The following is a 142257-nucleotide window of genomic DNA, read 5'->3' as shown; positions in this document are numbered from 1 at the left end:
AGATACCCCGAACGGAGAACCAGGCGGCAGATGAATTAGCCAAGCTCGCAAGCTCGATATCGCCGGTCATCATCCAGCAATCAATCGAGCAAGTATCCTTGGTAGCGCACGTGGATCAGATGGAAGGCCTCACATTCCCGAGCGATTGGAGAACAACCATCATGGAGTTTTTGCACTCAGGTGCCACGTCGTCCGATCGGGATGAAGCACAGCTACTGAGGAGGAGAGCCGGCCGATTCACGCTCATCGGAGATCAGCTTTACAAAAAGGCATTATCCCGACCGCTGCTAAAGTGTGTCAGCTCGGAGGACGTAGAGTAAATTCTCCAAGAGGTACACCAAGGATCTTGCGGAGGTCATCCGAGCGGCCAGTCTTTGGCTAGGAAGATCCTGCTAGCCGGATACTTCTGGCCAACTCTACACGAGGACGCCGCTCGGACCGTCGCAACATGTCTTTTTTGTCAGAAGTACCACAGTTTCTCTCATAAGCCGACGGAGGAAATGAAAGCGTCCACAGTGTCCTGCCCCGTTCGACCAGTGGGGCATGGACATCGTAGGACATTTCCCTATGGCGACCGGACAACGGAGGTTTCTATTGGTGGTAGTTGATTACTTCTCCAATTAGGTGGAGGCTAAGCCATTGGCCAAGATAACCGAGCAGATGGTCAAGAAATTCATCTAGCAACACATCATCTGTCGGTTCGGCATTCCGTGTCGGCTCGTGTCGGACAACGGGCGACAGTTCGTCGGAAAGCAGCTCGAGGAATGGTGCAAGGGATATGACATTGAGCAGCACTTCACGTCTGTGGTGTATCCTCAAAGTAGGTGGGGATTACTTCTCCAATTAGGTGGTAGTCGATTACTTCTCCAATTAGGTGGAGGCTGAGCCATTGGCCAAGATAACCGAGCAGATGGTCAAGAAATTCATCTAGCAACACATCATCTGTCGGTTCAGCATTCCGTGTCGGCTCGTGTCGGACAACGGGCGACAGTTCGTCGGAAAGCAGCTCGAGGAATGGTGCAAGGGATATGACATTGAGCAGCACTTCACGTCTGTGGTGTATCCCCAAAGTAACGGTCAAGCCGAAGTAGCCAACCGGGAGATCCTCCGAATTCTTCGGGCTCGACTCGACCACATGGGAGGAAGCTGGGTGGACGAGCTGTCGGAAGTCCTATGGACCATCCGCACGACCCCTACGGAGGGCACGGGAGTAACACCGTTCCACCTGGTGTATGGAGGTGAGGCAGTCATCCCAGTCGAAGTCGGCGTAAAGTCTGTCCGGATCCAGAACTACGACGAGGATAATTCCGATCGGAGGCAGCTAGAATTGGACTTGATCAATGAGGAGCGAGCCAAAACGTCCGTCCAGTTGATGGCCTACAGGCAGAGAATGAAGCAGAACTACAGCCGCCGCGTGATTCCCGAGCATTCCAGGTGGGTGACTTGGTCTGGAAGAAAGTGAAGCCGGTCAGGGACGTAGGCAAGCTAGAGGCTCCCTGGGCAGGATCCTTCAAAGTCGTCGAGAAGCTCCGATCGGGAGCCTACTGTAGGACCGTGATCGTTCGATAGAGGGGGGTGAATATCGATTCGAAAACTCGAGTGTAAAAGTACGCAGCGGAAAAGTAAATGAACACAATTGATTTTACTTCGTTCGGAGCCTGTGACGACTCCTACTCGAAGGCCCGTGGTCCTTGACCACTTTCGTTGGGAAATCACTAGCAATTCGAATATGATTACAAAAAGAGTACAAGAAATGCTAATGAAATAAAGTGATACCGACAAGGAAATTAACCAAAGAAGAAGGAGCACTTTGTCGGGGCTTTGTTGGCGTCGCAGGAGCGTAGAGCAACAGAGCAAGCAGTCGAAGCGTTCTCAGTTGTTTTTGAAACTCCACCCCTGGGGCTTCTTTTATATGCTGCTCCGGGCGCCTGGATCCCTTCCGGGCGCCCTGGTGCGACGTGGCAGGTCTAATCAGCGAAATCCACGTGGCTACGACTCGGCCTGGATAAAATTCACCTCCGGGCGCCCGGACCTCCTATTTCCAGAAACTTCCTTTCCTGCAAAATAGAGTTAGTCCGAGGCAAATATATATTCTGCAAAACAGATTGTTAGCACAACTAAAGTAATATGATTTAACAAGAAAAGAGTATGACTTAGATTCCGTCTTTCCGAGACCGGAATCTGGCCACGATCTCGACTTAGATATCCGAAATGGATCTAAGCCGGATCGACGCCTAATGTTCCCTTCCTGGGAACACGTCCTCGCAGTCACTCCCCTCGAGTGACTTACCTCACTTACCTGTCAGACGTCCGGTCAGCCCGTCGACCTAGCTGGACTTCTCGCCAAGCGTCTGGTCAGCCCGTCGACCCGCTTGGACTTCTCGCCAGCTATCCGGTCAGCCCGTCGACCTAGCTGGGCTTCGTGCCAGACATCCGGTCAGCCCGTCGACCTGTCTGGACTTCTCCTGCACACTCGATCAGAGTGTTAGACAACAACAAACTAACTTAACCTGATTTGTCATTCATCAAAACCTGGGTTAAATCGTTAGTGCTAACCGCACCAACAATCTCCCCCTTTTTGATGGAATGACAACCTGGTTAAGTTAGTGAAAATATATGCATAAAACAACATGCATTTATGTGGTTTTTAAGTTAGTTAATATTTTCAAATGGGTTTAGCTAACTTAACCACCTAACCCTCCCCCTTTGGCATTCATCAAAAATAAGCACATATTAAGTAAGCATAGATGTTTGAAATGTCAAGATAAGCAGACAAAGTAAAAATGTCAAGATAATCTGGGGGAGTTTAAACTTTTGAAAACTTGTTTAAAGCATTAGCTTTTAGCATTTAGAAAAATAGCTAAGTTTGTAAACTTAAGTTTGAAAAATCTAATTTCCACAATTTTCAATAACAAAGCAATTTTTAAAATTAATTTTTGTAAAATTTAACGTTCAAATCAAATTGTCAAAATTAAGTAAAATCTAATTTTTCAAAACTGGATTCAGGATAATTTTCAAAGTGAAGTTAAACATTAAGAAAAATGATTTTGAACTTTACTTTTAGTTTTCAAAAATAATTTTGTAGAATTCTTTTTCCAAAATCAAATTTTCAAAGTTCAAAAGTACTAGTTTCAAAACCATGGTTTAAAATACTAGAAAAGTTCAGTTTTCAAGGACTAAGTAAAAAGAATAAAAAGTGTGTGATTTAAAACAAACAATTATGAGTTGATTTAAGAAATTTTTCACAATTTTAAACAGGTTGATTTTGAAAATTGATTTTTAAACTTTGATTTTCAAAATTAAGTTTAAAATTCGATTTGAAAAACTGAATTAGTTTTATTTCTCCCCCTGAACCTGACATAAAATTTTGAAAATATTTGCTAAATATATTCAAAGTAGAAAAAAAATTGAGATAGAATTTTCTAGAGAGATTTTAAAGAGAAGATTAAAAAATAACACTTAAGGAGATAATTAAAAACCTCCCCCTGAATTTGATACTCCTTTAATTTATTAATCCTCCTTATTTATTACTCCCCCTTAATATAAAATTTTACAACCGTAACATATTTTCGTACCTAAGTGTTTTAGGCGATTGTATAATTATCTTTATAAAATTGTTTATTTAAATTTGACTAAACGTAATTAACGTTAGATTCAGTTGAAATGAGTTAACCTTTAGTGTAATGTTAAGTAAGATAAGTTGTTATTAATTCAATAATTAATCAATATTAATAATTTATTGATTAAATTTTGCTTGATTCAATAATTTAATATAATCTAAATTTTGTATTAATTGATGAAGGTGTTAGTTATAATTTAACTTTTCATTTACTTCCTTTTAAGTTGGATTAACTTAGTTTAAAGTTGGTAGTAATTTGAAGTTAAACTCGTTATTAAACAAGGTTAAGTAAGGTTCAATTTAAGTCAAACTTTAATTATGTTTTAATAAAAATAATTAATATTTTAAAGGTTGATAAAAAAATGACTTAGAGTAATTTTAATATTTTTACTAAGGTTAAACCTAGGTTCTAATCAAATCAAGCTTAGTTCTCAAATAAAGTTAAACTTAAATAATTAAGTTCTATTTATTAATTACATAATTAAGTTTAAAGTTAAAGTTAACGGAATTTAAGTTTTTAAGTTAGGTATCTAAGTTTTAAATGAATTTAAAAGAATTATAATAATTATTATTTTTAAGAGATTTCTAACAGGATTTTAAAATGATTTTTATAATTATTTAATGACAATTAATATAAGTTCAATTCAGTTTTGATTTTAGATTTAAATTAATATCAGTGATTAATTTAGATTTAAGTTTTAAGTTTAAGTTAAATTTTTAAGTTTTAATTTAAGTTTTAATTTTCAGTTAGGTTAAATTAAGTTGAAAAGTAATGTTTAAATTAAGTTTTAATGAGTTTTAATTTAAAATAATGTTTAAGGAAAAAAAATTAAAATCTAAATAATAATTTTTAAAGTTTAAATAATCAATAAGAATAATTTTTTGTCAGTTAACAACATTTTATCAAAGTGAACAATAATCTTAAGAAGAATTTTTCAAAATGATTTATTAAAGATTTAATTTTTAAAAGACTTTTTTTTAATTTTTTTTTACTGATTTTTGAAAGAGTTTAAAAGTAATTTTTAAATAATTTTTAAAATGGTTTAAAATAATTTTTAAAAGAGTTTTTAAAATGTTTTAAAATAATTTTTAAAATACTTTTTAAAAGAGTTTTTAAAATGATTTTTAAAAGGTTTTAAAAGAATTTTTAAAATTTTTAAAATGATTTTTAAAATAATTTTTAAAATACTTTTTAAAAGAGTTTTTAAAATGATTTTTAAAAGGTTTTAAAAGAATTTTTAAAATTTTTAAAATGATTTTTAAAAGAGTTTTTAAAATAATTTTTAAAATGTTTTAAAATAATTTTTAAAATGTTTTAAAATAATTTTTAAAATACTTTTTAAAAGAGTTTTTAAAATAATTTTTAAAATGTTTTAAAATAGTTTTTAGGTTAAAATAAATATTTAAGTTAAAATAATAAATAATAAATTTTTAAGTTAAAAAAAATTAAGTTTAATTTTTAAAATAATTTTTTTTTAAAAAAAAATAAGTTTTAAAATAAATTTTTAAGTTAAAAAAAATTAATTTTTAAAATAGATTTTTAAAAAATTTAATTTTAATTTAATTTAATTTGAAATTTGAAATTTAATTTTACTTAATTTTAATTTAGTTTGAAAATTAATTAATTTAATCTTTATTTATCTCACCCAATCTAGATTATCAATCAGGGAATCCTATAATTTTGTGAGATGAATTAGATTTAATTACAGAGTTTGGTTTAACTTGTGTTAGATTCAGGTTTAGCTTTGGCCTCAACAAATAGGCATTTTTCGAATAAACTTCTAAGCTTAGTGAGTCACTTGGACGTCATTAGAAGTAACCAACCTTTCGAGGTTTTCCGAATAGTCCTATCCACGGAGCTTAGTACTAAACCTTGGTCTAACTAGTTAGGATCCATTTAAAGGTAGCTTCGGTCGGTTCCACTTGGTCAAATGCACCAGATTGAAGCCATATCTTTCTAAACATGCGATGCCCAAGCTTCCCCAACGTACTATCATCAAAAAACTTCACCAGTACCATAATTCAAGTTAAACTTTAACCCTCTTTAACTAGTCCTAATTACCCTGTCGGGTAGGTTGGTTCGGGTTACCCTTTTCAAGTATATTAGTTTTGGAAGTGTCAGCTATTCTGGAGTCTCCTCCTGAATTATTAGCCATTAATTTAAGATTTTTGTATAATTAGAGTTGGTTTTAGTTAAGTTTTAATGTTTAATTTGTAATTTAAATTTAAGTTTTTAATTTTGAATTAATTAAATTGGTCAAATTATCTTCTTTTAAGAGAGTGTATTTAATATTTGAATTTTCTTTCAATTTCAATTTTATTGGGTTAATTGAATTATCTTTCTTTAATAGTTTATTTTTAAAGTTTAAGTTTTTATTTATTTTTAAATTTGAATTAACTAAACTGTTTGAATTATATTTTCTTAATGGTTTATCTTTTAGCTTTTTATTAATTGTTAATTTTAAAATTTCTAGATTATTTTTATTTAATATGTTATCTTTAACATTTAATTTTAAGTTTGTTAAATTCCGTTTTGATTTTATCAAAGTGTTTGATTTTATTCTTATATTTTCTTTATTTTTTAAGTTGGTATACTTAGTGGGATTTATTAGATTATTCTTATCATTAAAATTTAATTTTTTATTAATTAAATTATCTTGGGTTTGGATAGGATTTTCTAGATTAATATTGTCTAGATTATTAAATAATTTATTAATTTTATCTAGATCAATATTGACCTTGTTATCTCTATCATTTGAGTTTTCAGATTTGTTTAGATTTAAGTTTGAATTTTTTAAATTAATTGGATTTGTTTTATCAGATAATATTCTAGGGGTATTTTTGTAATTATTGTCAACTACATTATTTTCACATATATTTTCTGAAATAATCAGATCAATGCTCATATTTTTTAAACTACTATTAACAGGGATATTTTGGTAAATATCACTAACCTTGTGCGCAACCCCTAATTCAGTAGGCTTTTCGATTGGATCTAACCCGAGTTCGGAATCGATTTTTTCTTGATCCTCGAGCTCCTCGTGAAGTTTGATCAATTGGGTCCAAAGCTCATATGCATCTTTGTACTTTTTTACTCTGCATAAAACATTGTTAGGTAAAACATTACAAATGATTTTACTTACATTTGTGTTTAGTTCTGAGTTTTGAGAAGGTTTTCTCAATATCAGCCAATAATCAAAGTTTACGCTTCCTAAGAAGCATTCCATTAATCGCTTCCAATAGTTGAAATCTTCATCGTATGGTGGTGGTTCGTGGGGGTTCCGTCCTTCTTGAAGTGTCATTTTTATTGCACACAGAGAAACAGAAAAAAAAATCCCAAGACTTAGTCTTGGATTAGCAGTGCTGAAAAAATAATATTTCACTATTTTCAAAAAAATAATAAAATATTATTAAAATATTAATAAAATATTTAGAAAAATATTATTTTAAAATTTTGAAATTGTAATATTTTTTAAATACTAAACAATGGTGAAAAGATGGCAATGTATTTTTCAAAAACCGTTTTGGAGGGAAAAAAACGAAAGGCGTAAGGTTTTATTTAAAAGACAAACAATATCTAATTTTTTCTTTAAAACGACCCCCCTTTGTTTGATTGGTGGTTGCACCAAATCATAGCGGTACCTGCTCTGATACCACTTGTAGGACCGTGATCGTTCGATAGAGGGGGGTGAATATCGATTCGAAAACTCGAGTGTAAAAGTACGCAGCGGAAAAGTAAATGAACACAATTTATTTTACTTCGTTCGGAGCCTGTGACGACTCCTACTCGAAGGCCCGTGGTCCTTGACCACTTTCGTTGGGCAATCATTAGCAATTCGAATATGATTACAAAAAGAGTACAAGAAATGCTAATGAAACAAAGTGATACCGATAAGGAAATTAACCAAAGAAGAAGGAGCACTTTGTCGGGGCTTTGTTGGCGTCGCGAGGCGTGAAACAGAGCAAGCGATCGGCGTTCTCGATTGTTTTGAAACTCCACACAGGGCTTCTTTTATATCTTGCTCGGCGCTGGATCCCAGGCGCCACAGTCTGACGTGGCGAGTCTAATCAGTGAAATCACGTGGCGGACGACTCGGCTAGATAAAATTCACCCGGCGCCGGATCCCTTTGGGCGCCGGACCTCAGCGCCGGACCTCCTATTTCGAACTTCCTTTCTGCAAAGCGAGTTAGTCAGGAAAATATATATGCAAAGCAGTTGTTAGCAGACTAAAGTAATATGATTTAACAAGAAAGAGTATGACTTAGATTCCGTCTTTCCGAGGCCGGAATCTAGTCACAATCTCGACTTAGATATCCAAATGGATCTAAGCGGATCGACGCCTAATGTTCCCTTCACGGGAACGCGTCCTCGGATCACTCCCTCGGTGACTTACCTCACTTACCAATTCGGTCAGCCCATCGACCCGTCTGGACTTCGTGCCAGCTATCCGGTCAGCCCGTCGACCTAGCTGGACTTCTCGCCAAGCGTCTGGTCAGCCCGTCGACCCGCTTGGACTTCTCGCCAGCTATCCGGTCAGCCCGTCGACCTAGCTGGGCTTCGTGCCAGACATCCGGTCAGCCCGTCGACCTGTCTGGACTTCTCCTCCACACTCGATCAGAGTGTTAGACAACAACAAACTAACTTAACCTGATTTGTCATTCATCAAAACCTGAGTTAAATCGTTAGTGCTAACCACACCAACACCTACTACTAGGAGGATGAGGATGGACGACGGCTAGAGAGACTATGGAGCGCAAACCACCTCCAGCCCTATCAGGCCAGATGAAAGGTGCGCCGATGTAATATATTTCATGAATATTCCGTTCGGATGTATCCTTTGGCTGCAGGAATGAAAGTTATAAGAACAAAGCAAAGACATGAGCATTGTGCGCCCAGCGGGTAGCTGTATGAAGGCATGGTGGAGACCCCGTGCCGTTCGGGCGGGCGTATATTATCCAAGCCACCGGCTCGATGGCGAGGACCCCGTGCCGTTCAGCCGGGCGTATATTATCCGAGCTAAAAGCTCATTATTGAAGACTGTCGAGCAGCGACGTTAAATCTTAGAGTCGAACCGGTGACTATAAACCCTCCGGCCGAAAGACCGTCGAGCAACGACGTTAAATCTTAGAGTCGAACCGGCGACTATAAACCCTCCGACCGGAAGACCGTCGAGCAGCGACATTAAATCTTAGAGTCGAACCGGCAACTATAAACCCTCCGGCCTGAAGACCGTCGAGCAACGACGTTAAATCTTAGAGTCGAACCGGCGATTATAAACCTCTGGCCGGAAGACCGTCGAGCAGCGACGTTAAATCTTAGAGTCGAACCGGCGACTATAAACCCTCCAGCCGGAAGGCCATCGAGCAGCGACGTTAAATCTTAGAGTCGAACCGGCGACTATAAACCCTCCAGCCGGAAGACCGTCGAGCAGCGACGTTAAATCTTAGAGTCGAACCGGCGACTATAAACCCTCGGCACGAGGCAGTCGAGCAACGACGTTAAATCTTAAGTCGAACCGGCGATTATAAACCTCCGTGGGAAGACCGTCGGCGTGACGTTAAATCTTAAGTCGAGGCGCTATAAACCCTCCATCAGGAAGGCCGTCGGCGGACGTTAAATCTTAGAGTCGAACCGGCGACTATAAACCCTCCGGCCGGAAGACCGTCGAGCAGCGACGTTAAATCTTAGAGTCGAACCGGCGACTATAAACCCTCCGGCCGGAAGACCGTCGAGCAGCGACGTTAAATCTTAGAGTCAAACCGACGACTATAAACCCTCCGGTCGGAAGACCGTCAAGCAGCGACGTTAAATTTTAGAGTCGAACCGGCGACTATAAATCCTCCGACCGGAAGACCGTCGAGCAGCGACGTTAAATCTTAGAGTCGAACCGGCGACTATAAATCATTCGACCGGAAGACTGTCGAGCAGCGACGTTAAATCTTAGAATCGAACGGGCGACTATAAATCATCCGGCCGGAAGGCCGTCGAGCAGCGACTTTAAATCTTAGAGTCGAACCGGCGACTATAAACCCTCCGGCCGGAAGACCGTCGAGCAGCGACGTTAAATCTTAGAGTCAAACCGGCGACTATAAACCCTCCGGCCAGAAGACCGTCGAGCAACGACGTTAAATCTTATATTCAAACCGGTGATTATAAACTGCCTGGACGGGACAAGTCATGCAGGCTTCGGCTCGGTGGTAAAACACCAACAATCTGTAGGACCGTTGGGCCGGCTAGAAGGGTTGGTAAATAACCTGTCAATTAAAAACAAACAACCCTTCCTCGAACGATTAAGCTAACACTTGTTAAAATGAATTAAGCAGATAAATAAAAGCATAAAATAAAAGACGAGGCACCAGATGTTTACTTGGTTACAACCGATGTGGTTGTTAATCCAAGGAAGATTAAGCTCAAAAACTCCTTCAGGCGGAGAAGCCTCTTACAGCGTTTAGGCACAGAAAACAGAAGCTTAACTACAACTAAAGTATACAAGTGTTTGCAAATAGAATGATCGTGATTGTTGAAAAGCTTCTGGACCAAGGCTATATTTATAGCCTTGGTCGGGGCGCCTGGAAGGGTTCCGGGCGCCCTGGGGGGGATAAAATTTATCCCCCAACGGTTGGATCGAGTCAGAGCTCGATCCTGGGAAAAAGTCAGTTCCGAGCGCCCTGGAGCCAAAAGTCAACCCTGTTGACTTTTGGTCCGTGCTCTCTTCTCCGGTTCAGCTCTCCTCTAGTCTGGGTCTTTATGCTCCGGCTCCGCTTGCTTGGGTGATCTCTGACATCCGGAATAGGGAACACCCTAACCCATCTTCCGGTCTTCTCGAGCGTGCTTCCCTCCGGCTTCTCGTCCCTCGGAATTGCCGCGTGTCCCTTCTCGTCCACCAGCGTACTCATCCGCAGACTTCATCCCTCGGTCGCACCCCGTGCCGACCTTCGCGCTAGCTGCGTCTCTTGCTCCCCGAGCAATCTTCCGCTCCGGCTTTCGTACCTCGGAACCACCGCGCGCACTTCCTTCTCGTCCGCCGGTGTACTCTTCCGCAGCACCTCGTCCCTCGGACGCACTGCGTGTCATCCTTCTCGCTAGCTGTGTCTTCCGCTCGAGTAGCTGTGCTCCTAAGCTCCTGCACACTTAGACACCAGGTTAAAACAACGCAGGACCTAACTTGACTTGTTGATCACACCAAAACAACCTTGGGGTTCCAACACAATCGACAAGCCTTGCTCTTAGGGGCAAGAAGAAAATAATAACGTACTTTCGTCCGGGTCGATCGACAAGAAGATAATAAAAAGGTCGGCCTGTGAGTCGAGTGGCCGATTGGCCAAGTTACAAAAGGTCAAGTTACAAAAGGTACTTTGCGAACATCCAACGGGAATCCCATTTAAAGAGATGGATGTGTTCAGACAAGCGACCCATTTACATAAAATATTTCGTGAAAAATCCTTTTGAAAGTAAGGAAGGCAAAACGAGAGACGATTAACGAGATGGAAAGGTGGAGGACGCGAACGGCAGTAGTTCGCGCTCTGATCGGAAGACACAGGTATTGACGAAAAAAGAGTAAGTTAACAAAAGGACGACATATCTTCATTAAAATTCAGGCCATTAGAGCCGGTCGGAGTGATTACAAAAAACACTTCATTCAAGGAAATTATAAACGTGCTTCGGGATGGAAGAAAGGAGCGTCGCGTAGTCTTCGGCCGGGATGACAGCGGAGTCAAGGAGCTGACCCTTAGACATCAGATAGTCCGTCGTGACGGCAATGGCCAACTCAAAGGCAGTATACATCCGCTTGCAGACTTTCTCAGAAAATTCGTTCGAGCGGATGTGCTGTAGTCTCAGGGCTGCGGCCCGGCCTGACTCAGCCTCTTGATACTCTTTGATGGCAGCTCGGGAAGCTTCAAGAGCCTCGTGCAGGATCTTCAGTTCGTCCTTGTGTTTGGTCGCCTCCCCCGAGCGGCCCGCCTTCTCGCCGTCCAACTGTTCCTTCAAGTCCTTAACTCATTGCTCCAGGGCCCGCGCCTCGACGCTTTTCTTTTCCAGATCAGCGATAGCCTGCTTCTTCCAATCGGTGGCCAGGCTTATTTTCTGATCAAGAGTTTTGACCTGTTTCTCGAGTTCGGCCAGCGTATAGGCCTGGTCGGCTGTTTTCTTTCGCTCGGCCTCCAACAAATCTTTGGTCCTCTTGAGCTCTTTCTGCAGCTCGGCATATGAGGGGCCCTGGGAGGACGGGCCGCCCGAACTCTTCAGTCTCTTCAGCTCTTCATCCGTTATGGCCAGTCGGTTGGCGACAGCGATCTCCTCCACCCATCTCTGACATGAATAGGAGTATTAATAGCCGATCGGAAAGACGACGTAAAGGACTTCGGAAGAAAACACACTTACCCCAGTGGCCTGCTGCATTTGGCTGTTGGCTAGATTGCCGAGCGGAATCATCGTAACACGGGGCCGAGCGTCGGCCCATATCTCGGCAAGGAGCCCCTTCATGGTGATTGTATGCTTGGGCGCTGTCGGCCGATCAGACTCGGCCAAAAGCTCCTCGGTGGGAAGGTGCAGGGTGACCCTGATGGTGCGGCTCCGGCCGAGAGTCGTGTGAGCAGACGCAGAGGGAGCAGAGGCCAGGGCGGAGAACTTGGACAAAATGGCCGAGCGCTGGACCCGGCGGGAGGCAGGTGGAAGAGTGCTGACCGGCACAGCCTCGATAGGGTTAGCAGGCGGGTTCAGTTGAGACGGAGTCCGATCGGAGGATAAGGCCTCCACCATTGGGGTTTTCCCTCGAAAATCGGATCCTGTCCGCTCTGACACATGGACAGCGGAAGTAGCCGAGCGCAGTGGTGTCTCCGTCCGGCGCCTTTTTCGTCTGAGCGGGCGCTCGCCTTCCCGATCGGAGCCTTCCTCCTGGACGGTTGGTTCCCTGTTTGACGTGGCGCCTCCCGTCACCTCCACGGGGGAGGCCTGAGCGGGCGACTCCTCCGTGTTTGTCCCGCTCTCACCCTCGTGAGAGCCGACCGAGGTGATGGCCAGTTGCTCCATCTCCTTGCCGGCTGCCGCCTCAAGCGCCTCCGCTTTCCTCTTCAAAATCCCGAGCATCACGGACTCCATGACGATATTCGCTGCAAAGGAAAAAGAAAAAAATCAGTTAGCACTCAAAGTACATATCCAAGTGAAATTCTTACCGAAGCTGCTCGGCTCGGACTCAGGCCGAATATATACAGCACGCCTTCAGGCAGAAGCTTGTTGATATCGAGCTTCAGACCGGCAAACATGTTCGCGGCCTGGAGATAGTCCGGTCGGGTCTTAAATCTTTTTAGCTCGGGAGAAGTAGGCGATCCGACCTACCATTTGGTTTGGAAGGGAGCCCGCTCGGGGAAACGAAGATAAAAGTAATACTCCTTCCAGTGTTTATTGGAGGAGGAAGTTTATCAAAGAAGACTAGGCTGGGCCGGACCGAGCCTGGAATAGATAGGTACCCAGCTCGGACTGCTTGGGATAATAAAAATAATAAAAAATTTCCGGGCGGAGAAGAATGCGGTGTATCTTGAACAATACCACCACTCCACACAAAAGGCGAAAAGTGTTGGGAACTAATTGGGCGAGCGGAAGACCAAAGAAATTGCAAACATCGACGAAGAAGGGGTGAAGAGGAAACCGCAGACCGGCTGTGAATTGATCGCGGAAAAAACAGATAGCTCCGCGCGACGGTTTGTGCAGCCGAGCGAATGGTGAGGGTAAAATGAGTTCAAAGTCGGACAGAATATCATAACCATCAAACAAGGTCTCGGCGTCGCGCTGATCAAAGCGAGACTCCATGGTAGTATACCAGGGGCCTTACGTGAGGTCTGCAGGTCGGGAAGAACTAGTCATTGTCCGACCGGGCAAGAAAGCAAAAGGCAAGAAAAAGACAAGGCAGAAGGAAGAAGATGATGAAGGGAACAACGACCAGAAGACAAGAACTTGATAAAAAACACAAGGGAAACATAGAAGAGAGGCGGAAGAACCTTACAAAAAAACTGAGGATCGAAGGAAGGAGGCGGGGAATCATCGGAGAACGGAAAATCGGAGTCGCCGGAATGCTGAAGCACCGAAGAAGGCTGCGGGACACGCGAAAGCAAAGGTGCGGCGAAGGAAGAAGGCGAAGGCTTTATAAGGTCGGGCCCGATCAGCCTCGGCCGTTAGATGCAGGTCACGGGAATCGAGGCCCACATCGGGCCGTTCATTTCAAATCGTCGATGTCCTATCGGACACATCGCCGAGCCGTACGATGACGTCAGCGGAGGCGCCACGTGGCACCATGCCATAGGGGCACATTTAATGAGCGCCATTACGACACGTAGTGCGCGTGCTCGGTCTTAATGGAGAGGATTTGCACGAATTCCGAGGGGATCCGAAGGGCGTCAGCATTGACCGTCAACACGGTAGCAAAGCCGCGGCAGTAAGAGGCCGAGCGGCCGTGAGGAGGAACATTCCAGAAAGTGGCAGAGCGGTGTCACTCCGGCCGACCAGCAGTCCAGTTAGTCGGACTTAGCGCCTCCTTGGACTAGACTTGAGGGGGAGGCATGTGATCCGGTGGTAAGGACGGGGGACCCTCGTTGGCGGAAAGTCAACGACACGTGGAGGTCAAAGGTCAAGAGATTCAACCCTGAGACCCGGCCGACCGGACTGGGAGGGCCGACCGGACTGGGAGGGCCGACCGGCCGAGAATCCCCCGAGCCGAATGAAAGACAACTCGACTAGGGGTCGGGTTTCCGATGCTCAAGGTAAAAAGGTTTCAGGGCCGAGCGGGATGTCCGTTCGGCCGGGGCACAAGGCAACAAAGGCAGGCAGGAGCAATCTCATCCAAGCATATGACCGGGAGTCCTCCCGGTCGGACCGATACCTACAACCGAGGCAGATGTGATATACCTGTTGAGCGGTCGAACCGCTCGACCCTGGAACAGACAAGAGGCGCAAGAGGACAAAGGAGACAGGGGATAATATCATCCTCGAGACATCTGCCGCCGACAAGTAGCAGAGTTGGCGGCCGAGCCGTACACAGGATCATACGCCGGAAGCTTCCACCGTCACATCCGGGATATGCTCGGACGATTGCGGAATGACGTCAGGGGTACTTTTCTGACATGGGCTCGTTAAGGTATGTTTGGGAAAGCGTGCACGTATCGAGAAGCGTGCCCGCACCTCCCCGGGGTCCTATATAAGGACCCCCAGACGTCGATGAAGGTATGTGCAATCCTCACTGTAGTCACAGTTACGCTGCCTCTCTCATTTCTCGTTGCCTGACTTAAGCGTCGGAGGGTCGTCGCCGGGAAACCCCTTCCGGCTCGGCTTCTTTGTAGGTTCGTCGGAGATCTACACCACCAGTCGGAGACAGCGGAGAGTGTCACGTCTCCAACGTCCGTCAACTCAGCGTTCGGACAGGATCAAAAAGCATTTGAAATGTCTAATTGTCGCGCAGGCCAATTAGAAATAACAGTTGCCGATAATAATAGTCTGACAGATGTAATTTTGATAACTAGTTTAAAAGTGTCATTAAAGTCAATACTTTGTTGTTACTAAATCCTTTAGCTACAAGTTAAGCTTTGTGTCGTTCAAGAGAATTATCAGCTCGATGTTTAAGACGGAATAGTCATTTAGAACCCACAACATTCATTGAATGAGTGATCGGAACTTGGCTCCATGTTCTATTGCGAAGAAGTGCATCAAATTTTGTAGATATTGCATTACGCCAATTTGAATCCTTGTTCGCTTGTACGAAACAAGTTGGTTCAATCAATTTTGAAGATACCACTAGGAGTCGTAGAGAAGAAGGCTTAAATAGGGATTTCATTAAAAGAGGGATTTTAGGAATTTAGAAAGGTTATAAGGAGCTGCTAGGAAAACTAAGGAAGAGAAGGAAATTAGGAGGCGTTGTTGTTGGAAGAAAGAGCAAGGCTTTGATACCTAGAAAAATTGATGGAATAAAACGAGATGAATAATAAAATTGTTGATTACTTTGATTTGTTCATAAAAAGATAATATATAGATATATTATAAGATTTCATCAATTACAAGTAATAAATAAAAGAAATATTATAATTCATCAATTGATAAAGTAATATATGAAAGAAATAATTAATATGTTATAATTTTATTTTAATGTAATCATATTATTGAATTATTCTCTTTTAGGTGAATGGTTTTCGTGCCAAACAATTACGAAAGCACTAAAAAAAGGCGACAATCAAGCACTGAAGTGACCTAATGGAGAAGCCAAAGGGTGCGTATGAAGATCAGAACTTTTGAATCGGGAACTCGAGATGAAATCTAGAGCATTTCCTTACCTCGCCGAGGATCGGCTGATCCAAAGACGGCGGCTTTTACAATGCTCCCGCCATCGCCCCGAACCCTTCGTCGTCTTCTGCTTCGGTTGAATCGTGGGAAGGTGACGGAGCAGCGCATGATCCCCAAAGCCGTTGAAGTTGAAAGGGCTATGACGGTTTATATGGCCCCCCATTTGAAGGCGTTTTATGTTAAAATGCCCCTCAGGGGCCCGCCGTTGTTGCGGCAACAACTCGTGTAGACGGTGTGGATCCACGTGGGGCCCCGGTGAAGACTATGGAGCGCACGATGAAGTCGCGCGGAGAGACGACGATGGGACCCTCTCCATGCTCGAAGAGCTGGGCAGATGCGATCCGCTGCAAGGACCGGAGGAGCTGGGCCCGCCCCACTTGAAGCCCACTTCTCAGACTAACTAGACGTACCCTTCCAGAGAAGCACACGTGTGACCGTCCGATCCTACTTTTCTGTTCATCTTAACCGTTCATTTGCGTCCCAGCCACGTCGCTCGCAAAGGACAAGAACATTCTGGAAGCCCAGAGCACGTTAGCGCCAGACGTCTTAGCGTGAGCCTCTCCCGTGCTCGATCGCCAAGCTCTGACTCCGTTCCTCCTCGTCTCCCGCTCGCGATCGAGCCGATCGAGGTTTCCGGCAACGGTGCTGGAGCTGATTCACCGGAGAAATGGCGAAAAAGAGCGTAGGCGACCTCAAAGGGGACGACCTCAAGGGGAAGAGGGTGTTCGTGAGGGTGGATCTCAACGTGCCCTTGGATGAAAACCAGAAGATCACCGACGACACCCGCATCCGCGCCGCCGTGCCGACGATCAAGTACCTGATCGATCACGGCGCCAGAGTGATCCTCTGCAGTCATCTGGTCGTTCTCACACCCTGATCTAATCTTATGCTTTTAGTTCATTCTCCGTCATCTCCATCACGGATTTCGCGTGGAGTGATCATCACAGATGAGGATCTTCAAAATTTCCTCAGGCTAGCTTAGCTTGATGTTTTCCTTTTACTCTAGGATCAAAATTACATGTTTGATCATACATATGGTGTTCGTTTTCGTTTTGTTGTATGTTCATAGCAAGGAGTCATTCCGAATTCAGCCTATTATCTGCTATCATATGCGTAATAGAGAACTAACTGTGAATATTAATCTTTCAGGGCCGCCCTAAAGGTGTCACCCCCAAATACAGTTTGAAGCCCCTTGTGCCTAGGGTTTCTGAACTTCTTGGTGTTGATGTATGCATAAATTTTTTATTTCAATTATTTCTCGATGTTTATAGTTTCTCACATCAAGATTTTGTAGGTTGAGATGGCTGATGATTGTATCGGTGAAGAAGTAGAGAAGAAGGTGGCTGCGTTACCAGATGGAGGTGTTCTCCTTCTTGAGAATGTGAGGTTCCACAAAGAGGAAGAGAAAAACGACCCAGAGTTTTGTAAGAAGCTAGCAGCGCTTGCTGACCTCTATGTCAATGACGCCTTTGGAACAGCTCACCGGGCGCATGCTTCGACAGAGGGGGTTACCAAATTCTTGAAGCCAGCTGTTGCTGGCTTTCTGATGCAGAAGGTATTTTCGATTTCTTAACAATCCCTTAACTTGATCTTTATTGTGTGGTCCTGGTCTGATATACTTCAATTCTTGTTTTGTTGAGGGTTCCTGGATATGTTCTTGTTGATAATACAGTATTATTCATTTTATGATTGGAAAAAGTATGCAATTTGCTGTATTTTCCTTGATCTGTTGTTTTCAATTTTGTATCACTCTGAAGATTGCCATCCTTCCTCTATGCAGGAGCTTGACTATCTTGTTGGAGCTGTAGGAAACCCTACTAGGCCTTTTGCTGCCATTGTTGGTGGATCTAAGGTTTCAACCAAAATTGGGGTGATAGAGTCATTGTTGGGGAAGGTAGACCTCCTCTTGCTCGGTGGAGGAATGATATTCACTTTTTACAAGGCACAAGGATACTCCGTAGGATCGTCTCTCGTCGAGGAAGATAAGCTTGAGCTTGCAATTTCACTTTTGGAGAAAGCCAAGTCTAAGGGGGTTTCTTTGTTGCTACCCTCAGATGTTGTAGTTGCTGACAAGTTTGCTGCTGATGCCAATAGCATGGTTTGCTCTTATACTTTCTTTTAATTAGTTAAGCAAACTAAATTGTTGCATCCTAACAACTTAATATCTATCGTTGGTCGTATCAATTAAGCCCTGTTTACTCCTAGGCTCGGATGAGAGAAAGAATAGATTGCACAAAAATGGAGACACTTTCCTCTTTTTAACTATTGAAAAATTAATAGGACTGATTCTAAATTTGTCATGGATTGAAGGCATTATTGTGAGATTGCAAACATGGGGTCATGGCCTTTTGGTGATGCCATGAACGTGTCGGAATAAGTAGAAGCCCGAATCCTATTGACATAGTAACTGGAAGTGGAAGAAAAGTTATTATCCATGCATATTGATATGTATGTTCCATAATAAAAAATGAAATTTTTAATCATTCTACTAAAATTGGAATAATACAATATTCCATCCTGGTAATTTATAGGCATATTATATAATATAGTATATTAAGGAAAAATAGCTATACCAAAAGGAATACTTAATTCCAATATAGATAGTACGAACCGTACTTTAAATTTAAATTAAAAAATAAATAAACCTGCAATTGATGATAGGGTACACCATAATCACATAAGACTCCAATTGATGATAATTTGTGAATTTTTCTTGCATCTTCAGGTTGTACCAGCTTCAAGCATTGCTGATGGCTGGATGGGTCTTGATATTGGCCCTGATTCTATCAAGACATTCAGTGAATCCCTCGATGCTGCTAAGACCATCATCTGGAATGGACCCATGGGAGTCTTTGAATTCGAAAAATTTGCTGCTGGAACCGATGTAAATGATCAAAAGCACTATCACTCCATCACTTTCTCAGTTAATTAGATTGTGAAGTGTTTGTTTGATGACAGGCAATCGCAAAGAAGTTAGCCGACTTGAGTGCCAATGGCGTGACAACCATTATAGGAGGTGGCGATTCAGTGGCTGCAGTTGAGAAAGCAGGGCTCGCCGATAAGATGAGCCACATCTCCACTGGAGGTGGTGCTAGCTTGGAGCTGCTGGAGGGCAAGCCTCTTCCTGGTGTTCTTGCACTGGACGACGCCTGATTCAAAATGTGTTGTATCTAAAACTCTTTAACTTAATCTACGAGTTTGTTTTTCAAAGAGTTGCGTGCTCCGTGTGTATCGGAAAATTTCACTTCAGTGTGGTAGGCTTATCGAATAATAGGCTTCCTTGGATCTCAAGGATGAATCAACTGCTATGGTGTTGTATCTAAAACCCAACTTTGAGTTTGTTTTTGGAAGAGTTTCATGTTGTGTCAGAAAATCACTTTGGTGTTGTAGGTTTATCCTATGATAGGCTTCCTTGGATCTCAAGCATGAATCAACTGCGACCGAATTACTGTTTTGAATATCATCTATCTTTGTGTGTTTGAGCTTTTAGTTTAGACATGAAAGTTTCTGATTGTCTTAATTGTGATGATTTCCATTTAGAAATGAGAGGTGGTGTTAAAGAGCTGAACTGTGAAGGTGATGCATATTAATTCTTTGAGTGTAAATAGGGGTCAAATAGAATTTGATTGTGCTTAAGTTTGGACAAAAATTAAAAGGGTATCCTTTTTATTAGAATCGTAATATTTTATTTCATATGAATATTTTTTCAAAAATACTTTGGCATTGTTGTAGCAACTATTAATTATAACTGTGATAATATAGACACTCTAATTAATACTAATAATGATTGTGTTTTAGCCATTATAATTCATAGTTGTTAGTATATGACACTTCATATCCGGTGAGCATTGGTTACTACTATATTGTGACGATACTTTAACTCTTATTAGTGGCAGATAGTTGTTACTATATGACATTTTATATCTGGTGAACATTGGTTACTACTATAATGTGACAATATTTTAACTCTTATTAGTGGCAGAGGCAAGGGGACGTGGGGGTGTATGAAAGTACCCCTTCTGAAAATTTTATTAGTTGTATATCTCACTTGTTCTCTGTTCACACTAGGGGTGTAAATGAAACGAAAATACAAATCAAATAATTTTCAAGTCGGCTCAATTTATTTACATCCCTAGTTCACACCCTCTGCCTCATTTCTAGGTTTCCAACGCTCCGCCTTTAGGCTGCAGTCCGAGGGGGCGAGGAGGAAGAAAAGCTACATAGCATGATAGCATCCCTTAAATTTAATAACCAGAAATATTTTTTTAATCCCTTTTTTAACCATCCCTTAAATTTCTTATTAATCCTAATAATACTGTGATTATATTAATTATTTAACTATTACAACATGGATTTTTTTTTATCAATATTGATCAATAAAATAGTAGTAGTTTCATAAGTTAAAAAATAAAGATAATTTTGGAAATAAAAATGCAAGAGATAGGATTTTTTATAATAAAGGAAAAAAGACAGTCTTTGTTTTTACCATTCCAATAAAAAAGACTGATTTTTTCCATTTTAAGTTTTATATTTTTTTTTCTTAAAGTCTGTTGGTATTTATTTATTAATTTTTTTTATTGAATTTTCTCAATTAATAATATTATTGTATTTATAAAAATATTTATCTATATCATCAAAAAGTTAATTTGATAGGATCTTAAGATTAAACAATTTTATTAAAGTTATTTTAGAGTGCTATTTTAATAATTTAAAAGATGGACGATATGAATAATTAAGGGTATTTTTTTATTTTCAACATGAAATTTATTAGAAATTCATTAATCAATAATCAATTAAATAAAAATAATTAAATAAGCTCGATGATATTAGATAAATTAAACTTAGGTCGAATTTGAATTAAACTCAAGCGAAACTTGAACCAGTCAGTAGATTGGTTTGACTCGGGCTCATTTACGCTCTTGCTCCCTCGTCTCTCCCTAATTCCCTAAGAAGTAATAGCGATCTCTCAGCCCTACGCCGCCCACTCTTCGAATCCATCTGCGGCTGAGCATCGAACGCCACATGCGGTCCTTCGGCAAGCTAACCGCCGTCCCCGGCGGCCGCCCCGCGTCGGCCACCGCCCTGTATGCCTACTCCACCTTGCCTGGTGGTGGTGGCGGAAGAGGAAGAGGCCGAGGTTCGGGACCCCCGACCCGCGTCCCTGGCCAACCCGCTCCCCACGAAGGCGACGAGCATGGTTTTGCCCCGCCGGGCGTTGGCCGCGGGAGAGGCCAACCCGTACTACCGTCCTCTCCTGTCCTCCCCTCTTTCTCGTCTTGGATGTCCCCTGGGGATCCTGCTTCTGTGGGGCGGGGCCGCGGGCGCTTCGCCCCGTCGCCTCCGCCGCCGCCGCCTCCTTCCGATCCCTCCGAATCCTCCGCAGGTCCTAAAAAGCCGATTTTTTTCAGGCGGGAGGAAGTGCCTTCCGACTTGGGAGACAAACCTAAGTTAGCTGGCTCGGATGAAGTCGCTCCACTTCCTCGGAGCATGTCCCCTGGACCCTCTGGCGTCGGGAGGGGCAAGCCCACCCGCGTTCCCGAATCAGATGCCCGGCCGCGCGAGGAGAATCGGCATCTCCGGCAGAGACCAGCTCCTAGGTCTGGTCCGGAAACGTCTGCTCAGACGGCGAGCCAGACGAGGATGGGACGGGAGGAGGCTGTAAAAAGGGCTGTTGAGGTCTTGTCTCGTTCGGGCGGCGGGCAGGGCCCTGGGAGGGGAAGAGGAGGTAGAACGATGACCCGGGGAAGAGGGAGAGGGAGAGGCGGAAGGTCCGGGGGACGAGGAGGAGCAGAAGAACAGGAACTCGACATTGGCATTTATCTTGGAAACAATGCTGATGGAGAGAAATTGGAGAAGAGGCTTGGAGAAGAGAAGATGAATCTACTGAATGAAGCATTTGAAGAAATGAGCTTGAGAGCTCTGCCATCTCCACTGGTGCAGGCTTATTTGGAGGCCCAACACTATAACAATATGGTCTGTATTTGATGGCACTGGGCAGATTTGTTCTATGTTTTCCTTTCTCTAATCTTTCTGTTTGTGCAGATTGAGTATGAGCCAGAATACTTGGTTAATTTTGAAAATCCAGATATCGATGAGAAGCCACCGATGTCCCTTGAGGAAGCACTGCAGAAGGCTAAGCCATTCTTGATGGCCTATGAAGGGTTCCAAAGCCATGAACAATGGGAGGTGATTCATGGTCCTTAATTTGTATTTTGTCTGTAGATATGTGATATGTGATATGTTTACCTTATGATAAATATTTGATGATTCTCAACTGAAAGTGATCATTTCTATTTCCATATCAAATTTTGAATTGCAATAATGTAAACTAGGCGTAGGTCTTTGGTATAAGGTTTCTTAAGGGTTGTCCGTCTTTAGACATGGTAGGTGATGTTGTAACTGACCTACCATGTTAAAGCTTGTATAGTAATAACAGTGTTAGAAACTTATATCATGTACATAATAACAGTTCTGCACATTACTTTTGAAAGCTTTTGCTATACACAAGACATGTTTTGCTTACTATTGGTTTGTGTCAGAACCTCATGCCTTTTTCTTTCTTATTAATTAGGTTTCAGCTCAGTGTTTGTATGAATTATTTGTAGAGATTATGTTCTTTAGGATTATTTAGATCAAACATTTTTGGGTGTGAATCACTATAATACATTATTAAATAAGATCACATATGCATGCTACTTGACACTTGTTGTTTCTCCCCTTACAAAACCTTACTTCACCTCGCTATTAACCACTTGTGAGATATAGGCTTATGTTGGCCACTTCATTTTTTGTTGTTTGCTCCATAATTAATTTGGTGGTATTATCTAGTGGTCCTTGTTCACTAGGTATTTTTGTTTCTATTTTCTACTACAAATTCTGTTATTATCTGTATATATGGATTTGTTTTTCGTATTTGGTAAACTAATGTGCCTAAAACCTAAAGGCTTCAATACAAAGTAGTGTAGCTACTATACAAAAGCAAGTGTTGCTACTATTTATGTCTCTGCAATGTCTTTAACTTGGATGAATTTTGTGTTGCAATTATGGACATTTTAGTCGTAGCTAGCACTTGGACACAATAACAGCAACAAGCCGTTAGGTCCACTTGTCTGGATCAGCTGTGTGGCTAAGCACTTAGACATATTTGTATACTATTTCACGAATGTCTGATGTGCAATTTTCTTGACAGGAAGCTGTAAAAGAAATTATGAAAAAATTGCCTTTGAAGGAAGAACTTATTGAGATGTATTGTGGGCCTGATGTAATTACTGCTAAGCAACAACAGGAAGAGTTGGAGAGGGTGGCAAAGACTGTTCCAGAGAACGTACATTCTTCTGTGAAGAAGTTTACTGAGCGGGCTGTTCTTTCTCTTCAGGTTGTCTTACTCTTGCTAATTTTTTGTGTTATACTGTATCACAGATTTCAAAAATTAAAAAATTTAATTTAATAGTCCATATATCTTCGTTTAGGATTTATATTGCATTTGCTTCCCAATCATTTTGCTTGGAAAATGTGCTTCATGAGTAAAAATACTTCGAAGATTTCTGGAAAACTCACAGAACTTTATAAAATAACTTGTATAATACTCAAGAAGTGCATTGTATAGGTATGTGTCTGCTGAAGGATCAAGTCGCCACCCTTTGTCATCAGTTTTATGTAGAATCCTACGCGATTGCTAATACTGACCTACCAAGTCTTGTGTAACTTTGTGGTTCAAAATGTCCTTAGCTCATAATCCTTCACACTAGGGATTCAAAAATCAGTACTTAAACCAATGTTGTTATCTAGAGATGAGAGACTAATTCTGAATTATTGTCCCATCATCCCTAGTGAGAGGTTTGAGTGCTACAAAGATTCAGACCTATAGATGAACAGAGAATCATAAAGATTCTCATGGCATCACTTCCCTAATTCATCATGCATCTGCTTCCTTTAGTTCCTTCTAGGATATATTTAATTTTCCCAGCTTCTTGATGCTATCTTGTGGTTGTGGATAAAAAGTATCTTTTTGTTCATCAATAATTCATGTATGTTTTGCGATCTGTTGTGTTTGAGTAATTTCTGTTGTGGTTTACACGCTGACTTCTGTAGTTCTCATCAGCATTGTTTCATAGCAATGCTTCACGGATCTTCTAAACTTATTGGATTTTCTTGGAGTCCTGATGTGCTTTCTGAAACTACTACTTTCCCTTTCTGGAAAATGGAATCTTATGACTATTTTCTTCCAGTTTAGCATTGCAATACAAGTTCTCAAACCTCTTTTCCCTTTTCTTTTTTCCCGAATACTTTGATGCAGCACAAACTAGACATCATTCTTTTTTTGCTTTGATTGGATTTTGTCATTTTTATTACAATCGAAGTAATCACTAAATCCAAATCTAATATTTTCCTGATGGTGGTTTCTGCAGAGCAACCCAGGTTGGGGCTTCGACAAGAAATGTCAGTTCATGGACAAGCTTGTGCGGGAGGTCTCACAGCATTACAAGTAATTCATAATCCCTTGCCGGATCAACAAAGCTTCCATGCATTTAACCTAAACCAGTTTTTCGCGCTGAGAGCCTTTCTATGATACCTTAATTTGCTCTTGTTGATTTCAATCTCCAGAATAAGATATAGTCGACTACTTGTAACTTTAGCATGCTGCTTGTAGAAGTCGACAAATAGGAGTTTCCTGGGAAATGGGAGTTGGATCCCTGTCTTATGTTTGTTTTTAGATCATTTTGCTGATATTAATTCATGATCTTTTAGTGAAAAAGGAATAATAACAATTATTTGAAATTTGATTAGATGCCTGTAGTCAATCAGTATCTTTATCGGGATCAATGTCATGTTTTTGGTTTGAAAATGTCTCTTCGTGTATCTTTATCGGGATCGTTGATTTGGATGGGTCCATTTTTAAATTGATAGCGTCCATCTAAATCAGGGTCTATAATAGTGGACCATTCCTTGGTCCGTAAATTACGGATCAGAGAATCTGTTCTTGCATGGCAAGTGGAGCTGTCAATTTGAGTTGAATCTATAGGGTTAATATATTTCGTCAAATAATTTTAATAAGTTGAGTTAAAATTTAATCAATTCATTTAAATATGAGCCCAGATGGACTGATCTATTTAAGCCTGGGCCGCCTGGCTTCGTCAGCTTGGGCTTGAGTTGGATGGTAGGTTGAGAAAAAATAAATAAATAATTAAATGTTATAAAATTAATTAATTCGATTCATATTAATATTTTGATATCTCGAATGATATTGTACATTTAAAATTAATTAATTTATTAAATTAATCAAATATTTCTTTGATGATGTCAACTGATGATATTGGACGGTTAAAGAGATTGATTTATTAGTCAAGTTATAATTTTTTTTGAATTAATTGAACGAAAGTTTAAAAAATAACTATTTAATTTAACACCAATAAAATAAACAATATAAGAAAATTGAATTATATATTTATATAATTTCAGAAATCATGGTATTTCACATTCAATTCATTGATTTAGAAAATTATATATATTTTTTGTCGGTAAATGTGCTTATATTTAAATATTTAAAATAAAAGTGAACTATATTAATATATTAAAATTAAAATTAATTTATTTTGTCCTTAAATTTATTGGTGGTTAAGTATAACTTTCTTTAATAAAAATTTTTAAAAAAGTTTTTCCTTGTTTTTTTATCGATTCTTAAAATATTAATAGTCGAACCAATTCGTGTTTGAACCGGCCCGATTTAAACACTCCTCGGCTCCTCGCAAACACGCACAGAGTCGCCGACGCCGACGCACGCCGCCGCCCTTGAAGTTGGGATCCGCCATCGCCGACGAACCTAACCGCCGCCGCCGCCGCCGCCACTTCCGCCTCCTTACCCTAATTGTGCTTCTCTCTGGACGCCGGCGTATTTTCCTTCATCGATCCTTCTGAGGAAAGGCTGCCCTTTCTCGTTCTCTCGATATATTTTCCCGAAGATGTGCGTGCCTTGTATTCTCTTTTCCCTCGCGTTAATTCTTTACCCACCTTACCTTGTTGCTTAATTGTTTAAGCTCGTCGGCAGGTCTCGGCTTTGCGTCAAGAATTTGCCCAAGTACGCCAATGAGAACCGGCTCCGGGAGTTCTTCTCTCAGAAAGGGGAGGTCACTGATGCTAAACTCATGCGCACTAGGCAAGATTCATAGTGATTGAAAATTAACTATTTTCGTTTTCACTCCTCGTCTTCACTCCTTATCCAGAAAGAAATCACTGTAAATTCTAAATATTTATTTGAAGGGTAGACAAAATTATCTCATTGCGAAAGGTCACAGCTTCTACTCACCCGTCTAAATTTTATGTCTTGTGAGCAAAATTTTTTAGAATTTTGCTAAGGAGACAGGGCCTTTTGATTTTCATATTGACTATGCGTCATGTTGTCTAGAATTCATAATCTGTGCCGAAACAGAATTAAACTAATGGTTTTCAACTGATATGGTGCATTCTATTATTAGGGATCTATTATTGATTTATTTGCGTGTCTTGAAAATAATCTCATTTGGTTTCCTCAGAGATGGAAAGAGTCGGCAATTTGCATTTGTTGGTTTCAAGACTGAGAAGGAAGCTGAAGATGCGCTTAACTATTTCAACAATTCTTACATGGACACATGCAAAATCACATGTGAGGTATTGTTTGATGATTTATAAGGCTTTTTTTTTTCTTTCTACTATGTTGGCAGTTCTTGTTATTCAAATACATATTTGGTATTGGTGATGTGGAGTGGACAATGATTTCATTATCGCTTGGGTGGCTTTGTTTGTCATTGTAATCCCAGTTAGATTAAACATTTAGATGAAAAACAGATTTTCTTTATAATTATTTTTTGGTCAAACAACTTGCATGGTTTAACAAAAGCTAGGAGAGTAGGAGTGCCACAACTTGTACTAAAACATATTCCTAATTCTTTGACTTTTCTATTTTGGCAACTATATGCTTAATTCTATTACTGATTATTGGAGACATGAAAACTTAAACAATATGCAACAGTTACATAATTTACAAGATCCTTATCGTCTTTTCATCCTTTTGAAAGGTATTGTGCAAAATAAAATCGTTTCTAATAACTTTAATTGACTTTTTATGTGATTCATACATTTTACTTTTTTGTTTGAATGCAAGCTGATTTATACACTTTAAGATTTCTTGTTTGAGAGCTTTCTACTTTTAGATATATCTTGTTTACTACTAGATGAATTTTTGACACAATTATCAGGTACTAACACAATCTAGATGCTGGAGAGTCAGTTTGTTGAATTGTAATGTTATCACTAGTTTTGGGACTGCCCTTGGCATGCTAAACCAATTGTTTTCCCCACATGGATCTGATAGACTGATATTATTCAAAATCATTTGATAAAATTGCATTTCATATCCTTTTCAGATATTTGCTTTATTTCTGTGATAAAGGAGCTATCATTACTAGTATCTTTTTAAGTTTCATTTGCCTTTTGCCCGGACCAATGTCTGAAAACCTCAAAAAATAAAAAAGTGAATTTACACTACCAACCAAATTAAGATAGTAAATTTAGTTTGGTAAATTCAATATCAATTTATGGAGCTGTTCCATAGTGCTGGCAATCTAAGACAACTTGTTCCGCTAGTATTTGTTTATCCTAGTAACTCCACTACTAGTCAAGGACCAGACACTTGATAACTAAGTTGAATGGGTGTTATAGACTCATGATATTTCTCTTTTTTGTTTTCATTCATAATGAAAGCATTGATATAACGTTGAATTGCTTTCTTGTAGGTTGCTCATCGAGTTGGTGATCCAAATATTCCTCGTCCATGGAGTCATTACTCTGCAAAGAAAGTCGGTACACATAGTCCAAATGATTCAAATAAGAAGAGTGAAATGAGGGTTTCCAGCTCAACTTCTGATGACTCTTCTCTTAAGCAAAAAAATGCCAAGCCCAGTGAATATGAAGATCCTAAATTTAGAGAGTTTCTTCAAATCATGCAGCCACGATCAAAACAGAAGATGTGGGATAATGATACTTTAGCTCCTTCTGATGCAATTGTGAAAGATGGAAATGTTGACCAAGAAAAAGGGATTTCATTAAGCCGTGGAGAAAGAGTCTCTTCTGAAACAGTAGACAGGGCGCAATTAAATGAAGATGATAATACAACAGATATGGAATATTTTAAGAGTAGGGTCAAGGCAAATTGGTCGGATTCAGAAGATTCAGAAATAGAAGGAGATGCATCTGATGGTGAGCCTAGTAAGCCTGATGTAAATGATGAGACGATTGATATGTCTGGTATTGATCAAGCCCTAATGCAAGTGGATTCTTCAAAAACTTTCATTGAGGAGAACAATGACAATGAGATCCCTAATTCATCATTTAATGATGAGTATAAGCAGGAATTAGAAACTGGCCGATTGTTTATCCGCAATCTTCCATATACAGCAACGTATGAATTTCTTTGAACTTAATTATATCAGTAGAATGTCATACTATAACTTCAATACCCATTTTTTTCCCTCCATATGATTATCATTTTTTTCGTATCCAGCGAAGATGATCTGGCGGAACTTTTTAGCCAATTTGGTGAACTGTCAGAGGTTCATCTTGTTGTCGACAAAGATACAAAAAGATCTAAAGGAATAGGTTATGTCCTTTATGCACTTCATGAATCTGCAATAAGGTAATTATTTCAGTTAGTGTTATTATTTATGTTTAAATTCATGAATGTTTGGCATCACATCCTCTACTGTTAGCCTACTGCAAAACTTGTGATTGTACTTTAACAAGAACAATGGCCATTTAGAACATGAAAAAATATTTGTTTGATTTATAGTAAAATTGCATAGTCAATGATGAAGTATTTCGGGAGCTGTGACAATTTGATTTTCCTAACTTTGGGTAAACAATAAGAATTTAGAATTCCTTGTATGGTCTCTCCCTTCACTGTTGCCTATTTTTGCAGAAGCTTTTGGTGTTTCTGTATGATGCATAGGAAGTTGCCAGTTCCTTCCCTCGCTGTTAGTAAATAGGAGATTCTTCAGCCTGTAGCACCACACCTTGCAACCTATTCAGAAGAAATGAATCTGTTCGTGAAAGTAAATTGGTCCTTAGGAAAAAAGAATTTTGAAAGATTCTTGTGAATTAATTCTTTTATTTTATTTAATTTTAGTGAATGTGAACTTTCTTAAGCAAGTGAAATTTCCTGGATTTGAATATCAAAATGCTCTTCATTGAGAAGGGATCCTATGTATGCAATTGATTGTGCTACTTTCTCTAGTTAAAGACATTACTAATTTATGCTTTCAGCTTCAAATGTGATTCTGAGTTTCTCTCTTATTGGGCCATGTAGTCATTTCGTGCTGATGTTGATGAATAAAAATAACACTGATGCTGATTTAAGTGAGGTTTATTGTGCTTTAATTTTAGGTTACACTTAACATGCCAAATGACAACGTAGATCAGTATTGAATCCAACGTCTCAGAACTTGGTTGACAAATCAAATGCTTTGTAGTACGTGTGCTTGTTCAATTAAGTATCATCTATTATTATTACTTATTATCCATGCAATGCTAATTGTCTTCTCAAACTTTTGGATTCATATCCAATTTCCTCAATTCTTTTTTTTTTTTTAAAAAGCAAGAATGCATATTTACCATTACTAGTTCATTTTTGTGGTTTTGGTTATGTGACTTTCATGCATGGACTAGATTATTGCTGGTTGACTACTTGAATCTTGATTAATGCTAGTTTTTAAAATTGTGTGCGACATTGATTTAGTTAAATTCTTAAACGTAGGGCACTGGAAGAATTGGACAACTCAATATTCCAAGGCAGATTGTTGCATATTATGCCTGCTAAAGGGAAAAATCCAACTAGTGAAAAGATTGAGTAAGCATATTGCAGTGGTTTCTTTAACCTTATCACAATTTACTGAAATAGAGAGCTGCCAGTTATATTTTTCTTACAGTCTAAGCTAGTATGCTTATTCTTTTTGATTCATCATCCTTAAAGGTCTGAACATGCAACTTCTAAAAAGAACTTGAAGCAGCTACGTCAAGAACAGAGGAAGGCATCTGAAGCTAGTGGTGATACACGAGCATGGAATGCTTTGTTCATGCGTCAAGATACAGTATGATCTTCTAAAACTATAAAACAATTTTCTTATGTGGATTACCTCAGTAGTGTAAGGTTTGATAATATTATTTTCTTCTGCTGAGACTAACTGAGACTATGAGTTTCTTTTATTGCTTAGTTTCTTTTATGCTTTCTATCTTTTCATATATATGGGATGAGTTATCACCTTACAACCCTCAAGGTTAGAGATTTTTGCTAAAACAATACTCTGGTGTAACTAGTATTCGGGCACACCAGATTAGTCTATAATTCATATTTAGCAATATAGTTATGCCTACCTGTCATAACAAGCCCATAAGGCTCTTCTTATGGAGTATCATTTCCTAATCAATCCATTTAAATACCATCTTTTAATCCCTGTGTATATCTATTTAAGCTGTAAAAGACAAAGGAATTTAATGAAGGATAACATCTGTAGTTAATGACTTGGGAAAAAAGTAATATCATGGGTTATAGATAAGATAAGAAAGATGCTTTTATATGCTTAAATTTAGAACTTTTCCCAACAATGTACTTTGTGGTGTTACTTATTCTTGGCAAATAATATTACTAACAAGTGTTTTTAACTATTAAATCCTATTGGTTAGGTCTTCAAGATGTTTCAGTCAGTAGGTGGCCGACCCATTGCACCCATTGCATAATGCTTATTTGTATATTTCATTTTTATTAGTAACATACATATAATTGATTTGTAAAGTTGAACTTAATGTTCTCCTTGCATGAATCATTGGGGAGAGGAACAGAAGGGATCCAGTTATTAGAGACTGGTTGCTACAGCTATAAAGTTAGCCTAACAGTTGGCAGATATTCATCATGTACGGAACAATGGATGTGCAAAAATAAGGCAGTTCATGTTGGTGCAGTGAGGGCCGGCAAGAGGGGGGTGAATTGCCTGTAAAATAAAAATATACCCTCCTCGGTTTTTCAACTCAAAATAAATAGCAACAATTAAAGTAAAAGGCAGAATTAAAATAAGAAACAAGAAATTAACTTGGTTACAACCAAGACGGTTGTTAATCCAAGACGGTTGAACAGCTCCACTAGAATGTCTCCTTCACTATAGGCGGAGAAGCCTTTTTACACACTAAAAGAGTTCACAAGTTGCTAGGAATTGAATGCCTGTTTCAATGATCATTTCCTAGCTCCAGGGGCCTTTAAATAGCTCCTGAAAATTCTATCTCGAAGGTCCAAGGCGCCTCTAACCAAGTCAAGCGGATAAAACTCTATCCGCGCTCAAACGGTCGAGTTGACCAGCTTGGAGGCGCCTCAAGCAGTGTTGAAGGCGCCTCCATTGTTTAAGGCGCCTTCAACACTTGTTGGAGGCGCCTTCAAGGTTGAGGACAGCGCAGGCGCCTTTAGTACTTCATTGAGGGCGCCTCAAGCTAGCGTTCCATCTCCTTTAGCCTTCATGTTAGCTTCCGATGCTCTGATAACTTAGGTGATTGCGGCCAACCGGAATAGGGCTCACCCGAACCCAATTCCCGGCCTTTTCCTCGAGCAGTCTTCCATCCCGACTTTACGTCCCTCGAACGTCGCACACGTTCTTCTCGCCCACCGGTGTACTCTTCCGCAGTTCTCTCGTCCTTCGGACGCACCGAGTCCGTCGGCTCCCTTCCCATGCCGTCCTTCTCGCTAGCTACGTCTTCCGCTCGACTTCCTGTGCTCCTAAGCTCCTGCACACTTAGACACAGGGATCAAAAACAAACAGGACCTAACTAACTTGGATGATCACATCAAAACAACCATGGGGTCCAACAATCTCCCCCTTTTTTATGTGCATCAATCCAAGTTCAAGTTAGGGAAAAAGCAAACAAATAGTAATTTTAAGTAAATTACTAAACTTACATTTTAAGTACAAAGATTGCAATAATTGAATTTGCAAAAAAAAAAATTATAATTTTCCTAACTCCCCCTAAACTTAAACTTGTACTTAACTATCTCCCCCTTTGATCACAGCAAAAAGAGTGGGGAACTTTTTTCTAAGAAACATTTTTCAAAAAAAATGTTTTTGAAGAATTTTCAAAAAAAAAATTTAAAAACTTTTCAAAGTATTATCTATTTTTAATTTTAATACTTTTATCAGAAAGTAAACTAAACATTTTATTTTCAATATTTTGGCTTCCAGGTCGTGGCGAGGCACTAGGCCTTCTTAGTTATTGAAGCAACAACCACTTCCTTAGTCAAAGTCTCATAAAGAAGTTTTTAATGTTTAATTTTTTTTTGAAAGCCTTAACTTAAAGAGATTTTAATCCAGTAAAGATTTTAGAACCCAGTATAGATTCCTTGCTACAGGGTTAGTTAAAAACTTAGGGGGTATATAGCCTTTAGGTATTCTTCTAAGTTGACCTTGATGTTTTCTTATATACCAATTTAAGTTTTCATAAACCTTAATTTTTGATTTTTGAAAGACATTAGTTTTTAAACATGCATCAGATTTTAACTTTTCAATTTGGACTTTCAATTCATCATTTTCAGATTTCATATTAACTAACATTTTATTTAAATTAGCAATTTCTTTTTCTAATTCAGCTAAGTCTTTAGTAAGAGCTTTAATAAATTGAAATGACTGTTTAGGATTTAGAGCACGTACCTTACTTACCTTACTTTGTGATACTCCCCCTTCATCATAGCTTTCCTCTTTTGATGTTCCTCCCCCTTCATCTATGCTCATTTCTGAACTTGACTCTTCTTCTAGCTGGTGGTTCGCCATCAGCGCTAGTCCCGAGAAGGCTTCGACTTCAGATTCGGAGGACGTTGAATCGTCCCACGTGACCTTCAGGATTTTGTGCTTGGAGGAATTTGACTTGTACTTTACCTTGTCTTTTGTCTTTTGCTTTGTTTTTGGGCAATCATCCTTGATATGCCCTTCTTCGTTGCAATTGTAGCACCGGACCGTTCTTCTGTTGCGCTGATGCTTTCTCGACTATGATCGAAATTTATTAGTTTTAAGAAATTTATTGAAACGTTTTACCAGTAGCGCCGCTTCGGTTTCGTCGATCGACGCTTCGGAGTCGGGATCGTCCTTTTCGGCTTGTAGGGCAATGTTGAGGTTCGACTTTTCTACTTGTTGAGGCTCTGCAAGTCGAGACTCGTGAAGTTCGAAAGTATAAAATAAACTTTCTAAACTACTTACCTCAAAGTCTTTAGAGATGTGGTAAGCATCTACTAAGGAAGCCCATTCTGGAGTCCTTGGGAAGGCGTTGAGTGCATACCGGATGGAATCTCGATTTGTTATCGATTTGTCGAGATTTGTCAGTTGCGTTATCAGCTCCTTGATTCTCGCTTGGAGTTGCACTACCTTCTCGCCAGTGTTCATCCGGAGATTCATCAGCTGAGTCCGGAGGATATCACGCCTCGCTAGCTTTGCTTCTGAGGTGCCTTAGTGGAGCTCCAGGAATTTATTCTAGAGGTCTTTGGCGGAGTCGTAGCTTCCGATCCGACTTACCTCCTGGGGCGGCAGAACACTGAGTAGGTGGAATTCCGCCTTTTCGTTGGCCTCGGCCTGCTCCTTCGTCCAGTTGCATTCTTCTTTGTCTTTTGGCGTTGTATATCCATATTTCATTATTAAAAGAATATCGAATTCGGTCTTAAAAAATACCTCCATTTTGCGTTTCCACGTAGCGAAGTCTCCGTCGAACTTCGGGGGATGAATGTTCGCTCCGACCATCGTCTTGATTTTTGTGCTTTAGTTGGCGGTTAGTCCTTCTGAGGCGGTCGGGCTCTGATATCACTTGTTGGTGCAACGGGGCCGACAAGAGAGGGGTGAATTGCCTGTAAAATAAAAGTATACCCTCCTTGGTTTTTCAACTCAAAATAAATAACAACAATTAAAGTAAAAGGCAGAATTAAAATAAGAGACAAGAAATTAACTTGGTTACAACCAAAACGGTTGTTAATCCAAGACGGTTGAACAGCTCCGCTAGAATGTCTCCTTCACGGTAGGCGGAGAAGCCTTTTTACACACTAAAAGAGTTCACAAGTTGCTAGGAATTGAATGTCTGATTCAATGATCATTTCCTAGCTCCAGGGGCCTTTAAATAGCTCCTGAAAATTCTATCTCGAAGGTCCAAGGCACCTCTAACAAAGGTCCAAGGCGCCTCTAACCAAGTCAAGCGCATAAAACTCTATCCGCGCTCAAACAGTCGAGTTGACCAGCTTGGAGGTGCCTCAAGCAGTGTTGAAGGCGCCTCCATTGTTTAAGGCGCCTTCAACACTTGTTGGAGGCGCCTCCAAGGTTGAGGGCAGCGCAGGCGCCTTTAGTACTTCATTGAGGGCGCCTCAAGCAAGCGTTCCATCTCCTTTAGCCTTCATTTTAGCTTCCGATGCTCCGATAACTTGGGTGATTGCGGCCAACCGGAATAGGGCTCACCCGAACCCAATTCCCGGCCTTTTCCTCGAGCAGTGTTCCGTCCCGGCTTTACGTCCCTCGAATGTCGCGCACGTTCTTCTCGCCCACCTGTGTATTCTTCCGTAGCTCTCTCGTCCTTCAGACGCACCGAGCTCGTCGGCTCCCTTCCCGTGTCGTCCTTCTCGCTAGCTGCGTCTTCCGCTCGACTTCCTGCGCTCCTAAGCTCCTGCACACTTCAAAAACAAACAGGACCTAACTAACTTGGATGATCACATCAAAACAACCACGGGGTCCAACAGTTCAGAGATCTGATTAATGACCAAAAATAATATAATTTTCTAAGGCCTACATTTTGTGTTTTTTACTGATCTATTAATAAGATTCACTTTGATGGCACATATTCCAATCTAACATGACATGGATTCTAGATTTGTTGAGCACTTAGTAGAGTGTCACTGAAACTTTGGTTATATTCTCATGTTAAATTTTGTTTTATTTCTGTCACTTTTTTTACACAATTTTTTCAATGGTTGCTATGGTTCATATGTGATCGATTTAATACTGAAATTCAGCTAAGAAATGTATGTTGTATTACATAGGTAGTAGAACACATTGCAAGGAAGCATGGTATCAGGAAAAGTGATCTCCTTGACAATGAAGCAAATGATCTTGCTGTACGTGTAGCTCTAGCAGAAACACATGTGATAGCAGAAACAAAAAAGGCTCTGTCCAATGCTGGAGTTAACATTAAAGCATTAGAAGAATTTGCTTCTAAGAAGGCTGAAAATTCCAAAAGAAGCAATCACGTGATATTGGTTAAGAACTTGCCCTACACTTCTAATGAAGGAGATCTTGCTGTCATGTTTGGAAAATATGGGAGCCTGAACAAAGTTGTTCTCCCACCTACAAGAGTCTTGGCCTTGGTATGTCAATCACTCTTCAATCATCATATATTGCATCTGTATCTGTTCATGATTATTTCTTTCTTCTCTCTAGTGTTTTGTTTTTAAAAGTGGATTTTGATTGCATGGAATTAGCTTGGAGATTTCATTTAAAATGCTGTTTACATAGCCATCTAATCTCCCAATTGTCTGCATTAAAGCTTATTGATGTAATTGTTCTTCGTTCAAGATAATATTGACAACCTAGTTGAAGCGGCATTTGCACCTCATGTGTTCCATTGAATTTTCTCAGGTAGTTTTTCTTGAAGCTGGAGAAGCTCGTGCTGCTTTTAAGGGTTTGGCTTATAAACGATACAAGTAAGTTCTGGTAACAACATTTTGGATGGCATTATTGTCCAAGCATTTTCATTGCATCTTCTCTTTGGTGACAGCATCACATTTAGATTGCTTTATGTAACCACCTGTAATTGCACAGTTACAAATTTCAATGGTGATTCCAATAGAATAACATGCTATATTCTTAACTACTAGATCTACTAAATCTTTTCATTCCTTAAATAAGAACCATAATAAACTAGTTAGTTCAATTTGTCACATGACCTCTCCTAGGTGTTTCTTTATTCTTTTTCTTCAATTCAATCTATTTCGTTACAATATTAGGTTTGTAAAGATTGACATCAAAAGTACTGAGCTTCACTAATTCTAACTAATTTCCTTTGCCTTTCTTTTTGAACCTAATCATTAAGTGTTCATTTTGACTATTTTTAGAAAGAGGAAATATATTTGGGAATCTACATTTGCATGTGAATTTTCATGATCATTACATGTAAATATTGCCGATATTTATGTGTTTGTTTCTCAAGGTTTCTTGTGCTCTTGATAAACACGGATACAGTTGCATCTCTTCTATCTAGTTATTCTTTTAAAAAATGCTTTAATTGTTAGGGATGTACCGCTATACTTGGAATGGGCTCCTACCGACATTTTATCTCCTAGCCCAAAGTTGAACAATGAAGAACAAAACAATGTAGTGGGTGAAGAAAAACTTAACAAAGTTTTAATTCGGCAAGCTGTGGAAGGAATAGCGGAAGAAGAAATTGATCCTGACAAGGTTGAGGTGTGGCATCCTCATTCCCCTTCTTGTTTATACAAATGCGTATGCAATTTATTTTTATTTCTTTGTTCTACTAAGGCTAAAATCATTGCCCTTCTCAGGTGAAAATTACTTGAATGTGCTTAGTATTTAAAATAATTTTCCTATTGGTACATATCACATATTATTGATCACTTACAATTATTGTTTTCATCAAAACTCATAAGTTGTCATTTCGGTTTATCCGGTAGTTTCCTTCAAAATTTTGCATCTCTTATTTTCATGAGTTGGTATCGTACCACATATGTGGATTCATATTTCACTCAGGTCTCATTCAAGGTTTTAGTATTTCTTTCACAATTTTGCACGTTAATAATGTGTAGGCAATCAGGTCGCTCTTAGTGATAGTTTCATATTGCATATGGGGAATGTATATTTTTTCTTTATTCAAAGGCTATAAACTGTAGACAAATGTTAAACAATTTATTTTAGTTATTTCACCAGCTCAACTTTCCTAATTCATTGTTTGTGCTCCAAAATAAATGCACATCTCATCACGATATAGAGGAGCAAATGAACAATGAGTTTTGTTGTCTTCATGCCTGAAATCATTGAAGAAAAGCTGCCAATATTCATAGATTGGCCATACAATGATGAGTTTTGATGTTTTGACTTCGAATGCCTGAAGTTATAGATTAGCCATACAGAAGTTATAGGATTTCTGCAACTGTTGCTTGGTTTAGCTTGTAAATGATTGGCGATCCATTGCAAAGCTACACGCACTTAATTAATATCGCTAGGGACTTACATGTAGGCATGTGTACCTCATAAAGTTATAATAGATGTGTGGACCATATGCTACCATTAGTATTTTGGTTTCATAGCACATTACCTTCCAAGTGCAAGCACTTTACTGAAGTCGATGGGTTGCATCCATATCTGCAGGCACTTAAGGGAGTGCTTGAATAAACTTCTGTAACTCTGCTTTTATGCAAAGAAAATAAGAGGGCTATGCTAGAAGGCCATATGCTAAAATCGATAAAATTAAAATTGAAATTACTTGATTCAGAAGAGATAAATCCAATAATGTCTGTACCCAAAAGATAAACAATAGAATGAAAAAAGAGAGTGCTCCATGGAAATGATATTTGTTGCAGAAGGTAGTACATTGATATACTTTAATATTAGACATTCTTGGTGACATGACTATAGACATGAATTTGCATTTACCAGAATTCGAGACACAGTTACTCTTCTATGTAAACTTTTTCTTTTTTGCTATCTATATTCTATCAAACAATAGAATTTCATCAGGAATTTAATTTTGTCCAATTAAGTTTTTTTATCTATGTTGTTTTTTCTTTTGCAATCTGTATTCTAGCAAACATTACAACTTCATGAGGAATTCAAGCCTCTCTTTGGGCTTATTTTCATGGTTTGGTTTTCAGTCACGGTCAGTATTTGTCAAGAACCTGAATTTCAAGACTACCGACGAGTCACTAAGGAACCATTTTAGTGACAAAATGAAGAATGGGGCACTTAAAAGCGTAAAGGTAGAGTCCAGCAATTATCTTGTGAGCTTTTGCTTACTTGTGGTACTTTTTTCTGAGAAAAACTCTATTGCCCTTCTATCAGGTGAAGAAGCATGTTAAGGGTGGTAAGAATGTCTCTATGGGTTTCGGGTTCATCGAATTTGATTCCGTGGAAACTGCTACCGATGTATGCAAGGATCTACAGGTAATAGTGTCCCACAGCTTTCAAAGCACTAACAAGAACAAATATTTTTCTCATGAACTCTTTTTTCCGACCGAAGCTTTTCCTATATTTGTCTCTGGGTTCGCAGTTAAATCTTAACTGTGAATTACAAGCTTGTACTTAAACATGCAGGGAACTGTCCTGGATGGCCATGCTCTTATCTTACAGCTTTGTCATTCAAAGAAAGCCAGTGAGGCTCCTAAAAACGATGAGAAAAATAAGAGCTCAACAACACTAATGGTGAAAAATGTTGCATTCGAGGCAACAGAAAAGGATTTAAAGCAGCTTTTCAGTCCATTTGGTCAGGTAAGCATATGTATCTAAACCATTGTCTCACTTTCGAACGATTTTAGCTTTATGCAGCCTCAAAAAGTTGGAAATTAGTTTGTTATATAGCCAGAGGTCACAAAATGCTGAAAGTGACTATTACATTCATGGGAAATTTTCTTAAACCTGTCACTTATGTAGCTAGGCATAACCTGTCATCGAAGTGCATTTTAATTCGTATCTTAATTTTCAAAACCGGGCAACATAAATCCAAAGGCATCTCACCATCAGTGGTGGATCTCTGCATTAGATCATATTCGCAGTCTCCCAATTCATAGAATGTGATTTGATTCATTGATTGAAAATTACACCAATAAATGATCTTTCAACTTGTCGATACTGAGAATCAGATAGGTTCATAACACGGCATATCTTTTAATCTTCAATAGCATGAACCTCTTTGATTCCCTTTTGTGATTTCAGATCAAGAGCTTGAGGTTGCCAGTGAAGTTTGGTGGCCACCACAAGGGTTACGCATTTGTCGAGTACATCACGAAGCAAGAGGCCCAAAATGCAATGGAGAATCTGTCGAGCACACATCTCTACGGGCGCCACCTGGTACCCTTCTTGCACAGAAAGTCCAGTTTATACACTCATCAACTTATCGATAAGCTAAGGAGCTCACCTTACATTACCTCATGCAGGTCCTCGAACGAGCAAAAGATAAAGAGACGATGGAAGATCTAAGAGCAAAGGCGGCTGCTCAGTTCGCAGATGGACACAATGTCCTGTCCAAGAAACGAAAACAAGATACTTTGGCAGAGAAAGTCGAGAAGATTGCAAGAATATTGTAGTTCTTCTGAATGTGGTTGTATCTGTTTTGCTCTACTTCTTAAAACTAATTTAACATGTAACAAAAAGAAAATGTTGTAAGAAATTTTGTTTGAAGTGTAAGTTGTGGTATTGGTTATCAATCTTGCAACTAAAGAAATTTGTGATTTTAAACCATTTGCGGTTTTGTTTAAATTACAAAAATCAAAAGCGCATTGATTTTTGGAATCAGCGCTCTTATTTTATGTTTTTTCTTATAAGCAAGTGTCTCATCCATCAATCCTTTTACATACTCTTTGATATTATTTTTCAGTGATAGGGACTAAATCATCTGCAGCGCTGCAAAAGCGAAATTATTTGGCTCCTGCGTCGTACCGAATCTGAGATCATCACGAAGAAAATAAATTATGATAATCAAGAGGGTAAGTAGTACATGGAATGAGATATACAAGGTCTGGAGATTTATACCCTGACATCTCTATGATTCGATCTCATGTTCTTAGTTGCAACCGTAACCACCACTTATCATCTCAGATAATTCCATGGATAATTCCATGGGGTTCATATGGATTAAATCATGAATCGGCGGTTAGTTGTATAAATATGATAAATTTAAATTATAATTACTATAATATTTCTTATCACATGTATTAAATCGTGAATCGATCGATCAATTGTACGAAGAAGATAAGTCCATATTACAGTAATTATAAAGTTATATCTGTTACAAATGTTATAACATGTATGGTTGTTGATGCGGTGATGATGAGGGCCCCATCCCGTAGAAGATAGCTATCACGGTGGAGGTCAAAGTCGAGATGGTCAATGCTCAGATATCATTAGTCGGTCGGGCGACCATGCCTGATCGGAGGGAAAAGGTCCCGATCCGCCACCGCCTTCGACACGGGGAGGAGTCAAACGACCGACACTAAATGAACGAGACGATGTGCAGAAGCCGAGCCGAGTGGCTACCTCGCTCGGCCAAACAGCAGAGCTCGACATTGACAGAGTTCAACTTCGATCGAGCGGCTATCTCGCTCTCGCTCGGCCTGGCAGTAGGTCTCAGCAGTGGCAGAGTGGAACTTCGATTGAACGAACACACGCATAGAAGTAGCTAGGTTTTGACCGACCGGACGGGACACCAGAGCGGTGAAATTTCGATCGAGCGGCCAACCCGCTCGATCTAGCAGTACACTCCCTCTGATATCCATCGACATCCTTTTGGGAGTCGGTGCTGCCTACATCGGGCATGGACAGCTAGAAGGTCGTACGACAAAAGCTTCCACTGTCACTTCAGAGATATGCTCGGCCCGTTAAGGTACTATGTCAGGGATACTTTACTGACAAGTCTTTTCAGGGAAAACTTTGAAAAGTGTGCTTGTCTTGGGAAGCGTGCATGCACACTACAGGAACTATATATAAAGGGGGGTTCAAACATCGGTGGAGGTACGCAATACGTGAGACACTATGCTCTCTATTGTTCATTCTTCCTCCGCCTTCTACTTCATCGTCGGTGATTGACTTGAGTGTCGGAGGGCCAATGCCGGGACCGCTTCCTTGGCTCAGCATTGACGTCATCTGTGTTGCAGGTTAGAGCGGAGTCTAAAGGCGGTCAGCGAGAGCGACACATCCCCGGCTTTCCATCTCTTCGACTTTCGAACAGGATCATATTTGGCACCGTATGTGGGAACTTAACTTGCATTCGAGCCGAGAAGATGGAGGATGCTGGATGACTCACCACCGTGATGCTCACCCAGGAAGAGCTCAACATGCTCGTGCAAGCCGAGCGACAAAGATGATCGAGCAGCAGCAACAACAGGCGTTAACCAATCAGCAAGTGTCGTAGCCTACAACATCGACGGCTGGGAGAGGAGCGGGGCAGGAAGACCGAGCGGAGAAAATCTCTATATGGGGGTAGAATAGAAGGCCGATCGACACGCCGGGGGGAAGCGCCGCCCGCACCGATCCCCTTTCATCGCGCCTTGTTCCAGACCCCCTCATAAATAATCCAAGCGAATCAAGAACGGGGATCGTCTTCAAATGATGCTCCCGTTCGAGATACACGAAAAGGCAAGGCGCCTCGAAGCAACGCGTCGTCCGAACGGATCAATCGGCAGTTCTCATAGGAGATCTTACAAGATCTTTTGCCCAGACACTATACCTCGCTGGCGACCGGAACATACAATGGATCAATCGATCCAGATGATCATCTGGATAGGTTCGATAATGAAGCCACGCTGCACTAGTATACAGATGGAGTGAAGTGCCGAGTCTTTCTCACTACCCTCTCCAAATCGGCGCAACGTTGGTTCAGACGATTGCTGGATGGATCTATAAGCAGCTTCAAGGACTTCCGAGCTGCATTCTTACATCATTTTGCAGCAGCCGACGCTATTAAAAGACGAGTGTCAGCCTCTTCTCCCTGAAGCAAGAATCAAAAGAAGCGCTCCGGGCCTATATACGACGTTTCAATCAAGTAGTCATGGGCATCCCCTCGGTCTCATTCGAGACGATGATGAACACCTTCACTCAAGGACTTGTTGAAGGAGATTTCTTCCAATCACTTATCAGGAAGTCGCCCAGGGACTTCAACATATGCTCAAGAAGGTCAACGAATATATAAATGTGGAGTAAGCCCAAGCGGCTAGAAGAAAAGAGGCGCCGACCAAACCCTCGGCGTCAATCGAGCGCCGACCATCAAGCAGTCATCAGTCGCCCAAAGGGTCGAGGGTCGAGGGCTGAAGGAGCATGGCCACACCAGAAGACCAGGACACATGCCGTGCAGCATGTGGCTTCCGATCGGCAGAAGGCGGCAAAAGGCAAGGTGTGGGCATCGATGTTCTGTTCTTTCCACCAGTCGGCGACCCACAACATACATGATTATCACGGTCTAACACCAATCGTCGACCGACTTGCTATAAGAGGATACCGCCGCCAATATCCTTCTCCTGATCGGCGACAAAGACATCGATTTATTGGGCGGCGAGAAGACGAAGGAAAGGCGCCTGAGCGGCACCATCAACATCAATAGAGGGATGCCACTGATCCCTCCCAAGTCCCGACCGAGTGAAATAGACCCTCCGCTTGGGAAGAAGAAAACAGAAGCAACGCATCCTGAGGAGAAATAGGCATGATCGTCTGAGGGTCAACCGACGACAACTCCAACAGAGCCAGGAAGTCGTACGCTCGACGGCTAGAGATCCATGCAGTGAGGTGCAGTAGGGAGAAGGCCGAAGGGCTCGAGATCAATTTCGACCCTTGTGACTTGGAGGGAGTGGAGATCCCTCATGACGACGCGCTGATCATCCGAGCGGTAATTGCTAATTATACTATTTATCAAATTTTTGTTGATACAGGGAGTTCGGTGAATATCATCTTTAAGAAGGCGTTCGATCAATTACAAATTGATCGAAATGAGTTGTTGCCCATGACGACCCCTCTTTACGATTTCACGAGCAATGAAGTGTTGTCGCTCGAACAGGCCCGACTAGGCATCTCGCTCGAGGAAGAACCATTGAGGAGAACCAAAACCACGAACTTCATCGTGGTAGACACACCATCAACCTACAATGTCATCTTGGACGGACCGACACTCAATGAGTTCCGGGCAGTAGTTCCTACTTACTGCCAAAAAATCAAGTTCCCGGTAGACGACCGGGTGAGCGAGGTTAAAGGCGATCAATTGGCTGCTCGGCGATGCTACCAAGTCCAAAGCGAGAAACGCTCGGAAGAATCCGCGCTTGAAGGTGAATGCAATCACTGAAAAATCTTCTACACTGGTGTACGAAAAAAAGGAGGAGGTTTAGATCCACCCCAGCCAAACGGAAGCAATCACCTTTATTGCCTACTACCTGGATGATGAAGAGGGAAGGCAGCTCGAGAGGCCATAGAGCGCAAATCATCTCCAACCCTACAGGGCCGGATGAGAGGTATGCGAGTGAATACATGTATTTTTGTATGTTTCCCGAACGCAGGGCAAAATATAAATAAAAAGCCAAGGCCTCTTGAGATGCGTCTCCCTCAACGGTCGAGCGGTGACCTTAAACCCCAGTCTTCCCCAACGGTCGAGCGACGACTTTAAACTCTGACCTACGTCAACGGTCGAGCAGTGACCTTAAACACTCATCTTCCCCAAAGGTCTAGCGGCGACCTTAAATCTTGGTCTACGTCAATGGTCGAGCGACGACCTTAAACTCTAATCTCCGTCAACGGTCGAGTGACGACCTTAAACTCTAGTCTCCATCAACTGTCGAGCGACGACCTTAAACTCTAGTCATCATCAATGGTTGAGCGGCGACCTTAAAGCTCCGTTCTACATCAACAATCGAGCGGCGACCTTAAAATCTTATCGTCATCAATGGTCGAGTGGGAACCTTAAAACCTTGTCGTCATCAGCGGTCGAGCGACGACCTTAAACTTTAGTCTACGTCAACGGTCGAGTGGTGACCTTAAACCCTAATCTCTGTCAATCATCGAGCGACAACCTTAAACCCTAGTCTCCATCAACGGTCGAGCGACAACCTTAAAACCCCGGTCTACATCAACGATCAAGTTGCGACCTTAAAACCTTGTCGTCATCAGAGGTCGAGTGGCGACCTTAAATTCTAGTCTATGTTAACGGTCGAGCGACGACCTTAAACCCTAATTTACATCAACTGTCAAGCAGCGACCTTAAACCCCAGTCTAGTCTACATCAACGGTCAAGCGGTGACCTTAAACCCGGGTCTACATCAACGGTCGAGCGGCGACCTTAAACCCTTGGCTCAGTAAGTGGGCAAGCGTCGATGAATAGTCAACCGTGAACCCGGTCTGCTCAAAAGCTTGAAGTCTTCAAAATACAGTGACCGTTCGGGACTATGCTTCAAAATACTCCCAGGGTCGATCGGAAGTTCGCAGAATCATAATAAACTCTAAAGACAAAAAGGATCGATCAGCTGGATAGACTAATCGTGGACGATCGGAGGAGTCACGAGGCCATGAGTCGAAAAAAACAAATACAAGGAGATTAAGCTTGGCAGGACGGACAATCATTTATTAAAACTTCAAAAATTTTACAGGAACTCTCAACCACACTCGAGGTAATCTAAGGCATCATCAGGAAGTGTCGTGGTAAGTTTATCCCGGCTAATGATGTTGCTAGTCAGAGTTGTCGACAGGTAGCCACCCTCTCTGAGTTGGTCAATCGTCTCATCGATCGTTAGGTCGAACAGGCGAAGTGCCGGGTCGATAACTTTATCATTGAAAAGCGTCCGAGCGGATGTAGTTCTTATTCATAATCTCGAGCCGACCAGCCTCGACATCTTGGTAAGTCTTTAAAGTCGCTTGGGAGACCTCCAGCTTGTCCTTCGCGGTGTCCAGCGCATTATCTTTGGCGGAGAGTTGGCCGCGAAGGGCAGCTTCTTCGGCCGACCGACTGTTATGCTCGACAACTAGAAAATTTCAGCTTCTTTGAGTTTTTGGATGAGAGCCCGGACCTCTTTATTCTTCAGGTCAAGGTCTTCGATGGCCCGAAGCTTCCTCGCATTGGCCGACTCGATCTTGTTGTCGAAGGTGATGACCTGCTTGTTAAGCTGAGACATCAGAGTGGCCTGCTCTGCACTTTTTCCCCACTTGGCTTCTAGCAGCTGATTGCTCTTCTCCAAGTTAGCCCTTAGCTTAGCCACTACAACATTCGTCTGCTGCTGAGAGGAGGATGACTGGCCGCACGACTCTTTCAGTTTTTTCACTTCCTCCTCCAAAAATGTGAGCCTTTGTCACATGGCCAGACTCTCCACCCAATACTACAAACAAAGAGAATATAAGCGCCAATCAGAAATAAACTATGAAAATGCAACACTTACCCAGTAGACATCTAGGTATGGCTATCCGCGAGCGCCCTAGGAGGAATCATCGCTGCACGGGCCCGGGCATCAATCCATATTTGGGCGAGCGACTCTTGGATGATTATTTGGTGCTCGGGAGCTCAGGATTTAGCGCTAGATTCGTGCCACTCCTCGGTCGGTAGATGCAATACTGTCGTTATATGACGTTGGCCGCTCGGGGCTGATTGTGCAGAGGTTGCTCGCCCGGACGACCGAGACAAGGATGCCAGGCGGATACTAGATTTTTTTGCCTTCGATTTTAGTGGCATGAAGGTCATTGGCGGCGCACAGACTGTTCCCTTAGGCAGACCGAACAGGGAGGGAGTCTGATCAGACAACGTAGGAGCTGCCGTCTCTTGAACTGGAGTGGGGGTCGACGTTTCAACTTGTTCGATGGACCGCACTATGGAGGAGGCGGAGCATGATGAAGGCTCCACTCTGCGCTTCTTGCGCTGGATCGGTGGCTCGCTTGAGGAGGTCAAGCCCGAAGCCCCCTCAACTTGAACGACCGGAAGCTGTTCGGAAGGAGGTTGTGAACCACCAGTCGCTCCACCACTTACCAAGACAAGAGCCGCTTCGCTCTCATCTTGTGGTTCTTCTTGTGAGCCGATAGGCTGCAGGTCACAGCTCTCTAACTCCTCCACAGCTGCCGCATTGATGGAGGCATCCGCCAGTTTAGCCTTGCCAACCAGACACGCACGTAGCATGACTTTAGCTTTAAAAGAAGAAGAAAAATCAGTTAGAATCGAATGAAGGAGTAAAGAGGTCACATACCTAGGCTGGACGAGAGTCGGGTGCAGATCGGACTTAGGCCGAATATATAGAGGACACCCTCCAGCAATAACTTATGGATGTCATACTTCTGACTGACCAACATTGAAGTTGCATTGAGGTAGTCGATCGGCTCTTGTACTGTTTCAAAGGAGGCTGACTCGCCACTTCGAGCTGTTAGTGGGTCGGGAAGTCCGGCCGCTAGGGAAGGCGTACAAAAAAGAAATATTCCCTCCAATGCTTGTTGGAGGTCGACATCTTGTCGAAGAAAACTAAGCTCACTCGGGCTTGGAAAAGAAAAGTCCCTGGCTTGGACAATTTCAGATAATAAAAGTAATGAAAAATCTGGGGAGTGAGATGAATGTCGTACAGGCGGAACATGATCACTACCCTGTACAGCAGCCGAAAGGAGTTTGACACTAATTGATAAAAGGAGATACTCGAAGACGGGAAAGAAGGGGTGAATAGGAAACCGCAGATCGACGGTAAATTGATCTCTAAAAAAACAAATGCAGCCGGGCGGTGGAGAATTTGGCCGATCGGAAGGAGAGGGAAGAAAGACTTGATAATTAGGAGGAAATTCATAGGTGACAGTCAAGCTCTCAGTATCGCCGGCATTAAACCGGGACTCGGTAGAGGTGTACCAGAGTCCAAGGATGTCGACGGGAGGCTGTGAGGAACTCGCCATCGTAAAACAAGGGAGGGTGAAGAGATATGAAGGGAAGGAAGCCTACTGGCAGAATTATTGCCGAAACACTCAGAGATGCCGAAAAACTCGAAGACAGGGAAGTACATAGGAAGAAAGCAAGGTGCGATTGGAAGGAAGCTTACTAGAGATCACAAAAGATTGCCGGAGAAAGGGGGCAATGGAGTAGATCGCGGTGTCACTGAGAAGCTTGCAAACGAAGACGACGTAGGGTAACGAAGATGAAGCAGGCGATGTTTATAAACCCCAGACTCGGTCGCCCGGAGCCATCCAATCTAGGTCTCGGAAACCCAGGTAAAGATCAGGTCGTTAAATTTGAACCGCCAAACATCACATCGCCAGCGGATATCATCATGTCACGTCAAGCGTGCGGCGGCAGCGGGCGTGACACGTGACACATTGCCACGGGCCGACATTTAATGAGGGCAATTAAAAGGCATGGGGCACGCTCAGCCTTAATGCATAGAAATTTGCACGATTTCCTAAAAATTAGGGTGATGTAAGCCCAAATCGCGCTTACCCAAAGAAGCCCCAGAAGAGATTGCCAAGTATGAATGCTCGTTGTTCTGATCGGCTTGAGGGAGCAGACCTACGGCCGAACGACAAGCTTCAACAAACTGACCAGCAGAGAGTGGTTGCAGTCCGATCAGAAACCAAGTAGTGCTGAAGGCCGATCGGGTGGAAAACTTCTCAGACAATTGTCTAGTTAGTTGGACTTGCAGTCTCCTTCGACTAGACTTAAGGGGGAGACATGTGATGCGACGATGATGAGGGGCCCCACCCCGCGGAAGATAGCTGCCACGGTGGAGGTCAAAGTCAAGACGGTCAATGCTCAGATATTATCGATCGGTCGAGCGACCATGCCCCGATCGGAGGGAGAATGTCCCGATCCGCCACCTTATTCGACACGGGGAGGAGTCAAATGACCGACGCTCAATGGAGGAGACGATGTGCATCAACCGAGCCGAGCGGCTACCCCGCTCGGCCAGACAACAGAGCTCGACATTGGCAGAGTTCAACTTCGGCCGAGCGGCTACACCACTCAGCCTGGTAGCAGGTCTCGACAGTGGCAAAGTGGAACTTTGGTCGAACGACACGCACAGGAGTAGCGAGATTCTGGCCGACCGGACGGGACACCAGAGCGACAAAATTCCGGCGGAATGGTCAACTCGCTCGGCCTAGCAGTACACTCCCTCTGATATCCATCGACATTCTTTTGGGAGTTGGTGTCGCTGACACCGGGCATGGACAGCCGAAAGATCGTATGACAGAAGCTTCCACTGTCACTTTAGAGATATGCTCGACCCATTAAGGTACTGTGGCAGGAACACTTTACTGACAAGTTTTTTCAGGGAAAATTTTGAGAAGTGTGTTTGCCTTGGAAAGCGTGCACGCGCGCTACAGGAACTCTATATAAAGGGAGATCCAAGCATCGGCGGAGGTACGTAATATGCGAGACACTGTGCTCTTTACTGTTCATTCTTGCTCCACCTTCTACTTCATCGCAAGTGACTGACTTGAGCGTTGGAAGGCCAATACCGGGGACCCCTTCCCTGGCTCAACACTGACGTCATCTGTGTTATAAGTCAGAGTGGAGTCTACAGGCGGTTAGCGGGAGCGCCACATCCCCGATTTTCCATCTCTTTAACTTTCGGACATGATCAATTGTAATAACTATAATTTTATAGTAGCAATTATAGTTTTGTAGTTGTTACAATTTGAATATTGTTAAACAAAATAAATTTATGTTGCTATTATAATATGGATATTAGAAGATCATGTTAAGTTTGTATTATAATATTTATGATTTTATAATTGTTACACTATGAATGATAGCATATATAAAATCATAATTATTATAATGTGAATATTTGTTAGCAAATCAAGATTATCGTTCAAGATTTAATATTTAAAATTGACATATCAAAATTAAAATAGACCAAATATTGTACTTACAAGCAGCTGTATAATTTTAGTGGAGTCAGACGCTTTTACTTAATAAATTCTTATGAAATTTAGGTATTTTTTATTTACTCTGGTCAAAAAGATTATGTATATTATATTATTTTAATTAAAAAAAAATAATTGTACTTCAAAAATATTGATCAAACATTTTAAGTACATTTTATTTTTGATTCCTTTAAAAATTTGGTATAGTTTTTAATTTATTGTAAATCTTAAAACTAATAAGATCCATTGAATCGATTGCTCCATCACTTCCACTAGATAATTCGATAAGAAACCGATGAACACTTAAGGTGTCAAGTCATGGATGATTCAAATACACGTATCTCCTATTTGTTCGAACCGATAATTATCCATATTTGACCCAAAATAAGAATTACATGGCATTTTCGATACCTATATAAGTGTCTCCATCATATATTATCTTTTTTGTGATATAGCCAAAAACATAATCAACCATGAACAACTTCCTTCTCTTCCCTCTCTTGGTTTTGGCCTTGGTAGGCAGCACCACCTCCTCGCCGGTAAAGAACAAGGTAGCGATTTACGAGCTCACGAGAGGTGAGTTCGTTGTCAAGGTCACCAATTGGGGTGCGACTATTGTCTCGGTCATTCTCCCCGACTCCAAAGGTGCTCGTCTACTATCAAAAACTCCATTCATGAATGTATTTGGATAAGCATTAATTCAATAGTAATTTGATGCATTGTGCTTCAACAGGGAAGCTAGACGATATCGTTCTCGGGTATGATGGAATCGGCCCTTACATAGTAAGAATTAGACATCAATAACATACATTTCTCTCCGGTATATCACGATTAAAATATATCTTTCGTTATCACAGAACGACACGACTTATTTCGGTGCATTGATAGGCCGAGTTGCTAATAGGATTGCAAATGCCACATTCACTCTAAATGACAAGAAGTATCATTTGTATCGTAACAATGGCAATAATTCACTCCACGGTATTTAATTTTATATTTATATATTATATTTTATTAAAAAATAATATATTTTTTTGTATTTCTAATAATAATAATAAAGGTGGGCATAGAGGATTTAGTCGAGTTATTTGGACCGTAAAAGAGAAAGTAGATGGGGAATTTCCGTACATCACATTTTATTATCGAAGCTTCGATGGAGAAGAAGGTAATAGCATTTTTTTAAAAATACCCCTGATATTTCTTGAATTTTTTTATTTTATTATCAAAATAGTTTCAGTGATTTAGAATAATTTAATGGGGCATTTAATTTCCGTACATCACATTTATTAAATTTTATTAAAAAGTATTCATAAAATTAAATTATTTGACATTTTTATTATTTTTTTAATCGATTAGGATTTCCCGGTGACGTGGACGTTTTCGTGACGTATAAAATCGACTACGACTTCACACTCAACGTCCTCATGCGGGCCGTCCCCCGCACCAAGCCCACGCCCATCAACCTGGCTCAGCACTCGTACTGGAACCTCGCCGGCTCCGGCAACGTCCTCCGCCACCGGATCCGCCTCCTCGCCGACCGCATCACCCCCGTCGACGCCGACCTCATCCCCACCGGGGTAATCGCCCCAGTCTCCGGCACCGTCTTCGACTTCCGCGACACCGCCGAGCTCGGCCCCCGCATTCGCAGACTCCCCGGTGGGTTCGACATCAACTACGTCCTCTCCGGGGAGGCGGACGGGCAGGGCGTGCGGCGGGCGGCGGCGGTGTCGGACCGCCGGTCGGGCCGGGTCCTGGAGCTGTGGACCGACCAGCCCGGTCTGCAGTTCTATACGGGCAACTTTCTGAAGGCGGAGACGGGAAAAGCAGGGCGGGTGTATGGGATCCACGCCGGTCTATGCTTGGAGTCGCAGGGATTTCCTGATGCGGTCAATCATCCAAATTTCCCCTCGCAGATTTATGAACCGGGCCAAGTTTACAAGCACTACATGCTCTTCAAGTTCTCCTTCATTAAGTAAATTGTAAATAGACAAAGTTTGGGGGGTTATTTTTAAAAGTTTTGGTTAATAATTTGTGTTTTATTCTGATTAGGTTGAATTATGCATTGTTTCTCTAGTTAAATTTGGAATTATATTAAAAAATAATAATAAAATATGATTTGATTAGTTTAATTTATTATTATTTTTATTTCTTTTCACTTGCGTTAGTTGTGTTACATTTAAGGTAAAATTTAAATTATTACGGAGTAAAAATCAAAAGGAAGTTCAACATTTAATAAATAGTTAAATGAGTGTTTCTTTTATAAAAAATCATGACTAACTGCTATATCTTACTTCCAATATTATTGTAGTAGTTATACTTATTTCAAAGTAATTTTAATCAATTTAAAATAATTTAAATAGAGTGTAAATAATTTTGATATAATAATATTTATAATTTAGGATTTAAAGTTTTAGAATTTAGGATTTATGATTTAATATTTAAGGTTCAAAATAATTTCGACTAAGAAGGTAGATAATTTTGATGAAGTTATAAAGAATATTTTAATTGTATAGTATTTTATGTCTAATAATATAGATTAAAATGAAAAATATATATATTTTTTTTTATTTTTCTTACAAAAGGAGATATTTGTGGGGAACTTTTTTTTTTTTTTTTTAATTTTTATCCATTATTAGTTATTATTTATAATCTTGTGTCTGTCACGACTGACACACATGTGACAATATTTATTAAAATAAATTTTGGAGAGGTGTTTTTGAAGAGGTAATAAATAGTAAGGAGCATTTTGAAAATTTGTCTTTATAATATAACCGTAATAATTAGATGTTAACTACTGCAACTTTTTTTTATCTTCTCCTTTTGCCGTTTGGCGAAAACGCCTCGCCAAACCAGCCAAGGCTGCTGCGTCTGCGTCGAGCGAGCGTGGCTCCGTCGAAAAGGCTTCGCTTTCCTTTCCCCCTTTTCGTCTTCATCTTCCTCCTCCTCAACTCAGCCAGCATCGGGGAATCTCCAATCGGCCATGGACGCCGCCACGTTCTCAGGTCAGTGTCTTTCCCTTCTATGCCGCAATGCCGTCCTTCTACTTCCATTTCCTTCCATTTTTAGCCGCATTTCGTTTTTCCAGACTCAGCATTCTGACCGCTTTGTCCTGAGTAAGAAAGATTCATCTTCTTTTTTTTTTTTTTTTTGCCTTTTGAGTTTTTTTTACACCGCTTCTCTTTCTGGTTTCCGCTGCATTGACGAAACGCCGCTGTGACGCCCCTTTTTTTAGATTTTAGATCCTGAAGGTCTCGCCTTGGCTTCGATTTTGAAGATGCTTATCGCTTTTGAGTTGATTTTATCATATATAGTTTCTTGGGAGTTCCGGGTGTTAGGTTTGAAGGGAAAGGAGGATCGACACAGTAGATGTTGATCTTAGAATTATACTCGAACAGTGAATACTCTACTGAGAAACACATAATCCAGCGCCTAGATCTTTAAGACTTTGATTGCTGGCATAAATGTCTTTTTCGTTCTAGTATATATTGGAGAAACCTCAGGGAGTATTATTTGCAGGGTGCTTTGCTTACAAGTTGCAAATTTGGAATGGATTGTTCAAATAACGGAAAGCCTAAAATTTAAACTGTAGGAATTCTTTTCATGTTGGAATTTCACCTGCTTTCTTTTGTATCTTAGATGCCACACTGGCTGTGCACTTGAAAACCTTTTAGCTCTTTTGCTCCATGGAGTTTTCAGCCATTAGGTTACGGGAAGAGTGTGGACACTTGAGATTTACTTGTAAAAATACTGGAGTATGTATCACTGTTGCATGAAAGTTTTCATCCAATGTTTAGGATAAAGTTCAGATCTTTCTTTCTATCAAAGATATTACATGTAGTATGCTCCTAATGCAGAAATAGACTATTAGAAAGTAAATCCGAGAGCTTCTTGAATTGTTCTTATGCAAAATCTTCATTGGTCCTTTTTAGAATTTTTGAACAGGATGACCATGCATGCTGGTATGCTTCAACCTGCCTTCTTTCCAGGATGCTTATTTCTATTTCCCTGATGGTTTATTGTCGTTGAATTTATAACCTTCAGAAAGTGTGCTCAGAAAGATAAATCCGATTGTTTGGCGTAATTTTGAGGGTGAAACAGTGGACAATTCAGGCTAAAATGTTTTTGACATAGAGTTACTGAGATCACCATTAAACAGTTGTTTGTGTCCTTATGCCATTGTACTACAAGATGAAGCCTCATATTATGAACAAGATTCGTTTTTCTTCTTGAATAATTTTGGTGGCAGAAGTGGTTATTAGACTTCTCAAGATAGTTCCGGAACCTGGCAAAGAGATTCTCCTGCAAAGCATTCGTATATATTTGTTTTATTTATGACATTATCACTTCTCTGGAAGAATCCAATATCATGTCGTTTAAGTCATTGAAAATCTATTACGAATTTTGCTCATGTAACAGCTTTTGGCTGCTTTATCCAACTCAAAAATCAAAGGACCTAGCATGACTTTTAAAGAGGAAATAGCAAGTGACTTTCTGGTGTGAGCTGACTCGCAAGTTGAGAGTTTATGATGAGACGGTTCCTCAGATTTGACTGTGCTTTTTCTTGTTTGCTTCGCCTTGTCTTTTACCACTATGTGCTTATCCTGTCTGTTTGTCTTCTTGTCATGCAACTGACTCAGTTGTTTGCTTTAAATTGCCGGAGCATTTTCTTTTCTTCCATCTACCATCAGATGTCCTTTTGCCTCAAGTTATGATCAAAAGCAAGAGCTGAGCATAATGCAACTCAAAAAGTATCATCAATCTTCAGACCATCTGCTCTGAGTATTCTTCTACAAGCTTTGCATCACCTCCTATTTGGCTTTGTTTAGACTAATTTCATGGTAAACTTAGGTTATTATCGTATAAGACATTCACTGACAACTCTATGTTTTAATTCTTCGTTACCGGGCACGATGGCTATCAATTTGTATTCAGTCATTGTGTTTTGTTGAAATTCCTAAAATTTCATGATTACTTATTCTACATGATAAAGCTATGGAAATATAAGGTAAAACTTCCATATGTATTGCAGAATTTCACTTAAATAATTTATTCTTTGAAACTGAAACTTTTTGATAACTGACATTCCTTTTAATATCCAGGTTTTGTAATAGACCCTTCAAAATGCAGCCATCTAAATTTGGAGGAGAAGAGAGAGCTAGTTCATGAAATATCACGGTGGGCTGACAGTGCACCTGAAATTCTCCAGTCGTGGAGTCGTCGGGAGCTTCTCCAACTAATTTGTGCTGAGACGGGAAGAGAAAGGAAGTACACTGGAGTAAGCAAGCCTAAGATGATTGAGCATTTGCTTAAGCTAGTTTCTCGAAATATTGGAAAAGAAGATATAGCAAGCCCTTTATCGATCATACCAAAGAGTCAAAACGGATTGAAGAAGAAAAGGAAAAAAGAAATTGCGATACAGATTGCTCCTGATATAACAACTCATGCTATGGTGAAAGTCACAGAAGAGCACAACACCACCTTAATCTGCCAAAATCCAGCTTGTCGAGCCACATTAACTCTAGACGTCGGATACTGTAAGCGATGTTCTTGCTGCATCTGCCATCATTACGATGACAACAAGGATCCTAGTCTATGGTTATTTTGCAATTCAGATCCTCCTTATCGTGGAAAATCATGTGGTATGTCATGCCACTTGAAATGTGCCCTTAAGCATGAAAAAGCTGGCATATTGAAGACTGGGTGTTCCCCAAAATTGGATGCCAGCTTCTATTGTGTTTGCTGTGGGAAAGCAAATTGGCTGATCGGGTAAATTGACATTTAGAACACAATGATTTCTAACTTATGTCATTTTAGTTGATCTTGCATGACAAATATTATTTAATAACTATAGTACTTCAATGATATTGCCATTCTACTTACCGTTTACTGCAATTCAAGCATACATTGCTGTGTTTTTCACTTTATTGCCATATCATAGAACTTATCGAATAACTCGCGCTGGCAAAGATACTATTGTGCTAGTGTTTAACAGACTTTTTATGCGTCATTTCTGCAGATGCTGGCGAAAACAGATGCTCGCTGCAAAGGAGGCTAGGCGAGTTGATGTATTATGTGAGCGCTTATTTCTGTCTCACAAAATGCTCAAAGGAACTGAATGCTACAAAGAGCTACAAAGTGTTGTCAACTTGGCTGTAAGGATACTCAAGAAAGAAGTTGGACCTCTTGCCAAGGTCTCGACGGTAATGGCACGGGGCATAGTCAACCGACTTAATTGTGGTGCAGAAGTTCAAAGGCTCTGTGCCTCTGCGCTGGAGGTCGCGGACTCCCTACTTACCACTTCTTCTGACCTACCGAATGCTCCTGGTGCGATTTTCTCTCTTCATGTTCTATTTGTGGTTACTTCAGATTCTGTCGGTTGCTTTGCTGCACTGACTGTTTCATGATTTGTTTCGATCAGTTGGTAAAGGCTTCCAAGCATTCCATATTGATTTTGAAGACATATCTCCATTCTCTGTCGTAGTGTCTCTTCAATCCCAAGATGATATGTTCGAAGAAAACATTATAGGTTGTTCGCTTTGGTATCGAAAGTACGATGAAGTAAGCTATCCAGAAGAACCCACCTGCCTTGTACTGAGGCCGGATACGAAGATTATGATATCGGGACTTAGCCCTACAACTGAATATTACTTCAGAGTTTCTCCTTTTAGTAGCATCAAGGAGCTTGGTAAGTGGGAGGCCAAATGTGTGACACAGGGCCTCATTGGCAATAGCGGCCAATGCTCAACCCGGAACTCCGGTAGTGCTTACATTGGCGAAGAATTTATTTTGTTTTCAAAGAAGGAACAGGACATGGTTGAGCTACCAATGATCATTCGATCAGATTCACAGAAAGGTTCAACAAACAACAGTGATAACAACCATGCCAATCACCACAAGGTTTTACCGTCCGAGGATGCCAGTGACAACAACGAAAGGCATTTAACACTGCCATCAAGTTTGGGGCCTTGTGAGGCGAATGCCAATGACACACCGGATTCTGACAGCAAGAAGGAATCAGCAGAGAGACAGTACGAGTATTGCGTCAAGGTGATCAGATGGCTGGAATGCGAGGGGCACATGGAGAAGGAGTTCCGGGTGAAGTTCCTCACTTGGTTCAGTCTGAAAGCTACCCCTCAGGAACGAAGGGTTGTTAGCACGTTCATCGATGTTCTGATCGACGAACCTGAGAGTCTGGTGGCCCAACTGATGGATGCTTTCATGGATGGCATATGCACAGGGGAGAAACCATTGCTGCACAAAGGATTATGCACAAGGCTTTGGCACTAACCATCAGCTTGCAACTGAACTCTGTGCCAACCAATTTAACTGTCACGGAATGGAATTAGTTTCTTCTAATTCATTATGATTTTGAAGTAGATTGAAGATTGTGATTGGTTTAACTCGTGTTGTTTCTTAGCCATTTTGCTACTAGTTTGTGAAATAATAAATGTTCATATAGCAAGGTTAATATTGTTCAGTTTGTGGAGTTATTTCTAGAAACTAATCAGGATGACTTGTTTATCTCGAGTGTGATATCTCACTTACAAGTCACATCTCGTTACAGAGGTGTAGGATTGACCTCTAAAAGGACAGGACAGTCTGATGCATAAAGTTTCGATTATGTGGAGTTTTAGAAAAAGATTTATGATACATAGTTTTACCCTGTTTTTTACCAGAGATTATTTTTAGGATTCAAATTTATAATTTTTTGATCAACTAATTTTACTGTTGCGTCAAGGCTTCCCTTCTAAGTTTGACCTCTAAATTTTTTAATTTATTTTTAAATATAAAAACTATTTTTTAGTTATATTTTTTTCTTATATTTTATTTTAAAATAAGTTTGACAGATTTGGATTGATTGGGCATGAATTTGGTCTATTTCGACACCTCTAGTTAGCTTGATGTTCTTGAATAAATATGTATTAGTTTTTTTTTGATAAGTTTGAAAACTAATATTTTGCTCATGAATAATTTATATTATTTTTTTAGAATTACATAATCATAAATTTTTTTTAAAATAAATGAAATTATTAAATAAAATTTAACACCGCCGTTAAATGACAATAAATTTTTTTTGTTCATGACTATAAATATCCAAAATCACCGCCGTTAATCGCCTCTTTCCCATTCTCTCTCTCTCTCTCTCTCTCTCTCTCTCTTCTCACCGTCACTGGAGAAGGCGGTTCCTGATTCCTCCTAGCGATTCCGTTTCCCTCGAACCCTAATGCGTTCGACGCGATTGATTGCTTAGTCTACTGCTTAAAGCCCCAACTGGTCGATCGATCTGGACGCGCCATGGACGACTGCAGCAGCACGGCCGCCACCGTCGCCCAAGCCATCGCCGCCGCACTGGATTGGAACTCTCCCCCCGATTCCCGCAAGGCCGCTGTCGCCTACTTGGAATCCGTCAGCACCCGACTCTCTTGAATCGCTCGTTTGCTTTAATTCGATCGGTTCCTGTTCGCACTTTGTAGATGTTCAATCGGGGTTCTTTTGCAATACTACTATAGAAACGACTCATTTTGCCATGAAGTTTCCACTCCAGCCTTGAAAAATGGGCGTGGTCGAGTGAATCCAGGAAGCAAAATAAGATGAAAACACGAAAATTAATACATTGTTTGTGAACATTTGGAAATGCGCGTCACTGAATTTCTAGTGGTTTCTATACTTGAAGACTGGTTGTATTATGTGCTGTAAGAGCTTATATTTCGGATGAGTAGGATAAGTTGAGGAAAGTAGAACCTTGGTTAATCACTCTGCTAAATACAGAAACACTACCCGTACAGTGTGTTTGATGAAAAAAAATTATGTAAAAGAATTCCAGTTCACTTTTAATGACCTGGCTTACATTATTAGATATAGTTGTCCCGGTTGAAATCTGATTTCACACTATAAAATCGATTATATTTTAGAAATCTGTAGTGAAAATGATCAATGAATAAGATGAGACCAACAAAGGAGGTTCAATTAACCGCACACATATATTTGTAGTACTGCCCTTAAATGTAGTGCTTCATGAAGAGAATGCAAAAAATTATGCCCTATATAATGCAGTTGAATCCAAGCAATAAACTATTTGCTGACTACAAGGCTAGACATATTCCTTGTCATTACAAAGCTCATTTTCTTTGTTGAAATCTGATGCATTCAAAAGATAAATAGTGAATGTGGTTGCTCAAAGATGTAAGAAAAGAAAAAGATATGCATAACTGAGATGTTCGTGATGGTTTGGTTCCTTTTACATTTTTGTAATTCACATAACATGCTATTTGCGTCGGGTTCATTTCTGTATTGGAGAAAATGGTCATTCAGTTTGTAGCATATGAAGAGTAGCATGTGAAATTGGGGCCAGACTTGAAGTTTGAGAATACTTATCCAGTCAAGTTCTTTCAATTATTTCTACAACTTCTTAACGCATATGGATGACTATGATTCCTAGACATTATGCCCTGTTTAATTGTCTGTTTCCGTTTCATTACTAGAGAGAAATCTAGTGTATCTTTGACTATTGTTTCATAGCCGTACTTAGGGAAATCTAGTATATCTTTGATTATTGCTGCATAGCCATCTTTAACTTTTAGGTGCTTTGTTCAAATGACTTAATCAGTGCCTAGGTTACTCTATCTGAATTTTTTATGTGTGACATTGGTCTTTGTTCTCACTATGCTATGTAGGTCAAGAGTGGGAATGTTCGAACTTTGGCTAGCACATCTCTTCTCCTAGTTCGAAGTGATTGGACCTCTGAGATTCGACTACATGGGTTTAAGATGTTGCAGGTCTGTGCTTATTGATCCTTATCTTACATTGAACATAAAAGGGAAATGCTTGATTTTTAACGGTCACATCCTTTTAAAAGGGAATACATATAATCAAATTCACTAAATCCATTTGTTGCAGATTATAGCATAATTTTTTTTAGTCTAATATGATTCACAGTTTGTACTTTACATAATACAATGCCATTCATATAAAATAATATGTATCATATATTTGAATTGATTATAAAAGAAACATGGTATTCATTTAGTCCTTTGTGGTTTAGGACGATTCATATTTTATACAATTAAGAAATAAATTCTATCAAAAAAATTCGGTTCTGCTTGTTAGAATGAACATTACCCATCAAAAAATGACCTAGTTCATTGTAATGAAAAAGAAAGAAAAAAAATCTTTGATTATATTAAATAGAAAAGAAGGGGCGGAGTCTCAAAATTGACAATGATGTGCATGCAAAAAATTTTCCCTGTGCAAATATAGAGTCTAAATCAGTTGAAATAAGCTTAAGTTATTTGAAATACTTTTTAAAATTTAAAAGTTAGATGCTAATTTTAGTCATCTATATCTAATTGGTTATTCTTTGACTTGAGCTTATGTTTATGGCTTTTTTCAACATAGTTAGGTATAGATAATTCATACTTCATTTTGTTTGCTTGTAAATGAATGACTTTGATATGTTGCTAGTTCTTGTTAACAATATAAATATATAAATTGGTTCCTTTTTCTTAACTGCTGCACCTTTTTAGGTCTGATTAATTCCATCTCTGCTAACTCATTTTTGTATTATGGAGAAAGATTTCATCTGTTATATCTCTGTAGTCCTGGGATAACTCTTTTTCCTTATATACCATTCAATAGCTACTTAAGAATTATAATCATATTGCATGTATAACAAGATGTCAGTATGGTGATTTTACTTGTATTTTCTGTAGCATTTGGTTCGATATAGATGGGATGAGTTCAACATTACAGAAAGGAGAGAGTTTGCAAACCTTACAATTAGTATAATCTCAGAGGTGGTGAACCATCAGGAGGAATGGGCATTGAAGAGTCAAACAGCTGCTTTAGTTGCTGAGGTGCTTTTATTTCCTGATCTTTACAATGATATTTCTACATTATGCATAGAGTTATATCATTGGCCTTTGCTGGCATAAGGTTGTGCGACGAGAAGGAGTAGCACTTTGGCATGAACTTCTACCAACTCTGGTTTCTCTATCAGCCAAAGGTCCCATTGAGGTACTAATCACTTCAATGTCTTTTCTTTTCTAGTCTCTTTTTTATTTTAGCTCTGCTCTTGATGATTGGTATATTGAAGGGGAGCCTTGGCGCAACGGTAAAGTTGTTGCCATGTGACCAAAAGGTCACGGGTTCGAATCCTGGAAACAGTCTCTTGCAAAAAGCAGGGTAAGGCTACGTACAATGGATCCTTCCCCGGGACCCCGCATGGCGGGAGCTTCGTGCACCTGGCTGCCCTTTTCTTGATGATTGGTATATTGTTTGTTTTGAATCAGGCTGAGTTAGTTGCCATGGTGCTGAGGTGGCTTCCTGAAGACATCACAGTTCATAATGAAGACCTAGAAGGTTCTATAAGATTTTCTTAGGGAACAATTTTTAATTTCCACAATTGAGTTGTTAGTGGATATAGATTAATGGGAAGAAAAATAGTACCTTCATGACATCATATGTTTCTGGGAGTGTAACAGGTGACAGGAGAAGAGTATTGTTGCGTGGGCTTACTGAATCATTGGCTGAAATTTTACCACTATTATACACTGTAAGTTTGGTGAACCTCAGTAAAAAAGAGGTTATTTGTTTAGTTAGGCAAAGTGTTAAGACCAAGGATATTGTTAATCAAGTAAAAGAGAAACTTTTGTTTTAGTTGCTTGAGAAACATTTTGGAGCTGCTTTGAGAGAGTTCATGGCACAACAATTAGATGCTGCAAAACAACACGCAACTGCCGTAATAGCTTCTCTGAATGCTGTAAATGCGTATACTGAATGGGCTCCTGTGCCTGATCTTGCAAAATATGGTTTGATCCATGGGTATGCATATATTATTATCTGAACATCTATTATTTAGAAAAAATAGATAACTTGAAGATTGCCCCTGATAGGGATAATCATTTCTTCCTGACAGGTGTGGATGCATATTGCCTTATAATGAATTTCGCCTCCATGCTTGTGAGTTTTTTAAATTCCTTTCTCAAAGGTATGATGTATGCATCAGAATAAATCTGTGCCAGTGCTATGGTTGATCAATGTTTAATCTTTGTCTTGTACATACAGGAAAAGGCCCACTGATAATACAGCTGTGGAGTTTGATTCTGCAATGATGTCTGTCTTCCAAATTTTAATGAACATTTCAAGAGATTTTTTCAATAAATCTAAGTCAAACTTTAGTGCAATTGATGAAACTGAGATTGAGTTTATGGAATCTATATGTGAGTGTATGGTAACTTTAGCTTCTTCCAATGTGCAATGTATTACTGGTGATGGAGCAATGACTTCTCAATTTCTTCAACAGGTGAGACCTAGTGCCTTCTTATATTATGCAGATGATGCTCAAATAGTTCCCTTCAACATATTTGTTGAAATGAGTAGCATTTTCGCTCAATGTTTGATAGATCAGATTCCAGAAGTATCAGGTGTGGGTAATGTTAAAGTTGGGTTCCTTAAGTACAAAATTCTTTACATCGGGTTTCCATAGGTTTTATGAAGTGATAGGGCACAGCTTTTTGATATACTTGTTTAGAAAACAATAATTCTCTTTTTAAGGGCCCAGCAGGGCTCACTAGGTGTTCTAACTAATTAAAAAAACAATCCTTGTCTTCCTTCTCATCAATGGCCTATGGCAGAACATGTCTCCCTCTGCATGATTCTTGTTGTGCGATCTAAAGATCTTGCTAGTTGTTACTACAACAAACACGAGGTGGTGATTGGAAAGAAGTGATCAATTTGATGGCGATATAGTGATGCTAGAAACAGTTCTTGCTAGTAAAGGGTGATTTTGCTTGTGAGTCGATGAAGAGATTAGGGTTGAAGGTGCCAACGTTTTTTGGGTGGGTGATTCAGCTTGGTATCCTTTGATGCCGAGATTGATTGAGAGGAAGGACTGCTATTGTTGTAGGTGGTTGTGGACATGGACAATAGCAGCTGTGTTGGTCAAAGAGAAACGACGGGGGCAATTATGTTTACAACATGAGCTTGGTATTGATGTTGTTGTACCCATGTCACCAAATCCTAATGGGTTATATGTTTATCATAGCAACAGGGGTTGTCAATGCTTGTTTCTTGATTTGCGGCATCAGGAGAGGTTTGGGGGTTGATGCTTTTGGTGCCCGCTGAGCATGGGAGATTGGAGGGTTCATGTTGAATGATCCAGCGAGATGGATAGCCAATGGGCAATAAAGATAGCAAGTTGAAGCACTGCCTCTGATGATGTTGGTGGTTTGTAAAGCCCCTTGGGGATCTTCTTTAACAAATTGTACGATGGGGCTTTGCTAATTTATGGTATGGTGTCATTGAATGGGGATGATAAAATGAGATTAGGCTTATGTCATTTGACACAATACAAGGTAGATCTGTGTCTCAGTTTGGAATCTGGAGGGATTTTATATTTTGGTGGATGATCTCATGAGAGAGAAGCCCAAATAAGAAAGGAGAAAAGCAGTATTATTGTTGATGGCCAGAATGATGGGACAGTGGTACCTTTTTGTGGTTTTTAATAACCTGGTTTCATTAAGATTACTAGGTATATTGGAAATGAGAAAATGATAAATAACATTTATAGTTTAGATCTAGACCCTGAAAATTTCAAAGTGATCTTTAATATTTGCAACAAACATGGGTGGATCCTTTTTATGCAATTTGACAGGGAATTTGGTTCTTGGTGTTATTAGTTGAATCGGCTGTTGCTGTCCAGCTGTTATAACTGAGAAGAATTGTCCGTTTGCTTAGTTGGATGTAACCTCTTTCTAGGATTTTTGATACTTTCTCTCATCCAAATGAACAACTTCTAGTTCTCACGTCTCTTTCAGCATACTGATTTCCCTCTTTGATGAACCCAACAATGCAGATAATTTAATTATTATTATATTATTTATTTATTATCTGCAAATATATCCACACTTCTCAATACCCAATCTACTAATTGGTTGAACTTGACAATGTATTCATAGGATCTATAATCTCTTTGTTTATATTTTATTTGCATTATGTTGGTTATATCTAGGTTTTAATTGCATACCTTCTCTTTTCAGATGCTGGAGTATTACCAACATGTAAAGTTTGCCCTCCATTATCAATCCTTGCTCTTTTGGCTCGTAAGTATAACTTCTTGCTCTGGATTTCTTAAACACACAGCTAGCGTCATTTATTATCTATACCTGCGATGCACAGGTAATAATGAGAGAACCTGTTTCAAAGGGGAAAAGTTCTGGACATAGTTTGGGTGAAAATTTTGTTGGCAATTTGGGAATTGCCTCCAAACCCTCCGAGAAAGAGAAGATTATCATGTCAGTCCTTGTCAATGATGACATTTGTGCAGCTATCTTGGATATTTCTTTCCTGAGAATGTTGAAGAAAAATCCATCTGCAGGCAATCTATCTACTCAGAATGACTTTGAACTATGGGATGATGAGTTTGATTCAAAAACTGACTTCAGTCAGTATCGCTCTAGGCTGGTATGACTTCTATGCATTACAATTTATAAGATGCATCATCAAACACATGGAAGAATCACTTGAACAGATGATGAGTTCTATTGCATTACAATTTATAAGATGTATCATCAAACACATGGAAGAATCACGTGAGCCTGTAACTTTCTCATTTTACATTAGTAATTAGTGACTAACTTCTCCTTAACTTTAATGTCGTGTTTTTGGTGAACAACGTCATGCTCATTGTGGATAAGATTTGATATGAAATCTTCCTTTTCCCCTGACATTTCGTCCTCCTTTTTCCCAGACATTTTTTAGTTCTTACTTTTCATTAGAAAAAGTAACAAAAATTCTAGTTTCTTTGTGCATTAAATCTGTTTAGTTGTTTAGTGCTTTTGGCTACCACAATTTTCTTATACCAGCAGTAATTTAGTCATCAACATTGTCTTAGAAAGCGGTCTATGCAGCCATATGCGCATATATGAATAGAGTTTGTGTATTTAATTATCTAGTTCATATTTAATCTGATTACATCAGAAGGGACTAAATCTTTTTTACTTCAAAAGGTAGATGTGTAAAGGAATCATTAAAATCTTGATTTAGAAAAAAAAGGGTCATTAGCTAAGGATTTATATGGGATTTACTATAAGCCTAAGGCAAATTTGTGCACTTGACCAAGAGAGCTCTAATTTTTTTGTATATCAAGAAGAAAACTGAGGATCTTAGAACCACTGAACCACCACTAAATTTGGAGTAAGTGTAAGGATTGACAAATTAAATTATGTTTTATGATTATGAAGTTTTTTAGGGTGTGCTTTTCTAATGACTAATAATTTTGCACATTTGTTTTTGATGCTTGTTAAACTGTGGCAATATGTTCTGCTTAGTGTTTATTTGTATGTTCTGAAACTTGATTAGATGGTATTTCATTACAAATCACATATGCATCCACATAGTTGCCATATTGTATGTGAGCTGCGTGGTAACCTAATTGCTTTCTGCATAAACTTCTCAAACCTTGGTGATAAAAAAGCCTTAATTTTGGTCGACTCTTTATCCTTCTCTATGGGAAAATTTCATTTTTATGTTACATATTATTGCACATCACATATGGAACTTCAGGTGCTGTGTCTTCTCATGCCTTCTTTGGATAAATTTTTTTTACAACCATTAACTTATTGAACTGTTCAATAGGTGAAACTACACTTCCAAAGAAAAGATTATCAGTAATGTGTGCTATATATCAGATTTAAGTTTTAAATATAGTTTTCCTCTAGGAAGTTTTAAAAAATTAATTGCAGAAGTTATTGCAAGTTCTCTGGTTGTCCTATGGGTGACTGTTTTTTTTTTTGCCCGTTTCATATTTGTTGCTGGGATATTGTCTCCAGCAACATGTTTTGACTTATAGTCGGTTATGATATAATGTTTGATTGATTATCATAAAAATTTATTGAGTGTACAAGTGTATTAGCTAGTAGGCACTAGTCAGTTTTGAACCCTTGATCAATGTGTGAATTTACAACTTTGTAATGTTTTATACCCAAATCTAGTTGATTTCACGGGTTCCATAACTGGATAACTGAGGAAGGCATTATCTGCTGATAATAATTTGGAGATCTCATACTTTGTTAGATTACTATTGGATGTAGTTTCACAATCTTGTACTGTATTATTTGATACAGCTGGAGCTTATTAAACTTATTGCTGTTCAAAAGCCATTGCTTGCTGCAACAAGAGTTTCAGAGAGAATTACTATGATTTTTAAAAATTGTGCTCATGCTTCTGTGTCAGCTCAGGTTTGACACTTGAATTAGTAGAAGCCTAGGTCATTTACTGGAAACAAAATTTATTCCTGATCTAATTTAAGCAGAGTTTTGTTGTTGTTGTTGTTGTTGTGTGTGCTTGAACCTTAGGAATTAGCAATGCTAGAGAGTGCTCAAATGGGACTTGAAACAGTTGCCGGTGCAATTTTTGATGGCCCAGTTGAATTTGTGAATATTGTTGCTGAGTCCAAGTTGCAATTACACAGTACTTTTGAAGGTTGGCCTTTGTGCTCCATGTCATTGATGAAGGCTTGTATGTTTCAGTTACTTTATTGCATAATTAAATTCCCTGCTGCCGCCATACTCAGGTCTTCTTCAACATTTCCTTTCCTTAAGATGGACTGAACCAGCACTTGCAGTAATTCTCTGTAGATACTTGGATTCGTTGGGACCTTATTTCAAATATTATTCCGACACAATTGCTAGTGTTGTTAATAGGCTTTTTGAGCTGTTAACATCACTTCCTATTGCAATCAAGGTTTGTCAAAAGGCCTATTTCCTGAATGAAACATCTTAACTTCAGTTATATTATCTTCTCTGAGTTATGGATACTTTACACTATTGTGCAGGATCCTTCTTTAAATAATACTCGACATGCTAGACTGCAAATTTGTACATCATTTATCCGCATCGCCAAAGCTGCTGGGAGAAGTCTTCTTCCTCATATGAAGGTAATTTCAACTTGCTCATGAATTCAAAGGCACAAACCTTTGTGAATTTATACAATCTTGATTTTAGTTATTAAATTATTCACAATTGTATCTTGTATGGGTTGTGATGTTAACCACTAAAATACAATGCTGGAAACTGGTTAGAATAGTGCGTGTAACCTTACTGGCCAACAAATGCAACCTGTTAAAGATATTAGTTAATCAATTAATTTCTTAATTCCTTCTGGTAATCCTTAACTTTTGGTACCATTTAACAGTTCTATGCATACCAATGGAAGCCTAGAAGTGGGGCTATAAAAGTTGGATCCATCTGTATTTGATGGACTGATTGATGGGTAAATCATAGTATTCACCATGCCTACAAGTATTGCACCAATGCTTATTCTTTAAGGGGACCCTAGTACCTAATGTAGCCTTTTTTATAACGTTTTCCCTGTAATTCTTTTAATTAACCACTTCTCCATGGCAAAGCCCTCTAGCAATGGAGCCTCAATTCTGAATCCCAATGATTGACTCTTAAACTCTCATTGTATGAGTCAATTCTCCCCATCAATCTTAGTTCTTTCAGATTTGAGCTTGTTTGGATCCTCCTAATTTTCAAATGTTTAGTATTAATTTCTAGATAATGTTGATTATACTAAAAGGTGAACAACTTAATAAACAATTGAGAAACTTAAACTAATAATGAACATTTCAAGGTCTAATCAGATTCACACATAGCCAACAGAATATTGGATACAAGCAAAAAAGAATGAATATTTCTGTCATGAGATTGTTCATGTCCTATGGGATTTGACTAGATGGTCTGTAGTACCAAGAACCAATTTGAATTCGGAAGGAATTGTGACAACTTAGGTATTGATGAAAGTTATACTACCTATGGTGTGTTTGAATAGCTACTAATGTCATGCTATTTCTGTTCATCCCAGCCATGACAATGTCAATGTTAAATCCCTACTTGTATCGGCCATACATGCCTTTAGTTCAACGGTTTCTACTCTATGTAATAAACCATTTTAGACTATTGAGTCAATGATATTAATGAAATTTGCAATATTTTCTTTGCATAGTTGATACATCCTTACTTTGCAGCATCAATGGTGTTCACTTTAACCCATGGCTCATACAACCAGTCTGGTAGTTTTGTCGTGTGGTAGAAAATTTGCAACTATGACAACCTATAAAAATTTACAAATAAACTTGTAAAGCAAATATGCTAAGTTTTGCTTAGAATATTTTTGTAAGACATTCCAACACAAGTCTCGAGGAAATATTCTAGTTGGCTTCACAAAACAGATATTGGGGGACTTTATGCTAGATTTATAGATTGGCATATGTAAGGGGGGTTGCCTCTTTTGTAGTTGCTCACTTTTTTTTTGTAAAAAAAAATCTTATTCTCTTATTTGTATTGTTGATTTTGACCGCAGTCCTTTCCTTTGCGAAAGTTACATAAATAGGGAACATAGCAAATGCATATGGCAATGAAGAAATAGGAGATAGACCATTGCATAAACTGATTAGAGCTCATTATCAATCCAGATGTTTCACAGATTCACTTTGCAATATGGCATGAAATTCTCCATCACAGTGTGTTGGCTACATAGAGTCAACTGTTTATGGCTGTGATATAAGATTGCACATCATTCATAAGGCATTTGAGGAGTTTTGTTGTCAAATAGAAGACTTCTAACCAAATATGTGCATCATACGTATATACTCAAGCAATCATCACTGATCAGGACAACATCTTAAAAATTGTGAATGATTCAAAAAGGTTGCTATTGTTTGGCTAGATTCAAAAGTAGATAATTTTAGGGTGTCAAAAATGAACCCGACCACGACCTAACCCGAGTCGACCAAAAATCAGGTTCGGGTTGGGCATTTTCGGGTTCGGGTTGGAGGGTTGAGAGTAAAAATTTTCGGGTTGGGTCGGGTTGACCCGGGTTGACTTAAATATAAGGTTTTGTGGGTTTTTTTGGGGTTAAATCAAATTTTATTTTAAAAATTAGATGTTTTTATATATATTTGTATGATAATGATGGAGTATTGAGATAAAAGTGAAGAATTATAGGAAAATAGCCCAAAAAAGTCATTTGAATCGGATTTTCGGGTTATATGGGTCGGGATCGGGTTGATCGGGTTCGGGTTCGGGTTTAGGTGTTTTGGGTTGAGGTCGGGTTCGGGTTGGGTTAAAAAAAAAAAAAAACTCAACCCGACCCAACCCGACTCGACCCACCCGAATTGACACCCCTAATAATTTTATACGAACTTTGGTCCAATTTGCCTAAAGATATTTTTTTTATCAACATAAAACATGTATTTTTGCACCAACAAGGTATTTCTTTACACATCTGGTCAATTATCTTTTCTTCTGTTATCTGAGAATCATCTGGCCTCATTCAAAAGGGAGAGCAGCGGTATGGAAGTTGTCAGATTCTCGCAGATGCTCCCAATAATATATTAGTCATGAGAGAGAAACAGCAAGTGTTTTATTAAGTGAACTAGTTTGATAATAGTCACAAGGTTGCTCTGACATGCCTTTTTGTTCCAATACCTGCTATTTGTTAGTGCTGTGGAATACTTGTGAGTGTAAATTTGGGTTTTGCCATGTGTTTTTGGATACTAGGATCTTCATAATGCATAATTTGTTTTCAGAAGGGCATCCTGGTAGTAGGCTTTTCATCCATAGAATGATTTGTAAAGGGTCAAGCTATGCAGATGTAGCAGAACTGCAGAAGGGCTTTTTCTTTGATCTAAGCATTAACCATAATATTATTTCTAGTGGTATTTATGATTTTTTGCTTATTAGTTACCATTTTTGGAAATCTCAACTTGTAAAAATGTTCACTTGAATATTTTTATGTAGGTGTTACTTGTGTGATTGTTGTGAATTACTTGTGCAAATGTTGGAAAAAAGTTGTAGTGGATCTGGTTAGCAGCCAACTAATTGGATTTTTAGCCAAACTATACTTCTAATGTTGTAGGGCATTGCTGACACCATGGCCTATCTTCAAGGAGAAGGTCGGTTGCTGCGGGGTGAGCATAATATTTTAGGCGAAGCATTTCTTGTTATGGCAGCTTCTTCTGGGTAAGTTTCTCCTCTGATGGTCATTGCTTCATCATCCACCTTGGCAATCCATAGTCATTCTGTTTCTTACCTCTTTCTTTATGGAGAGGAATAATGAATATTATATATGTTATCTTGCTTTCAGGATTCAACAACATCAGGAAGTATTAGCCTGGTTGCTTGAACCTTTGAGCAAGCAATGGACCCAGTCAGAGTGGCAAAATGCATTTTTATCTGATCCAGCTGGTCTAACCCGATTGTTCTCTGATCCTCAATTTATGTGGTCAATTTACCATAACGTGACCTTTTTTGAGAAGGCACTCAAAAGAAGTGGAGTTAAGAAGCCTGCCATGAATCTACAGGGAAGTTCAGAAGCCACTGATGCATCTACTCATCCATATGCTATGTCTTCTCATTTGTCATGGATGCTGCCTCCTCTCTTGAGGGTGAGTAAAGTTGTCAAAGCTTCTTTGTCGACTTTAATGATTGGTCATACTGCAATCTTATAGAAATTTTCTTTTAGCCTATGGTAGCACACACTTTAAAGCTCCTCTCTATTTTGTCCCTTCAGTTTTAATTTTCTTTATTGTAGCTCCATCAATTTCTTTTTCTTGTTGACAAATCCAAAATATCAAAAATATGATACTTGTACTGGTTCATCTAACTTAACGATTCTTTAACTTTTTTTTTTATATTGTTGAAACCAAATTTATCTATGTTTAATTCTGTTTAGGTCAAAACCTTTTTTCTGTTTCCTTCAAGGGAAAGAAAGGAGAGGAAGAAAAAAAAGAAGAGAGACAAAATTGAGCATTTGGGAAAGAGATCAGTGTACTAGGGAAAGAAAGCAATAAAGAAATTTCTAACAAATAAACAGAGCTTAAAAGTACATTATTTTTTTCTCTGTTTCACTTTCATTCTCGCGTTCTTTCTCTTATATTTCTCTCTTGAAACATTACCATAATTTATATTGTTTCTCTTGACAAAGCTTCGTTTATACTTGTCTAGGCTTTCATCAATTAGCCTACTTTCTATGCAAGTAATGTACACCACGTATATGTTATGTTGAATATGATTGGTAGCTAGTGTTGAAATAACTGACAGCTTAATGCATGTGAACCTAGAGTCATAGAGGAAAACAAAATCTTTTACACTGTTATCACATTGTCAAAGACTAGCACTTGTAACGGCATTAGATAGATGCCTTACATGTACTTTATGAAGTTCTTATAAAATCACTTAGAGTGCTTGTTTTTTTGTCCTTCCACAGTTGTTACGATGCATACATTCTCTATGGTCTCCACCAATAAGTGAAGCTTTGCCAGCAGAAATTAGAGCAGCAAAGGCTATGAGTCATGCTGAGAAGGCTAGCCTTCTTGGTGAAAGCACTAAATTGCTAAAAGATCTGTCTACTTCAGGAGATGGACGCCAGGCTGACACAATAAGAGAAGAAGAGTTAAGTGAAAATGACTTAAGAAATTGGCTAAAGGGAATCAGGGACAGTGGGTAAGGATGATAATGCTGTGCTTGTCTTTACTTCTTTGAAGCATGAAAGATTTTTGTGTCCTTATCCTTATTGTTTGGTTGAGCTAGCAACAATAATTATGTCTTATTAAATGAAAAGAAGCAGCTTGGATGGCCAAAGCGATTTGCACTATTTATGTGTTAAGGATGCGAAGCCAAACCATAAGCTGCATTGGTAAACAAATGTTCCTTGTTGGAATCTTATTAACAACTTAGAAAGAGACCAAGGTGATCAACCTACTTACAAGTCACAGCAACATCATGCACTGATACCAAAAGCTACACATGGAAATATATTTCCTTGACTAACTAAAATTTCATTTCTCAACAAACTTAATGCCTGTTTCTAATAGAGTAGGAAATAGTCAGAATTGCGGAGTATATTATGTTGAGCATAACTTGTGAATTATTATAGGCACTTGCCATATAAGTTACAATTACTTCTGATACTTGAGGACTTTAACAAGCTGAAGTTAATTGGTACATAAATACCATTACAAATTTCCTTAAATTTAAATTATCATTCTTATTCAATGTATTCTGAATCATCAATCTTGGAAATGCCAATTCCTGAAGTGAGGAATCAACAAGAAACTAGCTTTAAGCTATTGGAATAATAACTTGGCTTGAAGTGTATCTTAGTGCAGTTATTGGAAACCCCTATTGTCATTCTAGTCATTTTGTTCAATATTCCCTTATTCAGCAATATTGCTGGTGGATTCTGTTAGGACTAAAAGAATTAAGATATCTCCATAATGGTATGATATTACCCACTTTGGGCTCATGGTTTTGTTTTTGGGCTCTACCCAAAATGCCTCATACCAATGGAGATATCCTTCTTTGATAAACTCATGACCTTTCCCATATGTTTTCAATGTGAGACTATGTTTGCAACCTTGCAACCCTAATAGATTTTGCATGCAAGATATAGGAGTCTGGCATAATTGTGGGTCCACAATCCTTTCTTTTTGTTTTCGGTTACATTTTCTTTAATCTTTTATGCCATATGATATATGAAAGAGTTTGTTAACCAAGAAATGATTTTCATGAGATATTATACCATGCATTATTTCCATCTTTGCCTCTCTATGGTTGTTTCATTGTCTTGCAGCCCTTGTATATTTTATTTGTCACACCTAAAAAATAACAATTTGTTTGATTCATTGTAGCTACAATGTAGTAGGACTTTCGACAACCGTTGGCGACACATTCTTTAAATGCTTGGAGAGTCATTCTGTTGCATTAGCTCTAACAGATAATGTACAATCAATGGAGTTTAGACATCTACGACTACTTATCCACTCAGTCATCATTCCTTTGGTGAAATTCTGTCCTCCAAACTTATGGGAGCTTTGGCTAGAAAATATCTTACACCCTTTACTGATCCACTGCCAGCAAACCCTTGCTTGTTCATGGTCCAGTCTTTTATGCGAAGGTAGGGTAAAGGTTCCTGATTGCTTTGGCAATCTTTCTGGTCTGGAGCTGAAGGTGGAAGTGATGGAGGAAAAGTTGCTCCGTGACTTGACTCGAGAAGTGTGTTCACTTCTCTCGACTTTGGCTTCACCACCTCTGAACACTGGGCTTCCTTCTTTAGAGCAGCTTGGACCTGGTAATCGTGTTGATTCACTTAAAGATTTGAATGCCTTTGCCTCAAATTCTTTGGTCGCGTAAGATCCCTGGCGCACATAAAATTCCAAATTCCATTACAGTGCCCTGTATATTTACTTTGCTCCAACTTATGCTCTGCAGCTTCCTCATGACTCGCCAAGGTCTCGCTCTTCACTCATTGAGAATAGGCATAAACGCATTGGCATGGACCGATGGGGATTCTGTGAATAAAGTTATCCCTTTCTGTGGGTTGATTATTGTTCTTGCTATTATAACAAGCAGTGTGGAACTTAGAGAGATTGTCTCCAAGGATTTGTTCCTTGCTTTAATTCAAGCTTTATCACTTGAGTCCAATGCCATGATTAGCTCGGACCTCCTTGGATTGTGTCGTGAAATATATGTATATCTGGCAGATAGAGATCCTGCACCACGCCAGGTATCTTATTACTAAGATTTGTGCTAAGTCATAAACTTTAGATTCAATTTTTTTCTTCCCATAATTAGGACTAATGTAATGAGGTGTAATTGCTTTATACATAGGTTATGTTGAGCCTCCCTTCTATCACAAGCAATGATTTGCTTGCTTTTGATGATGCTCTGATCAAAACTAGTAGCCCTAAAGAACAAAAGCAACTCCTTAAGGGCTTGCTTCTATCAGCTACTGGAAATAAATTGAGAGCTCTTGCTGCCCTAAGGACCACAAACATCATAACAAACGTTACAGGTGAACTTTTTTTCTTCTTTTCCAAATCTCTTTCTATGCTGTTTTTTTTGTCGTCGATGGGACAATTTTCAATTGTATTTCTTTTGTGATTTCTTATTATTAAAAGAATACCATTGTTGCAAAAGATACAACCATAATCCAATGACTGCCTTTCAGAAGTCAAAAGTAGTGAAGATTTCTCTACATGTTCTTCCCTATTATTTTCTTCCATATTTTCATGTCTGTCTACGTTAGGAAGTTCAACATTGAAAGGGTCAGTGGTAAAGGTAACATCAATTCTATCCTTGGGTAAAAGATCAGAATCATCTGACACCAAAGGGTCGAATCCTTGCTTTAGGACAGCGAGCTTTGGTTTCCATTTTTCTTAACTCTTTACTACTGTGTTCATATTAGAATTTGTTGTTTGATTCATCATTTGATATCTCTTGCACGAGAGAGTCCAAGTACAAAATAATCTTCAATTGCTCAATTGAATCGATATTATTTCTAATATTGTGGTTCTGACATTTCCTTGTAGACGAGTGACTTAATTCTTTCGGTGCCTTTTGCTTTATTCACATTTTTCAGCTAGAGCAAGGAGTTCAGCTTCAAACTCTGGACACAACACTGAGGAAGATGGCACCATTGGCTTGGCAGCAATAACTTGAAATACTTTGGTCTCTATATTGTTCCTCACATATCACATTATTGACAATGGCACAAGAAGTTCCAAAGTGAGCTGAGAGAGATCAACCAAGATATCCAGATTCAAATCCTATAGGCAACGCTGCACCGATTCAGGATATCTAAAGAGCGAATCAACTCTTACTACGATTTTAGCAAGGCTTTTTGTCGTTTGAGCTCAAACCGTGATGTATCAATGATTTGAGCAAGGATCTCTGATTCGATTGTGTATGTTGCACACTTGTCCAGTGAAGTTAGTTTCTGTTGTATAGTATGGCGATCTGTAACTTGAATACCTCAATTATTGGTGGCTTAGAAATGTAGTTCTACTAAATTCTGAGTAAAAAGTAAAAAGGCTGTTGCTTGTTCTCAAAACAATCACAAGTATCTTTGTTTTGATCATTATGAAAGGGACATTTTGTTTTTATCACATTAGTTTGTATGAGCTAAACTTTATTCCATGGGCAAGAAGTTATTTTTTACCTTAATTTAGTAAAAAGTAAAGTCTTGAAGGAGTTATTAAATATTGTTAGTTTGACAATTTTATGGGTAGATTATATATTCTATTTATTTTATTTAAAAAATGCTTTTAATATTTTTGTCTTCTTGGTGTAATGTAGTGGTAAAACACTCCTAACAACAGAAAGATCAGAATTTTAATTTTAAATGAGTGAATATTTTGAAAGTTTATTTTTTCAATATGTATAACTTGTGTTTTGAATTTATTATAATTTATATTTTGGATTTATTCGGTAGATAAATTAACTTTTAGGATTAGACCGGTAAAATCTGTATATCTAGATTATTTTTTAAAAAATAGGTCAAATTGAAAGTTGGAGTTGTTATAGTGAGCAAAGTGTATAATATCAATAAAAAAAACAGAGCTAGTAGATGTCCAAGAACTTATATATCTTCTCGAAAACTACATTTATATTAAAATTTGCACCATCAAATATGCTATAGTTTCTTATTTTTCATACTTAAAATGTCGAGTCTTACCAAACTATTGATCCCGAATAGTAAAATCTAGTTCTCTCGAGATAATATCATGATTAAAATATAAAATGTTGCCATATAAGATATTGAGATTGAAACTCAGAATATTTCGATCATACATTTTCAATTATATATCTATATTTATCTCTCTTCGTATTTATAAGATTAATTTTATGAACAGTTAATAAGTATTATTTGCAGGGTGCTTTGCTTACAAGTTGCAAATTTGGAATGGATTGTTCAAATAACGGAAAGCCTAAAATTTAAACTGTAGGAATTCTTTTCATGTTGGAATTTCACCTGCTTTCTTTTGTATCTTAGATGCCACACTGGCTGTGCACTTGAAAACCTTTTAGCTCTTTTGCTCCATGGAGTTTTCAGCCATTAGGTTACGGGAAGAGTGTGGACACTTGAGATTTACTTGTAAAAATACTGGAGTATGTATCACTGTTGCATGAAAGTTTTCATCCAATGTTTAGGATAAAGTTCAGATCTTTCTTTCTATCAAAGATATTACATGTAGTATGCTCCTAATGCAGAAATAGACTATTAGAAAGTAAATCCGAGAGCTTCTTGAATTGTTCTTATGCAAAATCTTCATTGGTCCTTTTTAGAATTTTTGAACAGGATGACCATGCATGCTGGTATGCTTCAACCTGCCTTCTTTCCAGGATGCTTATTTCTATTTCCCTGATGGTTTATTGTCGTTGAATTTATAACCTTCAGAAAGTGTGCTCAGAAAGATAAATCCGATTGTTTGGCGTAATTTTGAGGGTGAAACAGTGGACAATTCAGGCTAAAATGTTTTTGACATAGAGTTACTGAGATCACCATTAAACAGTTGTTTGTGTCCTTATGCCATTGTACTACAAGATGAAGCCTCATATTATGAACAAGATTCGTTTTTCTTCTTGAATAATTTTGGTGGCAGAAGTGGTTATTAGACTTCTCAAGATAGTTCCGGAACCTGGCAAAGAGATTCTCCTGCAAAGCATTCATATATATTTGTTTTATTTATGACATTATCACTTCTCTGGAAGAATCCAATATCATGTCGTTTAAGTCATTGAAAATCTATTACGAATTTTGCTCATGTAACAGCTTTTGGCTGCTTTATCCAACTCAAAAATCAAAGGACCTAGCATGACTTTTAAAGAGGAAATAGCAAGTGACTTTCTGGTGTGAGCTGACTCGCAAGTTGAGAGTTTATGATGAGACGGTTCCTCAGATTTGACTGTGCTTTTTCTTGTTTGCTTCGCCTTGTCTTTTACCACTATGTGCTTATCCTGTCTGTTTGTCTTCTTGTCATGCAACTGACTCAGTTGTTTGCTTTAAATTGCCGGAGCATTTTCTTTTCTTCCATCTACCATCAGATGTCCTTTTGCCTCAAGTTATGATCAAAAGCAAGAGCTGAGCATAATGCAACTCAAAAAGTATCATCAATCTTCAGACCATCTGCTCTGAGTATTCTTCTACAAGCTTTGCATCACCTCCTATTTGGCTTTGTTTAGACTAATTTCATGGTAAACTTAGGTTATTATCGTATAAGACATTCACTGACAACTCTATGTTTTAATTCTTCGTTACCGGGCACGATGGCTATCAATTTGTATTCAGTCATTGTGTTTTGTTGAAATTCCTAAAATTTCATGATTACTTATTCTACATGATAAAGCTATGGAAATATAAGGTAAAACTTCCATATGTATTGCAGAATTTCACTTAAATAATTTATTCTTTGAAACTGAAACTTTTTGATAACTGACATTCCTTTTAATATCCAGGTTTTGTAATAGACCCTTCAAAATGCAGCCATCTAAATTTGGAGGAGAAGAGAGAGCTAGTTCATGAAATATCACGGTGGGCTGACAGTGCACCTGAAATTCTCCAGTCGTGGAGTCGTCGGGAGCTTCTCCAACTAATTTGTGCTGAGATGGGAAGAGAAAGGAAGTACACTGGAGTAAGCAAGCCTAAGATGATTGAACATTTGCTTAAGCTAGTTTCTCGAAATATTGGAAAAGAAGATATAGCAAGCCCTTTATCGATCATACCAAAGAGTCAAAACGGATTGAAGAAGAAAAGGAAAAAAGAAATTGCGATACAGATTGCTCCTGATATAACAACTCATGCTATGGTGAAAGTCACAGAAGAGCACAACACCACCTTAATCTGCCAAAATCCAGCTTGTCGAGCCACATTAACTCTAGACGTCGGATACTGTAAGCGATGTTCTTGCTGCATCTGCCATCATTACGATGACAACAAGGATCCTAGTCTATGGTTATTTTGCAATTCAGATCCTCCTTATCGTGGAAAATCATGTGGTATGTCATGCCACTTGAAATGTGCCCTTAAGCATGAAAAAGCTGGCATATTGAAGACTGGGTGTTCCCCAAAATTGGATGCCAGCTTCTATTGTGTTTGCTGTGGGAAAGCAAATTGGCTGATCGGGTAAATTGACATTTAGAACACAATGATTTCTAACTTATGTCATTTTAGTTGATCTTGCATGACAAATATTATTTAATAACTATAGTACTTCAATGATATTGCCATTCTACTTACCGTTTACTGCAATTCAAGCATACATTGCTGTGTTTTTCACTTTATTGCCATATCATAGAACTTATCGAATAACTCGCGCTGGCAAAGATACTATTGTGCTAGTGTTTAACAGACTTTTTATGCGTCATTTCTGCAGATGCTGGCGAAAACAGATGCTCGCTGCAAAGGAGGCTAGGCGAGTTGATGTATTATGTGAGCGCTTATTTCTGTCTCACAAAATGCTCAAAGGAACTGAATGCTACAAAGAGCTACAAAGTGTTGTCAACTTGGCTGTAAGGATACTCAAGAAAGAAGTTGGACCTCTTGCCAAGGTCTCGACGGTAATGGCACGGGGCATAGTCAACCGACTTAATTGTGGTGCAGAAGTTCAAAGGCTCTGTGCCTCTGCGCTGGAGGTCGCGGACTCCCTACTTACCACTTCTTCTGACCTACCGAATGCTCCTGGTGCGATTTTCTCTCTTCATGTTCTATTTGTGGTTACTTCAGATTCTGTCGGTTGCTTTGCTGCACTGACTGTTTCATGATTTGTTTCGATCAGTTGGTAAAGGCTTCCAAGCATTCCATATTGATTTTGAAGACATATCTCCATTCTCTGTCGTAGTGTCTCTTCAATCCCAAGATGATATGTTCGAAGAAAACATTATAGGTTGTTCGCTTTGGTATCGAAAGTACGATGAAGTAAGCTATCCAGAAGAACCCACCTGCCTTGTACTGAGGCCGGATACGAAGATTATGATATCGGGACTTAGCCCTACAACTGAATATTACTTCAGAGTTTCTCCTTTTAGTAGCATCAAGGAGCTTGGTAAGTGGGAGGCCAAATGTGTGACACAGGGCCTCATTGGCAATAGCGGCCAATGCTCAACCCGGAACTCCGGTAGTGCTTACATTGGCGAAGAATTTATTTTGTTTTCAAAGAAGGAACAGGACATGGTTGAGCTACCAATGATCATTCGATCAGATTCACAGAAAGGTTCAACAAACAACAGTGATAACAACCATGCCAATCACCACAAGGTTTTACCGTCCGAGGATGCCAGTGACAACAACGAAAGGCATTTAACACTGCCATCAAGTTTGGGGCCTTGTGAGGCGAATGCCAATGACACACCGGATTCTGACAGCAAGAAGGAATCAGCAGAGAGACAGTACGAGTATTGCGTCAAGGTGATCAGATGGCTGGAATGCGAGGGGCACATGGAGAAGGAGTTCCGGGTGAAGTTCCTCACTTGGTTCAGTCTGAAAGCTACCCCTCAGGAACGAAGGGTTGTTAGCACGTTCATCGATGTTCTGATCGACGAACCTGAGAGTCTGGTGGCCCAACTGATGGATGCTTTCATGGATGGCATATGCACAGGGGAGAAACCATTGCTGCACAAAGGATTATGCACAAGGCTTTGGCACTAACCATCAGCTTGCAACTGAACTCTGTGCCAACCAATTTAACTGTCACGGAATGGAATTAGTTTCTTCTAATTCATTATGATTTTGAAGTAGATTGAAGATTGTGATTGGTTTAACTCGTGTTGTTTCTTAGCCATTTTGCTACTAGTTTGTGAAATAATAAATGTTCATATAGCAAGGTTAATATTGTTCAGTTTGTGGAGTTATTTCTAGAAACTAATCAGGATGACTTGTTTATCTCGAGTGTGATATCTCACTTACAAGTCACATCTCGTTACAGAGGTGTAGGATTGACCTCTAAAAGGACAGGACAGTCTGATGCATAAAGTTTCGATTATGTGGAGTTTTAGAAAAAGATTTATGATACATAGTTTTACCCTGTTTTTTACCAGAGATTATTTTTAGGATTCAAATTTATAATTTTTTGATCAACTAATTTTACTGTTGCGTCAAGGCTTCCCTTCTAAGTTTGACCTCTAAATTTTTTAATTTATTTTTAAATATAAAAACTATTTTTTAGTTATATTTTTTTCTTATATTTTATTTTAAAATAAGTTTGACAGATTTGGATTGATTGGGCATGAATTTGGTCTATTTCGACACCTCTAGTTAGCTTGATGTTCTTGAATAAATATGTATTAGTTTTTTTTTGATAAGTTTGAAAACTAATATTTTGCTCATGAATAATTTATATTATTTTTTTAGAATTACATAATCATAAATTTTTTTTAAAATAAATGAAATTATTAAATAAAATTTAACACCGCCGTTAAATGACAATAAATTTTTTTTGTTCATGACTATAAATATCCAAAATCACCGCCGTTAATCGCCTCTTTCCCATTCTCTCTCTCTCTCTCCTCACCGTCACTGGAGAAGGCGGTTCCTGATTCCTCCTAGCGATTCCGTTTCCCTCGAACCCTAATGCGTTCGACGCGATTGATTGCTTAGTCTACTGCTTAAAGCCCCAACTGGTCGATCGATCTGGACGCGCCATGGACGACTGCAGCAGCACGGCCGCCACCGTCGCCCAAGCCATCGCCGCCGCACTGGATTGGAACTCTCCCCCCGATTCCCGCAAGGCCGCTGTCGCCTACTTGGAATCCGTCAGCACCCGACTCTCTTGAATCGCTCGTTTGCTTTAATTCGATCGGTTCCTGTTCGCACTTTGTAGATGTTCAATCGGGGTTCTTTTGCAATACTACTATAGAAACGACTCATTTTGCCATGAAGTTTCCACTCCAGCCTTGAAAAATGGGCGTGGTCGAGTGAATCCAGGAAGCAAAATAAGATGAAAACACGAAAATTAATACATTGTTTGTGAACATTTGGAAATGCGCGTCACTGAATTTCTAGTGGTTTCTATACTTGAAGACTGGTTGTATTATGTGCTGTAAGAGCTTATATTTCGGATGAGTAGGATAAGTTGAGGAAAGTAGAACCTTGGTTAATCACTCTGCTAAATACAGAAACACTACCCGTACAGTGTGTTTGATGAAAAAAAATTATGTAAAAGAATTCCAGTTCACTTTTAATGACCTGGCTTACATTATTAGATATAGTTGTCCCGGTTGAAATCTGATTTCACACTATAAAATCGATTATATTTTAGAAATCTGTAGTGAAAATGATCAATGAATAAGATGAGACCAACAAAGGAGGTTCAATTAACCGCACACATATATTTGTAGTACTGCCCTTAAATGTAGTGCTTCATGAAGAGAATGCAAAAAATTATGCCCTATATAATGCAGTTGAATCCAAGCAATAAACTATTTGCTGACTACAAGGCTAGACATATTCCTTGTCATTACAAAGCTCATTTTCTTTGTTGAAATCTGATGCATTCAAAAGATAAATAGTGAATGTGGTTGCTCAAAGATGTAAGAAAAGAAAAAGATATGCATAACTGAGATGTTCGTGATGGTTTGGTTCCTTTTACATTTTTGTAATTCACATAACATGCTATTTGCGTCGGGTTCATTTCTGTATTGGAGAAAATGGTCATTCAGTTTGTAGCATATGAAGAGTAGCATGTGAAATTGGGGCCAGACTTGAAGTTTGAGAATACTTATCCAGTCAAGTTCTTTCAATTATTTCTACAACTTCTTAACGCATATGGATGACTATGATTCCTAGACATTATGCCCTGTTTAATTGTCTGTTTCCGTTTCATTACTAGAGAGAAATCTAGTGTATCTTTGACTATTGTTTCATAGCCGTACTTAGGGAAATCTAGTATATCTTTGATTATTGCTGCATAGCCATCTTTAACTTTTAGGTGCTTTGTTCAAATGACTTAATCAGTGCCTAGGTTACTCTATCTGAATTTTTTATGTGTGACATTGGTCTTTGTTCTCACTATGCTATGTAGGTCAAGAGTGGGAATGTTCGAACTTTGGCTAGCACATCTCTTCTCCTAGTTCGAAGTGATTGGACCTCTGAGATTCGACTACATGGGTTTAAGATGTTGCAGGTCTGTGCTTATTGATCCTTATCTTACATTGAACATAAAAGGGAAATGCTTGATTTTTAACGGTCACATCCTTTTAAAAGGGAATACATATAATCAAATTCACTAAATCCATTTGTTGCAGATTATAGCATAATTTTTTTTAGTCTAATATGATTCACAGTTTGTACTTTACATAATACAATGCCATTCATATAAAATAATATGTATCATATATTTGAATTGATTATAAAAGAAACATGGTATTCATTTAGTCCTTTGTGGTTTAGGACGATTCATATTTTATACAATTAAGAAATAAATTCTATCAAAAAAATTCGGTTCTGCTTGTTAGAATGAACATTACCCATCAAAAAATGACCTAGTTCATTGTAATGAAAAAGAAAGAAAAAAAATCTTTGATTATATTAAATAGAAAAGAAGGGGCGGAGTCTCAAAATTGACAATGATGTGCATGCAAAAAATTTTCCCTGTGCAAATATAGAGTCTAAATCAGTTGAAATAAGCTTAAGTTATTTGAAATACTTTTTAAAATTTAAAAGTTAGATGCTAATTTTAGTCATCTATATCTAATTGGTTATTCTTTGACTTGAGCTTATGTTTATGGCTTTTTTCAACATAGTTAGGTATAGATAATTCATACTTCATTTTGTTTGCTTGTAAATGAATGACTTTGATATGTTGCTAGTTCTTGTTAACAATATAAATATATAAATTGGTTCCTTTTTCTTAACTGCTGCACCTTTTTAGGTCTGATTAATTCCATCTCTGCTAACTCATTTTTGTATTATGGAGAAAGATTTCATCTGTTATATCTCTGTAGTCCTGGGATAACTCTTTTTCCTTATATACCATTCAATAGCTACTTAAGAATTATAATCATATTGCATGTATAACAAGATGTCAGTATGGTGATTTTACTTGTATTTTCTGTAGCATTTGGTTCGATATAGATGGGATGAGTTCAACATTACAGAAAGGAGAGAGTTTGCAAACCTTACAATTAGTATAATCTCAGAGGTGGTGAACCATCAGGAGGAATGGGCATTGAAGAGTCAAACAGCTGCTTTAGTTGCTGAGGTGCTTTTATTTCCTGATCTTTACAATGATATTTCTACATTATGCATAGAGTTATATCATTGGCCTTTGCTGGCATAAGGTTGTGCGACGAGAAGGAGTAGCACTTTGGCATGAACTTCTACCAACTCTGGTTTCTCTATCAGCCAAAGGTCCCATTGAGGTACTAATCACTTCAATGTCTTTTCTTTTCTAGTCTCTTTTTTATTTTAGCTCTGCTCTTGATGATTGGTATATTGAAGGGGAGCCTTGGCAAAACGGTAAAGTTGTTTCCATGTGACCAAAAGGTCATGAGTTCGAATCCTGGAAACAGCCTCTTGCAAAAAGCAGGGTAAGGCTACGTACAATGAATCCTTCCCCGGGACCCTGCATGGCGGGAGCTTCATGCACCGGGCTGCCCTTTTCTTGATGATTGGTATATTGTTTGTTTTGAATCAGGCTGAGTTAGTTGCCATGGTGCTGAGGTGGCTTCCTGAAGACATCACAGTTCATAATGAAGACCTAGAAGGTTCTATAAGATTTTCTTAGGGAACAATTTTTAATTTCCACAATTGAGTTGTTAGTGGATATAGATTAATGGGAAGAAAAATAGTACCTTCATGACATCATATGTTTCTGGGAGTGTAACAGGTGACAGGAGAAGAGTATTGTTGCGTGGGCTTACTGAATCATTGGCTGAAATTTTACCACTATTATACACTGTAAGTTTGGTGAACCTCAGTAAAAAAGAGGTTATTTGTTTAGTTAGGCAAAGTGTTAAGACCAAGGATATTGTTAATCAAGTAAAAGAGAAACTTTTGTTTTAGTTGCTTGAGAAACATTTTGGAGCTGCTTTGAGAGAGTTCATGGCACAACAATTAGATGCTGCAAAACAACACGCAACTGCCGTAATAGCTTCTCTGAATGCTGTAAATGCGTATACTGAATGGGCTCCTGTGCCTGATCTTGCAAAATATGGTTTGATCCATGGGTATGCATATATTATTATCTGAACATCTATTATTTAGAAAAAATAGATAACTTGAAGATTGCCCCTGATAGGGATAATCATTTCTTCCTGACAGGTGTGGATGCATATTGCCTTATAATGAATTTCGCCTCCATGCTTGTGAGTTTTTTAAATTCCTTTCTCAAAGGTATGATGTATGCATCAGAATAAATCTGTGCCAGTGCTATGGTTGATCAATGTTTAATCTTTGTCTTGTACATACAGGAAAAGGCCCACTGATAATACAGCTGTGGAGTTTGATTCTGCAATGATGTCTGTCTTCCAAATTTTAATGAACATTTCAAGAGATTTTTTCAATAAATCTAAGTCAAACTTTAGTGCAATTGATGAAACTGAGATTGAGTTTATGGAATCTATATGTGAGTGTATGGTAACTTTAGCTTCTTCCAATGTGCAATGTATTACTGGTGATGGAGCAATGACTTCTCAATTTCTTCAACAGGTGAGACCTAGTGCCTTCTTATATTATGCAGATGATGCTCAAATAGTTCCCTTCAACATATTTGTTGAAATGAGTAGCATTTTCGCTCAATGTTTGATAGATCAGATTCCAGAAGTATCAGGTGTGGGTAATGTTAAAGTTGGGTTCCTTAAGTACAAAATTCTTTACATCGGGTTTCCATAGGTTTTATGAAGTGATAGGGCACAGCTTTTTGATATACTTGTTTAGAAAACAATAATTCTCTTTTTAAGGGCCCAGCAGGGCTCACTAGGTGTTCTAACTAATTAAAAAAACAATCCTTGTCTTCCTTCTCATCAATGGCCTATGGCAGAACATGTCTCCCTCTGCATGATTCTTGTTGTGCGATCTAAAGATCTTGCTAGTTGTTACTACAACAAACACGAGGTGGTGATTGGAAAGAAGTGATCAATTTGATGGCGATATAGTGATGCTAGAAACAGTTCTTGCTAGTAAAGGGTGATTTTGCTTGTGAGTCGATGAAGAGATTAGGGTTGAAGGTGCCAACGTTTTTTGGGTGGGTGATTCAGCTTGGTATCCTTTGATGCCGAGATTGATTGAGAGGAAGGACTGCTATTGTTGTAGGTGGTTGTGGACATGGACAATAGCAGCTGTGTTGGTCAAAGAGAAACGACGGGGGCAATTATGTTTACAACATGAGCTTGGTATTGATGTTGTTGTACCCATGTCACCAAATCCTAATGGGTTATATGTTTATCATAGCAACAGGGGTTGTCAATGCTTGTTTCTTGATTTGCGGCATCAGGAGAGGTTTGGGGGTTGATGCTTTTGGTGCCCGCTGAGCATGGGAGATTGGAGGGTTCATGTTGAATGATCCAGCGAGATGGATAGCCAATGGGCAATAAAGATAGCAAGTTGAAGCACTGCCTCTGATGATGTTGGTGGTTTGTAAAGCCCCTTGGGGATCTTCTTTAACAAATTGTACGATGGGGCTTTGCTAATTTATGGTATGGTGTCATTGAATGGGGATGATAAAATGAGATTAGGCTTATGTCATTTGACACAATACAAGGTAGATCTGTGTCTCAGTTTGGAATCTGGAGGGATTTTATATTTTGGTGGATGATCTCATGAGAGAGAAGCCCAAATAAGAAAGGAGAAAAGCAGTATTATTGTTGATGGCCAGAATGATGGGACAGTGGTACCTTTTTGTGGTTTTTAATAACCTGGTTTCATTAAGATTACTAGGTATATTGGAAATGAGAAAATGATAAATAACATTTATAGTTTAGATCTAGACCCTGAAAATTTCAAAGTGATCTTTAATATTTGCAACAAACATGGGTGGATCCTTTTTATGCAATTTGACAGGGAATTTGGTTCTTGGTGTTATTAGTTGAATCGGCTGTTGCTGTCCAGCTGTTATAACTGAGAAGAATTGTCCGTTTGCTTAGTTGGATGTAACCTCTTTCTAGGATTTTTGATACTTTCTCTCATCCAAATGAACAACTTCTAGTTCTCACGTCTCTTTCAGCATACTGATTTCCCTCTTTGATGAACCCAACAATGCAGATAATTTAATTATTATTATATTATTTATTTATTATCTGCAAATATATCCACACTTCTCAATACCCAATCTACTAATTGGTTGAACTTGACAATGTATTCATAGGATCTATAATCTCTTTGTTTATATTTTATTTGCATTATGTTGGTTATATCTAGGTTTTAATTGCATACCTTCTCTTTTCAGATGCTGGAGTATTACCAACATGTAAAGTTTGCCCTCCATTATCAATCCTTGCTCTTTTGGCTCGTAAGTATAACTTCTTGCTCTGGATTTCTTAAACACACAGCTAGCGTCATTTATTATCTATACCTGCGATGCACAGGTAATAATGAGAGAACCTGTTTCAAAGGGGAAAAGTTCTGGACATAGTTTGGGTGAAAATTTTGTTGGCAATTTGGGAATTGCCTCCAAACCCTCCGAGAAAGAGAAGATTATCATGTCAGTCCTTGTCAATGATGACATTTGTGCAGCTATCTTGGATATTTCTTTCCTGAGAATGTTGAAGAAAAATCCATCTGCAGGCAATCTATCTACTCAGAATGACTTTGAACTATGGGATGATGAGTTTGATTCAAAAACTGACTTCAGTCAGTATCGCTCTAGGCTGGTATGACTTCTATGCATTACAATTTATAAGATGCATCATCAAACACATGGAAGAATCACTTGAACAGATGATGAGTTCTATTGCATTACAATTTATAAGATGTATCATCAAACACATGGAAGAATCACGTGAGCCTGTAACTTTCTCATTTTACATTAGTAATTAGTGACTAACTTCTCCTTAACTTTAATGTCGTGTTTTTGGTGAACAACGTCATGCTCATTGTGGATAAGATTTGATATGAAATCTTCCTTTTCCCCTGACATTTCGTCCTCCTTTTTCCCAGACATTTTTTAGTTCTTACTTTTCATTAGAAAAAGTAACAAAAATTCTAGTTTCTTTGTGCATTAAATCTGTTTAGTTGTTTAGTGCTTTTGGTTACCACAATTTTCTTATACCAGCAGTAATTTAGTCATCAACATTGTCTTAGAAAGCGGTCTATGCAGCCATATGCGCATATATGAATAGAGTTTGTGTATTTAATTATCTAGTTCATATTTAATCTGATTACATCAGAAGGGACTAAATCTTTTTTAATTCAAAAGGTAGATGTGTAAAGGAATCATTAAAATCTTGATTTAGAAAAAAAGGGTCATTAGCTAAGGATTTATATGGGATTTACTATAAGCCTAAGGCAAATTTGTGCACTTGACCAAGAGAGCTCTAATTTTTTTTGTATATCAAGAAGAAAACTGAGGATCTTAGAACCACTGAACCACCACTAAATTTGGAGTAAGTGTAAGGATTGACAAATTAAATTATGTTTTATGATTATGAAGTTTTTTAGGGTGTGCTTTTCTAATGACTAATAATTTTGCACATTTGTTTTTGATGCTTGTTAAACTGTGGCAATATGTTCTGCTTAGTGTTTATTTGTATGTTCTGAAACTTGATTAGATGGTATTTCATTACAAATCACATATGCATCCACATAGTTGCCATATTGTATGTGAGCTGCGTGGTAACCTAATTGCTTTCTGCATAAACTTCTCAAACCTTGGTGATAAAAAAGCCTTAATTTTGGTCGACTCTTTATCCTTCTCTATGGGAAAATTTCATTTTTATGTTACATATTATTGCACATCACATATGGAACTTCAGGTGCTGTGTCTTCTCATGCCTTCTTTGGATAAATTTTTTTTACAACCATTAACTTATTGAACTGTTCAATAGGTGAAACTACACTTCCAAAGAAAAGATTATCAGTAATGTGTGCTATATATCAGATTTAAGTTTTAAATATAGTTTTCCTCTAGGAAGTTTTAAAAAATTAATTGCAGAAGTTATTGCAAGTTCTCTGGTTGTCCTATGGGTGACTGTTTTTTTTTTTGCCCGTTTCATATTTGTTGCTGGGATATTGTCTCCAGCAACATGTTTTGACTTATAGTCGGTTATGATATAATGTTTGATTGATTATCATAAAAATTTATTGAGTGTACAAGTGTATTAGCTAGTAGGCACTAGTCAGTTTTGAACCCTTGATCAATGTGTGAATTTACAACTTTGTAATGTTTTATACCCAAATCTAGTTGATTTCACGGGTTCCATAACTGGATAACTGAGGAAGGCATTATCTGCTGATAATAATTTGGAGATCTCATACTTTGTTAGATTACTATTGGATGTAGTTTCACAATCTTGTACTGTATTATTTGATACAGCTGGAGCTTATTAAACTTATTGCTGTTCAAAAGCCATTGCTTGCTGCAACAAGAGTTTCAGAGAGAATTACTATGATTTTTAAAAATTGTGCTCATGCTTCTGTGTCAGCTCAGGTTTGACACTTGAATTAGTAGAAGCCTAGGTCATTTACTGGAAACAAAATTTATTCCTGATCTAATTTAAGCAGAGTTTTGTTGTTGTTGTTGTTGTTGTGTGTGCTTGAACCTTAGGAATTAGCAATGCTAGAGAGTGCTCAAATGGGACTTGAAACAGTTGCCGGTGCAATTTTTGATGGCCCAGTTGAATTTGTGAATATTGTTGCTGAGTCCAAGTTGCAATTACACAGTACTTTTGAAGGTTGGCCTTTGTGCTCCATGTCATTGATGAAGGCTTGTATGTTTCAGTTACTTTATTGCATAATTAAATTCCCTGCTGCCGCCATACTCAGGTCTTCTTCAACATTTCCTTTCCTTAAGATGGACTGAACCAGCACTTGCAGTAATTCTCTGTAGATACTTGGATTCGTTGGGACCTTATTTCAAATATTATTCCGACACAATTGCTAGTGTTGTTAATAGGCTTTTTGAGCTGTTAACATCACTTCCTATTGCAATCAAGGTTTGTCAAAAGGCCTATTTCCTGAATGAAACATCTTAACTTCAGTTATATTATCTTCTCTGAGTTATGGATACTTTACACTATTGTGCAGGATCCTTCTTTAAATAATACTCGACATGCTAGACTGCAAATTTGTACATCATTTATCCGCATCGCCAAAGCTGCTGGGAGAAGTCTTCTTCCTCATATGAAGGTAATTTCAACTTGCTCATGAATTCAAAGGCACAAACCTTTGTGAATTTATACAATCTTGATTTTAGTTATTAAATTATTCACAATTGTATCTTGTATGGGTTGTGATGTTAACCACTAAAATACAATGCTGGAAACTGGTTAGAATAGTGCGTGTAACCTTACTGGCCAACAAATGCAACCTGTTAAAGATATTAGTTAATCAATTAATTTCTTAATTCCTTCTGGTAATCCTTAACTTTTGGTACCATTTAACAGTTCTATGCATACCAATGGAAGCCTAGAAGTGGGGCTATAAAAGTTGGATCCATCTGTATTTGATGGACTGATTGATGGGTAAATCATAGTATTCACCATGCCTACAAGTATTGCACCAATGCTTATTCTTTAAGGGGACCCTAGTACCTAATGTAGCCTTTTTTATAACGTTTTCCCTGTAATTCTTTTAATTAACCACTTCTCCATGGCAAAGCCCTCTAGCAATGGAGCCTCAATTCTGAATCCCAATGATTGACTCTTAAACTCTCATTGTATGAGTCAATTCTCCCCATCAATCTTAGTTCTTTCAGATTTGAGCTTGTTTGGATCCTCCTAATTTTCAAATGTTTAGTATTAATTTCTAGATAATGTTGATTATACTAAAAGGTGAACAACTTAATAAACAATTGAGAAACTTAAACTAATAATGAACATTTCAAGGTCTAATCAGATTCACACATAGCCAACAGAATATTGGATACAAGCAAAAAAGAATGAATATTTCTGTCATGAGATTGTTCATGTCCTATGGGATTTGACTAGATGGTCTGTAGTACCAAGAACCAATTTGAATTCGGAAGGAATTGTGACAACTTAGGTATTGATGAAAGTTATACTACCTATGGTGTGTTTGAATAGCTACTAATGTCATGCTATTTCTGTTCATCCCAGCCATGACAATGTCAATGTTAAATCCCTACTTGTATCGGCCATACATGCCTTTAGTTCAACGGTTTCTACTCTATGTAATAAACCATTTTAGACTATTGAGTCAATGATATTAATGAAATTTGCAATATTTTCTTTGCATAGTTGATACATCCTTACTTTGCAGCATCAATGGTGTTCACTTTAACCCATGGCTCATACAACCAGTCTGGTAGTTTTGTCGTGTGGTAGAAAATTTGCAACTATGACAACCTATAAAAATTTACAAATAAACTTGTAAAGCAAATATGCTAAGTTTTGCTTAGAATATTTTTGTAAGACATTCCAACACAAGTCTCGAGGAAATATTCTAGTTGGCTTCACAAAACAGATATTGGGGGACTTTATGCTAGATTTATAGATTGGCATATGTAAGGGGGGTTGCCTCTTTTGTAGTTGCTCACTTTTTTTTTGTAAAAAAAAATCTTATTCTCTTATTTGTATTGTTGATTTTGACCGCAGTCCTTTCCTTTGCGAAAGTTACATAAATAGGGAACATAGCAAATGCATATGGCAATGAAGAAATAGGAGATAGACCATTGCATAAACTGATTAGAGCTCATTATCAATCCAGATGTTTCACAGATTCACTTTGCAATATGGCATGAAATTCTCCATCACAGTGTGTTGGCTACATAGAGTCAACTGTTTATGGCTGTGATATAAGATTGCACATCATTCATAAAGCATTTGAGGAGTTTTGTTGTCAAATAGAAGACTTCTAACCAAATATGTGCATCATACGTATATACTCAAGCAATCATCACTGATCAGGACAACATCTTAAAAATTGTGAATGATTCAAAAAGGTTGCTATTGTTTGGCTAGATTCAAAAGTAGATAATTTTTAGGGGTGTCAAAAATGAACCCGACCCGACGACCCAACCCGAGTCGACCCGAAAAAAATCAGGTTCGGGTTGGGCATTTTCGGATTCGGGTTGGGTTCGGGTTGGAGGGTTGGAGAGTAAAAAATTTTCGGGTTGGGTCGGGTCGGGTTCTGGTTGACCCGGGTTGACTTAAATATAAGGTTTTGTGGGTTTTTTTGGGGTTAAATCAAATTTTATTTTAAAAAATTAGATGTTTTTATATATATTTGTATGATAATGATGGAGTATTGAGATAAAAGTGAAGAATTATAGGGAAAATAGCCCAAAAAAGTCATTTGAATCGGATTTTCGGGTTATATGGGTCGGGATCGGGTTGATCGGGTTCGGGTTCGGGTTTAGGTGTTTTGGGTTGAGGTCGGGTTCGGGTTGGGTTAAAAAAAAAAAAAAACTCAACCCGACCCAACCCGACTCGACCCACCCGAATTGACACCCCTAATAATTTTATACGAACTTTGGTCCAATTTGCCTAAAGATATTTTTTTTATCAACATAAAACATGTATTTTTGCACCAACAAGGTATTTCTTTACACATCTGGTCAATTATCTTTTCTTCTGTTATCTGAGAATCATCTGGCCTCATTCAAAAGGGAGAGCAGCGGTATGGAAGTTGTCAGATTCTCGCAGATGCTCCCAATAATATATTAGTCATGAGAGAGAAACAGCAAGTGTTTTATTAAGTGAACTAGTTTGATAATAGTCACAAGGTTGCTCTGACATGCCTTTTTGTTCCAATACCTGCTATTTGTTAGTGCTGTGGAATACTTGTGAGTGTAAATTTGGGTTTTGCCATGTGTTTTTGGATACTAGGATCTTCATAATGCATAATTTGTTTTCAGAAGGGCATCCTGGTAGTAGGCTTTTCATCCATAGAATGATTTGTAAAGGGTCAAGCTATGCAGATGTAGCAGAACTGCAGAAGGGCTTTTTCTTTGATCTAAGCATTAACCATAATATTATTTCTAGTGGTATTTATGATTTTTTGCTTATTAGTTACCATTTTTGGAAATCTCAACTTGTAAAAATGTTCACTTGAATATTTTTATGTAGGTGTTACTTGTGTGATTGTTGTGAATTACTTGTGCAAATGTTGGAAAAAAGTTGTAGTGGATCTGGTTAGCAGCCAACTAATTGGATTTTTAGCCAAACTATACTTCTAATGTTGTAGGGCATTGCTGACACCATGGCCTATCTTCAAGGAGAAGGTCGGTTGCTGCGGGGTGAGCATAATATTTTAGGCGAAGCATTTCTTGTTATGGCAGCTTCTTCTGGGTAAGTTTCTCCTCTGATGGTCATTGCTTCATCATCCACCTTGGCAATCCATAGTCATTCTGTTTCTTACCTCTTTCTTTATGGAGAGGAATAATGAATATTATATATGTTATCTTGCTTTCAGGATTCAACAACATCAGGAAGTATTAGCCTGGTTGCTTGAACCTTTGAGCAAGCAATGGACCCAGTCAGAGTGGCAAAATGCATTTTTATCTGATCCAGCTGGTCTAACCCGATTGTTCTCTGATCCTCAATTTATGTGGTCAATTTACCATAACGTGACCTTTTTTGAGAAGGCACTCAAAAGAAGTGGAGTTAAGAAGCCTGCCATGAATCTACAGGGAAGTTCAGAAGCCACTGATGCATCTACTCATCCATATGCTATGTCTTCTCATTTGTCATGGATGCTGCCTCCTCTCTTGAGGGTGAGTAAAGTTGTCAAAGCTTCTTTGTCGACTTTAATGATTGGTCATACTGCAATCTTATAGAAATTTTCTTTTAGCCTATGGTAGCACACACTTTAAAGCTCCTCTCTATTTTGTCCCTTCAGTTTTAATTTTCTTTATTGTAGCTCCATCAATTTCTTTTTCTTGTTGACAAATCCAAAATATCAAAAATATGATACTTGTACTGGTTCATCTAACTTAACGATTCTTTAACTTTTTTTTTTATATTGTTGAAACCAAATTTATCTATGTTTAATTCTGTTTAGGTCAAAACCTTTTTTCTGTTTCCTTCAAGGGAAAGAAAGGAGAGGAAGAAAAAAAAGAAGAGAGACAAAATTGAGCATTTGGGAAAGAGATCAGTGTACTAGGGAAAGAAAGCAATAAAGAAATTTCTAACAAATAAACAGAGCTTAAAAGTACATTATTTTTTTCTCTGTTTCACTTTCATTCTCGCGTTCTTTCTCTTATATTTCTCTCTTGAAACATTACCATAATTTATATTGTTTCTCTTGACAAAGCTTCGTTTATACTTGTCTAGGCTTTCATCAATTAGCCTACTTTCTATGCAAGTAATGTACACCACGTATATGTTATGTTGAATATGATTGGTAGCTAGTGTTGAAATAACTGACAGCTTAATGCATGTGAACCTAGAGTCATAGAGGAAAACAAAATCTTTTACACTGTTATCACATTGTCAAAGACTAGCACTTGTAACGGCATTAGATAGATGCCTTACATGTACTTTATGAAGTTCTTATAAAATCACTTAGAGTGCTTGTTTTTTTGTCCTTCCACAGTTGTTACGATGCATACATTCTCTATGGTCTCCACCAATAAGTGAAGCTTTGCCAGCAGAAATTAGAGCAGCAAAGGCTATGAGTCATGCTGAGAAGGCTAGCCTTCTTGGTGAAAGCACTAAATTGCTAAAAGATCTGTCTACTTCAGGAGATGGACGCCAGGCTGACACAATAAGAGAAGAAGAGTTAAGTGAAAATGACTTAAGAAATTGGCTAAAGGGAATCAGGGACAGTGGGTAAGGATGATAATGCTGTGCTTGTCTTTACTTCTTTGAAGCATGAAAGATTTTTGTGTCCTTATCCTTATTGTTTGGTTGAGCTAGCAACAATAATTATGTCTTATTAAATGAAAAGAAGCAGCTTGGATGGCCAAAGCGATTTGCACTATTTATGTGTTAAGGATGCGAAGCTAAACCATAAGCTGCATTGGTAAACAAATGTTCGTTGCTGGAATCTTATTATCAACTTAGAAAGAGACCAAGGTGATCAACCTACTTACAAGTCACAGCAACATCATGCACTGATACCAAAAGCTACACATGGAAATATATTTCCTTGACTAACTAAAATTTCACTTCTCAACAAACTTAATGCCTGTTTCTAATAGAGTAGGAAATAGTCAGAATTGTGGAGTATATTATGTTGAGCATAACTTGTGAATTATTATAGGCACTTGCCATATAAGTTACAATTACTTCTGATACTTGAGGACGTTAACAAGCTTGAAGTTAATTGGTACATAAATACCATTACAAATTTCCTTAAATTTAAATTATCATTCTTATTCAATGTATTCTGAATCATCAATCTTGGAAATGCCAATTCCTGAAGTGAGGAATCAACAAGAAACTAGCTTTAAGCTATTGGAATAATAACTTGGCTTGAAGTGTATCTTAGTGCAGTTATTGGAAACCCCTATTGTCATTCTAGTCATTTTGTTCAATATTCCCTTATTCAGCAATATTGCTGGTGGATTCTGTTAGGACTAAAAGAATTAAGATATCTCCATAATGGTATGATATTACCCACTTTGGGCTCATGGTTTTGTTTTTGGGCTCTACCCAAAATGCCTCATACCAATGGAGATATCCTTCTTTGATAAACTCATGACCTTTCCCATATGTTTTCAATGTGAGACTATGTTTGCAACCTTGCAACCCTAATAGATTTTGCATGCAAGATATAGGAGTCTGGCATAATTGTGGGTCCACAATCCTTTCTTTTTGTTTTCGGTTACATTTTCTTTAATCTTTTATGCCATATGATATATGAAAGAGTTTGTTAACCAAGAAATGATTTTCATGAGATATTATACCATGCATTATTTCCATCTTTGCCTCTCTATGGTTGTTTCATTGTCTTGCAGCCCTTGTATATTTTATTTGTCACACCTAAAAAATAACAATTTGTTTGATTCATTGTAGCTACAATGTAGTAGGACTTTCGACAACCGTTGGCGACACATTCTTTAAATGCTTGGAGAGTCATTCTGTTGCATTAACTCTAACAGATAATGTACAATCAATGGAGTTTAGACATCTACGACTACTTATCCACTCGGTCATCATTCCTTTGGTGAAATTCTGTCCTCCAAACTTATGGGAGCTTTGGCTAGAAAATATCTTACACCCTTTACTGATCCACTGCCAGCAAACCCTTGCTAGTTCATGGTCCAGTCTTTTATGCGAAGGTAGGGTAAAGGTTCCTGATTGCTTTGGCAATCTTTCTGGTCTGGAGCTGAAGGTGGAAGTGATGGAGGAAAAGTTGCTCCGTGACTTGACTCGAGAAGTGTGTTCACTTCTCTCGACTTTGGCTTCACCACCTCTGAACACTGGGCTTCCTTCTTTAGAGCAGCTTGGACCTGGTAATCGTGTTGATTCACTTAAAGATTTGAATGCCTTTGCCTCAAATTCTTTGGTCGCGTAAGATCCCTGGCGCACATAAAATTCCAAATTTCATTACAGTGCCCTGTATATTTACTTTGCTCCAACTTATGCTCTGCAGCTTCCTCATGACTCGCCAAGGTCTCGCTCTTCACTCATTGAGAATAGGCATAAACGCATTGGCATGGACCGATGGGGATTCTGTGAATAAAGTTATCCCTTTCTGTGGGTTGATTATTGTTCTTGCTATTATAACAAGCAGTGTGGAACTTAGAGAGATTGTCTCCAAGGATTTGTTCCTTGCTTTAATTCAAGCTTTATCACTTGAGTCCAATGCCATGATTAGCTCGGACCTCCTTGGATTGTGTCGTGAAATATATGTATATCTGGCAGATAGAGATCCTGCACCACGCCAGGTATCTTATTACTAAGATTTGTGCTAAGTCATAAACTTTAGATTCAATTTTTTTCTTCCCATAATTAGGACTAATGTAATGAGGTGTAATTGCTTTATACATAGGTTATGTTGAGCCTCCCTTCTATCACAAGCAATGATTTGCTTGCTTTTGATGATGCTCTGATCAAAACTAGTAGCCCTAAAGAACAAAAGCAACTCCTTAAGGGCTTGCTTCTATCAGCTACTGGAAATAAATTGAGAGCTCTTGCTGCCCTAAGGACCACAAACATCATAACAAACGTTACAGGTGAACTTTTTTTCTTCTTTTCCAAATCTCTTTCTATGCTGTTTTTTTTGTCGTCGATGGGACAATTTTCAATTGTATTTCTTTTGTGATTTCTTATTATTAAAAGAATACCATTGTTGCAAAAGATACAACCATAATCCAATGACTGCCTTTCAGAAGTCAAAAGTAGTGAAGATTTCTCTACATGTTCTTCCCTATTATTTTCTTCCATATTTTCATGTCTGTCTACGTTAGGAAGTTCAACATTGAAAGGGTCAGTGGTAAAGGTAACATCAATTCTATCCTTGGGTAAAAGATCAGAATCATCTGACACCAAAGGGTCGAATCCTTGCTTTAGGACAGCGAGCTTTGGTTTCCATTTTTCTTAACTCTTTACTACTGTGTTCATATTAGAATTTGTTGTTTGATTCATCATTTGATATCTCTTGCACGAGAGAGTCCAAGTACAAAATAATCTTCAATTGCTCAATTGAATCGATATTATTTCTAATATTGTGGTTCTGACATTTCCTTGTAGACGAGTGACTTAATTCTTTCGGTGCCTTTTGCTTTATTCACATTTTTCAGCTAGAGCAAGGAGTTCAGCTTCAAACTCTGGACACAACACTGAGGAAGATGGCACCATTGGCTTGGCAGCAATAACTTGAAATACTTTGGTCTCTATATTGTTCCTCACATATCACATTATTGACAATGGCACAAGAAGTTCCAAAGTGAGCTGAGAGAGATCAACCAAGATATCCAGATTCAAATCCTATAGGCAACGCTGCACCGATTCAGGATATCTAAAGAGCGAATCAACTCTTACTACGATTTTAGCAAGGCTTTTTGTCGTTTGAGCTCAAACCGTGATGTATCAATGATTTGAGCAAGGATCTCTGATTCGATTGTGTATGTTGCACACTTGTCCAGTGAAGTTAGTTTCTGTTGTATAGTATGGCGATCTGTAACTTGAATACCTCAATTATTGGTGGCTTAGAAATGTAGTTCTACTAAATTCTGAGTAAAAAGTAAAAAGGCTGTTGCTTGTTCTCAAAACAATCACAAGTATCTTTGTTTTGATCATTATGAAAGGGACATTTTGTTTTTATCACATTAGTTTGTATGAGCTAAACTTTATTCCATGGGCAAGAAGTTATTTTTTACCTTAATTTAGTAAAAAGTAAAGTCTTGAAGGAGTTATTAAATATTGTTAGTTTGACAATTTTATGGGTAGATTATATATTCTATTTATTTTATTTAAAAAATGCTTTTAATATTTTTGTCTTCTTGGTGTAATGTAGTGGTAAAACACTCCTAACAACAGAAAGATCAGAATTTTAATTTTAAATGAGTGAATATTTTGAAAGTTTATTTTTTCAATATGTATAACTTGTGTTTTGAATTTATTATAATTTATATTTTGGATTTATTCGGTAGATAAATTAACTTTTAGGATTAGACCGGTAAAATCTGTATATCTAGATTATTTTTTAAAAAATAGGTCAAATTGAAAGTTGGAGTTGTTATAGTGAGCAAAGTGTATAATATCAATAAAAAAAACAGAGCTAGTAGATGTCCAAGAACTTATATATCTTCTCGAAAACTACATTTATATTAAAATTTGCACCATCAAATATGCTATAGTTTCTTATTTTTCATACTTAAAATGTCGAGTCTTACCAAACTATTGATCCCGAATAGTAAAATCTAGTTCTCTCGAGATAATATCATGATTAAAATATAAAATGTTGCCATATAAGATATTGAGATTGAAACTCAGAATATTTCGATCATACATTTTCAATTATATATCTATATTTATCTCTCTTCGTATTTATAAGATTAATTTTATGAACAGTTAATATGATAATTTCACTTAAAATTTTTTTTTTAAAGTAATGATCCATCATTAGTCTTCTATTTTGACCAGTAGAAATTGATCAAGATAAAGAAGGTGAACGAATCATCTTGCTTTCGCCCCCATAGTAAAACCTGAAGATTCTCATCATAATCTTTCGATATCTAGACATCTTTCGATCATGTACGATCACCATCTAATTGTAGGCTGTAGGGGACTAGGAAGTTAAGAGTTATTTGAATATAACGCACACGTCCAAATCGAATCTACTAACGAGAGAGCATCCAAAATTGTGGGACCCAGGGAATTGACAAATATGATTGCACCACAGGGGATGGCCCCATCAGTGTTTTTATTTCCATGCTTTTCGACGCTTTTCACTGACAAGAAAAGAAGAAAACACTAGTATCATAAATGCAATCGAAACAAAAAAGACACGTGAGATGCACGTGAGGTCCAATTATTTGAGGGAAGGAAATTTATCAGAGGACCCTTTATAATCGGTTTTTACTAAATCACCCTTAAACGATTGCTGTTATTTTAGAATTTCAATGATTAATTTCTAAGTGTGTACATTTTTCCGATAAAAGAATCATTAGAAAACATCGTCTATTTTCAAAATTAGAAGCTCAAACATTAGAATTATAAAACAATAATAATAATTATTATAAGAGGTATTTTAATTTTTTACTAAATGAGTATTGTAAAACACATTTTAACATTAATAATTAAAAAATATTTTTAAAACTAAAAGGACGACGATATGAAAAAATCAAAAATGTTATGTGGCAGGGTTGCCACATCAGTGCACTCCCTAGGCGTGGACGTGCATCCACACGGAAGGCGCGCAACATATCACAACTCATGAAAGAATTTATTATTTTTAAAATACTCCTCTTTGTTTTACCTTGGAAGAACTTTGGTTAAAATTATTTGTGCTCTAGAATAATTAGAACAATATATCTCTCGAAGATGGAGTAACTTTAATCGAGCTTCGATAAAAGTATTTTAAAAAAGACATATTTCAAATATTAAATTACGAGTGAGATAGTGTTATCTTGTTAATAATATAAATAATATGGGGGCCAGGGGCGGATCCAGAATTTTAAATTTGAGGGGGTCACATGTTAAGTGATAAAAATATTTGTCGTCAAAAATTTGTACATCCTTGAACAACCTCTAAATTCTCAATTTAGGATTGAAATCGTGCTAAAAATTATTTAGAAATCATCGTCCTAGGTTACACAGTGGTTGATGAGACAACAATAACGAACAAGTTCAAATGTAACTCTGGCATGAAACAAGGGCCAACGACCCTTCTCAAGTTGTAATGTTATTTCAAGATTTTGGTATCAAACTATAAAATTTAGGTTGCAGACTTTCTAAATATGTAATCGATTTTGAATTTTGGGGATCGACAATGACACAATTTACAATGAAAGTAATAACAATGGTTTTGGAGTGAATTGGAGAAGATCGAGATAAATGCCTATATCATAAATTAGAAAAGATTTTTATATAGTAATAAATTAATAATATTATTACTAATAATGTTTGTATATAATTAATGATCAATTTTTTATTAACAAAAGTATCATTTAAATTTAACTATCAATTTCTTAAAATAGTTTTACTGGTATTTCTCTACAATTATATAGCATATTTAATAAGTCTACAATTACCATCGATTATATTAAAATATATTAAAAAGAAAAATTAATTTCATCATCTTATACTCATTCATATTATATATATACATATATATATATATATATATATATATATGATCCGGTAGTAAGAGTGGGCCCCCCCTTTTTTCTTGCAAAGTCAACGCCAAGTGGAAGTCACCGGAACAGCCGCCCACCCAGAGGAGAGTGTGGTCCGACCGGACGGACGGCCGTAGACGACCGGTCCGATTGGACTGCCGGCCGGCCGATGGAATCGAGTACCCGGAGGGGTCCGGCCGGTTCGCACTTATAGTTGGGAGGCACCCTGTCAAATCGGGGTTCCGACGCTCAGTTAAAAAGGTCATGGACCGAGCTGACCTTTTGACCGACCGCAGTCATAAAACACCCCTGTTTGTTAGTCTCCACAAAGCACAAGTAAACCACTGCGGATGTCCGGTCGGATGTTTAGGTATCCGTCCGCTCGGACTACAAGTTTGGAGCAAAGGAAAAGGCCAGAGGATTTCTTTCTTTGACAACCTGTAGGTTTCACGTGTGTGCCATGCTCCAAATCTTGTGACAGGAGATTCTGCTGTCCCATCGAGGGCATGCTTTGACTGTAGCGATATGGGTCAGGTAAACTTTCTGACAGCCGCGTACCTAGGAAAGGACAGGGGATACCTAGGATAGGACAGAGGACACTTATGCACCTTGGTACGCGTGCCCAAACCTTTCACAGCTCTATATAAAGAACCTCAGGTTTCACCGACAGAGGATTCTGGGTACGTACTCTGAGACTTTGGGAGCCACCTTGTTCATCGTAATTTACCTGACTTGAGCGTCGGAGGGTCGTCGCCGGGAACCCCCTTCCCGGCCCGACTTCTGTGCAGGTTAGCCGGAGCATCGCGCCACCAGTCGGAGATCTACATCAGCGAGCCAGGGAGCGCCACGTGCCCAGCGTCTGTTGATTTCTGGTTCGAACAGGATCAAATTGGCGCCGTCTGTGGGAACGCACCTGCATTCGAACAAGAGCAATGGACGAGGCTGGACGACAACACACGGTGGCGCTTTCAACAGAAGAACTCGAAGCTCTGGTCGAGATGAGGGCTGCCAAACTAGTGGAGCAAAGACAAAAAACATCAGCCGAACGGCCAGAGCAACAAGCAACATCTGCGTCTGGTGGCCGAGCGGAAGCACCTCCAGCCACCGTCGCATTCCATCGGGCCTTATTTCGCACCCCTGAAGCCGCACCAGCTCGAAGAGATAGAGGCTCTTCTTCAGACGAAATTCCAAGGCGGGATGACAGAAAAGGAAAAGCTCCCCGGGCGGACTCATCTCCCGAGCGGATCAATCGCCAATTCTCGGAGGCTATTCTACGAGACCCTCTACCCAAGCACTACGTGCCTCCGACGATCGGCGAGTACAATGGAACGACGGACCCGGATGATCATCTGGGTAAGTTTGATAACACAACCATGCTCCATCAATACACCGATGGAGTGAAGTGCCGAGTCTTTCTTACCACTCTCTCGGGATCTGCTCAACGGTGGTTCCGGAGGTTGCCGGACGGATCCATCACTAGCTTCAAGGAATTCCGAACGGTCTTCCTCCACCACTTCGCCAGTAGTCGGCGTTATCAAAAGACAAGTGTCAGCTTATTCGCCATCAAGCAAGAGCCGAGAGAATCGCTTCGAGGTTATATTCAGCGATTCAACCAAGTGGCGATGGATATCCCCACGGCCACATCGGAGACGATGATGAATGCCTTCACGCAAGGCCTTGTGGATGGGGACTTCTTCCGGTCGCTCATCCGAAAGCCGCCCCGAGATTATGATCACATGCTACATCGGGCCAACGAATATATAAACGTGGAAGAAGCGCAAGCCGCTCGGAAAAAGGAAACTCCAGCCGAGCGCGCACCTGTTCATGCCGAGCGGAAACAGCACGCCGCTCAGCAGCCACCCAGAGGACCGAGGGCCGAAGCAATTCGATCCCCGCACGCCAGATCGCACGTACAAGAAGTGGCTGCCGCTCGGCCAAAGCCAAAGAAGAGGTGGACCCCTATGTTCTGCACCTTCCACCAGACGGATACGCACAACACGAGGGATTGCCGAAGTCTTCCCTTTGTGTCCAATCCTGTTCCCAGGAAAGCCGAACGACGGTCGCCTCCCATTGACAGGAGGCGTAGGACTCATGAAGCTGACCGGACCCGCACCGAGGGGCGACATCAGCAGACACCCGATCGGCACAGACCTCCGAGGCAGGAGAATCGCCGGGCGTCCAGAGAGCGGTCACGACCGTCCGCTCGGGAGGAGGAAAATAGGAGCAATACTTCCCGGGGCGAGATCAACGTTATTGCTGGTGGGCCGACCGGAGGAGATTCCAACCGAGCCAGAAAGGCAGGGGTCCGGCAGCTGCAGATCCACGCGGTCGGCTGTAGCCAAGAGCGGGCAAGTGGACCGGAAATCACTTTCGGACCCGGGGACTTAGAGGGAGTAGAAGTGCCCCACGACGACGCGCTGCTCATTAAAGCGGTAATAGCAAATTACACCATTCACCACATATTTGCTGACACAGGGAGCTCGGTCAACATCATATTCAAGAAGGCGTTTGATCAGCTGCAAATTGATCGAGCCAAGCTGCTGCCCATGACGACCCCGCTCTACGAGTTTACGGGCAACGAAGTTCAGCCGGTCGGACAGATCCGGCTGGCTACCTCGCTGGGAGAGGAGCCGCTCAGGAGGACCAGGACAATAAACTTCGTGGTGGTCGACTCTCCCTCGTCCTACAACGTCATTTTGGGACGACCGGCGCTCGGCGAATTCCGAGCGGTTGTCTCAACCTTCCACCAGAAGATAAAATTCCCCGTGGAGGATAAAGTAGGAGAAGTACGTGGAGATCAGCTAGCAGCTCGGCGGTGCTATATAGAGATGATCCGAGCAGAAGCTTGTTCCGCTCGGAAGGCGCCCCGAATCGAGGTACACGCCATAACCGAGAAACCTCCTGCTTTAATTTATGATGAAAAGGAGGAAGTTCAGATCCATCTGACCCGATCGGAGGCCACGACTTTTATCGCCTCTGATCTGGAGGAAGAACAGAAGGAGAAGCTGATCCAATGCCTCCAACGAAATCATGATGTCTTCGTCTGGACGACACATGAGTTGCCCGGAATTTCGCCGAGTGAAGCAAAGAAAAAGAGATTTCAGTGCCGAGCAGAATGCCATCATCCGGGCGGAAGTAGAGAAACTTCTGGAGGCCGGCCACATACGCGAGGTGCAGTTCCCGAGCTGGCTGGCCAACGTGGTATTGGTCTCCAAGCCGGGCGGCAAGTGGAGAGTTTGCATCGACTTTCGGGACTTAAACAAAGCATGCCCCAAAGATTTTTATCCTTTGCCCCGGATAGATCAGCTGGTGGACTCTACGGCCGGCTGTGAATTAATTTGCATGCTCGACGCCTACCAGGGCTATCACCAAGTACCGCTCGCCCGTGAAGATCAGGAAAAGGTTAGCTTCGTGACTGCCGACGGCACATATTGCTACAATGTGATGCCGTTCGGATTGAAGAATGCCGGGGCCACCTATCAACGCTTGATGAACAAAGTGTTCAGGGAGCAGATCGGGCGGAATCTGGAAGTTTATGTGGACGACATTCTTATCAAATCCTTCCGAGCGGCCGATCTCTTCAAGGACATGGAAGAAACCTTTCAAATGCTACGCAGATATGGAGTCAAGCTAAATCCCCAGAAATGCTTGTTCGGAGCAAAAGGGGGGCGTTTCTTGGGATATATAGTGACCGAGCGGGGAATTGAAGCCAATCCTAGTAAGGTGAAAGCTCTGCAAGACATGCCGCCTCCCAGAAATACAAGGGAAGTGCAACGGTTAACCGGTCGGATAACTGCTTTGTCCAGATTCATCTCCAAAACCGCCGACCGGAGCCTACCATTCTTCAAGATCCTGCGCAAGGCTACCAGGTTCCAGTGGGATGAGGAATGTGACCGAGCGTTCGGAGAATTGAAAACATATCTGAATTCTCTGCCTATACTTGCCAAGCCGATCGGGGGTGAGTCACTTTATCTGTATCTGTCGTCAACTGAGCATGCTGTAGGCTCGGCACTTGTGAGGGCGAGTGGCGAAGAGCAGCCGGTGTATTTTCTAAGCCACATTTTAAAAGATGCTGAATCTCGTTACACCGGGCTCGAGAAGTTGGCCTTTGCTTTGATTCTAGCCGCTCGGCGCCTTCGACCATATTTCTTGGCTCACACCATCATCGTCCGGACAAACAGTCCACTAGGAAGAGTGCTGTTGAATCCAGAAGCGTCCGGACGGCTCATCAAGTGGACGACAGAACTAAGTGAATTTGACATCCAATACCAGCCCCGCTCGGCAATCAAAGCGCAATCCTTGGCTGATTTTGTGACCGAAGTGCAGAGGCCAGAGCCGGAAGCTCTGTGGAGGATATATGTGGATGGGTCTTCCACTCGACTCGGAAGTGGGATTGGAATATTGCTGATCTCACCTCAAGAAGAAAAGATGCACCTATCCGTCCGGCTGGACTACAAAGCCACCAACAATGAAGCAGAGTATGAGGCCCTCATAGCCGGATTACAGGCAGCACGGCATGTGGGAGCCGGTCGGGTGACTCTCTATTCGGATTCACAGTTGGCCGCTCAGCAACTTTCTGGTACCTTTGAAATCAACAGCGTTCGGCTTAAGCTCTACGCTGAAGCCTTTGAAAAACTCAAAGCTACTTTCCGAGAGGTCCTTATTCAAAAGATTCCCCGAACGGAGAACCAGGCAGCCGATGAGTTAGCCAAACTAGCAAGTTCTATAACGCCGATCGCCATTCAGCAACCAATTGAAAAAGTACTGCTGGTGGCGCACGTCGACCGGATGGAAGGCCTCACATTTCCAAGCGACTGGAGGACACCCATCATAGAGTTCCTCCGCTCGGGAGCCACACCGGCCGGTCGGGATGAAGCCCAGCTGCTCAGGAGGAGGGCCGGTCGGTTCACCCTCATCGGCGATCAGCTCTACAAGAAGGCTTTCTCTCGCCCGCTGTTGAAGTGTGTGAGCTCGGAAGACTCGGCTTACATCCTCCAAGAGGTACATCAAGGATCGTGCGGAGGACATCCGGGCGGAAGATCACTAGCCAAGAAGATTTTGCTAGCTGGATACTTTTGGCCGACCTTACAAATAGACGCCGCCCGGACAGTATCTACTTGCCTTTCATGCCAGAAGTATCACAACGTCTCCCACCGACCGGCAGAGGAGATGAAGGCATCAACCGTCTCATGTCCGTTCGATCAATGGGGAATGGATATTGTGGGTCCATTTCCTATGGCGACCGGGCAGAGGAAATTTTTGCTAGTGGTGGTCGATTATTTCTCCAAGTGGGTGGAGGCCGAGCCACTAGCCAGGATCATCGAGCAGATGGTCAAGAAATTCATCTGGCAACATATCATCTGTAGGTTCGGTATCCCTCGCCGATTGGTTTCCGACAACGGGCGGCAATTCACAGGGAAGGTGCTGGAAGATTGGTGCAAAAGCTACGGCATCGAGCAACACTTCACGTCTGTGGCTTACCCCCAAAGCAACGGTCAAGCCGAAGTAGCCAACCGGGAAATTCTCCGTATTCTGCGCGCTCGGCTCGACCACGTGGGAGGAAGTTGGCCGGATGAAGTGCCGGGCGTTTTATGGGCCATCCGAACGACGCCAAAAGAAGGGACAGGAGTCACGCCGTTCCATTTGGTATACGGCGGTGAGGCCGTTATTCCGGTCGAAGTCGGCGTCGAATCCGCGCGGATCCAGTGTTATGATGAAGGCAACGCCGAGCGGAGAAACATGGAGCTGGATTTGGTCGACGAAGAGCGTGCCAAGGCATCCGTTCGGCTGATGGCCTATCGTCAACGAATGAAGCAAAACTACAACCGACGCGTCATTCCCAGATCATTCCAGGTAGGCGACCTGGTCTGGAAGAAAGTCAAGCCGGTCGGCGACGTCGACAAGCTTGAAGCTCCGTGGGCAGGTCCCTTCAAAATCATCGAAAAGCTCCGCTCGGGCGCATATTATTTGGAGGATGAGGACGGTAGGGAGCAAGATAGGCCGTGGAGCGCAAACCACCTCCAGCCTTACCGGGCGGGGTGAAAGGTGTGCCTATGTAAATCATCCTGTGTACATTTTTCGATTGATTACTGGAAATGCAGAAATGAAAAGTCAGAAGAGCGAATATAAGGCATTATCATCGAAGAACGAAGGCCCCGCGCCGCTCGGCCGGAGGTAAATGGGTCGAGCCAAGCGCTCGAGGGACGAAGGCCCCGTGCCGTTCGGACGGAGGCAACTTATTCGAGCCAAAATGCCCGACGAAGTAGACCCTGAGCCGTTCGGCCATGAATACGTTCTCCAAGTTGGGTGAAAGGTGCGCTAAATATAAACTTATATACTTTTGGGTCGCCTATGTACTTGCGATGCAGGAAGTAGAAAGATGAAAGCACAGGGTATCCTCTGCTGAAAGGAAGGCCAAGGTCGCTCGACCTGGTAAGGAGTTAGCCTTGAAGGTCGTCTAGCCCAGACGTTAAACCGTAGAGCCGCGCCGTCCGGCTATAAATATCCGCGCCGACGAGCTCCGTCGTTAAAAATCGAGAGACGAGCCGGCGTCTATAAATAATCCGAGCGGACGAACCGACGAGCTCCGTCGTTAAAGATCGAGAGCCGCGCCGTCCGGCTATAAATATCCGCGCCGACGAGCTCCGTCGTTAAAGATCGAGAGCCGCGCCGTCCGGCTATAAATATCCGCGCCGACGAGCTCCGTCGTTAAAAATCGAGAGACAAGCCGGCGTCTATAAATAATCCGAGCGGACGAACCGACGAGCTCCGTCGTTAAAGATCGAGAGCCGCGCCGTCCGGTTATAAATATCCGCGCCGACGAGCTCCGTCGTTAAAGATCGAGAGCCGCGCCGTCCGGCTATAAATATCCGCGCCGACGAGCTCCGTCATAAAGATCGAGAGCCGCGCCATCCAGCTATAAATATCCGCGCCGACGAGCTCCGTCGTTAAAAATCGAGAGACGAGCCGGCGTCTATAAATAATCCGAGCGGACGAACCGACGAGCTTCGTCGTTAAAGATCGAGAGCCGCGCCGTCCGGCTATAAATATCCGCGCCGACGAGCTCCGTCGTTAAAGATCGAGAGCCGCGCCGTCCGGCTATAAATATCCGCGCCGACGAGCTCCGTCGTTAAAAATCGAGAGACGAGCCGGCGTCTATAAATAATCCGAACGGACGAACCGACGAGCTCCGTCGTTAAAAATAGAGAGACGAGCCGGCGTCTATAAATAATCCGAGCGGTATATCGTCGACACTGCAATTATCCGTATTCTCCGCCGAGTCAGACCGACGCTAATTTCCGCTCAGACTCGAGGTATAAAAGGTTCGGATCGGCTTATAACAAGCGATTCTGGCTAGCAACACAGAATGATATTCGGCCGAACGGAAGAGCTGGGGAAAACACTTGCAAGAATGCACCTCGAATGCCCAAGGTATGATGTGATAGAAGACGAGCGGACAGTACAAGTGTTAGCAAGGGAACAGTGCAAAAAGATAGAGTACACGAAAGGAAAGCATTTCATTAAAATTAAAACCTTAGGCCGAGTGGCCTAAGTACAAAAAGGTTCATGTTCAGCCGAGCGGCGAAATTACAAGAATTACTCAATGTAGTCGTAGAGGTCCCTCGGAATGTTGCTCAGGAGCTCCACCTGATCGCCGGCCGGAATATTGGTGGACTCCGGAAGAAGGCCCGTCGACTTCAGATAGGTCATAGTGGCCGTAATGGCCAAGTCGAAAGCCGAGTACATCCGCTCGCAAATTTTCTCCGAGAACTCGGGCGATCGGATGTGGCTTTGTCGGAGAGCGGCGACTCGGCTCGGCATCCTAGTATTCTTTGAAGGTTGCCTGGGAGCTTGTGAGGGCCTCATTCAGACGTTCAATCTTCTTCGCATCGGCCGAGCGGCCTGCCTTCTCCCGATCGAGCTGCTCCGTCAGCTCCTTTATCTTCAACTCCAGGCCCCGGGCCTCCACGTTTTTCTTCTCCAGATCGGAGATGGCTGTGTTCTTCCGAGTGGTGGCCAGAGTTATCTTTGTGTCAAGCGACTTGACCTGTCGCTCGGACTCGGCTAGGGCGTGGGCCTGGTCAGCTGTTTTCTTCTGCTCAGCAGCTAGTAGAGTTTGAGCCCTCTTCAGCTCTTTTTGCAGCTCGGAGTAGGATGGGCCTTGGGAGCCGCTCGGACCGCCTGCCGCCCGCAGTTGTCTTATCTCCTCGTCCGCCATAGCCAGGCGGCTGGAAACTGCTATCTCTTCCACCCATCTCTGAAGCAAGAAGGCCCGGTTGTTAAAAGCCGAGCTGAAATATTTAGGCAAAACTTGAAAAAACAACAAACTTACCCCCGTAGCCGCTTGCATGTGGCTGTTGGCTAAGTTCCGGAGGGGGATCACTGCCACGCGCGCCCGAGCGTCGGCCCACATCTCGGCGAGGGGCCCTTTCAAAGTAATGGTGTGCTCGGGCACGGTGGGCCGGTCGGCTTCTGGTAGCAACTCTTCAGTTGGAAGATGAAGAGTAACCCGTATTGTGCGGCCGTGACCAGGGATCGCCCGACCGGGATCAGAAGCTGGCGCAGAAAACCGCGAATGGATGGTCGAACGTTGGACTGAACGGCGAGCGGGGGGGAGAGTGTCGACCGGAGTGGCTTCAACCGGAGCAGGCAGCTCGTCCCAGTCAGAAGGCGTCCGGTCGGACGAAATGGTCTCGGGCACAGGCTCCTTTCCTTTAGTAGCCACGGCGGCCCGATCGGATGGTTGGACCGCGGAGGTAGCCGAGCGCAGCGGAGTCTCCACCCGGCGCCTCTTTTGCAGTGGCTGTTCCTCCTCCCGAACGGACCCTTCCTCGGGGGCCGTTGGTTCCCTGGAGGGGGTAGCTCCGCTGGCCGCCTGTTGTTGAGAGGCCTGAGCGGCCGATTCAGCCTGAGTGCCGCTCTCTCCTTCGTGAGAACCGACCGGCTGAATACCCAGCGCCTTCATTTCCTTGGCCGCCGCGGCCTCCAGCGCCGCTGCCTTCCTCTTCAGAATGCCGGCCATCACCGAGTCCATGACGATGTCAGCTGCATGAAGAGAAGAAGAAATCAGTTAGCAATTATTCTTACCAAAGCCGGTCGGAAGTGGGGTCCGTATAGGACTCAGCCCAAAAATGTACATCACTCCCTCGTGAAGAAGTTTGTTGATGTCGAGCCGCAGACCGGCTAGTACATTTGCGGCGTGAAGATAATCCGGTCGGGTCTTGAATTTCTTCAACTCAGGAGTAGGAGGTAGACTGACTTGCCACTGGGTCGGAAAGTTTGGCTGACTGGGCATGCGGATATAGAAATAATAGTCCTTCCAATGTTTATTGGAAGTGGGTAGTTTATTGAAGAAGACCAAACCGGGCCGAGCTTGGAACATAAAGGTGCCCGGCTCGGCTTGCTTAGGATAATAGAAATAAAAGAAGACCTCCGGTCGGAGGGGAATGTTGTGAATCTTAAACAAAACGACAACGCCACAGAGGAGACGGAAGGTATTGGGTACTAAACTTCCGAGCGGCACGCCAAAATAATTGCAGACGTCCGCTATAAAAGGATGTACGGGGAACCGCAGACCGGCGGTAAATTGGTCGCGAAAGACACAGAAATCACCGCGCGGCGGTCTGTGTGGCCGAGCGGCAGGACCAGCCAGGCGAACTTTGATATCCTCGGGGATTTCGAAATTGTCAGCCAATATATCAAAATCCCGTTGTTCGAAACGGGATCGCATGGTAGTATACCATGGGCCTAGGGATTGTTCTTCGAGAGGAGAGGAACTGGCCATGATCCGGACAGGATAAATCAAAAAAGGAAGTTCCAAAGACGAAGGAATGGAATTTCAAAGACTCGAGCTAGGGGAAGAAATACGGATTAGATACTGGAAAGGAAGGAGGAGAGATCTAAAACCTTACTGAGGGGAGATGAATCGAGGAAAGGAGCCGGAGAGCGTCAGAAGGCAGCAACAAGATCGCCGGAGCTCCACAGCGCAGAGAGCAACAGTAGAGGTAACGGAGGCGTGTGAAGGCAAGAAGGAAACGAAGAATTTATAGGGTGAGGGCCGGTCGGCCTCCACCGTCGGATCCAGGTCACGGGAATCAATGCATACATCTAGCTGTTTATTTCGAATTGCTTCGGTCACATCCAAATATCATGCAACCGCCTCCGTGCTCTGATGGCATTGCTCCACGTGGCAGTCAATCATTCGGAGCATTTAATGAAGGTATGATCGACATTGATGTCGAAGATTGGCGCAGAACGCGAGGAGATCCGGTGAAAGCCATCATTGATTCATTCAAGGATATCTCTGCCGCTGACCGGGCGGAGAGTATTAGCATGGAAGAGCCGTTCGGCTAGACTCACAGTCCAGTCAGTCGGACTATGCGCCTCCTTCGACTAGACTTGAAGGGAAGACAAGTGATCCGGTAGTAAGAGTGGGCCCCCCCCTTTTTTCTTGCAAAGTCAACGCCAAGTGGAAGTCACCGGAACAGCCGCCCACCCAGAGGAGAGTGTGGTCCGACCGGACGGACGGCCGTAGACGGCCGGTCCGGGAGGGGTCCGGCCGGCTCGCACTTATAGTTGGGAGGCACCCTGTCAAATCGGGGTTCCGACGCTCAGTTAAAAAGGTCATGGACCGAGCTGACCTTTTGACCGACCGCAGTCATAAAGCACCCCTGTTTGTTAGTCTCCACAAAGCACAAGTAAACCACTGCGGATGTCCGGTCGGATGTTTAGGTATCCGTCCGCTCGGACTACAAGTTTGGAGCAAAGGAAAAGGCCAGAGGATTTCTTTCTTTGACAACCTGTAGGTTTCACGTGTGTGCCATGCTCCAAATCTTGTGACAGGGGATTCTGCTGTCCCATCGAGGGCATGCTTTGACTGTAGCGATATGGGTCAGGTAAACTTTCTGATAGCCGCGTACCTAGGAAAGGACAGGTAAGCTTTCTGACAGCCGCATACCTAGGATAGGACAGAGGACACTTATGCACCTTGGTACGTGTGCCCAAACCTTTCACAGCTCTATATAAAGAACCTCAGGTTTCATCGACAGAGGATTCTGGGTACGTACTCTGAGACTTTGGGAGCCACCTTGTTCATCGTAATTTACCTGACTTGAGCGTCGGAGGGTCGTCGCCGGGAACCCCCTTCCTGGCCCGACTTCTGTGCAGGTTAGCCGGAGCATCGCGCCACCAGTCGGAGATCTACATCAGCGAGCCAGGGAGCGCCACGTGCCCAGCGTCTGTTGATTTCTGGTTCGAACAGGATCAATATATATATAAAATATAACTATGCATATATAAGTAGATTTATGCCATGGCCCCTAAATCCCCATGTAAATCCGCCACTGATGAGGGTGTTCTTTTTAATATTCTCTCAATAATTTTCTGCTATTGTAATCACAAACAAAGATACAAATGCCCGGCTCGCTTCCAAGAACTAAAAAGAAAACCAGTGGGCCACGTCCACGTGGACGTCATTGATTGCTGACTAGAATTCCTCCATCGATTTAAAAAGATTGTGGACCTTGTGGTCTAGAGCTGGAAGATCATAACTGATTGGAAAGAAACCAAATCGCCACTTCGCATTTTGGCGATCGATTCCGGTTCCAAACGAGATTACAACGAAAGTAAGCTCCTTTTCCGGTCTTTCTTCGCTTAAAGCTTTGATTTTTCACTCTATTTCAGCATTTTTCTGTTGGAGATTTGGTTCCCCTTTTCTGTAGCTCCTTTTCCGCTTTCAGTTCCATGTAATGCTCGAAGAATCGCAGAAAGATTTGACTTTTTTTGCTGTTCCGTGTAGGAATCTTCCCTGTTTGGATGGCATTGGCCCGACGGCCGTGGTTAACGCTGCTGGTTTTGGCCGGATGGCTTGCTGTTTCCGGTGGAAGAGGTGAGATGAGCTCTTTTTTATGTCGCAGGAAATTTATAGTTTTTTCTCTGATAAAGTTGAGGAATTAGGTATGATTTTCTTATTTGCAAACCTCGGAATGTCTGGAAAGGCTAGGGTTCTGTTACCTCTTTTGGGCATTTTGTGTGAAAATTGGCATGCTTCTGTTTACATGCTTTTGATTCAAGATTTGTAATACTTGCTCATGGTGGTGAACAGAAATTGCGATCGAGCATGAAAATAGCTATCCTTGCTACAATCGAACTATTGCGAAGATACTTGTGGAATATGCTTCTGCTGTGAGTATCAGTGATTGCATGCCAGCATATTTAGATGTTTTACTTTGGGAAACCTTAAGTTCTTGTCTATGTAAGTAAATTCTATGCTTATACACTCAAACATTAAGGTTTTCTGAACTCTCAGTTGTTATCAAGCTGATCTGTTATGATTATATGGCTTTTTCTTGGAGTTGATTCCTGTGTTTCACATCCTTACTGCATATCTAACATGTTTGCCAAATAATCGTCCTATTATGGCTTCTTATCTCCATAATCCCTTTGCTAAAATCATATTAATTTCCGAATTGATGTTAAGAACAGTGGTAGTAAAAAAAGGCAATATGTTTCTTTTGTTGTTATGTTGGAATAACAGATGAGAAAGAAAGCTTTACACAAATTTAATATTGCAAAAAAATCAATGTCATCGGCCCTATAAATTGGCACTTTGGATTTAGTATTGATGTGGGCATAGAGTGGGAAAGAAAATTTTGCTTGTGCATTCTTCTTGATTGTTGTAGCATTCTTCTTGATTGTTGTAGCATTCTTCTTGATGCCATTACGGTGGCTTGTTTGTTTAAGAATTAATATCTAAGTTGACTCAAGAATGACTGTTTATTACTTAGGCTCAGGAAAATTGTGTTTAGTTGTGGAAGAAAAAGGTTTGGCATCCTATAGCTTCCAGTTAAGGAGCTATGGTAATTGTTTCAAGGAAATTTTTCATATTTGTGAATTTTTTGGAGAATGAACCTTTTAATAAACAAATGTTTCAGAAACATACCAAAAAAATCTTTTCTTCTTACAAGGATACAGATACGAGACACTCAGACACCATTCAATATATTTCCTTTTACCCATTGGTCTGCTTGTATTTTGTGAACATAATTCCCGCAAGAATAAATTCTTTTTGCAGGTTTACATCACAGATCTTACATCGCTTTATACATGGACGTGCTCGAGGTGTAATGATTTGACAGAGGTAAAAGGAACGATCATTTACTGAATCAGAAGTTTGCCTTTCAGCAAAGGTTGTCTTTTTATGATGACCTTCGTAACTTACGAGACTTTCTCCCTAAAATAGGGGTTTGAGATGGTAGAGCTGATTGTTGATGTCGAAAACTGCTTACAGGTTTACTTAAACCAAAGTTTTTATGCATGTTAAACCAAACATGGAAGATTTTCCATTGTCATTAATATGCAAATTATTTTGTAGGCCTTTGTGGGAATTGATCATGTTCTTAATTCTACCATTATTGCTATCAGAGGCACCAGCGAAAACAGGTAAAATTCACTTTACAATCAATCATCTCGACAATTTTCCTCTCAACAACAGAGTAGATATCGAGTGACCAACCATTTATATTAGAATCATAATTCACAGTTAAGGAAAGATGCCTCTTATCCAAAGAATGGCAACTGTTGTCTTCTGTCATTGTTCTCCTGCTTTCTTGGGAAGTAAGCAGAAATGTAGATCAGGACAAACAACTCAACAACCTCTATGCCTGTGTCTTGGTTCGGAAAGATGCCTCTTATCCAAAGAATGGCAACTGTTGTCTTCTGTCATTGTTCTCCTGCTTTCTTGGGAAGTAAGCAGAAATGTAGATCAGGACAAACAACTCAACAACCTCTATGCCTGTGTCTTGAACCATCGACATCTATTTACTAAGCATAGAGTTTATTTGATATTTGCTCTCCTCACTATATAGATCTCTTAATTACAAAAGAAAAGGGAAATAAGATAAATAAATATTTTCAAATTACAACTCTCTTGGTGTTTATGGCCATTGGGCATAGTTTGACACTTCGAATTACTGATTGGCACAGTATAAAGAATTGGATTCAGGATTTGTTTTGGGTGCAGCTTGATTTGAATTACCCGGGTGTGAAAGATGCAAAGGTATGTTAAATAACATTTTTTACTCTATTCAGTTTTTGCTCATCATTATCATTATCCTGCCTTTTTTGTCTCCACAGGTTCACCACGGGTTTTATCGTGCTTACCATAACACCATTCTCCGTTACGGGATTACAAGTGCTGTTCAAAGGATTAAGGAATTATACGGAGATATACAGATTATGGTTACAGGACATTCTATGGGAGGGGCTATTGCTTCATTCTGTGCACTTGATCTTAGTGTAAGTTGGATCGAGGCATTAACTGTTCTTATTTCCCATAAACAAAGATTTGCACTGAATAATGTTTGGTTTATGATGCTATCTCTGTTGTTTAAGGAAATTTTTGCCTTCAAAACTCTTCAAAAACACAAATTATGCACTAATTGTAATTGGTACTTGTTTTCGTGTCGTTATGATGATGTCCATAGCTTTGTCACCTGTATTATTTCGATCCTCATGAAATGATATTCTGGGATTTACTCATAAGCTATCTCTGTTGTTTGTAAACTTGGTGGCAAAAGGTCATACATTGGCGCTCCACACGACTGGTCCCACAGTCATTTGTAGAGAGGTAAATCATGAGTGATTTTGCCTTTGAACAATGACCATTGTATGGGGGAGGGTACTAACGATACTAACAGAAAGATTTTATCTTGCTTATTGTTTTTCTTAGTGTGGCAACTGGTCAGAATCTTTATATAACAGGACTTAAAATTGAATCCTTTTCAGGTAAATTATGGAGTGGAACATGTTCAGCTTATGACCTTCGGGCAACCTCGAGTAGGGAACCCTGCCTTTGCTGCCTACTTCAGCAAGCAAGTGCCTGATACAATTCGCGTGACTCATGCTAAAGATATAGTACCTCATTTGCCACCATATTATGCTTCGTTCTCGAAAAGAACCTACCATCATTTCCCGAGAGAGGTATAATCTTTTCGAACTTACTCTAATAACTCAAGGGGGAAATAGCTTGTTTCCTTTGATTCTACTTCGACTAGAACTCCATCATGTGTCGTAATCCATAATCTTTTTGAATTATGTAGTAAACTTGCTTCTATCTATCGTGTTGAACCCCCTAAAATAGCACTAATAGAATGGGTTTAACTTTGTCGCTCGTCCCGAAAATGTGTTTCATCTCATAAAACTCTCAGCCAACTAAGCTTCTTTTCGATATGCTTGAAAGCCATTAATTTCAACCACAATTCAGGTATGGCTCCATCGCGCTGAAGTGGATGGAGAAGAGTACATAGAAGAGAAGATCTGTGATGGCTCTGGAGAAGACCCGACTTGCAGCAGGTATTCTGCACCTTCTTTCCTTCAATGTATTCCATTACATCCATGCTCATGCTTCATCATCGAATAGGTCGGTCTATGGGACAAGTCTAGCCAATCACCTCGAGTATTATGGTGTCGACCTCGAAGCCGATGCTTGGGGCTCTTGTAAGGCTCTTGTGGATGCTAGTGTCTCACAATACTATCTAGAGTACAATGGCAGCATAATCTTGTGGAGGGAACCCACCACTCTACATTCAAAAATAGTTTCTCCTCGATCGGTTGGTAGTTCTCTATAGAGTTAATTCCTTGTGGGTTTGCATCGAAAAACTGAATGTAAAATAGTAGAAAGAATCTTAAGTGTAATCTGTGTGTGATCTTTGGTGGATGATGAATTGAATTAGCATCGAAATTGTATGAACTATTTTATGAGTAGACTATCATAACAAAACTATTTGAGTAACGAAGTAAAAGCTAATACGAGGGAATGCAATACCATCACTTTGTGACTTAATTATCTTTGTTTTTTATACAACATCATAATCAAGCTGTCAAATGATTCAAAACGAAAATTAAAAAGTACGTCCCTTTTTATTAGAATCGAGCGTCTCATTTTGATTATTTTGATTTATTATTAAAAGGACGTCTAACTTCACCTCTATGCATTTTATTTTTTAAAATTGTCTTTATTTTTAATGCTAGTGTAGCTTGTGTTGCGAATACGATCTTGTAGATGCTACAATTGTGTAATTGTAGTATCTATGATCAATAGTTGCTGCTGTAATATGATGTTGACTAGTTGATTAATATTGATGTGTATAATTACTATAATACATTATTATTGTTCTCAGGGCGTAGTGCAGATAGTGTGGGTGTATGATATCTTTGACATAATAATTAGGGGTCGATTATTAAAAATTGATAACCTGAGTTTTACTCTATTGTACATCTAAAGTCTATGTATTTATATTTACCTCTCTTTATATCTGTAAGGTTGATACTAGAGCTTCGTTTGGTAGGGGTGATAAGATTAGGATTATATTTTCAAAAAGTTATTAATATGTCGTTTGATAGGGTTATTAGGGATAGGATTTGGGTTGATTAGGAGTGAGATTCACAATCCTTAAGCATGGGGAGTGATTATTAATCCTACCCCTAATCCTATCCTAATCAACCCAATTCTAATCGTTATCATCCCTACCAAACGGAACCTAGGAGTGTTAAGATAATAGATCTATTTATTTATTTATTTGGTATTAGATAAGTTTTTGTGCTTACCAGCTTGGTTTGTTGGATAGCAACTATACACACTTATTATTATTATTTTTTATCTATTTAATCCCACAATCGCAAAATAAAAATTCTATTTATTTATTATAAAAATTAAGATGAAAATTTCATTTTTTTCATATAGTTAATCATTTTAATATCTAATCATTTTTATAATATATATTATTATTGAATTAAAATAGTCAAATATTCAAGAACTTTTAAAACTAAATAAATAAAACTATATTTGTCATAGATGGTTTAAGAATCATGAAGGATTAATAAAATCCTACACCTAATCTAGATGATGTAATTTTCGATTATAATTAGTCCCATGTAGCTAATAATTAAAAGGAAAGTGTGAAAGTTACTACAAATGCACTTGAACATGAACCTATGTTCCATACTTACCAGGATGGGTCTATAGGTGATCAAGAAGCAAGACGAAACTAGGATTTTAATATGAGGTGGACTAAATTTAAAATAAATTATAATTATTTTTATATGAAAAAATTTTGTTCATACAAAAATTAACGTGTATATCTATATATAAAAGTCCTTCATGTAATAATGATCATAATATTTCAATAAAATATTAACAGATAATTTTAAAAATAAAAAAATATTAAAAATATAAAAAGAATAATTATATAAGGCACTAGAAATATAATAGATCAAGTTCATTGATATTGATCCGACGGTAAGAACAGGGACCCCCCTCTGATGGAAGTCAACGCCACGTGAAGTTAAAGGGTCAAACGGCCGACCGGAGAAGGGGAGACCGGTCGGCCGAACGGGGTCTCAGCGGAATCAAAAACAACCCGACGGGGAGTCGGGTCTCCGACGCTCATGGGGAACAGGGTCGTCGGGCCGATCGGGGAGCCCGCTCGGCCGAAGGCATAAAGTAGTATTACTGTGAACAGTCAGCAGAACACACGACCGGGAATCTCCTGAGCGGACCAGCACATACAACCGACCGGACGCGAGAGGACTGCCGACCGGCCGGACGCTCGGCATGGGGTAAGAAGAGACAAAAGGACAAGGGAACATATTCTGACAGCGGGTATGCTCAACGACCAAGCCATACGCAGGATCTCACGACAGAGGGTTCCGCTGTCCCATCAGAGAGGTGCTCGGACTGTAGCAGTATGGTGTCAGGTAAGCTCTTCTGGCATACCCATACTGAGGTATGGTTAGGGGACACATATTCGCCTCGTTATGTGTGTATGAGCCTCTTCACAGCTCTATATAAGGGGCCTCACACTTCGCCGGAGGTACGCATTCTCCCGTATTCGAAGCCACTTTCTCGTCTTCCTCTTGCCTGACTTGAGCGTCAGAGGGTCGTCGGCAGGAACTCCTTCCCGGCCCGACTTCTTTGCAGGTTCGCCGGAGGTCTATACGATCGGTCGGAGATCTACATCAGCAATTTGGAGAGAGCCACGTGCCCAGCGTCCGTTGATTCAGCGTTCGGACAGGATCAATTTGGCGTCGTCTGTGGAAACGCTCCTGCATCCGATCGGAAGCAATGGACGAAGCTGGACGACCGCACTCGGTGATGCTCTCCACAGAGGAGCTCGACGCCCTGATTGAGACAAGAGCAGCTAAGCTTGTGGAACAAAAACAGAAGGCACAAGCTAAGCGGATGGAGCAACAGGCGACGTCCGCATCGGGAGGCCGAGCGGAAGCACCCGCGTCCACGGTTCCGTTTCATCGGACCCTATTCCGCACGCCTCCTGTAGCTGCAGCAGTTAATCGTGATCGAGGATCTTCATCAGACGAAGTGCCAATACGAGACAACAGAAAAGGCAAGGCCCCCCGAGCGGACACCTCCCCCGAGAGGATCAATCGTCAATTCTCGGAGGCCATCTTGCGGGACCCTCTGCCAAACAACTATGTGCCCCCAACGATCGGTGAATACAATGGAACCACCGACCCGGACGATCACCTGGGTAAGTTTGACAACACAGCCACCCTTCATCAATACACAGATGGAGTAAAGTGCCGAGTGTTGTTTACCACCCTCTCGGGATCGGCGCAACGGTGGTTTCGGAGGCTGCCGGACGGATCCATCACAAGTTTTAAGGAGTTCCGCACGGCCTTCCTCCACCATTTTGCAAGCATTCGGCGCTACCAGAAGACTAGTGTCAGCTTATTCGCCATCAAGCAAGAGCCCCGAGAGCCGCTCAGAGCTTATATACGATGATTCAACCAGGTGGACATGGACATTCCAACGACCACCTCAGAAACGATGATGAATGCGTTCACGCAAGGCCTCGTGGACGGGGACTTCTTCCGCTCGCTCATTCGGAAGCCGCCCCGAGATTACGATCATATGATACACCGGACCAATGAATGCATCAATGTGGAGGAAGCCCAAGCGGCCCGAAGGAAGGAAGCTCCAACCGAGCGGGCGCCCACTGACGAGCGGAAGCCGCACACTGCTAATCAGCCGCCCAAAGGACCTCGAGCTGAAGCAGCCCGTCACCAGCAACATGCCAGATCCCACGCCATTCAAGAAGTATCTGCCGAGCGGCCCAAACCTAAAAAGAAGGTATGGACCCCAATGTTTTGCTCATTCCACCGGACAGACATGCATAATACAAGAGATTGCCGAAGCCTTCCCTTGATCGCCCACCCCGTGCCCCAAGGTGGCCACCGACGATCACCATCGTCCGACAGGCAACAGCGCCCTCGTGAAGCCGATTGGATGATATCCGACAGGCGGCAGAGACAGACGCCCGAGCGGTATCACACTCCGAGGCGTGAGGACAATCCCCGAAGGTCTAGGGAGCAGCCTAGGCCGTCCGCTCGGGAAGAAGAAAATAGAAGCAACACTTCTCGAGGCGAAATCAACATCATTGCTGGGGGGCCGACCGGAGGCGACTCCAACAGAGCAAGGAAGGCGAGCATCAGACAGCTTCAGATCCATGCGGTCGGCTGCAGCCAAGAACGGGCGAGCGGTCCCGAAATCAGTTTCGGGCCCAAGGACTTGGAGGGAGTCGAAGTGCCACATGACGATGCTCTCCTCATTAAAGCGGTAATAGCTAACTATACTATTCACCGCGTTTTCATCGATACAGGAAGCTCGGTTAATATTATATTCAAGAAGGCCTTTGACCAACTGCAAATAGATCGAATCGAGCTGCTACCCATGACAACCCCCCTCTACGGGTTTACGGGCAATGAAGTTTTGCCGGTCGGACAGGTCCGACTGGCTATTTCGCTGGGAGAGGAGCCGCTCAGAAGGACGCAGACTGGAAACTTAGTCGTGGTCGACTCTCCCTCAGCATACAACGTTATCTTGGGACGACCAACGCTCAGCGAGTTCCGAGCGGCCGTCTCCACCTTCCACCAGAAAATCAAGTTCTCGGTGGAAGATAAAGTGGGAGAAGTGCGAGGAGACCAGCTGGCAGCTCGGCGATGCTACGTCGAGATGGTCTGAGCTGAATCCAATTCCGCTCGGAAGGCGCCCCGGATCGAGGTAAACGCCATAACAGAAAAACCACCCTCTTTGGTGTATGAAGAAAAAGAGGAAGTGCAGATTCACCCGACCCGAGCGGTGGCCACCACATTCATTGCAGCCGATCTGGAGGCGAGCCAGAAAAAGGAAGTAATCAAATGTCTCCAAAAAAACTGTGATGTCTTCGTTTGGTCGACACATGAGCTGCCTAGAATTTCACCAAGTATAGCGCAGCACGAGCTCCATGTCCGACCGGACGCCCGACCGGTGAAGCAAAGGAAGAGGGACTTCAGCGCCGGACAAAATGCCATCATCCGAGCGAAAGTCGAGAATCTCCTGGAGGCTGGCCACATACGCGAGGTTCAGTTCCCGAGCTGGCTGGCGAACGTGGTACTAGTCTCCAAGCCGGGCAACAAGTGGAGAGTTTGCATCGATTTCCGGGATCTCAACAAAGCATGCCCAAAAGATTTTTATCCTCTACCCCGGATCGATCAACTGGTGGACTCCACAGCCGCCTGCGAGTTGATATGCATGCTCGACGCCTATCAGGGCTACCATCAAGTGCCGCTCGCCTGAGAAGATCAAGAGAAGGTCAGCTTCGTTACAGCCGACGACACTTACTGCTATAATGTGATGCCATTCGGACTGAAGAACGCGGGCGCAACTTACCAGCGCTTGATGAACAAAGTGTTCAAGGAGTAGATCAGGCGAAATTTGGAAGTGTACGTGGATGATATTCTCATCAAGTCCGTCCGACCAGCCGATCTCTTTAAAGACATGGAGGAGACTTTCCGAACACTGAGGAAGTATGGAGTTAAGCTGAACCCTCAAAAGTGTCTGTTCGGGGCAAAAGGCGGGCGTTTCTTGGGCTATATAGTGACCGAGCGGGGTATCGAGGCAAATCCCAGCAAGGTGAAAGCATTACAAGATATGCCGCCCCCAAGAAATCTGAGGGAAGTACAGCGTTTGACCGGTCAGATAACAGCATTGTCCAGATTCATCTCGAAGACAGCCGACCGGAGTCTCCCGTTTTTCAAAATCTTGCGCAAGGCCACCAAGTTTCATTGGGATGAAGAGTGCGATCGGGCGTTCGAAGAACTGAAGACATATCTGAATTCTTTGCCTGTGCTAGCCAAACCAGCTGTGGGTGAGCCGCTTTATGTCTATTTATCTTCAACCGAGCAGGCAGTAGGCTCGGCACTAGTAAGGACGAGCGGAGAAGAACAACCAGTGTACTTCTTGAGCCATATTTTAAAAGACGCTGAATCTCGCTACACCAGGCTCGAGAAGCTGGCTTTTGCTTTGGTCCTCACCGCTCGGCGACTTCGTCCCTATTTCTTGGCTCATACTATCATCGTCCGGACGAATAGCCCATTGGGAAGAGTGCTATTGAATCCAGAGGCGTCCGGACGGCTCATCAAATGGACAACGGAGTTGAGCGAATTTGACATTCAGTATCAACCCCGCTCGGCGATAAAGGCGCAGTCCTTGGCTGATTTTATCACCGAAGTGCAAAGGCCAGAGCCCGAAGCTATGTGGAAAATATTTGTGGACGGATCGTCCACTCGGCTCGGGAGCGGGATTAACGTGTTATTACTCTCTCCCCAAGAAGAAAGGATGCACTTATCCGTTCGGCTAGACTACAGAGCCACAAATAACGAAGCGGAGTACGAAGCCCTCATAGCCGGCTTGCAGGCAGCTCGGCATGTAGGAGCCGGTCGGGTGACAATCCATTCGGACTCCCAGTTGGCCGCTCAGCAACTCTCGGGCACTTTTGAGATTAACAACGCTTGGCTCAAACTTTATGCTGAAGCCTTCGAAAAGCTCAAGGCCAACTTCAGAGAAGTTATTATCCAGAAGATACCCCGGGCGGAAAATCAAGCGGCAGATGAATTAGCCAAACTAGCAAGTTCAATATCACCGGTCGTCATCCAGCAGCCGATTGAATAAGTGGCTTTGGTGGCTCACGTTGACTGGATGGAGGGTCTAGCGTTTCCGAGCGATTGGAGGACGACCATCATGGAGTTTCTTCGATCGGGGGCAACACCATCCGATCAGGAAGCAGCCCAGCTATTAAGGAGGAGAGCCGGTCGGTTCACGCTCATTGGAGACCAACTATACAAGAAAGCTTTCTCTCGCCCACTGTTGAAGTGTGTCAGCTCGGAGGATGCGGAGTACATCCTCCACGAAGTGCACCAAGGATCGTGTGGGGGACATCCGGGCGGACGATCGCTGGCCAAGAAGATCTTGTTGGCCGGATACTTCTGGCCAACCCTGCAAACAGACGCCGCTCGGATCGTCGCGACGTGCCTCTCCTGCCAGAAGTACCACAACTTCTCCCACCGACCGGTAGAGGAGATGAAAGCGTCTATGGTAGCCTGTCCGTTCGATTAGTGGGGAATGGATATCGTGGGTTCATTCCCTATAGCGACCGGTCAGCGAAAGTTTCTATTAGTGGCGGTCGACTATTTCTCCAAATAGGTGGAGGCCGAGCCGCTGGCGAAGATCACAGAGCAAATGGTCAAAAAATTTATCTGGCAGCATATAATCTGTCGGTTCGGCATTCCTAGTCGGCTCGTATCTGATAATGGGCGGCAGTTCGTCGGGAAGCAGCTCGAAGAATGGTGCAAAAGTTATGGCATTGAAAAACACTTCACTTCCGTAGCATATCCCCAGAGTAACGGCCAAGCGGAAGTAACCAACAGAGAAATATTCAGAATTCTCCGAGCTCGGCTTGACCACATAGGGGGAAGTTGGGTGGACGAGCTGCCAGGCGTCCTATGGGCCATCCGCACGACTCCAAAAGAGGGAACGGGCATCACGCCGTTCCATTTAGTGTACGACGGTGAAGCGGTTATCCCGGTTAATGTCGGCGTCGAGTCCGTCCGGATCCAGAATTATGATGATGATAACGCCGAGCGGAGGAACATGGAATTGGACCTGATTGATGAAGAGCGAGCGAAGGCGTCCGTCCGGCTGATGGCGTATCGGCAGAGGATGAAGCAGAATTACAACCGGCGCGTGATCCCCAGAGCATTCCAAGTCGGCGACCTAGTGTTGAAGAAAGTAAAGCCGGTCGGCGACGTTGGCAAGCTAGAGGCTCCTTGGGCGGGTCCCTTCAAAGTCATCGAAAAGCTCCGCTCGGGTGCTTATTATTTAGAAGATGAAGATGGACGACAACTAGATCCGCCATGGAGCGCAAATCATCTCCAGCCGTACCTAGCTGGATGAGAGGTGCGCTGATGTAATTCATTTTGTGTATCTTTTGGTCGCATATGTCCTTGTAATGCAGGAAGCAAAATGATAAAAAGAGGCATCTGCCAAGCTTCGCCGAACGACAGTGTTGAAATTAGCCTTAAAGGCCATTGAGCTCCGACGTTAAAAATCGAGAGTCAAGCCGACGACTATAAACCCTCCGAGCGGAAGACCGTCGAGCGACGTTAAATATCGAGAGTCGAGCCGGCGATTATAAACCCTCCTAGCGGAAGACCGTCGAGCTCCGAAGTTAAAAATCGAGAGTCGAGCTGGCGACTATAAACCCTCCGAGCGGAAGACCGTCGAGTTCCGACGTTAAATATCGAGAGTCGAGCCTGCGACTATAAACCCTCCGAGCGGAAAACCGTCGAGCTCCGACGTTAAATATCGAGAGTCGAGCCGGTGATTATAAACCCTCCGAGCGGAAGACCGTCGAGCTCCGACGTTAAAAATCGAGAGTCGAGCCGGCGACTATAAACCCTCCGAGAGGAAGACCGTCGAGCTCCGACGTTAAAAATCGAGAGTCGAGCCGGCGACTATAAACCCTCCGAGCGGACGAAGGCAATATAGAGAGGACTTGTGAGCAAGTACCCAAAAGTACTCGCCGTCAACACCCTTCGACCATCTATACTCGTCGATCGGCCAAGTACCCAAAAGTACTTTAGTCAACAATCTGCGAACAACCTCTTCTGTCGAAACAAGATATATTCATCCGAGCGGACTAGCTACGCAAAATACTTCGCGAAAAATCCTTTTCGAACACAAGAGGTGTGATAAGAGCCGAGCGGGACAACACTCATATTGAGTAGCAAAAGAGAGCGAGTAAAAGGATAGCATTATAGAAATTAAGGCCGAGCGACCGAATTACATAAAAAAAGGATAGTCTTTGGCCGAGCGACCGAATTACACACATACTTCCTATTCTAAATACTCGTAGAGATCCTTCGAGATGTTGTTGAGGAGTGTTGTCTGGTCCTGAGCGGGGATAACGACGGAATCGGGAAGTTGCCCTTTGGACTTCAAATATTCTGTCGTGGCATTCATGGTAAATTCAAAGGCCATGTACATCTGCTCGCAAACTTTCTTCGAAAATTCGGCCGAGCGGATGTAATTCTGTCTCAGGGCGGCGATCCGACTTGGCTCGGCCTCTTGATATTCTTTAAGTGCCGCTCGGGAAGCATCGGCGGCTGCCTAGTGTTCTTGTAAAATAGCCTCGAGTTTCGTCACCTCATCCGAGCGGGTAGTCTTCTCGTTGGCCAGTTGGTCCATCAACTCTTTAACTTTCTGCTCCAAGCCTCGAGCCTCAACGTTCTTTTTCTCCAGATCGAAGATAGCCGTCTTCTTCCGCTCGGTAGCCAGGCTTATCTTGCGATCCAGTGATTTGTTCAGGCGATCAAGTTCGGCTAGATTGTGCGCCTGGTCGGCCGACTTCTTCCGCTCAGCCTCCAATAAATCTTGAGTCTTTTTAAGCTCTTTTTTCAGCTCAGCGTAGGATGGACCTTGTGAGCCGGAAGGACCGCCTGCAGCCTTTAGTCTCCTCAATTCTTCATCCACCATCGCCAGGCGGTTGGAGACCGCGATCTCCTCCACCCATCTCTGACCAAAGAAAAGTTGATTAGCAGCCGGTCGGAGAGAATGCGTAAAGGACTTGAGAAAACAAACTTACCCCCGTGGCCTGTTGCATGTGGCTGTTGGCCAGATTACTGAGGGGAATCATTGCGACGCGTGCCCGAGCGTCGGCCCACATTTCAGCTAAGGGCCCTTTCATTGTGATCAGGTGCTCGGGCGTTGCTGGCCGATCGGCTTCAGGAATTAGTTCCTCAGTGGGGAGATGCAAGGAGACGCGGACGGTGCGGCGCCGACCGGGCGTCGTCTGGGCGGAAGCCGGGGAAGGATCGGAGGTCGGCGCCGAAAACTGGGACAAGATGGTTGAGCGATGGACTTGACGGGGAGCGGGCGGAAGGTCGGAGCGGCCTCAAGGGGGTCCGCGGACGCATCCAATTGGGAGGGGGTCCGATCGGACGAGATAGTCTCCATAGATGGAGCCTTGCCTCGGGAATCCGCTGTGGCCCGTTCGGACGGTTGGACCGCGGACGTGGCCGATCGGAGGGAGTCTCCACTCGGCGCCTCTTTTGTTGGAGAGACCGCTCTCCTTCCTGAACGGAGCCTTCCTCCCGGGCGGAAGGCTCTTGGCTAATAGTTGCTCCCACCGCCGGCTCCGGGAGAGGAGCCTGAGCGGCCGACTCCTCGTGAGTCCCGCTCTCCCCTTCATGCGAGCCGACCAGCTCAATGCCAAGCGCCTCCATCTCTTTTGCAGCCGCGACCTTGAGCTCTGCCGCCTTCCTCTTCAAAATTTCAGCCATCACCGACTCCATGACAATGTTCGCTGCAAAGGAAAAAATAGAAAATCAGTTAGCAATTAAGGCAAAGGTACAAGTAAGATTCTTACCGAAGCCGCTCGGGAGAGGAGTTCTGATCGGACTCAGGCCGAATATGTACATGACCCCTTCGGGTAAGAATTTGTTGATGTCGATTTTCAGACCGGCCAGCATATTGGCAGCGCGAAGATACTCCGGCCGGGTCTTGAATCTCTTCAGCTCTGGTGAAGTTGGTGGTCCGATCTGCCATTTCGTTATGAAGGGGGCCCGCTCGGGAAGGCGAATATAAAAGTAAAATTCTTTCCAATGCTTATTGGAAGAGGGTAGTTTGATGAAGAAAACTAAACCCGGCCAAGCCTGGAACATGTAAGTGCCCAGCTCGGACTGTTTAGGGTAGTAGAAATAGTAGAATACCTCCGGTCGGAGGGGAATATGGTGGATTTTAAACAGGACGACAACGCCGCATAAAAGGCGAAAAGTGTTGGGGACCAGGCTTCCGAGCGGAATGCCGAAAAATTGTAAACGTCAATGATAAAGGGATGAATTGGAAGTCGCAGACCGACAGTGAACTGGTCGCGGAAAACACAAAAGGCTCTGCGCGGCGGTTTGTGTGGCCGAGCGGAGGGAGTGGGTAAGATAATTTCGAGGTCGGAAGGGATGTCAAAGTTATTTATTAGAGTATCGGCATCACGCCGATCGAAGCGTAACTCCATGGTAACGTACCACTGGCCGAGAGTTTGGTCTTGGGATTGAGAGGAATGGGCCATTGTCCGAACGGACGAAATCAAAAGAGGCAAAGAAAGGTAGAGGATAGAAGAAAGGAGATGGCAAACGAAACAGTATCCCGAGGACCAAAACTCGGGGAAAGAGAGGCAAAGAAAGCACAAAAACCAGAGATAGAACAGAAAAAGGGCCTTACAGAGAAGGAGGATCGACGAAGAACGCGGGATCACCGGAAAGGGAGAATCGAAGTCGCCGGAGCACTGAAACGCCGAAGCTTCTGGACACGCGAGAGCAGAAATGCAGCGAAGGCGGAGAAAGCGAAGGCTTTATAGAGTTGAGCCCGAGCGGCCTCCACCGTCAGATTCAGGTCGCGAGAACCGAAGCACGCATCGGGCCGTCCATTTCAAATCGCCTCGGTCTCGTCGCCTGCGACGCCGTCGCCGTACGATGACGGCAGCAATGCCACGTGGCATTCCACCATGGGAGAACATTTAATAAGCGCCTTATCGAGGCACAGAGCGCGTGCTTGGCCTTAAAAACGGAGATTGGCGCGAATTCCGAGGAGATCCGAGGGATGGTGGCGTTGACTGAGGCCGTAGTTAGCAACACATAGGCCGAGCGGAGGATGGTTTCTTTGATGAGCCGCTCGGCGAAACAATCGTCCAATCAGTCGGACTAATCGCCTCATTCGACTAAACTTGAAGGGGAGGCAAGTGATCCGGCGGTAAGAACAGGGACCCCCCTCTGAGGGAAGTCAACGCCACGTGAAGTCAAAGGGTCAAACGGCCGACCGGAGAAGGGGAGACCGGTCGGCCGAACGGGGTCTCAGCGGAATCAAAAACAACCCGACGGGGAGTCGGGTCTCCGACGCTCATGGGGAACAGGGTCGCCGGGCCGATCGGGGAGCCCGCTCGGCCGAAGGCATAAAGTAGCATTACTGTGAACAGTCAGTAGAGCACACGACCGCGAATCTCCCGAGCGGACCAGCACATACGACCGGCCGGACGTGAGAGGATTGCCGACGGCCGGACGCTCGGCATGGGGAAGAAGAGACAAAAGGACAAGGAAACATATTCTGACAGCGGGTATGCTCAACGACCAGGCCATACGCAGGATCTCACGACAGAGGGTTCCGCTCTCCCATCAGAGAGGTGCTCGGACTGTAGCAGTATGGTGTCAGGAAAGCTCTTCTGACATACCCATACTGAGGTATGGTTAGGGGACACGTATTCGCCTCGTTATGTGTGCGTGAGCCTCTTCACAGCTCTATATAAGGGGCCTCACACTTCGCCGGAGGTACGCATTCTCCCGTATTCGAAGCCACTTTCTCGTCTTCCTCTTGCCTGACTTGAGCGTCGGAGGGTCGTCGCCGGGAACCCCTTCCCGTCTCAATTCTTTGCAGGTTCGCCAGAGGTCTATACGATCGGTCGGAGATCTACGTCAGTAATTTGGAGAGAGTCACGTGCCCAGCGTCCGTTAATTCAGCGTTCGGACAGGATCAGATATTATGTTTTATTTTACGAGATTTTTTATCAAACTCATCTATTATAGATTTGACATATGTGCTAGTTAGAAAATATTTAGACTTTTAAAATTTGGATTAAATTTGAAATTTTGTATATAGAAAAGAGGATATACTGGACTAATTAAAAAATTTATAATGAAATTTGGATATTTGGATTAGGTGGTATAACTTCTAAGGAGGGGGCTAGCATGGGCTTTAGCTCAGGCTAACCCCCCTCTTATATCTCGCTTCTGTCAAGAAGGCTTATGGCTTAGTTATCTCCATTATACTTCAACCATCTCCTGAAATTGGGAGAACATGTTATAATTTAGGGTAGTGGGGGTATGTGTTCACGTGACACTTACCTAATTCTTAAAATTTTTTTTTTGTTGATTTTAATCCTAATTTTATTAATACTTATTTTTTATATATTACTTAATTGGTTTTATTTAATCAATTTACCTACATTCTTATATTTTAAAAAAAAATATAATCTAAGAAAACTCAATAAATGAAACTATATATATTTTTTAGAAGTTAATTAATTAGTTAATTTGGTTAATAAAACCTATACACTTACTCATTGGTGATAGGTTGGTATAATTATATAACGAGTTCACGAATAGCATTGATATCTCAAATTAGTCAATAAGCTAAGGATCAATGTGAAGACGATTTTCAGTGTTGATTAACTGACCTCATGCATATCTCAGTACTTTTACATCTCTCTAAAAGTTATGGTAAGACCTTAGTTTATATAATAGATTGTTTAAGAATTATTGATCCAATTAGTTGAGTTAATAGAATCCTAAATTTACTCGTCGGAAATAAAGTTCTAGATTTTAGTCAGTGTCATGTTGATAATATAATAAAAAAGGAAAGTGTGAAAGTTGATAATATAATAAAAAAGGAAAGTGTGAAAGTTACTGATGAACTTTGCTTCATACTTGGACGGATTTATGGGTGATTATGAAGGCCTATGATTTAGCTCAATAATCTTCATTGTATTTTATAAGGGCATTAGTCTATTATCTCTGTGATTGGAAGATTGAATGCTGTAATTAATCTCTATCCAATTAGTTAGTTAATTAGGTTAATAATGTCGTTGAAATAATACTTCAAGTTTTCGAGTTCGAGTTGTTGAGGTTTGTCAGGTTAATAGGTAGATCAAGGTTGCGGAATTAAACACGTGTTGGCAAAAGAGAGGTCCACGAAAACAAATCCAGAGGACTATATATATAAAAAAAAAAAAACAAGCTCACAAAATAAGAATTCTCTTATAAAAAAAACGTGTTTATGTTCCTCGTAAAATTTATATTTAATCTATTATTTTTTTTATTTTTATTTTTTTTTTCATTTTGAGCTTGCTCTTATCCAAAATATGAGTCAGACGAGCCGTTGAGTGAGGTGGATAAAATATTAATTGAATTATGATATTCTGAAAGGGGATATACTGAGATGATTTCTATGTTGACCAAGTCGTCAGAAGTCCTCTGGTCAACGCTACTTACAGTCGATGATCAGGTAGTCTCGGTCCTTGATATCATGATACTCGAGGCAGATCCAACGAGTATATAAGTAACAAACTAAAACGTATAATAATAAAATGAATGTAGAGTGAGTACGGATAACATACCCTGGCCCGGGGGCGCCCTCGAGTAGATCGGTGAGTTGGTCGGGATGCTGCTCGAGTTATCGTGACCCGGAGTAGTAGATGAACGGGAGTCAAATGTGGAGCTGGGTCTGGCGGCACGGATCTGAATGCGACTTGGATCCGAAAGACGACACGCAGACCGAGAGATAATAGCGGCATGCAGGCTGGGAGATAATAACGGCACGCAAGTCGAGAGATAATAGCGGCAGGCAGGCCGAGAGATAATAGTAGTACGCAGACCAGGAGATAATAGTGGCACGTAGATAGAAATATGATATCGGCACGTAGGCCGGAATAATAATAACGACATGAAGGTCGGAATACCACATTGGTATCGAGTCTGGACACGACAAATCAGATCAAAGCACCATGGCAGTGAGGGCTCGGAGGCCCGATCAATGATCAAGGCTCGAAGCACTAAGGGAGTGCACAATAGTGGAAACTAAAAGGCCCGATCGACATCGAAGGCGTATGACTTTGGTAGATCTGCACCGGCAGCGGAGGTTCTGCACCAGATCATTGGTGGAGGTTGCTAGCAAGGCCGGCTCAGCGTTGAAAGTGCCGGCTGGTCGGAGCAAGGTGCTGGCTGAAAGATGAAGGTGTGACCAGCTGAGGTTGTAACCACCAGAGGCAGTGGAGGTCGTTGGAGGAGTAACCGCCGGAGGCGGTGGAGGCCACTAGAGGCGGCGACGGGCGAGAGAGAGAGAGAGAGAGAGAGAGAGAGAGAGGAGGAGGAGGAGGAGGAAAAGAGAGGTGGTAGCCGCTGGAGATGGCCACAGGGTCATCGTACGCGAGAAGCAGTTGCTCGGAGCCGATGACCGTTGGAAGCGACGGGGGCGAGGCAGAGGGAGGTGGCTGCTCGCGATGGTGTCGATGGTGTCGACGCAGAGAAGGGGAGATGGTCGTGCATGCCTAGCATCGGTGGCGGTGCAAGTCCAGCGGCGTTGGCCTAGCAGAAGGGGGAAGACTACTCAAAGGTGGTCGCCTCCTTGGTTGCGGTAGCGTGGAGAAGAGAGGAGGTGGCGACTGGAGGCTCCTGCCGGCGAGAGGAGAGGGAAAGAAGAGAAGAGGGGAGAAGATATCCTCTAGGACTATGATAATGGCAAAGAATCTCCCAATGTCACCCATCTTCACGTTCCAGAACAGGTGGAGGAAGTTCCCACAAACGACGCCAAATTGATCATGTCCGAAATCTGAGTTAGACGGGTCGTCAGGTGAGGTGGACGGAATGTTGACCGAATTGTGACATCCCAGAGGGGAGTATGCTGAGATGACTTCTATTTTGATCAAATCGTTAGAAATCCTATGGTCAATGCTACCTGCAGCCAGCAACCGGGTCACCCCGGTCCCTGGTACCCCGATACTTGAGGCAGATCCAACGAGTATATTGTAGGTGATCCTGTCCGAGAGCTGAGTCGATGGACGTTGTGGATGTGGCGCTCCTGTTGACTGGCCGAAGACTCCGATCGAAGACGTAGATCTCCCGTCAACGCGAACCTACAATCACAACGCCGAGCTGGGGTGGGGTTCCCCGGCAATGGCCCTCCGACGCTCAAGTAAGATCTCCGATGAAAAAAGAGTAGAGCAAAGGAGAAACGAGAACTGTAGCTATAGTAAGAAAGTGAGCATACCTCCGTCGAAGTCTGGGGTCCTTATATAGGGCTCCCTAGAGGCGCGCGCACGCTCCCCAAGGCATGCACGCTTCTCAAAGCATACATGAAATGGATGTATCAGAAAAGTGTGTCTGACGCCATACCTTAGTAGTCATATCTCTGACGTGACAGTGGAAGTTTCCACTGTACGATTCTCTGTCTGACCATGCTGCCAACCATGCTTCTTATTGGCAGCACTGGTTTCTAGGAAGATATCGTCAACTTCTCCCTTTGTCCTTTCTCGGGCCGAGCGAAGGAACCGCTCGGCTAACGTCCTCCAGGCGACACCAAGGTCGAACCGATTCGGATGTCCACTCGGCTAGTGATTTGATGTCCGACTCCACCCTGTCGAGCGAGGTAGCCTTAACTGCCGGGTTGATGTCGGGTCCCTGGTTAGCCGAGCGTGATGGCCGCTCGACCATTGTCTCTTCCCGCTTTGCCTTATGAGCGTTAGAAACTCGACGCCAGGCCGAGCTGTCGAGATGCCGAGTCGGCTATTCTTCATACCGCTCAGGAAGGTATCTCGCCCGATCGACCGCCTACCCTAGATGTTGACCACTTTGACTTCTGACCACTTTGACTTCTTATCGTGCTTGCCCCGTCTTACCACCGGATCAGTAGGATTGTAAGGAATTTAGATATCTCCATAATTGCATGATGCAACTTTACAACCCCAACAATCCCCCCCCTCAAACAAAGGACCACAGGCTTCCCACGTCCGATCCTCGACCCACCAAGTCTTGTTCCCCCTCGGTCCACCCGACCTACTAGGACTTTCTTGCCTAGCCGCAACTAGGACTTCCTGCCTAGTGTCTGGTCTTCTTGATCCGAACATAGGAGCCCCCACTTTTATTGTTCAAGGTCAATATTATGCCCACATGACTCAATTAAACTATAGCTCTTGTGCACAGTCGGCGGTTAAATCTTCTAGTAATCCGGGCTCTAATACCAATTGTAGGATCGTAAGGAATTTAGATATCTCCATAATTATATGATATTATCCACTTTGGGCCTAAGGCCTCATGGTTTTGCTCTTGGACTCTACCCAAAAGGCCTCATGCTAATGGAGATATCTTTCTCTTATAAACTCATGATCTTTCTCATGTGTTTTCAATGTAGAACTATATTTGCAACCTTACAACTCCAACATATATAAGTAACAAACTAAGATGTATAATAATAAATTGAATGTAGAGCGAGTACGGATAACATACCCCGACTCAGGGTGCGCCTCCGGGTGGATCGGTGAGTTGATCAGGACGCTGCTCGAGTTTTCGTGACCCAGAGTAATAGATGAACGGGAGTCGAATGTGGAGCTGGGTCTAACAACATGGAGCCGAATGCGACCTGGATCCGAAAGATGACACGCAAATCGAGAGATAACAGCAGCACGCAAGCTGGGAGATAATAGCGGCACGTAGGCCGGGAGATAATAGCGGTACGTAGGTCGGGAGATAATAGTAGCCCGTAGGCAGAGATATGATATCGACATGCAGGCCAGAATAATAATAACGACATGAAGACCGGAATACCACATTGGCACCGAGTCTGGACACGACAAATCAGATCAAAGCACCATGGCAGTGAGGGCTCGGAGGCCCGATCAATGATCAACGCTCGAAGCACTAAGGGAGTGCACAATAGTGGAAACTAAAAGGCCCGATCGACATCGAAGGCGTACGACTTTGGTAGATCTGCACCAACAATGGAGGTTCTGCACCAGATCGTTGGTGGAGGTTGCTAGCAAGGCCGACTTAGCGTTGAAAGTGTCGGCTGGTCAGAGCAAGGTGCTAGTTGTAAGACGAAGGTGTGACCAGCTGAGGTAGTAACCACTCGTGAGATCAAATCCTCTGCCCCCAAATTTCTCTGTCCCTGTGTCCCTTTGTCGATCGGACTGATCAGATTACATCTCAAGGATGCCTTGCACATCACGAGGATACTGCACATATCTTAAAGATGCAATGATGCCTTAAGATGTAATCTGATCCGTCTGATCGGCATGGGACATAGGGACAGAGAAATTTGGGGACAGAAGATTTGATCTGCCACCAGAGGCAGTGGAGGCCGCTGGAGGAGTAACCGTCGAAGGTGGTGGAGGCCGCTAGAGGCAACAATGGGCAAGAGAGAGAGAAGAGGAAAAGAGAGGTGGTAGCCGCTAGAGACGGCCACAGGGTCATCGCATGTGAGAAGCAGCCACCCGGAGCATGCGACCGCTGGAAGTGACGGGGGTGAGGCAGAGGGAGGCGGCTGCTCGCGATGGTGTCAATGGTGTCGAAGTGGAGAAGGGGAGATGGTCGTGCATGCCTAGCGTTGGTGGCGGCGCAAGTCCAGCGGCATTGGCCTGGGAGAAGGGAGAAGGCACTCAGTGGTGGTTGCCTCCTTGGTTGCGGTAGTGTGGAGAAGAGAGAAGGTGGCGATTGGACGCTTCTATCGGCAAGAGGAGAGGGGAGCAACCAGCGTTGGCGAGGAGAGGAGCGTAAGCTCCTTGGCGACGGAAGAACCCCCCCCCTTTGTGAGGCGGTGAAGAAGACCAGAAAGAGGAGAGGAGGGGCGGTGGCTTGCCGGTGAGGATAGAGAAGACGACAGTGGTGACGCGAAGAGTAGGTGGTTGTCGTTCGTGTGAGATGATGGTGGCGGAGCCTCGCGAGAGATAGACAGAGGTAGCGTTAGTGTCATCGGGACGGAGAGGAAGGAGGAAGGGGGTTGCTTGGGAAGGCATCAACGTAGAGAAAGGGAGACAATCGTGCGTGCTCAGCGGTAGTGGAGGCGTGAATTCGACGTCGCTATCGTGGGGAAGGAAGGAGATGACTCGGAGGTGGTGGTCAATGGCGACCATCGCTCGAGGGTGGCGGCGAGAGAGGGAGAAGAAGCTCCTCTTCTGGTTTGTGGTGGCGATGGCAGAGAAAACATGAAAAAACACCCCTCGTGAATAGTGCTTCCTCTGCCCTTAAAGCCCTACCTAGTGCAAAGACCCAAATGCCCTTCCTCCTCCTAATTTCTCCTCTACCCTTAAGACATATCCACATCATAAGCCTCTCCTTTAAATCTAGTCGAAGGAGGCGGCTGCTCGCGATGGTGTCAATGGTGTCGAAGTGGAGAAGGGGAGATGGTTGTGCATGCCTAGCGTCGGTGGCGATGCAAGTCCAGCGGCATTGGCCTGGGAGAAGGGAGAAGGCACTCAGTGGTGGTTGCCTCCTTGGTTGCGGTAGTGTGGAGAAGAGAGAAGGTGGCGACTGGACGCTTCTGTCGGCAAGAGGAGAGGGAAAGAAGAGGAGAGGGGAGCAACCAGCATTGGCAAGGAGAGGAGCGTAAGCTCCCTGGCGACGGAAGAACCCCCCCCTTTGTGAGGCGGTGAAGAAGACCAGAAAGAGGAGAGGAGGGGCGGTGGCTTGCCGGTGAGGAAGGAGAAGACGACAGTGGTGACGCGAAGAATAGGTGGTTGCCGTTCGTGTGAGATGATGGTGGAGGAGCCTCGCGAGAGATAGACAGAGGTAGCGTCAGTGTCATCGGGACGGAGAGGAAGGAGGAAAGGGGTTGCTTGGGAAGGCATCAACGCAGAGAAAGGGAGACGATCGTGCGTGCTCAGCGGTAGTGGAGGCGTGAATTCGACTTCGCTATCGTGGGGAAGGAAGGAGATGACTCGGAGGTGGTGGTCAATGGCGACCATCGCTCGAGGGTGGCGGCGAGAGAGGGAGAAGAAGCTCCTCTTCTGGTTTGTGGTGGCGGCGGCAGAGAAAACATGAAAAAACACCCCTCGTGAATAGTGCTTCCTCTGCCCTTAAAGCCCTACCTAGTGCAAAGACCCAAATGCCCTTCCTCCTCCTAATTTCTCCTCTACCCTTAAGACATATCCACATCATAAGCCTCTCCTTTAAATCTAGTCGAAGGAGGCGGCTGCTCGCGATGGTGTCAATGGTGTCGAAGTGGAGAAGGGGAGATGGTTGTGCATGCCTAGCGTCGGTGGCGATGCAAGTCCAGCGGCATTGGCCTGGGAGAAGGGAGAAGGCACTCAGTGGTGGTTGCCTCCTTGGTTGCGGTAGTGTGGAGAAGAGAGAAGGTGGCGACTGGACGCTTCTGTCGGCAAGAGGAGAGGGAAAGAAGAGGAGAGGGGAGCAACCAGCGTTGGCAAGGAGAGGAGCGTAAGCTCCCTGGCGACGGAAGAACCCCCCCCCCCCCCCCTTTGTGAGGCGGTGAAGAAGACCAGAAAGAGGAGAGGAGGGGCGGTGGCTTGCCGGTGAGGAAGGAGAAGACGACAGTGGTGACGCGAAGAATAGGTGGTTGCCGTTCGTGTGAGATGATGGTGGCGGAGCCTCGCGAGAGATAGACAGAGGTAGCGTCAGTGTCATCGGGACGGAGAGGAAGGAGGAAAGGGGTTGCTTGGGAAGGCATCAACGCAGAGAAAGGGAGACGATCGTGCGTGCTCAGCGGTAGTGGAGGCGTGAATTCGACTTCGCTATCGTGGGGAAGGAAGGAGATGACTCGGAGGTGGTGGTCAATGGCGACCATCGCTCGAGGGTGGCGGCGAGAGAGGGAGAAGAAGCTCCTCTTCTCGTTTGTGGTGGCGGCGGTAGAGAAAACATGAAAAAACACCCCTCGTGAATAGTGCTTCCTCTGCCCTTAAAGCCCTACCTAGTGCAAAGACCCAAATGCCTCTCCTCCTCCTAATTTCTCCTCTACCCTTAAGACATATCCACATCACAAGCCTCTCCTTTAAATCTAGTCGAAGGAGGCGCAAGTCCGACTGACTAGACCTAGCCAAATGAAAAGTGATATCCCTCCTGAATGGAGAGTCCGATCACTGGGCTTGTCGTATAGTGTCGAACGAGTAGCTTTGGCGATGCCAAGAAAGTGATGAAAGTAATACCGAGTGAGCGATGATAAATATTGTCGAGTGTATGCCGAGTAAGCAATCAGTCGAATGCCGAGGGAGACCGAGTGATATCAAGAAGATGGTCAGGCGATACTAAGCAGAGTGACCGGGCGATTATGCAAATACCAAGCGAGAAGTAAAAACCAGGTGTCAACCAGACTGAAAATGCATGGCAAAGCGATAAGTGAGACACAAGCGATGGGTGCATGGCAGAGTGACGAATAAGACGCGACGACGAGTGCAAGGCAGAGCGACAAGTGAGTCGTGAATAATGAAGGCCAGGCAGAGCAGAGAATGAGGTGCGAGTGATGAATGAGATGAATATCAACCAGGCGATGAGTATCAAATAGAGCAGCAACGGAGACCGACACCTGATCAAGGAGAGAATCCAACCGGCTAATCATTGTGCCCTACTGAGAGGTCGTCATCCACGAGAGCCCTACTCGCTTATAACTCACTCTCGGGCGAGAGTCTCGCAAGCCGACCGAGAGAATTTGATCGAACGTCCGAATGGTACCCAACGAATGCCCAGCGAATGGAAGGATGCTGAGCATGCGTATAAACAGAACAAAGCGAAAGAACAAGTGGTATCGAGTAGGAGATCGAAGAAATGCCGACTGAGCACTTAGGAGAATGCCAAGCGACTGGAAAGATGATGTGCGCATGGTATGGACCGTGTGACCGAGAAAATGTTGACTGAGCAACAATAAACCACGATCAGGCGATCGAAAAATGTAGACCAGGTGATCAGAGAATGCGACCAAGCGACCCAAAAATGCTGACTGGGCAATAGGGAGAATGTCGAGCGGGTCGAAAGATGATGGGCGAGCGGTGCAAGCGCGTGACCGAGAAAATGTCGACCGAGCGATAGTAACCATGACCGAGTGACAGAAAAATATCGACCAGGTGATCGGAGAATGCGACCAAGTGACCCAAAAATACCGACCAGGCAATAGGGAGAATGCCGAGCGGGTTGAGACAAGAGGTCGATGGCGAACGGAAATAGATCCCGTGAGTGGAAGTGGATCCCGTGAGCAGAACGAGCGTAAAGCCTATGAAATCGAAGGTGAACGGGAGCAGAGCCCTCGAGCCGAGCAGGCACAGAACTCATGAATCGACTAGGAGTGGATCCCTAGAGATCGAAAGGCACAACGTCGATACCCCAAGTGGGCGCGAAGCTCATCAAAGGCGAATGCAAGAGGGGGCACAGTCGGGGATCGAGTGGGCGCAAAGCCCGTGAGCAGAGCAGCGAGTGAGACGCGAGTATCAAGCAATGCAATGAGTGAGATGAGTGCCGACTGAACAACAACGATGAGCAAAATGCGAATGGTGAGTGTCGGGCAGAGCGGTAAGTGAAGCGTGTGATGAGTGCTGGGCAGAGTGGGGAGTGAGCGGTGAGTGCTAACCGAGCAACAACGGTAAGCAAAACGCGAATGGTGAGTGCCCGGTAGAGCGGCGAGTAAGGCAAGTGTGAGGAGTGCCTGACAGAGCGGCGAATGTGCAGTGAGTGCCGACCGAGCAACAACGGTAAGCGAAACGTGAATGGTGAGTGTCGGGCAGAGCGATGAGTGAACGGTGTGTGCCTGACCAGGGAGTAAACTCGACCGGCTAGTAGTTGGCCTCGAGAGCATGCTTGCTTATAACTCGCACTAGGACGAGTGTTTGGAGCCCGACCGGGAGGTCGTTGGTTGCGAGAGCATACTCGCTTATAACTCGTGCTAGGGTGAGAGTTTGGAGCCCGACTGGGAGGTCGTTGGTCGCAAGAGCATGCTCGCTTATAACTTGCACTGGGACGAGATTCTGGAGCCCGACCAGGAGGTCGTTGGTCGCGAGAGCATGCTCGCTTACAACTCGCGCTGGGGCAAGAGTCTGGAGCCCGACCAGGAGGTCATTGGTTGTGAGAGTATGTTTGCTTATAACTCGCGCTGAGACGAGAGTCTGGAGCCCGACCGAGAGATCGTTAGTTGCGAGAGCATGCTCATGTTGGTGCGGTTAGCACTAACGGTCTAACTCAGATTTTGATGAATGACAAAGTAAATTAAGTTAGGTTTGTTATGATCTAACAATCTGACTGAGTGTGAAGGAAAAATCCAGCTAGGTCAACGGGTCGATCGGATAGTTGGTACGAAGTTCAGCTAGGTCGACGGGCTGACCGGATAGCTAGCACGAAGTCCACCTAGGTCGATAAACTGACCGGATGATTGACACGAAGTCCAGCTAGGTCTACGGGTCGACCGAATAGCTGGCATGAAGTACAGCTAGGTTGACGTGTCGACCGGATAGCTGACATGAAGTCCAGACTGGTCGACGGGCTGACCGGATGTCTGACAAAAGATAAGTACATGTAAGTCACTAGAGGAGATTGATTCTATGAGGATGCGTCTCAGTTGAGGGACAGTAGGCGTCGGTCCAGTTTAAGTCCATTTGAGTCTCTACATTGAGACCTTGACTAGTTCCTGATCTTGGGAGGATAGAAACTACTTATTACAATTCATATTTGTGCTAACACTTGTCTTGCAAGTTATTTTGACTAACACATGTTTTTAGGGCAAGAAAGTAAGCACGAAAACAACATTGCCTTCGGGTGAATAGTACTTGAAGGCGCCTTCCATGGCTATGGAAGACGCCTCGGCACTGTTCATAGAAGGCGCCTTCCATGGCTATGGAAGGCGCCCTCAGTAGGATAAATTTTGGAATCGATACAGATAAGTGCCGATTTGCTTGGGATAGAGTTTACTTTATTGAAGGCGCCTTCCATGCTTATGGGAGGCACCCTCCAAGCCCTTTATAAGGCAGTTCGAGTAGACACTTGATTATCAAATATATACAAGCTATTACACGTGCATTGAAGCTTCCAATTACTTCCAGTTCCTGCTGTGACTCTACTGTGAAGCTACCAAGCCCGGCACATAGACATCAACAAAAAGTGCCTCATTTCAATTTCTAAAAAGTGTTGGTAATATCTGTTTTTATACTTAATTACTATAAAAGGACAAGTGCAGTGTGTTGCACTTGACCTAACATCTCTTGTACTCGATTCTCTCTTCCGAGGGTATCGGAAGAGGTTTTTAGTAGATTGCCCATCGATAGGTCCATGAGACTTGAGCCTTGGAGTAGGAGTCGCCGAAGGCTCTGAACCAAGTAAAAATCGCTTGTGTTCTTCTCGTGTTTCTTATCTTTTATTTCTTACTTTCTGCTGCATACTCATGTTTTCAAAAATCGAAAAGAAGTATTTTGAAAAGCACAAGATTCACCCCCTCTCACGTGCGTCACGATCCAACAACTCGCTTATAACTCGTAGTGGGGCGAGAGTCTGGAGTCCGACCGGGAGGTGGTTGGTCGTGAGAGCATGCTCATTTATAACTCGCGCTGGGGCGAGAGTCTGGAGCCCAACCGGGAGGTTGTTGGTTGCGAGAGCATGCTCGCTTATAACTCGCATTCGGGCGAGAGTCTGGAGGCGTGAGGGCATGCTCACTTATAACTCGCATTGGGGCAAGAGTCTGGAGGCGTGAGAGTATGCTCACTTATAACTCGCGCTGGTGTGAGAGTCTGGAGCCTGACCGGGAGATCGTTGGTCGTGAGAGCATGCTCGCTTATAACTCGCGCTGGGGCGAGAGTCAGGAGGCATGAGGGCATGCTCACTTATAACTCTCGCTGGGGCGAGAGTTTGGAGGTGTGAGAGCATGCTCACTTATAACTCATGCTGGGGCGAGAGTCTAGAGGTGTGAGAGCATACTCACTTATAACTTGCATTGGGGCGAGAGTCTGGAGCTCGACCAGGAAGTCGTTGGTTGCGAGAGCATGTTCGCTTATAACTCGTGCTGGGGTGAGAGTCTGGAGCCTGACCAGGAGGTTGTTGTTCGTGAGAGCATGCTCACTTATAACTCACGCTGGGGCGAGAGTCTGGAGCCTGACCGGGATGTCGTTGGTCGTGAGAGCATGCTCGCTAATAACTTACACTAGGGCGAGAGTTTGGAGTCCCGACCGGGAGGTCATTGGTCGTGAGAGCATGCTCACTTATAAGTTGTGGTGGGGCGAGAGTCTGGAGGCGTGAGAGCATGTTCACTTATAACTCACGCTGGGATGAGAATTTGGAATCCCGACTGAAAGGTCGTTACCGATACTCTGATCCGAGACCGGTGGCGACAGTCCGATTCGAGACCAGTGGCGATACTCTAGTCCGAGACTAGTGGCGATAGCTCAACCTTGAATGGGGGAGGTAAAGCCCTGAAGTCCATAGAAACGGAGCCCGTAGCAATATGAAGGAGGAGAGCCTTTATCATACTTGATCGCGGAGTGGTGTCGATCGACTGAGGATCTGTCTCGATCCCTCAACTCTTGAATACTCGTGGAGCTAAGGGAGAAGATAATAATGTGAGCCCTGACCGTCAAAGGGAGTGAAGCCCATGGCAATATAAGGGAGCAGAGTCTGTAGCAATAGAAAGAAGCAGAGCACCGTGGGTGAATGGAGCAGAGCTTGTAGACGTAAGAGGATGCAAAACAAGTGGAGGATGTAGAGCATATAGTAGTAATAGAGTGCAACACCTATAACAATAAGAGGATGCAGAGCCCCATTGTAAAGGGTGCAGAGCCTATAGTAGTAAGAGGATGTAGAGCCCCATGGTGAAGGGTACAGAGCTTATAACAGTCCTGATTAGAGAGTAAGACCCCTAGCCTGTAATCAAAGAGCGAGACCCCTGGATCTTGATCGGGAAGTTGTACTATGAGTCACTGATGGGGAAGCAGTGTCCCTAGTGTCTAATCGGGGAGCTGTACCCCTAATGTTTGATCGGGGAGTTAGGCCCCTAATATCTGATCAAAGATCTAGGGTCCTAGTTTTTGATTTAGGGACTAGGATTTTACTTTCTTATCAGGGAGATATAGCAAATCCTGTAACTATCAAAAGGGAGCAGAGCCCATAACGTACCTGATAGAGGAGCCATGACAACCGGCTAAGGATATGTCTCGATCCCTCGACTCCCAAATACTCATGGAGTCGAGGAAAAAATATAATAGAAAAACTAACCTGTCGGTCATCTAAAACTCCAAGTCAATCCCTCGACTCCCGAATACCTGTGGAGTGAGGGGAGAAGATAATATATTCGTCAGGATCCTCCGGGACTATAATAATGGTAGAGAACCTTCCAACATCGTCTATGTTCATGTTCCAGAACAGGTGGAGAAGATTCCCACAGACGGCGTCAAATTAATCCTATCCGAAATCTGAATCAGACAGGCCACCGGGTGAGGTGGACAGAATATTGACCGAATCGCGACATCCTGGAGGGGGTTATGTTGAAATGACTTCTATGTTGACCAAGTCGTCAGAAGTCCTTTGGTCAACGCTACCTGCGGCTAGCGACCGGGTTGCTCCGGTCCTTGGTATCTCGATGCTCGAGACAGATCCAACGAGTATATTGTTGGTGCAATATCACACAGGTCAAGGTTGACTTGGTTGACCAAGATTGAGTCTTGGTTTGAGTTTCAATGTTTGACAATACAAGACTTCGATGATATGGACAAGTGCATGTGCAGTTATTCATTTGGGGAGATTGTTTGGTGCAATTCCCCTCTGATCAGGGTCTGATCAGGTTGGTTGAAGAAAAGTCAAGTAGGTCAAGGTTGACCAGAAACTTGACTGGGAAGTCCTAACTGAAATGTTAGGCAGAAGGAAAATCCTGGTGAGTGAAGCCAGGTGAAAGTCCTAGTGAGTGAAGCTAGGCAGAAGGAAAATCCTGGTGAGTGAAGCTAGGTGAAAGTCCTAGTGAGTGAAGCTAGGCAGTATGAAAATCTTGGTGAGTGAAGCCAAGTGAAAGCCCTGGTGAGTTAAGCCAGGAAGATGGAAAGTCCTAGTGAGTGAAGCTAGGCAGAAGGAAATCCTAGTGAAGCTAGGCAGTATGAAAATCTTGGTGAGTGAAGTCAAGTGAAAGCCCTAGTGAGTGAAGCTAGGCAGATGGAAAGTCCTAGTGAGTGAAGCTAGGCAGAAGGAAATCCTGGTGAGTGAAGCCAGGTGGAAGTCCTAGTGAGTGAAGCTAGACAGTGAGAAAATCCTGGTGAGTGAAGCCAGGTGAAAGTCCTATTTGTTGGGACCTTGACGTCCGCTAGAGGGGGGTGAATAGCGGCTCACCCAAATCGATCGCTTCCTATAATGTTAGTTCACAGCGGAAACACAAAAACAAATACTAACAAGAGAAAGCAAACCTAACACGTTGATTTAACGTGGTTCGGAGATAAAGCTCCTACTCCACGGCTGTCCGTAAGGTGGACGATCCCGATCCTTCGGTGGATGACTCCTCGGAAAACCTCCGGCTAGCTCAAGTTCCTTGTCGGTGGAGAAACCTCGCCACAAACACTTGAATACAAGCACACCGATCACACGAGGGCTTGGGAGACTCTATTAGGCTTTAACCAAGTCTATTTCGTCAACTTCAACCAAGCTTCCAATGCTTGGTTATATAGGCCATGGGTTAGAAAACCCCGCCTACCAGTCGACTGCCAAAACATGCAGTCGACTGCCCTTCGTGGAAATTCGACCGTTGCAACCCAACGGCTCGATACCAACCCTCTGTTCACTACCAGTCGACTGGTGCAGTCGACTGCACCAGTCGACTGATGAAACCACCAGTCGACTGCTACAGTACTGCTACAGTACGCTACAGTACTGCTACAGTAACCCCTAATTTTGGGATTTTACCCCGAGTACATCCACTCAGCACTCGTTCTCGCCCGACCAACCTAGACCTAGCCTTCTAGCCTCCTCCATCAGCCTTGCGTCCCTCGGATGCCTCCCCATCCTTCACGTCTTGCCTTCTGGAGCTTCCATCGGCCTTGTTATTATTGTCGGGTCTTCCTTTATCAAGAGGTCGCGCCTCCGGGACTTCATCCATTGCCAAGTCACACTTGGACTTACGTTGCCAAGACTACATGCTTGGACTTACACCGCCAAGACTCATCCTTGGACTTTCCTCCTTTGCCAAGATCACACTTGGACTTACGTTGCCAAGACTACATGCTTGGACTTACACCGCCAAGACTCACCCTTGGACTTTCCTTGTTGTACCTGTATCCTGCACACTCACAATGCATATCAAATACAACAATAAACCTAACTTAAACCTTTGCCCAAACATCAAAACCTAGGGTACCCAGATTGCTCAAACAATCTCCCCCTTTTTGATGTTTGGCAACCCGTTTAAGTTAGGGAAACAATACAGCAATACATATACAAATAAATATATATGTAATCTACACATGCATAAATCATGGAACCTAATCCTAGGCTCCCCCTTCACCTAAGCTCCCCCTTGAGCTAGGATTTCTTGCAAAGGTAAACTTCTCCCCTTTTGCTAATAAATGAGCAATCGCTCCCCCTTCACCTAAGCTCCCCCTTGAGCTAGGATTTCTTGCAAAGGTATGTAAGTTTCCCACTTAAACCTAAACTTCTCCCCCTTTACCATACATCAAAAAGAGCTCCAACAATATCCCAATTATTGGACTCTTTGACCTCTAATGACCATAAACATCATGTATTAATCCCCCATAAGATTACATACATGTTCACCACTCTTTTGGTCATTTTCTAATGCTTGAAAAATATTTTCAGACCGTATCAGTCGACTGCAAGAAGTACCAGTCGACTTCCCCCATGAAAACGAGCTTACAGAGACATTCTGTGCTCGTGAACAGTGTTACCAGTCGACTGGTACACTATTCATGAAAAAATCAGCCTTTTCTGGCCAACTTCAGAAATGCGTCAGAAATTCCACAGACCTCCAAAAATCCCCAAATTTTGTGGAGAGGTCTATTATATCAATATCTACTTGGTAAAAATATATATATAAATATATCTATCACCAATCCCAAGATTGACACAAAACACAAAACTAGCTAAAAAGTTCAATTGAACCTTGACCTAAAGTCCTAGTTTTGGCTTCCTCTTG

The 142257-nt window shown here is 41.9% G+C and overlaps 9 protein-coding genes across 9 annotated transcripts; all 9 read left to right on the top strand.

Annotated features, from left to right (window-relative positions):
- Positions 1 to 16455: 16455 nt before the first annotated feature.
- LOC122009378 (phosphoglycerate kinase, cytosolic-like) lies at positions 16456 to 19317 on the top strand. The gene is made up of 6 exons (XM_042565504.1): positions 16456 to 16803; positions 17094 to 17171; positions 17239 to 17499; positions 17725 to 18042; positions 18670 to 18828; positions 18903 to 19317. Exons 1-6 carry the CDS (start codon positions 16612 to 16614, stop codon positions 19095 to 19097), a joined length of 1203 nt encoding a protein of 400 aa, XP_042421438.1. The 5' UTR covers positions 16456 to 16611; the 3' UTR covers positions 19098 to 19317.
- A 1537-nt stretch (positions 19318 to 20854) lies between these two features.
- On the top strand, positions 20855 to 24730 carry LOC122009377 (proline-rich protein 12-like). Its single transcript, XM_042565503.1, has 4 exons — positions 20855 to 21917; positions 21987 to 22130; positions 23134 to 23319; positions 24353 to 24730. Exons 1-4 carry the CDS (start codon positions 20967 to 20969, stop codon positions 24431 to 24433), a joined length of 1362 nt encoding a protein of 453 aa, XP_042421437.1. The 5' UTR covers positions 20855 to 20966; the 3' UTR covers positions 24434 to 24730.
- Positions 24731 to 25661: 931 nt separating this feature from the next.
- On the top strand, positions 25662 to 39405 carry LOC122009376 (multiple RNA-binding domain-containing protein 1-like). Its single transcript, XM_042565502.1, has 15 exons — positions 25662 to 25905; positions 25990 to 26097; positions 26474 to 26588; positions 27713 to 28377; positions 28480 to 28611; positions 29728 to 29820; positions 29944 to 30061; positions 35014 to 35337; positions 35609 to 35673; positions 36262 to 36433; positions 37858 to 37962; positions 38045 to 38146; positions 38297 to 38470; positions 38915 to 39049; positions 39136 to 39405. Coding segments are annotated over exons 1-15 (2460 nt in total). The 5' UTR covers positions 25662 to 25903; the 3' UTR covers positions 39286 to 39405.
- Positions 39406 to 49023: 9618 nt separating this feature from the next.
- On the top strand, positions 49024 to 50526 carry LOC122010938 (galactose mutarotase-like). The gene is made up of 5 exons (XM_042567401.1): positions 49024 to 49195; positions 49284 to 49333; positions 49408 to 49531; positions 49611 to 49715; positions 49907 to 50526. Exons 1-5 carry the CDS (start codon positions 49024 to 49026, stop codon positions 50524 to 50526), a joined length of 1071 nt encoding a protein of 356 aa, XP_042423335.1.
- Positions 50527 to 51349: 823 nt separating this feature from the next.
- LOC122009375 (VIN3-like protein 2) lies at positions 51350 to 56027 on the top strand. Its single transcript, XM_042565501.1, has 4 exons — positions 51350 to 51552; positions 53650 to 54316; positions 54567 to 54874; positions 54969 to 56027. The coding sequence occupies exons 1-4, from the start codon at positions 51531 to 51533 to the stop codon at positions 55835 to 55837; spliced, it is 1866 nt and encodes a 621-aa protein (XP_042421435.1). The 5' UTR covers positions 51350 to 51530; the 3' UTR covers positions 55838 to 56027.
- A 656-nt stretch (positions 56028 to 56683) lies between these two features.
- On the top strand, positions 56684 to 73462 carry LOC122009374 (protein HASTY 1-like). Its single transcript, XM_042565500.1, has 22 exons — positions 56684 to 56956; positions 58225 to 58326; positions 59260 to 59403; positions 59483 to 59563; positions 59839 to 59908; positions 60031 to 60101; positions 60207 to 60370; positions 60465 to 60536; positions 60614 to 60851; positions 62587 to 62649; positions 62726 to 63010; positions 64672 to 64785; positions 64903 to 65029; positions 65121 to 65290; positions 65382 to 65483; positions 68468 to 68571; positions 68696 to 68996; positions 69818 to 70053; positions 71241 to 71738; positions 71821 to 72115; positions 72220 to 72403; positions 72971 to 73462. Exons 1-22 carry the CDS (start codon positions 56846 to 56848, stop codon positions 73048 to 73050), a joined length of 3612 nt encoding a protein of 1203 aa, XP_042421434.1. The 5' UTR covers positions 56684 to 56845; the 3' UTR covers positions 73051 to 73462.
- Positions 73463 to 75024: 1562 nt separating this feature from the next.
- LOC122009373 (VIN3-like protein 2) lies at positions 75025 to 78224 on the top strand. Its single transcript, XM_042565498.1, has 4 exons — positions 75025 to 75585; positions 75847 to 76513; positions 76764 to 77071; positions 77166 to 78224. Exons 2-4 carry the CDS (start codon positions 75996 to 75998, stop codon positions 78032 to 78034), a joined length of 1695 nt encoding a protein of 564 aa, XP_042421432.1. The 5' UTR covers positions 75025 to 75585; positions 75847 to 75995; the 3' UTR covers positions 78035 to 78224.
- A 659-nt stretch (positions 78225 to 78883) lies between these two features.
- On the top strand, positions 78884 to 95678 carry LOC122009372 (protein HASTY 1-like). Its single transcript, XM_042565497.1, has 22 exons — positions 78884 to 79137; positions 80406 to 80507; positions 81441 to 81584; positions 81664 to 81744; positions 82020 to 82089; positions 82212 to 82282; positions 82388 to 82551; positions 82646 to 82717; positions 82795 to 83032; positions 84768 to 84830; positions 84907 to 85191; positions 86853 to 86966; positions 87084 to 87210; positions 87302 to 87471; positions 87563 to 87664; positions 90683 to 90786; positions 90911 to 91211; positions 92033 to 92268; positions 93457 to 93954; positions 94037 to 94331; positions 94436 to 94619; positions 95187 to 95678. Exons 1-22 carry the CDS (start codon positions 79027 to 79029, stop codon positions 95264 to 95266), a joined length of 3612 nt encoding a protein of 1203 aa, XP_042421431.1. The 5' UTR covers positions 78884 to 79026; the 3' UTR covers positions 95267 to 95678.
- A 14040-nt stretch (positions 95679 to 109718) lies between these two features.
- LOC122009371 (lipase-like) lies at positions 109719 to 114015 on the top strand. Its single transcript, XM_042565496.1, has 11 exons — positions 109719 to 109849; positions 110023 to 110112; positions 110329 to 110408; positions 111298 to 111363; positions 111466 to 111513; positions 111598 to 111665; positions 112209 to 112281; positions 112359 to 112520; positions 113010 to 113204; positions 113488 to 113576; positions 113644 to 114015. Exons 2-11 carry the CDS (start codon positions 110040 to 110042, stop codon positions 113849 to 113851), a joined length of 1062 nt encoding a protein of 353 aa, XP_042421430.1. The 5' UTR covers positions 109719 to 109849; positions 110023 to 110039; the 3' UTR covers positions 113852 to 114015.
- The last annotated feature ends 28242 nt before the right edge of the window (positions 114016 to 142257 follow it).

Source organism: Zingiber officinale, chromosome 8A (genome assembly GCF_018446385.1).
Source record: "Zingiber officinale cultivar Zhangliang chromosome 8A, Zo_v1.1, whole genome shotgun sequence".
Taxonomy (NCBI): Eukaryota; Viridiplantae; Streptophyta; class Magnoliopsida; order Zingiberales; family Zingiberaceae; genus Zingiber; species Zingiber officinale.
This window is presented reverse-complemented; position numbering and strand designations above follow the sequence as displayed.

Coding starts and splice junctions, on each gene's coding strand:
- LOC122010938 (XM_042567401.1), top strand. CDS start 49,024: ATGAACAACTTCCTTCTCTTCCCTCTCTTGGTTTTGGCCTTGGTAGGC. Junction 49,196..49,283: donor CATTCTCCCCGACTCCAAAG/GTGCTCGTCTAC, acceptor GTGCTTCAACAG/GGAAGCTAGACGATATCGTT. Junction 49,716..49,906: donor AAGCTTCGATGGAGAAGAAG/GTAATAGCATTT, acceptor TTAATCGATTAG/GATTTCCCGGTGACGTGGAC.
- LOC122009377 (XM_042565503.1), top strand. CDS start 20,967: ATGCGGTCCTTCGGCAAGCTAACCGCCGTCCCCGGCGGCCGCCCCGCG. Junction 22,131..23,133: donor AAAGCCATGAACAATGGGAG/GTGATTCATGGT, acceptor TTTTCTTGACAG/GAAGCTGTAAAAGAAATTAT. Junction 23,320..24,352: donor GGGCTGTTCTTTCTCTTCAG/GTTGTCTTACTC, acceptor TGGTTTCTGCAG/AGCAACCCAGGTTGGGGCTT.
- LOC122009374 (XM_042565500.1), top strand. CDS start 56,846: ATGGACGACTGCAGCAGCACGGCCGCCACCGTCGCCCAAGCCATCGCC. Junction 59,404..59,482: donor CAGCTGCTTTAGTTGCTGAG/GTGCTTTTATTT, acceptor TGCTGGCATAAG/GTTGTGCGACGAGAAGGAGT. Junction 71,739..71,820: donor GCCTCAAATTCTTTGGTCGC/GTAAGATCCCTG, acceptor TATGCTCTGCAG/CTTCCTCATGACTCGCCAAG.
- LOC122009378 (XM_042565504.1), top strand. CDS start 16,612: ATGGCGAAAAAGAGCGTAGGCGACCTCAAAGGGGACGACCTCAAGGGG. Junction 16,804..17,093: donor TGATCCTCTGCAGTCATCTG/GTCGTTCTCACA, acceptor TTAATCTTTCAG/GGCCGCCCTAAAGGTGTCAC. Junction 18,829..18,902: donor AATTTGCTGCTGGAACCGAT/GTAAATGATCAA, acceptor GTTTGATGACAG/GCAATCGCAAAGAAGTTAGC.
- LOC122009372 (XM_042565497.1), top strand. CDS start 79,027: ATGGACGACTGCAGCAGCACGGCCGCCACCGTCGCCCAAGCCATCGCC. Junction 82,090..82,211: donor TCATAATGAAGACCTAGAAG/GTTCTATAAGAT, acceptor GGAGTGTAACAG/GTGACAGGAGAAGAGTATTG. Junction 87,665..90,682: donor GTCTTCTTCCTCATATGAAG/GTAATTTCAACT, acceptor CTAATGTTGTAG/GGCATTGCTGACACCATGGC.
- LOC122009376 (XM_042565502.1), top strand. Junction 36,434..37,857: donor TTGATCCTGACAAGGTTGAG/GTGTGGCATCCT, acceptor TTTGGTTTTCAG/TCACGGTCAGTATTTGTCAA. Junction 39,050..39,135: donor ATCTCTACGGGCGCCACCTG/GTACCCTTCTTG, acceptor TACCTCATGCAG/GTCCTCGAACGAGCAAAAGA.
- LOC122009371 (XM_042565496.1), top strand. CDS start 110,040: ATGGCATTGGCCCGACGGCCGTGGTTAACGCTGCTGGTTTTGGCCGGA. Junction 110,113..110,328: donor TGCTGTTTCCGGTGGAAGAG/GTGAGATGAGCT, acceptor GGTGGTGAACAG/AAATTGCGATCGAGCATGAA. Junction 112,282..112,358: donor CGGGTGTGAAAGATGCAAAG/GTATGTTAAATA, acceptor TTGTCTCCACAG/GTTCACCACGGGTTTTATCG.
- LOC122009375 (XM_042565501.1), top strand. CDS start 51,531: ATGGACGCCGCCACGTTCTCAG. Junction 51,553..53,649: donor GGACGCCGCCACGTTCTCAG/GTCAGTGTCTTT, acceptor TTTAATATCCAG/GTTTTGTAATAGACCCTTCA. Junction 54,317..54,566: donor AAAGCAAATTGGCTGATCGG/GTAAATTGACAT, acceptor TCATTTCTGCAG/ATGCTGGCGAAAACAGATGC.
- LOC122009373 (XM_042565498.1), top strand. CDS start 75,996: ATGGGAAGAGAAAGGAAGTACACTGGAGTAAGCAAGCCTAAGATGATT. Junction 76,514..76,763: donor AAAGCAAATTGGCTGATCGG/GTAAATTGACAT, acceptor TCATTTCTGCAG/ATGCTGGCGAAAACAGATGC. Junction 77,072..77,165: donor TGACCTACCGAATGCTCCTG/GTGCGATTTTCT, acceptor TGTTTCGATCAG/TTGGTAAAGGCTTCCAAGCA.